At 38.0% G+C, this 144,179-nt stretch overlaps 1 protein-coding gene across 2 annotated transcripts; it reads right to left on the bottom strand.

The window, feature by feature from the left end:
• Window positions 1-45,702: 45,702 nt before the first annotated feature.
• On the bottom strand, window positions 45,703-111,873 carry Vom2r55 (vomeronasal 2 receptor, 55). Of its 2 annotated transcripts, XM_039079932.2 has the most exons (6): window positions 111,641-111,873; window positions 67,513-67,804; window positions 66,238-67,044; window positions 65,363-65,590; window positions 63,841-63,964; window positions 45,703-46,945 (listed from the first exon to the last, which is right to left on the bottom strand). In XM_039079932.2, the coding sequence occupies exons 1-6, from the start codon at window positions 111,853-111,855 to the stop codon at window positions 46,017-46,019; spliced, it is 2,595 nt and encodes an 864-aa protein (XP_038935860.1). In that variant the 5' UTR covers window positions 111,856-111,873; the 3' UTR covers window positions 45,703-46,016. The 2 variants fall into 2 exon arrangements, with proteins under 2 accessions (XP_038935860.1, NP_001092965.1); NM_001099495.1 differs by lacking the exon at window positions 111,641-111,873 and having other exon boundaries at window positions 46,017-46,945; window positions 67,513-67,797.
• Between the last annotated feature and the right edge of the window lie 32,306 nt (window positions 111,874-144,179).

Below are 144,179 nucleotides of genomic sequence, written 5' to 3'. Positions count from 1 at the left end.
AATTATTTTTTGTGTCTCTCTTCTTTGGTTTCATTACAAGGAGATTACTTTCTTGCTTTTTCTAGGGCATGGTTTCCCTCCTGATGTCGGAGGTTCCCATCTATTATCCTTTATAGGGCTAGATTTGTAGAAAGATATTGTGTAAATTTGGTTTTATCATGGAATATCTTGGTTTCTCCATCTATGTAAATTCAGAGTTTTACTGGACACAGTATCCTGGCCTGGTATTTGTGCTCTCTTAGGGTCTGTATTACATCTGCCCAGGATCTTCTGTCTTTCACAGTCTTGGGTGACAAGTCTGGTGTACGTTTATAGGTCTGACTTTATATGGTACTTTATATTTTCCCCTAACTCTTTTAATATTATTTCTGTTGTCTGCATCTGGATTTTTGAATATTTTGTGACAAGAGGAATTTAATTTCTTGTATAATCTATTTGAACTTCTACAGGATTCTTGTTTGTTTATGGGTATCTCTTTCTTTAGGTTAGGAAAGTTTTCTTCTATAATTTTGATGACGATATTTACTAGACCTTTAATTTAGTAATCTTTGTCCTCTTCTTTTTTTTAAAGATTTATTCATTTATTATATATAAGTACACTGTAGCTGTCTTCAGATACACCAGAAGAGGGCATTGGATCTTTTTACAGATGGTTGTGAGCCACCATGTGGTTGCTGGGAATTGAACTCAGGACCTCTGGAAGAGTAGTCGGGTGCTCTTAATCGCTGAGCCATCTCTCCAGCCCTCTTTGTCCTCTTCTATACATATTATCCTTAGCTTTGATCTTCTCATTGTGTCCTGGTTTTCCTGAATATTTAGGGTTAAAAGCTTTTTGTCTTTTACATCTTTGATTGTTGTGTCAATGTTTTCTATGGTATCTTCTGCTTCTACCTCTTGTATGTTTTGGAGATGCTTGGGTCTGTGACTCCTGATCACTTTCTAGGTTGTCTATCTCCAGGGCTGTCCCCCTTGTGCTTTCTTTATTATTTCTATTTACATTTGAAGATCCAGAATGGTTTTGTTCAATTCCTTCTCCTGCTTGGTTGTATTTTTCTGCAATTCTTTAAGGGAATTCTGTGTTTATTCTTTAAGGGCTTCTACTTTTTTGCCTGTATTGTCTTGTATTTCTTTAAGGGAGTTATTTATGTCCTCATTAAAGTCTTCTATCTTTATCATGAGATGAGATTTTAAATCAAAATCTTGCTTTTCTAGTGTGCTGGGATACCCAGTATTTGCTTTGATGGGAAATCTGGGTTCTGATGATGCCAAGAAGTCTTGGGTTCTGATTCTTATGTTCCTATGCTTGCCTCTGTCCATCTGGTCATCTCTGGTGTTAGCTGATCTTGTTATTGTGACAGTGACTTGACCCTCTTGTAAGCCTCTAAGCTCGTGGAGGCCAGTATTCCCTGAGCCTGATATGGGTATAGAGAATTGTGTCAAACGGGTCAACTCCACATGCAGGCAAAAAAAAAAAAAAGGATTCTGTCCCAGACTGCAACTAAATGCCTGTGACCTGAGGGTTCCAGGCAGGTCCTTCAGAGCAGATGTGGTGGTCTTACCTCTGCTTTCAAGACTGTCAGCACTCCTGGACTGGCTTTCAGCTCTGGGATTAGGCAGAAACTGGAAGGATCCTGTCTCTTACTGCTCCTAGGTTCCTGTATTCAGCGATTTCCATGCAGGTACCTCTTGGGTCAGGAATATGAGCAGAAGTGGTGGTCTCCAGTGAGCTCTCAGGATTCTCTGCACCTCTGACAATCCAGCTCTCTCCCCCATGGGATATTGGTATAGAGACCTGTAACTGTGGTACCAGGACAACTCTGGGCCCAGGCAGAAATTGGAAATATCATGTCCCAGATGGCTCCTGGATTCCTGTGTCCTGAGGGTATCCCTTGGAGCAGAAATAGTGGTCTTCCATCTGTTCTCAGGCATGTCAGAGCTTCTGGAGACTGACTTTCAGCTCTGGGAATAGGCTAAGAACTGTATTGTTGTTCTTACAGGGTATCAACTCCCTACAGTTTCTTTAATACTTTCTCTAATTTCTCCAATTTGGACCCCAATCTTAGTTCAATGGTTGGCTGAGAGCATTTGCCTCTGTATTTGTCATGATCTGGCAGAATCTCTCATGAGACAGCTATATGAAGTGAGATGTTAGTATGTACCTCATGGCATCTCAAATATTGACATTTTTTTGTGGTTGTATGTATATGGGTTGAGCCCCAAGTGGTGCACTCTCTGAATGACCATCCCTTCAGTCTCTACTCCAAAGTTGATCTATGTATCTCCTCCTATGAATATTTTTGTTCCCCGTTCTAAGACGGAGAAAAGAATCTGCACATTAGCCATCCTACTTCTTGAACTTCATGTGGTCTATGCATTGGATCTTGGATAATCGGAACTTTTGGCTAATATCCACTTGTCAGTGATGCCATACATTGTGTTTGTGTGTGTGTGTGTGTGTGTGTGTGTGTGTGTGTGTGTGTGTGTGTGACTGGGTTACCTCACTGAAGATGCATTTTGTAATTCCATCAGTTTCCTATAAATTTCATGAAGTCATTATTTTTAATAACTAAGTAGTAGTCCATTGTGTTAATGGAAAACATTTTTTTTATCCATTCCACTGTTGAAGAACATCTGGGTTCTTTCCACCTTCTGGCCATTATAAATAAGGGTGCTATGAATAGATTGGAGCATCTGCCCTTGTTATATGTTGAAGCATTTTTTGGGTATAAGCCCAGGAGTGTTATAACTGGGTCATTAGGTAGTACTGGGTTCAGTTTTCTGAGGAACCTCCAAACTGATTTCCAGAGTGACTGTACCAGCTTGCAGTCCCACGGAAAATGGAAGAGTGTTCCTCTTTCTTCATCCTTGCCAGCATCTGTTGTCACTTGAATTTTTGAACTTTGTCATTTTGACTGCTGTGAGGTGGATTCTCAGGGCTGTTGTCATTTGCATTTCCCTAATGAGTAAGGATATCGAGCATTTCTTTAGATAATTCTCACCATTTGATACTCCTCAAATGAGAATTCTTTGTTTAGTTATGTATATCATTTTTATTAGGGTTATTTGATCTTTTAGAGACTAACTTCTTGAATTTTTTGCATATATTGGATAATATCCCTGTATCAGATGTAGGATTGGAAAAGACCATTTCCCAATTTTTTGGTTGCTGTTTTGTTCTATAGACAGTATAATTTGACTTACAGAAGCTTTGCAAAGTTATGAAATCCCATATGTCGATTCTTGATGTCAGAGCACAAGTCTTTTGTTCAGGAAATTTTTTTCTAGTTCCCATGTGTTCAAGGCTCTTCTCCAATTTTTCTTCTAAAAGTTTGATTGCATCTGGTTTTCTGTGGAGGTCCTTGATCCACTTTGACTTGATCTTCCACAAGGGGATATGAATGGATTGATTTGAATTGTCCTACATGCTGACTGCCAGTTGAAGCAGCACCACTTATTGACAATTCCATTTTTTTTCATTGGATGGTTTTAGCTTATTTTCAAAGATCAGGTGACCATAGGTTTGAGGGTTCATTTTTGGGTCTTCAATTCTATTCCATCAATCAACCTTCCTGTCTCTGTACCAATGCCATACAGATTTATCATTATTTCTTTGTAATACAGCTTGAGGTCAGGGATAGTCATTCCCCTGAAGTTCTTTTATGGTTGAATATAGTTTTCACTCTCCTGTGTTTTTTATTATTCCAAATGATATTGCAAAATTCTATTTCTAACTCTATGAACAATGGAGTTGGAATTTTGATAAGGATGCATTGAATCTATCATTCACATTGCATAAAATGTCCATTTCACTATATTAATCCTGCCAATCCATGAGTATGAGATCATCCTTTGAAATCTACTTCAATTTCTTTCTTCAGAGACTTGAAGTTCTTTTCATACAGATCTTTCCCTTGCTTGGAGTAACATCAAAGTATTTTATATTATTTCTGACTACTTTGAAGGGTGCTTTTTTCTTTTAGTTTGTTGATATAGTGGATTAAGGTGATACATTTCCATACATTGAAATATCCCTACATTAATATATGAAGCCTACTTGATCATGGTGAATGGGCATTTAGATGAGTTCTTGGATTTAGTCTGGGAGAATTTTTTGAGTATTTTTGCATCAATAATCATCAGGGAAATTGGTGCAAAGTTTTCTTTCTTGATAGGATCTTGTGTCATTAAGGTATAAATGTAATTGTGGCTTCACAGAACAATTTGTTTAGTGTTCTTTCTGTTTCTACTTTGTGGCATAATTTGAAGGGTATTGGTACTATGTCTTATTTGAAGGTCTGATAGAATTCTGTAGAAAGCCTATCTGGTCCTCGAATTTTTTTGGTTGGCAGTGTTTAGTGACTGCTTCTATTTCTTTAGGGGTTATGACATGACTTATCTGATTCTGATTTAAGTTTGACACCTGTAACCAGTCTAGAAAAGTATCCATTTCATCCAGATTTTCCAGTTTGATTGAGTATAGGTTTTTGTACTAAGATCTGATGGTTCTTTTATTTTCCTCAGTTCCCATTGTTTGTGCTCCTTTTCTTTTCTGATTTTGTAAATTTGGCAACTGTATCTGTGTCCTCTTAGTAGTCTGGCTAAGGGCTAATCTGCTTTGATCATTTTCTCAAAGAACTAGCTCCTTGTTAGGTTAATTCTGTATATACTTCTTTCTGTTTCTACTTGGTTGATTTCAGCCCTGAGGTTAAATGTTACATATCGTCTACTCCTCTTGGGTGTATTTGCTTCTTTTTTTTCTTCTACAGCTTTCAGGTGTGCTCTCAAGTTGTTAGTGTGTAGTTTGGTCAATTTCTTTTTGGAGGAGCTCAGAGATATTTGTTTTTTCTCTTATCACTACTTTCATTGATTTCCATAACTATGTCTATTTTGTATATTCATTTATGAAGCGCCCACCTCGACCAGCAAGGAAGACGAAACACCGTTGGATTCTTCTTTAACAGCCTTTATTGCAGGAATACCTCAATGTTGATACGGGAGACCCCGGGGAACAAAGGCACTCGCCTTATGTACAAAACAGTCAGTGGCTGTAAACTTGTCCTCTGGGGATTGGTGGAGTGAGAGATACCTATTAACATGCTTATCATCTTTGGCCTTGTAAAATGCCAGAAGAAAGCTAAAGACAGGGCTTAATGGTTGTAAACCACAAATGACCACTAGATGTCAGTGCCATCTTTAGTTGCTCCCAACAACTCCCCCCTTTATTGTATTATTTAAAAAATGAAACCATTAGGTGAAAATAGTGGTCTATGAGAGATCAGACATGCCTCACAGAGTGCTCAGTTTGGCCATGGCGAGACACTCTTGCAGTTAGGACTGCACCCCAATGGCTAGAGATGACTTATGTTATAACACACCATTCTGGGATATACGTGTGTGTATAATTTGGGGGAGAGACTGGGCAGAGGGGCATAAGACCAGCCCGAATGTTCAAATGGGGCATAGCCACCTCTGTCTATGACTGGTCTAGATCTGGGTGTCACGTCAATACATGTCATTGCTCCTGTCTTAGGTCATTCCTCTCCAAAACTCAGCCTTACCTGTCGTTGGAAAAACCCTATCGCAACCAGGCTCCTGCCTTAAGTTGGTCCGAGCCCGAGGAAAGTTGCCCGTCTCTGGATACAATGACTTCACATGACAGTGACAAAATACGATCTAGGGCGAACTCTTAATTTTTCAAAGAGGCCAGCCATATACTAGGAGAAGCACCACTTTCAATGGCAGCCATAGCCTGGTAAACAATCGCTTTGTGTCTGGCATGCTCTCGTTGTAAATGGCAAAACAGCCATAGACATACTCCACATCCCAAGAGGACAAGGGCCCCCCAGGCAAACATGCCAGCCCATTCTTTAAAAAAGGAGAAAGCATTGGTAATCCACGAGGTGAAATCCTCAAACGTGATGGGTTCCATTCTAGTGTTGATAAGGACAGCAATCTGCATCAGCAATTGTCTCGATAATTGCTCGGCTTTCATGGACCAGTTTCCTTTCAGATAATTCAAGATTTCTATGCTCTGTTGAGAATACTGAGAAAGGTTAGCTTGCAGAGGAGTAATACATAAGCCTCTAAAGGAGGAAACACAGGACAGCTGTGTCATATGATATCATGCCTCAATTTGTTCTTGAATCAAATCCATTCGTTGGTTAGCTAATAGAAAGCCAGATGCCAAGTGGGCATTAAATTCTTCTTGTATCTCTAATACCACTGTGGTTCTTTCCACAATCTGATTGATAGTCTCAGCCGTCTGTACTTGATTAGTCATAGCAATCGTGGCTGTTGTTGCTGCAGCGGCTGATAGCACAATGGCTGAAATATAGTTGATGTAATAATAAAATCCCTTTTGGTTCTTAGTAAATGAAGTATGAGAAAATTATCTGGATTTGCTTCCACAGGGATAGGCACAAAAAAGGAATCTTGACCATCACTGCGGTATCATTGGTGCCATCCCAGCATTCAGCTAAATAACAGACTACATCAGAGTTATTACAATTTAAAGCATTATTGCTTACATTAGTGCTTATCAGAAAGAAGAAAGGTGGTCTAACACATACTGAAGCACCAACTGCAGTATCATTTGCTAAAAGGCCATTAATCTTTACTTTTACTAATCTGGTTTTGTGATTCACTCTAGCGGCTGAAATATTATACAATGTAAATTCTTCATCTACTAATCGAGCAAAAGGAATTAGAGATGTGTATGCTCCCTGTTCATTTGATAATACCCATTGATACCAGGGCCAAAAATTACGCCTGCCAGTCTTATTTGTTTTTTTCGATTATACTGTACATTGCCAAGAGGAGGGGAAAATTCAAATCCTGGTAGGAATTGTTTTGCTCTACGGGGTGGACTCTGACATGGGGTAAATTTAGGTGGAAAGGCACCTAAGTAGGTAGGACTCTACGACAGATAGAGTCATCCAGTGTGTGAATGCCTTGCCCCGGGAGTGATGGAAAACTACCATTATGCATCATAATCAAAGTTGTAATGTTTAACCTCGCAGACTTCTTGATCGATGTGTCTCCACTGCCTGAAGAGGCTCCTTGGGTAATTTGATTCAAAGCAGCCAAATGGTTCCAGTGCCCATAGTACTATTGCTAACAGGATCTAACCAATTAGCCAATGTGGTCCTTCACAGCCATATACAAGGCTGGGAGGAATTTTTAAGAGTGAAACATAATGTATGTAATAAAGAAAGATTAGTGGCAGTATATCGTTGGGGCGATTCTCCATTAGGCACTATACAAGGAACATCACACAAACAGGATGTGGAGAAAAAGGTTGGCAAGACAGTAGAATTGCTATGAACTGGCATAAGTACTGGCCAGGATCTGGCAATAGCCCACAGCGTGGGTGAATCGACCTGGATTACCATTCCCAGTAGTAATAGTAGGGTTCGTAGTCTCATCTTCACAAAGAGCAGGAGACAGTTTGCAAGTCAAATATTCAGGCACCCAGATTGGATTGTCTTGATTCTGTGGAAAAACACACAGCTCCCATGGATCTCAAAATTACGGGATCTGGGTCACACCATTCACCAGTTAAGACATCCTTCCATTTTACGTCTGCATTAGTCATAGGTTTAGTAGCAGCATGGCGATCCGCAGCAGAGCGGCCATGCACGTCCAAAATTAAGAAATTTAGAGTAAAAAGAGCTAAAGACAACTGTTCTCTTGGTGTTCTGCCACAGGCAATTCCCCCTTTTTGTTTTTGTAAGAGCTCTTTTAAAGTATGATGTGCTCTTTCCACAATTCCTTGACCTTGGGGATTGTATGACAAGCCTGTAGTATGTTTGACCTGCATTGTTTGGCAAAATGCCTGAAAGGACTTTGCAGTGTAGGCAGGCCCGTTGTCTGTCTTGAGACTGTCAGGCTTTTCCCAGGCTGCCCATGCCTCTAAGCAATGACTACTGACATAACAAGCCTTTTCACCAGTCATCAGAGTGGCATGTATAATGCCGGAACAGGTATCAACAGAAACATGTGCATATTTTAAATTTCCAAACTGAGATATGTGTGTGACATCCATCTGTCAGAGTTTTAGTGGAATCAGACCACGAGGGTTAATTCCCACCTGAGGAGGGTGGTGAAACTGAACACAATTCTGGCAACGTAATACCACATCATGAGCTGCAGCTCTAGAGATTTTAAATTTTTGTTGAAGAGTGAAAGCAGGAACATCAAACTTTTGATGAAATTCTCTAGCGAGATCAACTGGAGCTGCATGAAAAATAAATTCTCTACGAGTACTAGCATCCACCAGGGCGTTATTATTGGCCATGGGACCAGGCAAATTAGTATGAGCTCGAATATGTTGTATGAAAAATTTATTTTTTCTGGCCCAAATCAATTTTTGTAATTCTAAAAGAATTTGACATACAGTACTAGTCGACCTAATTGGCCCTGCAATTTCAAGTGAGCGCACAGCGTTAACTACATAAGCAGAATCAGAAATTAAATTAAAAGAATCATGAAATCTTTTAAAAACTTCCAAAACAATTTTACATTCTGTGATTTGGGGGGTGCCTGGCTTCTAGGATAAGAGTTCTATAAAAATATTATCTCAATTTAGACCTGTTTCTCTAGGTTGGCTCATGTCACATATTGTCTAGAATGACTGTATCCAAATTACCACTTTTATGTTAACTTTTTGTTATAGATGTTATAATTTTTTAACCATATCCAATAACTTAAAGGCCAATAATCTATGACCAAGGCATGTAGAGCATATTTATACATTTAAAACCAGTTAGAAACAAAATTGAAGTGTTTACACATGTCTTTAATATTTAGAGCAAGCACCATTTTTGCTTTTCTAGCTGTGATTTTAAAAGAAGCAACTTGTCACCTGCTAAGTCTAATAACAAGTCAGGGATTTTTCTAAGAGAAACAGCCATCTGCTCCCATACCAAGAAGCTGAGGAGCTGCTGGTGCCTGCAGACACTCAGCCCTCGGGAAGCTTCTCCAGCTGACCTAGGCTCCTTGCTGCAGGCACAGGACTCCAAAGGCCGATTGAAACTGCTTTTTATTCATTTGTTCCCTTTTTAGAAATGAGTTAAGACAAAATCAAGGTGTGAATGACCGGCAGATAAAGTTTTTACCATTTTTTCTTTTGAACATGAAACATAAAACATTTAAACAACAAGAAACAAAAACCAAAGACATAAACTGACAGACATGGACAGCTTGGTGCACAAGGGACAGACAATAGACATAGAGGGGAAAAACTAGATGGTGTCCCACTGAAAGGACCCAGATATCCTGCCTATGGAACCCAGAACCAGAAATAAGCATTTTCTCCAATAGGAGCCAGCAGAGAGGCAGGACGTCTCCTTCCTTTCTTCTGTTCCCAGGAGAGCTCTGAAAGTTTTTCTCTTTCTCCAAAACATCTGTGGAGAGTCTGGGAGGACTGTTTTTCCCAAACCCATTCTCTCTCACGTCTAGGGTGTAAACTTTCTCTAATCAGGGTACAAAGACTAAAACATAACTCTAAAAGAACGGATACACAAAAACACTTTACCATTACCTTGTCTCTTTTTTATTACAAGTTTTACTCATGCTAGCCCAAATCATCGAGGCCTTTTCTAGCCCATCTTACCCCAATATGTCCCTGTTTTATGGCTCCAGGAGATAAGGGGACGCCAAAAGGTTTTATGGCCCCTGGTTCTTGGAACAGAGCTACTAAATCAGGAGAAGGGTCGGATCTTCAGGTCCTTATTATTTTTATCTCGTCCTGTCTGAGTAAAAGTTGGTCAGAGTTGATGAAGCATCTGCATTTGAAACACATCTGGTTAGGCTTGGGCCGACCGGTTTCCTGGAATGCTCTCTGTTTTAACTTTCATCTTTGGCTGTTGGCAGTTTTGCAGTCCGCAGGGCTTCTCTGCTCCCCAACCTGGGGCATTTTGACCATAGGGGCAGAAACTGGCTGCTGTGGGGATAGGATCAAAGGCACTCTCCATGTTAATGATGACTACCGAGAAAAGTAACTTAATGCTGGAGACTGACTCCTCTCTTGGAATAAGGCCAGCAGATGAGGCAGACTCCCTGAAAGAACTTCTCTTAATGAGGGCTCTCCTTCTATGAGCAAATGTTGAAGGTCAGGCCACTAAAGGAAGAAATTCCTTTCTTGTTCTTGTTTTCCTTAGAGTCCTCACCCACCTCACTCTCAGCCTTTTCAGATCAATTCTCCCATGGCATTTCTAATGTAGCCTGTCCCTTTAAGGTTCCTTGCTCCCAAGCAAAATTTTAATCTTTCCCAGCTTTTCTCAGCTGTCCACCGCAAGATTCCCAGAGAGTAAGCCAAGGTGCAATGGCAATCGCACTCACTAAGATATCTCTCTATAGTGCTTCTTTTTATCCTAAGCCTTTTTCTTTTAAACAGCTCCTGAAGAGCCAGAAAAATTGGGTGAGACTGAGAAGTCTGCATGCTCACTGCAGCAGCTCCACAGCTAATTTCACTCCCCCCTACTGTGTGGGCTGGGAGCACAAGCACAGATAAAACATTATGCTTCAAAAATTAACGTTGGCTATCAACCAACACACCACCACTAGAGCAAGGTCCATAAAATTAAATTTCCTACTCACTAAACTTGCTCTGTACCCGGAGAGAGGCAAACTCTAGCTAAACTCCCTCAGTCTCCAGGGGTGAGACAATATCTGCCAAGAGCCTCAATTTGAGCAATAACAAAAGCTGCATTGACTCCATAGGTTTTGACTGACTCTGCTAATTGCTTTATTGTCTTGAAGTCAACAGGTTCATGATGTCGCTGCCTGTTTACATCCAGAAAAACTGGAAAACTCAATCCTAACTCTTTCCATACTTCTGGGCAAAAAGAAGTACCTCCTGCAGGCTTCACCATCCTTTTACATTGAAAGTTATACGGAGGTACAGGGGGTGCCATTGGTATAATTGCTTTCTTATCTAATTCTTTGGCTTGTTTCTGCATAGAGTAGGCATGTGGCCAGTCAGGATGATAAATCTCTTTCTCATACCGAGCGGCTTCTTCCTTAAGGTCAACTAAATCATTATCACTAAGCTCTGAGTCACTAGACATTCCCAAGGTCAATGCCTTTAATGAGGGATATATTTTCTTTGTCTCTAGGTCCTCATTATTATTCCCACCTTTGTCTATCCTCTCCTTGATCTTTTCTGTCTTTTCTTTTATTTTCCTCCCTTTCTTTTCTTTCCTTCCTTCTAAACTTTCTCTCCTTCTGACATACTCTCTCTTGTTGCTCTTTAAGGATTTTCTGAAATGTCCTAACAGCTTCTTCACATCGTTTATCTTCTAAGAAGGCACGAACCATACGCCATAGCGGCTTTGTCCCTGATTTAAGCTTACCCTCTGTTGTTTCCCTATCCAGATCTTTTCCTAACTTGTCCCATGCTCTTAAAGTGAGCGACCCTGACACTATAATCCAAGGAGCACAACAGTTACATTCATCAAGAAAACTCAACAGGATTTTCTTTTCAATTTTAAGTTTATGCTGACCAAGAAGCTCCTGAAGAGCTGACAGGAGCGGAGTGGAGTGTGAGTTTCCCATGCTTTTATGACCTTATTTAAGATCAATTTACGAGCAGGGCGAGCTGGCGTGTTTATTTACACACGATCTTGTGGCTCAGCATTAGTGGGCTCTGGGCTCTTCCCAGCAAAGGCATTCATGCCCTGGATGGTGGCAATTCATACAATAGCAACACCACAACACAAAAAGAGTATAAGGCAAAAGTGCTAGTCCAACCCACAAAGGATCAAATGAGAAAGACAACACTGCCGTGTTCCACAAACCCCTTTGCCTCTAAACCAAGGGTTTCATCGTCTCTGCTTACCCCAGAGAACCTTATTGTCCCATTAGGGAAATTTTATAATCCCTATTATCCAGTAGCCTTATTTTCCCAATTCCAGGAACTTTATCTTCCCAATTCCAGAAGCTAATTGCCCCTTCTCGGAACTTACCAATGTTGACTGTCCTGAGGCTGAAAAAGTTCTGAATCCAAATGAGAAAAGATAATTTTCTCAGGTCCCCGTACTTTGGCCACCAGTTGAAGCGCCCACCTTGACCAGTAAGGAAGACGCGACACTGTTGGATTCTTCTTTAACAGCCTTTATTGCAGAAACACCTCATTGTTGATTCGGGAGGACCTGGGAAACAAAGGCACTCGCCTTAAGTACAAAAAAGACAGTGGCTGTAAACTTGTCCTCTGGGGATTGGTGGAGTGAGAGATACCTATTAACATGTTTATCATCTTTGGCCTTGTAAAATGCCAAAAGAAAGCTAAAGACAGGGCTTAATGGTTGTAAACCACAAACGACCACTAGATGTCAGTGCCATCTTTAGTTGCTCCCAACACATTTTCATTAAATCAAAAGTCTTTAATTTATTTATTTCTTCTTTGATCAAGTTATCATAGAGTAGAGTACTGTTAAGCTTCTGTGTGTGTGTGCAGGGGTGGGGGCCTTCCTATTGTTTTCATTTTTATTGAAGTCCAGCCTTAGTCCGTGGTGATCTGATAGGATGTATTAGATTATTTCTATCTTCTTGTATCTGTTGAGGTCTGTTTTGTAGCTGATAATATGGTTTATTTCAGAGAAGGTACCCTGAGGTGCTGAGGTGAAGGTACATTTTGTTGTTTTAAGATGAAATGTTATATAGATATCTGTTAAATCCATTAGATTCATAACTTCTGCTAGTTTCACTATGTCTCTGTTTAGTTTCTGTTTCCATGATTGACCATTGATGAGAGAATGGTGTTGAAACCTCAGACTGTTGTGTGTGGTCCAATGGGTGTTTATAGCTTTAGTAAGTTTCTTTTATAAATGTGGGTACATTTTCATTTGGAGCATGGATATTCAGAATTGAGAGTTAATCCTGGTAGATTTTTCATTTGATGGAGATGAAATATCCTTCCCTATCTTTTTGATAACTTTTGTTTTAAAGTCAAATTTACACAGTATTAGAATGGCTTGTTTGTAACTGATAATATGTTATGTAACTGATAATTGTTTCTTGGGACCTTTTGCTTTGAAAAAATTTTTTGGCCTATTACTCTGAGGTAGTGTCTGTTGCTTAGGCACTGAGGTGCCTTTCCAGTATGCATCAAAATGCTGGCTCCTGTTTACTTCTTCAATCTGTTAAACATGTCTTTTATTAGGGAATGAGTCCATTGATGTAACGAGATAATAGGAAAACCATTTGTTGATTCTGATTTTTGTTCTTAAATTTGAAATTATGCTTGTGTTGCTATCTTCTTTTGGGGTTGTTTACAGATTACTTTCTTGATTTATCTAGGGTACAGTTTCCCTCCTTGGGTTGGAGTTTTCCATGTATTATCCTAGGTAGGGCTGGATTTCTGGAAAACATTGCATAGAATTGGTTTTGTCATGGAATATCTTGGTTTCTCCATCTATGTTAATTTAGAGTTTTGCTGAATATAGTGGCCTGGGCAGGTATTTGGGTTCTCTTAGGGTGTGTGTGACTTCTGCCAGGATCTTCTAGCTTTCATAATCTCTGTTGGGAATTCTGTTGTAATTCTGATACTTCTGCCTTCACATGTTATTTGACATTTTCCCCTTACTTCTTTTAATATTCTTTCTTTTTTTGTGCATTTGCTGTGTTAACACTTATGTGAAGGGAGGAATTTCTTTACTGGTCCAATCTCTATGGAGTTCTGTAGGCTTCTTGTATGTTCATGGGCATATCTACTTTTAGGTTATAGAAGTTTTCTTTTGTAATTTTTGAAGATATTGACTGGCCATTTAAGTAAGGAATGCTCTATTCTATACACATCCCTACGTTTGCCTTCTCATTGTATCCTGGATTTCCTGGATATTTTAGGTTAGAAGGTTGTTTTTTGATTGTAGGGAATGATTGTTCTGGTGTGTTCTTAAAATTGGTTTGCTAGAATTTTATTGAACATGTTTGCATCAATATTCACAAGTGAAACTATTCCCAAATTCTCTATGTTGTGTCCTTGGATTGGGAGTAGGTATGGGAGTAACTGTGGTTTCATAGAATGAATTAGGCAGATTTCCTGCTGTTTCTATTTTTTGAAAGAGTTTGAGGAGTATTAACTTTTCTTTCTTATGGATTTTCTCAAAGAACCAGCTCTTAGTTTTGTTGATTTTTTTTCTTTATCATTCACTTTATTTCTACCTGGTAGATTTCAGCCCTGAATTTGACTATTTCTGGCCATCTACTCTTCTTGAGCATTTTTGTTTATTTCTGTTCTAGAGATTTCGGGTATGCTCCTGAGTTTCTTGTGTGAGACCTTGCCAATTTCTTTATGAAGACACTTGGTGCTATGTATTTTCCTCCTAAAGTTGCTTTCATTGTGTCCCTTCATTTTATGTGTATTGTATCTTCATTTTCACTGAGCCGTGGCCAAGGTGATCTGGGAGAATGCATGGGGTAATTTTAATCATCCTGTTTCAGTAAAATCTTGTTACATTTGAAGAAGGTTCTATGAGTTGCTTAGAATAAGGTATAAGTCTCTTCTTCTTTTTTTTATTTTATTTTATTTTTTTAATAGTTTTTTTTATTAACTTGAGTATTTCTTATATACATTTCAAGTGTTATTCCCTTTCCCGGTTTCCGGGCAAAATCCCCCTCCCCCCTCCCCTTCCTTATGGGTGTTCCCCTCCCAACCCTCCCCCCATTGCCGCCCTCCCCCCATAGTCTAGTTCACTGGGGGTTCAGTCTTAGCAGGACCCAGGGCTTCCCCTTCCACTGGTGCTCTTACTAGGATATTCATTGCTACCTATGGGGTCAGAGTCCAGGGTCAATCCATATATAGTCTTTAGGTAGTGGCTTAGTCCCTGGAAGCTCTGGTTGCTTGACATTGTTGTACTTTTGGGGTCTCGAGCCCCTTCAAGCTCTTCCAGTTCTTTCTCTGATTCCTTCAACGGGGGACCTATTCTCAGTTCAGTGGTTTGCTGCTGGCATTCGCCTCTGTATTTGCTGTATTCTGGCTGTGTCTCTCAGGAGCGATCTACATCCGGCTCCTGTCGGTCTGCACTTCTTTGCTTCATCCATCTTGTCTAATTGGGTGGCTGTATATGTATGGGCCACATGTGGGGCAGGCTCTGAATGGGTGTTCCTTCAGTCTCTGTTTTAATCTTTGCCTCTCCCTTCCCTGCCAAGGGTATTCTTTTTCCTCATTTAAAGAAGGAGTGAAGCATTCAAATTTTGATCATCTGTCTTGAGTTTCGTTTGTTCTAGGGATCTAGGGTAATTCAAGCATTTGGGCTAATAGCCACTTATCAATGAGTGCATACCATGTATGTCTTTCTGTGATTGGGTTAGCTCACTCAGGATGATATTTTCCAGTTCCAACCATTTGCCTACGAATTTCATAAACTCGTTGTTTTTGATAGCTGAGTAATATTCCATTGTGTAGATGTACCACATTTTCTGTATCCATTCCTCTGTTGAAGGGCATCTGGGTTCTTTCCATTTTCTGGCTATTATAAATAAGGCTGCGATGAACATAGTGGAGCACGTGTCTCTTTTATATGTTGAGGCATCTTTTGGGTATATGCCCAAGAGAGGTATAGCTGGATCCTCAGGCAGTTCAATGTCCAATTTTCTGAGGAAACTCCAGACTGATTTCCAGAATGGTTTTACCAGTCTGCAATCCCACCAACAATGGAGGAGTGTTCCTCTTTCTCCACATCCTCGCCAGCATCTGCTGTCACCTGAGTTTTTGATCTTAGCCATTCTCACTGGTGTGAGGTGAAATCTCAGGGTTGTTTTGATTTGCATTTCCCTTATGACTAAAGATGATGAACATTTCTTTAGGTGTTTCTCAGCCATTCGGCATTCCTCAGCTGTGAATTCTTTGTTTAGCTCTGAACCCCATTTTTTAATAGGGTTATTTGTTTCCCTGCGGTCTAACTTCTTGAGTTCTTTGTATATTTTGGATATAAGGCCTCTATCTGTTGTAGGATTGGTAAAGATCTTTTCCCAATCTGTTGGTTGCTGTTTTGTCCTAACCACCGTGTCCTTTGCCTTACAGAAGCTTTGCAGTTTTATGAGATCCCATTTGTCGATTCTTGATCTTAGAGCATAAGCCATTGGTGTTTTGTTCAGGAAATTTTTTCCAGTGCCCATGTGTTCCAGATGCTTCCCTAGCTTTTCTTCTATTAGTTTGAGTGTGTCTGGTTTGATGTGGAGGTCCTTGATCCACTTGGACTTAAGCTTTGTACAGGGTGATAAGCATGGATCGATCTGCATTCTTCTACATGTTGCCCTCCAGTTGAACCAGCACCATTTGCTGAAAATGCTATCTTTTTCCATTGGATGGTTTTGGCTCCTTTGTCAAAAATCAAGTGACCATAGGTGTGTGGGTTCATTTCTGGGTCTTCAATTCTATTCCATTGGTCTATCTGTCTGTCTCTGTACCAATACCATGCAGTTTTTATCACTATTGCTCTGTAATACTGCTTGAGTTCAGGGATAGTGATTCCCCCTGAAGTCCTTTTATTGTTGAGGATAGCTTTAGCTAACCTGGGTTTTTTGTTATTCCAGATGAATTTGCAAATTGTTCTGTCTAACTCTTTGAAGAATTGGATTGGTATTTTGATGGGGATTGCATTGAATCTGTAGATTGCTTTTGGTAAAATGGCCATTTTTACTATATTAATCCTGCCAATCCATGAGCATGGGAGATCTTTCCATCTTCTGAGGTCTTCTTCAATTTCTTTCCTCAGTGTCTTGAAGTTCTTATTGTACAGATCTTTTACTTGCTTGGTTAAAGTCACACCGAGGTACTTTATATTATTTGGGTCTATTATGAAGGGTGTCGTTTCCCTAATTTCTTCCTCGGCTTGTTTCTCTTTTGTATAGAGGAAGGCAACTGATTTATTTGAGTTAATTTTATACCCAGCCACTTTGCTGAAGTTGTTTATGAGCTTTAGTAGTTCTCTGGTGGAACTTTTGGGATCACTTAAATATACTATCATGTCATCTGCAAATAGTGATATTTTGACTTCTTCTTTTCCGATCTGTATCCCCTTGATCTCCTTTTGTTGTCTGATTGCTGTGGCTAGAACTTCAAGAACTATATTGAATAAGTAGGGAGAGAGTGGGCAGCCTTGTCTAGTCCCTGATTTTAGTGGGATTGCTTCAAGTTTCTCTCCATTTAGTTTAATGTTAGCAACTGGTTTGCTGTATATGGCTTTTACTATGTTTAGGTATGGGCCTTGAATTCCTATTCTTTCCAGGACTTTTATCATGAAGGGGTGTTGAATTTTGTCAAATGCTTTCTCAGCATCTAATGAAATGATCATGTGGTTTTGTTCTTTCAGTTTGTTTATATGATGGATCACGTTGATGGTTTTCCGTATATTAAACCATCCCTGCATGCCTGGGATGAAGCCTACTTGATCATGGTGGATGATTGTTTTGATGTGCTCTTGAATTCGGTTTGCCAGAATTTTATTGAGTATTTTTGCGTCGATATTCATAAGGGAAATTGGTCTGAAGTTCTCTTTCTTAGTTGTGTCTTTGTGTGGTTTAGGTATAAGAGTAATTGTGGCTTCGTAGAAGGAATTCGGTAGTGCTCCATCTGTTTCAATTTTGTGGAATAGTTTGTATAATATTGGTATGAGGTCTTCTATGAAGGTTTGATAGAATTCTGCACTAAACCCGTCTGGACCTGGGCTCCTTTTGGTTGGGAGACCTTTAATGACTGCTTCTATTTCCTTAGGAGTTATGGGGTTGTTTAACTGGTTTATCTGTTCCTGATTTAACTTCGATACCTGGTATCTGTCTAGGAAATTGTCCATTTCCTGAAGATTTTCAAATTTTGTTGAATATAGGTTTTTATAGTAAGATCTGATGATTTTTTGAATTTCCTCTGAATCTGTAGTTATGTCTCCCTTTTCATTTCTAATTTTGTTAATTTGGACGCGCTCTCTGTGTCCTCTCGTTAGTCTGGCTAAGGGTTTATCAGTTTGTTGATTTTCTCAAAGAACCAACTTTTGGTTCTGTTGATTCTTTCTATGGTCCTTTTTGTTTCTACTTGGTTGATTTCAGCTCTGAGTTTGATTATTTCCTGCCTTCTACTCCTCCTGGGTGTATTTGCTTCTTTTTGTTCTAGAGCTTTTAGGTGTGCTGTCAAGCTGCTGACATATGCTCTTTCCTGTTTCTTTCTGCAGGCACTCAGCGCTATGAGTTTTCCTCTTAGCACAGCTTTCATTGTGTCCCATAAATTACCTGTGGTCCCGAGGCTCAGGTTCGCTCGTGGGGTGCTCCCCACGGGCTCTCTGCAGCGGCAGCAACCAGGAAGACCTGTGCAGCCCCTTCCGGGAGCTTCAGTGCACCAGGGTTCCAGATGGTCTTTGGCTTTTTCCTCTGGCGTCCGAGATGTGTGTGCAGGGAACAGTCACTTCTGGTTTCCCAGGCTTGTCTGCCTCTCTGAAGGTTTAGCTCTCCCTCCCACGGGATTTGGGTGCTTAGAACTGTTTATCCGGTCTGTTTCTCAAGTCTCTTCTTCTATGGAGAAATGTCTTATAGATATCTATTAAATCAATTTGGTTCATAGCTTCTGTTGGTTTCATTATGTCTCATCTTAGTTTCTGCTTAAATTACCTGTGCATTGGTGAGAAAGGAGTGTTGCAGTCTCGCACTATTAATGTGTGAGTTTCAATATTCATGTCAGATTTAATAAAGTTGTTTTTTTATAATTGTGGGTGCCATTGCCTTTGGGACATAGATGCTCAGAATTGAAACTTTTTCTTGGTGAATTTTCCATTAAAGTATATGAAGTGTTTACCCCAGCTGTTTTGATTACTTTTGATTGAAAGTCCATTTTCTCAGTATTAGTACAGGAACTCCAGCTTGTTACTTGGCAACATTCTTTTATCCAACTCTTAATTTTGAGGTATTTTCTGACTTTGTCACTACAGTGTGTTTCTTGTGTGCAGCAAAATGCTTCATTCTCTTTATGTGTCCAATATTTTACCCTGTATCTTTTCATTGGGGAATTAAGTCCATTGATGAAAGATATGAAAGACAGATGTTTCTTTTTTTTGGTTCTTTTTTTTTTCGGGGCTGGGGACCGAACCCAGGGCCTTGCGCTTCCTAGGTAAGCGCTCTACCACTGAGCTAAATCTCCAGCCCCCAGATGTTTCTTAATAGCTGTTATCTTTTGTTGCACAAGAGTGTATTATATGTTTATGAATCTCTTCTTTGAGGTTTATTCTGTTATGTTTATTTTTTTGTGTGTTCTTGAATGTAATAGCTCTTCCTGTGTTGGAGTATGCCAGGAAGCTGCCAGTATCCTCTGTAGAGCTGAATTAGTAGAATGATATTATATAAGATGGTTTTCTCATGGATTATCTTGATTTCTTCATCTATGGTAATTGAGAGTTTTGCTTGGTATAGTAGACTGAGCTGGTATTTATGTTTTCTTAGGGTCTGGGTGATAACTGCTAAGGTTCTTCTAGCTTTTATAGTCTCTGTTGATAAGTCTGGTGTAATTCTGATAGATCTTCCTTTATACGTTACTTGATCCTTTTTGCTCACTGTTTTTAATATTCTTTCTTTGTTCTGTGCATTTAGTATTTTGATTATTATGTGATGAGAAATTTTTTGGTTCCAATCAATTTGGTGTTCCAATTACAGACAACTCTATTTTTAGGTTTGGGAAGTTTTCTTTTTTAATTTTGATGAAGATTATTCCTGGACCTTTGTGTTAGGAATCTTCACCTTCCTCATTCTTACTATTCATTCCTCAGTTTTATATTTTCATTGTTTCCTGAATTTCTTGCATATTTTTGCTGAGGAGCTTTAATCATTTTACATGTGGTATTTTGTTTAATAGGTGTTTCAAAATGTTCTAAAACTGAGATTATCTCTTCTATCCCTTGTATTTTTGTTAGTGGATTGCATCTGTAGCTCCTGGACACTTCTTAGTTTTTCCATCTACAGGGTTGCTTCCATTTGCAATTTTTTATTGTTTCTATTTCAATTTTTCAGTCTTGAACTATTTTGTTCAAGCCCTCCCCTGCTTGAATGAATTTTGCTTAAGTGGTTTATTTTTTTCCCTTTAAGGGCTTCTTCCTCTTTGCTTATGTTTTCCTGTATTTATTTAAGGGAATTATTTACATATTCCTTAAAGGACTCTACCATCTTCATAAAATGAGATTTTAGGTCAGAATCTTGCCTTTTCACGTGGTATATCCATGTCCTGCTGTGTTGGTAGAGGTGGTATGTGATGGTGATGAATTGCACTGGTTTCTGTCTCTTGTGTTCTTATTCTTGCCTCATGCCATCTGTTTATCTCTGGTGTTAACTGGCCTTTCTGCCTCAGAATTGAACTGACATTCTTGGAGGCATGTATGGCTCTGTGATCTGATTAGAGCTCGCCTTCTCCAAGGCAGGCACTGTTTCACTAGTTGGAGTTATTGTTCATCTGATAAGAATAGTTCTCCTGTGACTCTGCTTAGCACAGACCATCTGTGTTCCTGGTTAGGGTGAATTGCCTGGGAGACAGGCAGGTTTTGAATTCCAGTGCAGGATCTACCACAGTTGCAGATGAGATTGCAAACTTTAAAACTGTGCCACATGGATAAGGCAGACCTTCTATATTCCTCATTATGATAGTTGTACTGTCTCCTTAATTACTGTAGACTTGCATTTTTCTTCATTCCTGAAGACCTCCTGGGAGACTGGTTGGCTGTGGTGTGCAGGAGGGTATCAGGCCATTTGAGATAGCCCAGGTCGAAAAGTATAGCAGAAGGACGAAGGAGTGGTAGAGGAGTGGTCAGCTCCTGCATCATCTGGGCTCTGTGGGTTCAAGCTGCCATGGATATTTGGGCAGGAGTCTTGCCTGTGTCCTTGGTTATTGAAAACCTCCTGGGAGACAGGTAGGTTGTACAGTACGGGAGAGCATCTGGCCACAAAAGATGACTTAGGTAGAGAATCAGAACATAAGAAACATGGAGCTCAGCTGTGGGAGGGAGAGTAGATCTCTCATCAGGTAGTCTCTCTGGGTGTCCCAGCTTGCCTGGGTATTTGGAGAGAGTCTCATTTATGTCCCTGGTTGCTGGTAGACAGGTAGGCATTGGGGAGTGGGAGGATATTGTGACCTTTGATTTATCCTGAGTGAAGAGGCAGAAATATTTTAATCTCATCTTTTTTAAAATATCCTTTGGCAAGTATATTGAGTCACTGAAGCTTGTGTTAAAAAAATGGATTCAGCTATTCACAGTCCAGCATAGTGACACTGGAATCTCCTCTTTGAATTCCTAACAGTTTTAGAGTAGGACTCAATGTTATAACCTGAACTGTTCCTAAATTCTTCCTGATTGTGTTTTCTTACATTGAGAGATAAGTGTAGCTCTTGGCCATCGCAGAAATTTTCATTGCAACCGATAACTATAGCACAATATTAGTGGTCAAAGAATAATGTATCACCAGAGGCATGCCAAAAGAACTGAAAAGTCTACCACACATCTCCTGCAATTAACCTCAGGGAGCATGGTGAAATTCACATGATTAAGCAATATGCAAGAATGCCCTATCAATAAAAGAAAAGATACACACATGCTATTCCAAAAATATGGCTTCAAACAAAACCCAAATAAGACAACTATTGTACACCTGCTTTCTCACAGTTATAATTATCAGTGACTCCCTCATAGACTTAGGACTATAACCAATTACACACTGCTGAAAGTAGGAGAAATAGTCATTGTTTTGAATAAATAGCCAAAAAATTGTTCAATTCAAATTACTTAGACCCAAAATCATATGCAAACATGAAATATTAAATTATATAAACTCAATAGGCAGTAGGTATATAATATTGCATATACACATATGTTTGAGAGGGATAAACATGTTATGGACAAAAATATTTAAGGGAACATTTGGAATACAAATGATATAATTGCAGGATTAGTATAAGAAAGTAGTATAAAGAAAAATAGTAATTATTACAAAATTGTAGAATAAATAAGATACTAATTTAGAGTAATATTATGTTTGGAATAACAATTACACTTTTGTGACAATTGGAAAACAAATTTGAGCTGAAGGAAAAGCTTAGTACAAAAAAATCACGGCATAATGTTGGTCATAACTAAGTGGTATTTCCCCCCTGACACATAAATGTTATTCAATGACAAAGAGTCTGAATTAGGAAAGATACCTAACTTTTTTTTTTTTTGGAAATGAGGACCGGATCCAGGGCCTTGTGCTAGCTAGGCAAGTGCTCTACCACTTAGCTAAATCCTCAACCCCAAGACACCTAACTTTAACATTACAAAATCCTACATAGGCTTAATACTATGCTACTTTTATGAAATTAAACAACACATATGTTTTGGAAACATTGTAACAGCAAACTGTTCTATCCCAGAACTTTCTTTCCTCCTCTTACCATTTGTAAAAGTACATCCATTTTATAGAGTGAATATGTCAACAGAATCTCGCTCAGAGGAAGTCACTTTAAAAAAAATGCAGTAAAACAACTTGGTCTTACACAATTGTTATAGTTCTTGGCTTCAAATTCTATTGTATGCATAAGTATATCTGGTGAAAGATAATTATAAAAATCAAAAAGAACAGATTTTGTAGTCCAAAATATTATTTATATGAAATATACAAAGGGGTGTGTTGGTAGTTACAATAAATGCACACTACCACAGAAGTCCCCTATTGGACAATTATTCAAATGTCTTTTAGTTAGGATGGCTTAAAAAATCACCATTTGGTTGGAAAGGACTTAGATGATGATATGGCTAAATGTACATCCCATGACCTGTGGTTACAATCATGTGACTCAGAGGAGACTATATGTGGTTATATGAAATAAAGGCTATGGACTGAACATGCTTGGCAAAGTATTCTACCATCTATCATACAATATTATCTATTCATTGGTAGTACAAAGGTAAAATATCTTATTATGTGAATGGAGAAAATCTCTGTAGAATCATCTAACATAAAAATAACTATAGATCCTACCTGAGTAGATTGTAAATTCTCATGAGTATAAGAATAAAAATGATACTTGAGTGTTTAATTCATACTATTTTTAAATGCAAGATCAATAAACTTCAAGAGTAGCTTTAAAATTTTACACATCCATATTGGCAAAGTAAAATTACAAATTCAATGCAAACCAAATGAAAACCTGTCAGCAGTTTCAATAGCTAGGAAGGCAACATGTCATCTTTTCATCGTGATGAAAGGCCAAATTTCTGAGTAGATAATATATATTACCTCTTACTTATTATATATATTATATATATGCATATATATATATATATGTGTGTGTGTGTGTGTGTGTGTGTGTGTGTGTGTGTGTGTGTGTGTAGAAATTTAGAAAATGGAATAAAGATCACAATAAAATGTCAGTTACATTTTCCATAGAAGTTGAAATCTCACAACTGAGTTCTTATGAACACAATGAATAGTACCTTCTTGGTGATATGGTTTTATGTTGTAGTATTTTATCTGAAGGTGTTTTTCTATATGTGAAATTTGTTATTGCTAAACTGACAGAGAACTAAGTGCTAGCTTAATAGTCATAACTTGGTATTGCTATTTCTATGGACCATAACTATTCTTATATTTTTTGAACATTTGTCCTTTGTCACATGTCTATTGGATATAATTGATATCTGAAATGCAATAGATGAGCAGAAAGTGGACTTCAGAAATTCTGGGAGAGAAAGGAAGGCTGCAAAAAAGACAGAAAAAGCAGGATAATCAGTAGCAGGAGAATAATATGAAGGGGTAGATGTGAAGAGGAGCAGAGAGATAGAGCTGCCCACATCTAGCCCTTTGTTTACAAAGTTGACAGTTTAATATCATTGATAGTCTGACTAGATAAAACTTCTAATCTTTAAATTTCTAAAAAGTATCAGTGCCATTAGTCATACTACTGGTGAGACTTATAATGCAGCTATATCTCTGTAATCTTAACTTTAATCATTCAGAAGCTTGCAGATTTGGGAATTCAAAACTAGACCTACATCGTGGATCAAAGAAAGCCCTTGATATTCATTGACCCTATCTCAAAAATAGTTAAAAAGTAAAAAACCAAACAAAAAAATCCATACTACCTTGATCAAACAATATATGTAAAAGTACATAAAAGTCACTACACTAATTGATTCAAAACAGCAGGAGAAAAAGTGGAAGTGAAAACAGCAGGAATTCAGTATTAAAGAGGATAGTTGGATTTGTAGGTCATGATACAGTATGAACACATAGCCCCATATATTTGGACCACAAGATTCTTTTTTAAGACATGAGAAACTCTGGAGAAAGCACCTTTTCAAAGAAATGCTAAGAAATCCTGTTGGGGAGAGGGCTGGAACCAAAGAGATGTGGACACTCCTAAGAACTCAGAAGAGACTATTCTCTGACCACATTCCTGACCAAAGAGAAATTAACCTAGTGCCATCTGTGCTGCCTGGGCTCAGGGACCTAAGAACAGCCAGTGGCAGGACCCTTTGTGTTTATGCCTGCACCACAAACTGAAAGCCAGTTGCCAGGAACACTTAAACACCTGATAGCAGAGCTCACTGTTACCAGATCTGCCTGAAAGAAAACAGAGCTACAGGACTGCTGATGCACAGGCCTACAGGAGGGTAAAGCCACTTTCAGACACACCAAGACAAGCTAACTCCAGAGACAACCTGATGGCAAGAGGCAAGCACAGAAACCTAAGCAACAGAAACAAAAACTACTTGGCATCATCAAAGCCCATTTCTCTCACAAAGCAAATACTGGATATTAATATACACTGAAAGAGCAAGATATAGATTTGAAATCATTTTATGATGATGATAGAGGACTTTTAGAAATACAAAAATAATTCCCTTAAAGAAATACAGGACAACACTAGTAAACAAGTAGAAGCCTTTAAATACAAAAATATCATAAAGAATTACAGGAAAATAAAATGAAACAGGTGAGTGAATTGAACAAAACTGTCCAGGATTTAAAAATGAAAATGCAAACAATAAAGCACAAAGGTGGTTTGGGAATTTAGCTCAGTGGTAGAGCGCTTGCCTAGCAAGTGCAAGGCCCTGGGTTCGGTCTCCAGCTCCGAAAAAAAGAAAAGAAAAAAGAAAGCACAAAAGGAGGCAATCTTGGAGATAGAAAACCTAGGTAAGAGGTCAGGAGACATAGAAGCAAGCATCAGCAGCAGAATAAAATAGATAGAAGAGATAATCACAGGAGATACTATAGGAAATATCAAACAAACCATCAAAGATAATGTAAAATGCCATAAGCTCCTATCTCAAAACATACAGGACATCCAGGACAAACCAGAAGATCAAACCTAAGGATAATAGGTATAGAAGAGAGTGAAGACTTCCATATTACATGGCCAGTAAATATTTTCAAGAATATTTTAGAATAAAACTTCACTAGCCAAAGAAAGGGATACTCATAAACATACAACAGGCATACAGAACTCCACATTTATTGGACTAGAAAAGAAATTCCTGGGGTCACATAATAGTCAAAATAACAAATGCACAAACAAAGAAAGAATTTTAAAACCAGTAAGGGGAAAAAGTCAAGCAATGGCAGACCTGTAAGAATTACAACAGAATTATCATCGGAGCCTATGAGATACAGAAGATCACGGGCAGATGTCATACAGACACTATGTGAACACAAATGATAGTCCAGGCTACCATATCCAGCAAAACTCTCAATTAACATAGATGGACAAACCAAGATATTCAAAAAGAAAACCAAATTTACACAATATCTTTCCACAAATCCAGCCATACAAAGGATAATAAATGGAAAACTAAAACACAAGGAGGGAAAATATACCATAGAAAAACAAAGAAAGTATTCTCACTGCAAGGAAACCAAAAGAAGAGAGACACAAAAGCATAATTTCACTTCTAACAGTGAAAATAACAAGAAGCAACAATCACTATTCCTTAATATCTCTAAACATCAACGTACTCAATTCCACAATAAAAAGACATAAACTAACAGACTAGATACGTAAAGAGACATAGAGAAACTAACAGAAGTTATGTATCAATTGGACTTAATAGGTATTTATAGATCATTTCATTCTAAAACAAAAGGATATACCTTTCTCTCAGCACGTCATGGTAACTCCTCCAAAATTGACCGTATAAGAGATCATAAAACAGACCTCAACAAATACAGGGAGATATAAGCAATCACATGCATCCTATCAGATCACCACGGATTAAGTCTGATCTTCGATTTCAACAAAAATGACAGAAAGCCCATATATACATGGAAGTTGAAAAAATACTCTACTCAATGATAACCTCGCCAAGGAAGAAATGAAGAAAGAAATTAAATACTTTTTTATAGTTTAATGAAAATAAATCTTTTGGGACACAATGGAAAGCAGTGTTAAGAGGAAAAGTTATAGCTCTGAGTGCCTGCAAAAAGAAACAGGAAAGAGCATATCTCAGCAGCATAACAACACACCGAAACGCTCTAAAACAAAAAGAAGCAAATACTCCCTAGAGGAGTAGAAGACAGGAAATAAATGAACTCATGGTTTAAATCAACCAAGTAGAAACAAAATGGTCTACAGAAAGAAATAACAAAACTAGGAACTGGTTATTTGAGAAAATAAATAATATAGATAAACCCTTAGCCAGACTAACCATAGGACACAGAGAGGGTACCCTAATTAAGAAAATCAGCAATGAAAGGGAAGATATAACAACAGAATCTGAAGAAATTCAAAAAAGCTTTAGCTCCTACTACAAAACCCTATATTAAACAAAACTGGATAATCTTTAGGAAATGGAAAATTTTCTTGACAAATACCAGGTGCCCAAGTTAAATCAGGAAGAAGTAAACTATCTAAATAACCCCGTAACTCATAAAGAAATAGCAGCAGTTAGTAAAATCTCCCAACCAAAAAGATCCCTGGATCAGATGCGTTTAGTGCAGAATTCTACCAGAGTTTCCTAGAAGACCTCATTACAATACTATCCAAACTATTCCACGAAATAGAAACAGATGAAGCACTACCCAATTCCTTCTATGAAGCCATAATTATGCAATTATGCTTATACCTAAAACACACAAAGACAGGAAAAGAAAGAGAACTTCAAACCAATTTCCCTTATAAATATTGACGCAAAAATTCTCAATAAAATTCTCACAAACCGAATACAAGAGCACATCAAATCGATCATCCATCATGATCAAATAGGCTTCATCACAGTGATTCAGGGATGGTTCAATATGTGTAAATCCATCGATGTAATCCTGTATATAAACAAACCAAAAGGAAAAAAAACATGATAATTTCATTAGATCCTGAGAAAGCAATTGTCAAAATTCAACACCCCTTCATGATAAAAGCCCTGGAAAGATCAGGAATTCAAGATGCATACATGAACATTGTAAAAACAATATATAACAAATCAGTAGCTAACATTAAACAAAATGGAGAGAACCTTGAAATCATCCCACTAAAATCAGTGACTAGATAAGGCTGCCCATTCTCTCACTTCTTATTCAATAGAGTACTTGAAGTCCTAGCCGGAGCAATCAGACAGCAAAGGTAGTTCAAAGGGAAACAAATTGGAAAAGAAGTCAAAATATCACTATTTGCAGATGATTGGATAGTATATTTAAGGGGCCCCAAAAGTTCCACCAGAGAACTACCAAGCCTGATAAACAACTTCAGAAAAGTAGCTGTGTATAAAATTAACTCAAACAAATCAGTAGCCTTCCTCTACTCAAAGGATAAACTGACTACGAAAGAAGTCTGGTAAATGACACCATTTAAAATGGTCCCACAATAATATAAAATACCTTGGAGTGAATCTAATCAAGATATATCTGTATGACAAGAACTGCACGTCTCTGAATGAAGATATTGAAATATATCTAAGAAGATCAAAAGCTCCCCCCATCCCCATGGATCGGCAGGATTAATATAGTAAAAATAGGGATTTTGCCAAAAGCAATCTACAGATTCAATGCAATCACCATCTAAACCCCAACTCAATTCTTCATGGAGTTAGAATTAGCAATTTAAAAATTCATTGGGAATAACAAAAAACACAGGATAGCAAAAACTATCCTCAACAATAAAACAATTTCTGGGGGAATCACCATCCCTGACATCATGCAATAGTACAGAGCATTAGTGATTTTAAAAAAAAACCACTCTGTGCTATTGGAACAGAGTTAGGTAGGTAGATCAGTGGAATAGAATTGAAGACCCAGTAATGAATGCATAAACTTATGGTCAATTAATCTATGAAAATGAGTTAAACCATCCAGTGGATTAAAAGATGGCATTTTCAACAAATAGTGCTAATTGAACTAAAGTCAGCATGTAGAAGAATGCAAATTGATCCATTCTTATTACTCCTTACAAAACTTAAGTCCAAGTGGATCAAGGAACTCCACATCCAACCATATACACTCAAACTAATAGAAGAAAAAGTAGGGAAGAGTCTCAAACACATGGGCACTGGAGAAAATTTAATGAATAAAACACCAACGGCTTATGCTCTAAGATCAAGAATCCAATGGGACCTTAAAAATTGAACAGGTTATGTAAGGCAAAGGACACTGTCATTAGGATAAAAATAACAATCAACAGATTAGGAAAAGATCTTTACCAATCCAACATCTGACAAAGGGATAATATCCAAAATATGCAAAGAACTCAAGAAGTAAGGCTCTGGAGAGTCAAATAAACCTATTAATAATGGGGTGAAGAGCTAAATAAAGAATTCTCAGCTAAAGAATATTGAATGGCTGAGAAGTACCTAAAGAAATGCTCAAAATTTTAGTCATCAGGGAAATTCAAATCAAAACATCCCTGATATCCACCTCACACCAATCAGAGTGGCTAAAAAAATCAGGAGACAACAGATGCTGGATAGGACATGGAGGAAGAGGAACACTCCTCCATTATTGGTGTTATTGCAAATGGGTGCAACCACTCTGGGAATCAGTCTGGAAGTTCCTCAGAAAATTGAACATTACACTATCTGAGAACACAGTTATACCTCTCCTATGCATATATCCAAAAGATGTTCCAACATACAAAAAAGAAACAATATTCTCTATGTTCATAGGAGCTTAATTTTCAATAGCCAGAAACTGGAAAGAACAGAGATGCCCTTAAACAGAGGAATGAATACAGAAAATGTGGTACATCTACACAATAGAATACTACTTAGCTATAAAAAAGAACAACCACTTTATGAAATTCAAAAGCAAATGGGTTGAGCTAGAAAGTATCATCCTGAGTGAGGTAATCCAATCACAGAAAAACACATGTGGTATGTCCTCATTGATAATAGGATATTAGCCCAAAAGCCTGAATTACCCAAGATACAATTCACGTACCACATGAAACTCAAGAAAGATGACCAAAGTGTGCATGCTTTCTCTTTCTTTGAAGGGGGAACAAAAATATTCATAGGAGGGGATATGGAGGCAAAGTTTGGAGCAGACACTGAAGGAACAGCCATTCAGACCCTGCCCAACATGTGGTCCACATTTATAGAGCCACCTAAACTAGATAAGATGGATGAAGCTAAGAAGTGCATGCTGAGCAGAATACATGATAGATGTCTTCTGAGAGACATACCATAGCATGTCAAATATCGCAGCAAATGCTAGCAGCAAACCATTGAACTGAGAAGAGGACCCCCATTGGAAGAATTTGTGAAAGGAATGAAACACCTGAAGGGTCTTGCAACCCCATAAGACCAACAATCTCAACCAACCACAACTCTTGGGAACTAAACGCCTAACCAAAGACTATGTATAGACTGACCCATGGCTCCAGATGGATATGTAGCAGAGGATGGCCTTATTGGGCACCAATGGAAGGAGAAGACCTGGGTCCTGCCAAGGTTGGACCTCCAGTGTAGGGGAATGTTGGGGAACGGGAAGGGGTGTGAGTGTGGAGGGGAGTACCATTATTGAAGATGGGAAGAGGAATGAGACAGGGTGCTTAAAGTTGAGATTTCAGGAAAGGGAATAACATTTGAAATGTAATAAAAAATCTAGTAAAAGGAAAAATAATAAACATACATTAAAGACCTTACATTCTCTACCCTTTGGAAAAATCATCCCAAATTATATTTCATACCTAAAAGGAAAATGTCATGCTATGTAAAACATACCAGAAATGTGTGGAAGCACAGTTTGCTATTAGTTTTGCAAATCACCGAAGAAGCAAGACCAGCCACATAGTAAGGCAGAAAGAACTCTTTGGTAAAATTACAGAATTCTTTCAGACAGAACACCTGCTAGATAAGAAAGGCCTTTGTACACAGTAATTTATAAAAAAGTAATACACAATGTACCATTATAGGAACACTGAAGGACCACTACAGGTATCAAAATGCCCAAACATTGCCAAATATAGCAGAGAGACTGTCATCTGAATGGATGAAATCAGACTTTCATTAGTGGTGCAAACAAAACTGCCATGACAAAAAATGGGTAATTTCAACTTATATTTTACATTTAAAGAATCCAGGAATTCTAATCAAGAACTCTAGACAGAAACATGGATGCACAAAGTGAGGTAGAAAGCACAAGAAATTATTGACATTTGGATTGTTTTTTCATTTGGATTACCTATTTCATTTTCCATTGCCAGACACCTGTGGACCACCTGAGAAAAGAGTGCAACATCTAAGGAAGGCAACTTTTCAGCTGTGATTTATTTTCCTCAGTTCATTCTGCTATGTATGAAGTAGACAGGAACAAAAAGCACATCATGACCTAAAAAGGTTAATTCCAATAATATAAAAGTTTAGAGTCTAGTTGACCAATCTTATTTTTCTAGTGATTGGAATTAAATAGTCACAGAGAGCTATTTAATCTATTGAGTTAGAATGATATTATTCAATAAATTAGGTCAAACATACTGGGGATGGTGTAAAGGAGGTTGAAATTCATGCCTTGTGGTAAAATACTGCAACCACTAACAAGAACTAAGTGTGTTTATGGCACATAGACCTATGGAATAATATACCTCCTCTCTTCTGTGTCAACATCAAAAGAAATAATGTGGACATAATAGAATACATGTTTTCATCACCAGAATCCATGTACCTGCTCTTTAAACACTGGAGTCTGAATAGACCAAATATTACTAGATAGAAGAGCCAGTACAGAGAGAAGGGATAAAATTTCCTCAAGCATTGTGACTCAATGACAATTTGAGAGCATTACAAGAACTAATGAACAGCAAATTAAAGAGCATTGTAGATCATAACCCTTATTATTTATAATGAATAACAAATAGAGTGAAGGAATGTACATACCTAAACACACAAAAAGTATTTGGATGTGGAAAATCAACCAATTGAGCTTTGCCATAATAATTAATTTTCAGCTTAGAAAACATCACATGCATACAAGTATAAAAGAGATCAAAAATTATCAAATACATTGTTCCAATAAGTAAACAGTCATAGCTTTTCTACTGTGTAACAAAATACACTTCAAAATAAAATGACTCAAAGGAGATAGGGAAGAACACTGCACATTTATTCAAGAAAACATCTACCAAGATGATATTTAGATTCCCAACATATATGCCCTAATTTCATGGACTCCCCTATATAGAAAGAAACTTTACTCATGCTTATATTATACACCGACTCTCATACTCAGATAGTGAGAGGCTTCAATATCCCAACCCCACAAATGCTCTAGTCACCCCGACCAAAATAAAACATGGAAATAATATATGTGACAGACATTATGAACAAAATGGTCACAATAGATACCTAAAACATTTCATCCAAATGCAATAGAATATACTTTCTTCTCAGAACCTTAAATTATTTATTCTCAAAAACTGACATGTGCTAAATCACAAAGCATATCACAACAGGTACTAGAAAATTGAAATTAACATGTACATGAGATAAGAAATATATAGATTATAGCTTGATACCAACAATGACTGAAACAGCTTACAAACTCATGTAAACTGAACAATTTTGTACTGAATGACTAGCTATATCTACTAGGTTAGCCTGTAGATAAAGGAATAAATGAAAAATCTTCCTAGCGGGGCTGGGGATTTAGCTCAGTGGTAGAGCGCTTACCTAGGAAGCACAAGGCCCTGGGTTCGGTCCCCAGCTCCGAAAAAAAAATCTTCCTAGTGTTCAGTGAAAAGAAATACACAGCAACCTCAAATTTATAGGACACAATGGATCTATTCTAAGAGGAAACTATATAACACTAAGTACTTTGATAAAGAAACTGGAGAGATGTAATACTAGCAACATAACAGCAAAACAGAATTCTCTAGAACAAAATAAATCAAACACACACAAGAGGAATGCATGGCAGGAAATAAAATAACCCATGGCTGAAATCAATGAAATAGAAATCATCATTTAAACAATGACTTAATTCTTTAGGAGAATCAGTAAGATAGAAAAACAAATTCAACTAAAAATTAAGAAAGCAAATTATCACTATTAACAGATGATATGAACTAATAGATAAATGCAGCAAAAATTCAATCACTTAGGGAAACAAAAACGAAGAAGTAAAGAACCTGTACAATAAAAATGACAAGTCTTTGGAGAAAGATGTTGAAACATATATAGGATTATCTCATCACAATATTGTGACAATTATTCAGACTACATTTAATATGTGACTCATTTTGGCTTAAAGATTTCAACTTTTTCTTATTGCTGTTTCTGCTTCCAATATATTTTTTAATACAAAAAATATACCTTGCACTAAGATAATGCAAAATTAATCAATATAAAAGTCAAAAAACAAAAGTTAATTACAAAGAAGTAAATTCAAACATCACTGTTGTAGATACTGCCAGACACTCCAAAGCACAGGACAGTTTGTGTTCAAGGAAAATATTATGTTCATACCTGACCAAGTAAATCAGAATTTTAGAAAACAGAATCAATACTGTCAGAAGGATCCTACTCAAAAATGACTATGCACTCTATCACTGTATTATAAAAGATTTAATCAGAAGCATGAAAAAGATTAGTATATATATACATATGTATATATATATATATATTAATCTGAAGTTGTACAAAATAGGTATGTTTTAGATGTGTTACATAAGGCAAATATATACCTCATATATAGAAAAATAAGAAAATTCAACTCAGAAATATATTTCTTGATTTGATGGCCTGTCAAATCACCTGAAAGTTCATATATCTGTCATACAAACTTGTTAAGTAGGGTACTTAATTTTTTTCTACTGCATGTGGGTTAATTACAGGTAGATTGCTACTGATGTACAGCCTGGATAGACATTGTACACAGGTCCCAATTGAGCCTAAGCCGAAGATCCTGTATTGCAGAGCAAAAACAGAGTCAAGTACAGACTTATTTCTGACAAAACTAAAATGAAAAATCAGTATTGGAGCAGGCAGAGTATGCTTGAATTATTTTACCTAGTTTTGAAGTTTGGATTACTCTGATCATGTTTTCTATTTCAACTTCTCAGAAAATATAAAAAGATGTCCTCTAATCACATTTTATTATTGAATTATTTCCTCTCTTGTCTGACTTGACTTGATGACTCGTCACCTCACTAATGTGTTAGGAAAGTGTTACAACATTCAACAAAATTGATGCTACTCTCTCAACAATTTTCTGTCAACTGATCCAAAGTTAAATATCTCTTGTGTATTTTTATGTTCCCATGTGGAATTATGAGTTGGGTATATACTTTATTTCTAAATTTTGAATATTTAATTCTAATCATCAGTACAGTGATAGAAATATATGTATGATAAAAAATACATTTCTTTCTTTTTTAAAAAATGTATATTGTTATTTCTCTCTTAATGTGCAAAGGAAAGTGAAACAAACTATCCATCTAGCTATATTTTACTTGCAGTTTTAAAATGTCCTAAATAAGAGTCCTCAGTATGTTCCTGTATTTATATAAATTCAAGCAGATGTATAATGGAAACATATGAATTAAGTGGGTTAATTAGTTTTAAAAGTCTGATTCCAAATGATGGGGAAAATATTTACTTTTAAACATTGTAAAACATTAAGAGTACAAAACAAAATTTAAAATGAATACATTTCTAATTCTTACCTTACGGCACTCCAATCAGCCATAGATGACACAAGAAATAACTATACCACTAGTACATGAATAGGGAATCCAAAATCACAGATTTCAAAGGCATTACCTGCACTAACAAAATCATAATTGAAATTCTCCAATTCCCTGAAATGTTGTGCCAAGCTTCTACAACACCACCTCTAGTGCAGACCTTGCATCATGCATGCTCAGAGTAGGAGGATTATAGGAAGCAAAGGGGAAGGTGGAAAAATTGTAACTCTCAGATATAAAACAAATGTCTCTCTCTTTACTTCCTTCTTGAACGACAAAAGGAATAAACAAGAAAAAAATTAAAGAGAGGATCTTGGAAGGGAAGATACAGAGCCTCATGATATGAAATACATAAAATAATGTCAAACTCCACACTAACCTGAAGCTTGTGAATATTTATAAAAAGACTGTGTCAAAGCACTTCCCTGAAATTATTTTCTATGTCAATAGATAATATTTTCCAATCTATTGCTCTCAAAATGTATAAATAAATAATAGAAAAATTCACAATTACTACTTTCCCATCATGGAATAGATGGTATTTTGTTTTTTTTAGGCAAGAAGGTATAACAATAATAAAGATGAGAGTTGAGTTGGCATCTTTAGAAACCAGAAAATGAAAAGTCAAGGGGACAGAATATTAATAGTTTTTTCAACCAAGATATGACTTGGGTTGTTTTGAACCATTTGGTAGCATACACACACACACACACACACACACACACACACACACACACACGCACACACACGCACACACACGCATGCACACATGCATCCATGCACACATGTTTGCATGTGCCTGTGTGTGGTTATGATGATGTTGACTTGCTGATTGGTCATATCACTCTAATCAGCCTTAGATCACTCCAAGAATACTTTCCTTTGCCATTGAGAATTCCAATGTACCCTACCACTGCATCTGGGACTCTATACTCAGTGCAAAACTACCCCAACCTCCAGGGACATGGGAGAGGGGAAAAATGGGTGACAGGAGGGGAAAAGAAGGAAAGCAAATCGATTACCTGATAAAGTTCTCAGATTTTATTTCTGGGCAGTGGCTTATAAAGACAAGCAAGCAGGAAGGCCGTGCAGAATGCAAGACCAATTTCACTACCATTACCACATTCCCATTCTTTTTTTCATTCCTGTAACTCTAAACCACAAATTGCAGGTGTGCTAGTAGGAACAAATAACTGGCTAGGTTTCTCAGAGGGTGTAAGTGTGCTTGACATTCCTGAGACAGAGGATGTGTAAGCTGCTTGGCTCCTGGCATCTCCTCCCCTTTTACCTCTTTTTTATGAGGTCAGTAAGCAGCCAGGGATGCTTGTATTATAAGGATCCTTTATGCAGTATTGGTGTCTTTTTTGGGGAGGAGAAGAATTTTTGTCTTGGTTATCTGGACAGAAGTCTTATCTGTGAAATCTGACAAAGGGAGAGATTAACACCAACCTCTTTGCAATCAGGTTTACTTCTCAGGGGACTTAGAGACAGACAATAGGGTCCTCCCCTTGCAATACTCAGTCTCCCACTCCTTGCAGATAAACATGCCAATACAGGCTAACACAAATCTGAGTTTTATGCTGCTCGTAAAGGAGGCAGATCATCATAGGGCTCAGTCAGGCCTCTGTCAGCCAAATCAAGTCGCCGATAATGAATTTGTAGAGTGTTGGTTGGATGCCAGGAAGTCAATATGCTGTCTATTAAAGCTCATAAGTTTGTAATGGCATCAACAGAAGGAGTGACTAGTCTAAACCTTGTACTTTTAAACTTTTTTAACAAATAAATATCAAAATAACCACAAACCCTCTCTAGCCGGCATCATTGAGCCATGTGAACTTTAGCAGGATAATTCATGAAAGAAACTAAACACCTTTTACCAATTCCAATACCAGTAAACAACTTATCAAAATATTTGGACTTTAGCCCAAAATATATCAACCTGTCAAGTTCTCTACCTGGAGTTTCCAAGGCATGGTTCAGAAATATACATACCAGTTCCATGGTGACTTAATGTCTCTGGCTGCCACAAGCCATTTATCCCTGTGGTAACTTTTCTGACACCTCCTGCTTAAAACCCAAAAAATTCAGAAGGATTGTGAAAACCCTCTGTCATGGTCTGTATTCCTAGGCAAAATCAAGATCAAGTGAGCTTTTGCCCTTCTCTTCCATTGGAGGATTCTGTCATACCTGAGCTCCCATTGGAGACATGCATTACCATTTGCCTGGTGTACCGCCCCAGTAAATCTCCCCACATAACACTCCTCAGAGTGGGTTCCTTGCACCCATAAGGATTGGCACTTTGTGTGAGAATTGAGAGCCCTCAGGTCTCCTTCCCCCTTACTGGGTCAGTGTAAAAACTATGAGAGGTGTGGTGTTTTATGAGACACCCACCCAGTCCAACCCTAAGGGAAAGGAGTGGGGGGGAGTTGTTCTGGAATGACAATAGAAACAGAATCACACGCTGAAGGGGCTCAGGAAAGGCTCTATAGGGCTTTTTGTCCCTCTGTAACTACCTCTTGACCATCTGGCCATGTCTTATCAACCAAAAGTATTTCATTAATCAATTTCCAATAGAAGAAGACTTGAACTGGAAACTTTTCTGGGCCAAATATTCTATAACAACCTTTTAGACATTCTCCCACTTGGGCCCACCTCTTTTCATCATTAGTCCCCTTTTGGGGAGACCAAGGACAAACATCATCAATGAATATAAAGAATTTAGCAAGATTCTTTTTCCTAACCTGAGTTTCTCATTCCTTAAGGGACTCCTTAAGACATTGTAAGAATAAGTCATATTTACTCAGTGCCTGTCACATGATTATATTGCTATTTCTTAATTTACATGGATCAGACTCACAGTGGGAGGGTGTGGTGATCTCAAATCCAGGTCTTCTATCCAGTCCTCATGGAAGCAGAGATCCTATGATAGGGGAAATTCCATAGGGAAAGCAATGTTCAGACACATCCCCGCCAAGGCCCCATGTCTGGGCACCAACTGTCGAAACCGAGGAGGTTCAGTGTACACTTGGGAGGGGGTAAAAGAATGGGGGAAAGGGGGCACAAATGAGTGCAAGTCATTCGCCTGATCAAGCTATCAAATTTTATTTCTGGGTAGTGGCTTATAAAGACAAGAAAGCAGTAAAGTCACACAGGCCCAAGACCAATTTCACTACCATTACCACCCTCTCAGTGTTCTTTAGGTTCCTGCAACCCTAAATCACAAATTGCAGGTGTGCTGATAAGAAAAGATAAGTGGCTACATTTCTTAGAGGGTATAAGTGGGCTTGACATTCCTTAAACATTCCTGAGACAGAGGATGTATGAGCAATTTTGGCTCCCAGCAAAAAACAGATACAAGATAACACAATTTCTTCTTATGCTAGAATCAAAATTATTTCCTCCAAGCATGCAAGATCCCCGGATTGAACTCCTCAGTGATTTTGGAAAAAGGAGTTTAGAAAAATAGTATTAACATGAGAGCTCTTGAAATATTGCATACATATTACATCAGAAGAATTCACTGTTGGAAAAAGTTGAACAAGCAAGGAAAAAGCCATGCCAGGCACTGAAAAGTTCAATTAATGGCACACCTGGCTAATTAAAACTTAATACCATTTATTGTACATTTTACTTTTTACTTTCATTGAGTTCTCAGTATTCAGAAATCATCCTGTCTATCATAAAAGTATGTCTCCTTTTGAAATTTTGCCCATCATCTACCATATACATTTCATGCATCATTCTTGGTTAACAGACTGTCATGGCGAATTTCAGAGGAGTAACTTAATTTCATTGAAGAAATCATCAGTTACTAATTTCATCTTAATTTTGATCTTATTTGCTATTTTAGTATTCTTTTTTTCCTTTATCTATGCAGGAATATTGAATCAATATGTCCCCAGCATCCTCCTTACCATTTAGCATCACACTTTTCCCTTATTGACATGAGTGTATCATAGAAATAACTCCATTTCTTCAAAGAACATAATATCTACAGGGGATCTCTAAATACCTAGCATGAAGATTCTGAACAGTATCTAGATTACTTGTATGAGGTCCCTTATAAAAGGAAACATTCAGGAGTTCAATCTAAAAATATTTTTTGAAAAAATATTGGACAAATAAAATGAAATGGTATATTCAAACTGTTAAAATTATGAATAAAAGGTGAGAATTTAAGAAATGCACTGGGAAAATTCAGAATATCATTAAGATATTCATAATGGCATCTCAAGAAGGTAAATATGTGCAACAAAGAAAACACTTATACATTACTGGAGAAAATTCAAATATTAACAGTCACTAAAAATTATGTTTGAAACTTCCCCAAGAGCATTGGAATAGATCTACTTCAAGAACTACACATCTCAGTCTTAGGCATATTTCCAAAGGAAAATATATCCTACCACATAAACAAGGGGTCAACCATAGTCATTACAAGTCTATGTCTAATAGCAAAATTGTAAATAGGATACAGGTGTCTCAACAGATACATAGATAAACAAAATGTGCTATGTTTTCAATGGATTATTAGGTTATGATAATAATGAAAATATGAAGTTCTCATGTAAAAGGATAAAGCCAGAAAAATGTATTGATGAGTGATTCACACAGAGAAATATAAATATAGAAGTAAGTTATTAAGTATGGATGTTACCCTAAAATATTTTGATATACATTCTATAATCCCTACAACTGCAGGGATTCTATATAAAGCAAGATATTTAGAAGAAGATTGGATATATCTAGAAAGAAGTAGAATAAAAACTTATAAATTAATGGGGGAAGAAACACAATGAAAGAACAAGGAAAGGTAGTAAAGGAGATAATGTAAGAAGGAGGTGAAAAACTAAGGAACATTTAAAAGGTTTTCCAGGAACCTAGTTAAGAGGGAACTAAATGAATACATATAACAAATATATAATAACACACATACTAACAACTCCAACAACAACATAATAGGGAAAAACAATACTTGAACATAAATATCTGTCACTATCAATGGACTCAAGTTTACAAGAAAAAGATACAGGTGAAAAATCCTGCCTGAAGACAGCTGATCTCCCAGGTGTGCTGAGACAATATACAATTACAGGTGAGACTACCATTACTTCTCCAATAACTGTCCCAAATGGAACAAGGCTGGGGTCAACAGGACACAGGAACAACTAAGTAGCATGGAACAGAATCCTTTTGGTTTATACCTGTACCCAGGAGCTAACCCTGTGCCACAGCTCTCCACACCCAAATCCTGCCCAGAGAGAGCTGATCTCCCAGGAGTACTGACCCACCTAAGATTACAGACTCAAAGGACCACAGGAGGGACAAGCCAATGTCAGACCAGCTAACAAAAGAGATAACCAGAAGATAAAAGGCAAGCACAAGAACATAAGCAACAGAAAGCAAGGCTACTTGACATCATCACAATATAGTTCTCCAACAACAGCAAGCTCTGAATTCCCCAATACAACATCAAAACAAGGTTCTGATTTAAAAATCATAGCTGATGATGGAAACACAAAAATTCCTTAAAAATAAAAAAAAACATAACTAAACAGGTAAAAGAATATAAAAAAATTCATGCAGGACCTAAAATTGGAATAGAAACAATAAAGAAATCACTAATTCTACATACAACCTAAGAGATTCAATTCCTAGAAAAGAGATCAGAAGTCATAGATGCAAGCATCACCAGAAGAATACTAGGAATAGAAGAGAGAATCATAAGTTGAGACTATTCCATAGAATACATTGACCCAACACTCAAAGAATATGCAAACTGCAAAAATCTCCTATCCCAAAACATCCAGAAAATCCAAGACACAATTAGGAGACCAACCTAAGGATAATGCATATAGAAGAGAGTAAAGATACATCATCTCAAAGGGCCACCAAACACCTTCAGCAAAATTATAGAAACAAACTCCCCTAGCCTAAAGAAAGAATGTCCATAAACATAAAGGAACCTACATAACACCAAACACATGAGAGCAGAAAAGAAATTCCTCACACTATATAATAATTAAAACACCAAATGCACAGATAAAAGAAAGAATATTAAACGCAGTAAGGAAACAGTTCAAGTAATTTATAAAATCAAACCCATCAGAATTATACTAGACTTCTCAACAAAGACTCTAAAACTAGATCTATGGTAAATCTCATACAGTTTCTGAAACAAAAAATTCCCAGGATCAAGTGGTTTTAGTTAAGAATTCCATCCGTCAGACCTTCAAATAAGACCCAATACCAATACGTCTCAGTCTCATAACAGAAGAAACTTTACCCAATACATTCAATGAAGCCATAGTTATACTGATAGTGATTTCACAAACAACTCATAAAAAGTGAACTTCAGACCAATTTTCCTCATGAATATTGATGAAACAGTACTCAGTGTTATTCTAGCAAAGTGATTCAGACAACACATCAATAGAATCATACACCATGATTGAGTAAGCATACCAGGGAGGCAAGCCTGGCCCAATATATGTAGACCCTTCAATATAATGCACTATATAAAAAAAACTAAAAGAAAAAAAACCACTTAATCATCTCATTAAATGCTGTAAAGTCTTTGAGAAATATACCACCCCTTCATGATAAATGTTTTGGCAAGTGTAGTAACTCAAGTCTCATAAATAAATGTAACATTAGCAATATATATCAATCCAATATACCACAACAAACAAAATGGAGAGAGACTTTAAGCAATCCCACTAAAATCAGGGATATGATAAGCCTGCCCACTCTCCACCTTTTAGTCAATATAGCACTCAAATTCTAGCCAGACCAATTAATCAGCAAAAGCAGATCAAAATAATACAAATTGGAAAGGAGGAATTCAAGACATTACTATTTGTGGATGATATGATAGTAAACATAATTGACTCAACCCTCCCCACAAAAAATCTACAAGAAAGCTTCTACAGATGAAAACAAACTTCAGCCAAGTGGCTAGAACAAAATTAACTCAAACAAATCAATATCCTTCTTCTACCAAAGAATAAATAGACTGAGAAAAAACATTAGGAAAATGACACCGTTTCTTTACAGTAGTCACAAATACCATGAAATGTCTTGATGTGACACTAACCAAGTAGTGAAAGATCTGTAAAATGAGAACTTCAAGTCTGAAGAAGCAAATTGAAGGTCTAAGACAATGGAAAGATTGGCCAGGCTCATGGATTAGCTGGATTAATATGGTAAAAATGTCCATTTTGCCAAAAGCAATGTACAAATTCAATGCAATCCCTATCAAAAATCCAACTCAATTCTTCAGAGAGTTAGAAAGAACAATTTGCAAATTTATTTGGAAGAACAAAAACCGAGGAGAGTGAAAACTATGCTCAACAATAAAATAATGTCTGGGGGAATCACCATCCCTGATCTGAAGCAGTATAACAGAGCAATAATGATAAAAACTGTATGGTACTGGTACAGAGACAGGCAGGAAGATCAGTGGAATAGAATTGAACACCCAGAAATGAATCCATACACCTATAGTCATTTGACATATGACAAATGAGCTAAAACCATCCTATAGTAAAAAGATAACATTTTAAACAACTTATCCTGGTTCAATTGGAGGTCAGCATGTAGAAGAATACAAATCCATCCATTCTTATCACTCTGTACAAAGATTAAGTCCAACATGGAACTCCACATCAAACCAGAAATAGTTAAACTAATAGAAAAAAATGTGGGGAAGAATCTCGAACACATAGGCACAGGGGAAAATTTCCTAAACAACACACCAATGACTTGTGCTCTAAGATCAAGGATTGGCAAATGGGACCTCATAAAATTGCAAAGCTTTTGTAAGTCAAAGGAAAGTGTCATGTGGACAAAAGGGCCACCAATGTGTTGGGAAAAGATTCTTACCAATCCTACATATGATAAAGGGCTAATATACAAAATATGGAAAGAACTCAAGGTGTTAGACTTCAGAGAACCAAATACCCAAATTAAAAAATAGAGTAAAGAGCTAAACAAAGGGGGATTGGGGATTTGGCTCAGTGGTAGAGCACTTGCCTACCAAGCACAAGGCCCTCAGTTCAGTCCCCAGCTCCGAAAAAAAGAAAAGAAAAAAAGAGCTAAACAAAGAATTATCAACTGAGGAATACTGAATGACTAAGAAACACCTAAATAAATGTTCAACATCCTTAGTCGTCAGTGAAATGCCCACATATACATGGAAGTTGAAAAATGCTCTATTCAATGGCAACTTGGTTAAGAAAGAAATACAGCAAGAAATTAAAGACTTCTTAGAATTTAATGAAAATGAAGATCCAACATACCCAAAATTTTGTGACATAATGAAAGCAGTGCTAAGAGGAAAACCTATACCTCTGTGTGCCTGCAAAAATAAACAGGAGCAAGTATATATCAGCAGCTTGACAGCACACCTAAAAGCTCTAGGGCAGTGTTCCTCTTTCTCCAGATATTTGCCAGCCATCTGCTGTCACCTTAGTGTTTGATCTTAGCCATTCTGAATACTGTGAGGTGGAATCTCAGGGTTGTTTGAATTGCATTTCCATGATGACTAAGGATGTTGAAAATTTCTTGAGCTGCTTCTCAGCCAGCCATTCAGTACTCCTCAGTTGGGAATTCTTTCTTTAGTATTGGGGCTATTTTTATATAACATTATTTGATTCTCAGGAATCTAACGTCTCAAGTTCTTTGTATACTATGGATAATAACCCTCTATCGGATGTAGGATTGGTAAAGATCTTTTTACAATCAGTGGGTTTCCCATTTATTCTATTGAGAGTGTCCTTTGCCTTACAGGAGCTGTGCAAATTTATGAGGTCCCATTTGTCAATTCTCCATCTTACAGCATAAGCTATTGGTGTTCTATTCAGGAAGTTTCCCCTGTTGTTATGTGTTCGAGGCTCATCCTCGCTTTCTCTTCTTTTGGATTCACTGTATATGGTTTTATGTAGAGGTCTTTGAACCACTTCAACTTGAGCTTGGTAGAAGGATATAAGCATATGTCAATTTGCATTTTTCTACATGCTGTCCTCCAGTTAACAAACAGCATTTATTGAAAATGCTGTAATTTTTCCATTGGAAGTTTAAACACCTTTGCCAAAAACCAAGTAACCATAGGTTTGTTGGTTCATTTATGGGTCTTGAATTCTATTCCACTGGTCTACATGCCTATCTCTGTATAATACCATGCAGTTTTTATCATGATTTCTTTGAAATGCAGTTTGAGGTTAGGGATGGTTATTTCCCAAGAAGTTCTCTTATTACTGATGACAATACTTTTCACTCTCCTGGAATTTTTGTTATTCAAATGAATTTCCCAAGTGTTTTTTTCTAACTCTGTGAGAGGTTAGTTTGAATTTTGATGGGGATCACATTGAATCTGTAGAATACTTTTGGCAACATGGCCATTTCTACTATATTAATCCTTTAAATCCATGAGCATGACAGATCTTTCTAACTACTGAGATCTTCTTAGATTTCTTTCTTAAGAGACTGGAAGTTCCTGTCATACAAATTTTTCACTAGCTTGGTAAGAGTAACACCAAGGAATTTTACATTATGACTATTGTGAAAAGTATCATTTCACTAATTTCTTTCTCAGCCTGTTTATTCTTAAAATAGAGGAAGGCTATTGATTTGTTTGAATTAATTTTATATATGGCCACTTTGCTGAAATTGATTATCAGGTTTAGCAAAATGCAAATTAAAACAACCCTGAGATTCTACTTTACACCAGTCAGAATGACTAAGATCAAAATTTCAGGTAATAGAAAATGCTGGGAAGGATGTGGAGAAAGAGGGACACTTCTTCACTGTTGGTGGGATTGAAAGCTGATACAACCACTTTGGAAATCAAGGTTCATCAGAAAATTGGATACAGTACTGGCTGAGGACCCAGCTATACCACTCCTGGGCATACAACCAAAAGATGCTCCAACATATAACAAGGACACATTTTAGCAGCCTTATTTATAATAGCCAGAAGCTGTAAAGAACAAAGATGCCCTCAGAAAATGTGGTATATTTACACAATAGAGTTCTCCACAGCTATCAAAAACAATGAATTTCATGAAATTCATAGGCAAAGGATTGAACTAGAAAATATTAACTTGAGTGAGGTAACACAATCACAAACAAAGCAAAGCAAAACAAAACAAAACAAAACAAAAGTTCTATGCAACCACTGAAAAGTGGATATAAGTCCAAAAGCTCCAGTTACCCAAGCCAAAATCCAGAGACCACATGCAGTTCAAGAAGGATGATCAAAGTATGGATGCTTCAGTCCTTAAAAGGGGGAACAAAAATACTCATAGGAGTAAACGTGGAGCCAAGTTTGGAGCAGAGACTGAAACAACAACCATTCAGAGCCTGTCCCACGGGGGGGGGGGTGTTCCAGTATATATATACAGCCATGAAAACTGGATGAGATTGCTGATGCCAAGAAGTACATGCTGATAGCAGCTTGACATAGTCATCTCCTGAGTGGCTCAGCCAGTTCATGACAAATACATAAGCGAATGCTAGCAGGAAATCATTAAATTGAAAACAGTGTCCCTATTGAAGGAGTAAGAGAAAGGATTGAAGGGGATGAAGGTACTGATAACCCCGTAAGAACAATACCAACCATCTAGAGCTTCCAGGGACTAAACCACTACCCAAAAACTGCACATAGACAGACTTGTGGCTCCAGCTGCATATGTAGCAGACGATGGCCTTGTTGGGCTCCAATGGGAGGAGCAGCTATTGTTCTTGCCAAGGCTGGACCTTCTAGTGTAGGGAAAAGTAAGGGTGAGGAGGCAGGAAGGAGTGTTTCTGGAGGGGGAACACCCTTATAGAATAAGGGGGAAGAAAATGGGATAGGGAGCTTATGAATGAGATACAAGAAAAGGGAATAATATTTTAAATGTAAATAAAAATATCTACAAAAAGGGAGAACAAAGTACAGTTACAAAGAGTGGAATAGGGGCAGAATTAAAGGTCATCAAGTGACTGGCGCACATGGGGATGGGATCCATCTGTTATGCAGCTACGAACCCCACTCATTATTGCTGATGACAATAAGTGCTTGCTGACAGGAGCTTGGTATGCATGACTCCTAAGAGGCTCTGCAAGACCACTACTGATACAGATGAGGATGCTTGCATCTATCCATTGGAGTGAGCATGCAAAACACAATGGAGAGAAAAGAATGAAGGAGGTGAAGGTATTATCAACACCAGAGGAAAAACAACAATATCACTTAACCAGAGCCTAACAGAGCTCTTAGAGACAAAACCACAAACCAGTTGATACACAAGGAGGGACCATAGATTTCCAGATGCATATGTAGTACAGGTTGCCATTGTCCATAAACAATAGGAGCAAAAAAGCCTTTTGACCTGTGAATCTTCTTTTTCTAATGAAGGAAAATGCTAGGGTGTTGGGGTAGAAGTATAAATGTGGGAGTGGTTGCATCTTCATGAAATCAGGGAGAGGGTAGGGTGAGTATGGGAGAGTAGGGAAATGGATTAACATATGAAATGTAAATACACAAAATAACCAAGAAAAATGGAATTAAAAAAAACAAATTAGAAAAGAATCATGACTCCAAAATGTAATAGATCTAAGCAGAAAAAATTTATTAAATGAGAAAAACAGTGAAAGTTCATGCAATCATATCTTAAATTATGGTGTTTTCAAAAGATTTATTACACATGTTTATTTATTTGGAGTTCTCAACAAACAATAGTTGAATTCAGAAAGTTGGTTTCTTCACTGTGTGATGCCAGCAGGTCAGGCTCAGAATATAAGATTTACTAAGATGAACATAACCCACAAAGCCATATTTGGAAGACCATATTATAGCCTTATATTTGAAAATTAGAGTGGTAGACAATTAGTAGTATTCAATTTAGTTGAAAAATCATGTGATCTATAGTTTAAATAAAGTTTTACTTCTATGAAGTCTTTTATTGAAAATTGCATGAATGGTGTTTTTCTCTGATCTAAACAAAATAACATAGCATTTTGGAACAAATATTAGGCTTAGAATGCTTGCACTGGAAGCTAAGATAGAGAAAATTTCTATAACTACCACAGCCTTCCCTGTGGAGCTGTGGTAGACAGGGAGAAAGGTGATCCAGACACAGCAGAACACCAGCATACTGAAAGCCAGGAACTTAGCCTCATTAAATATGTCAGGCAGATTCCTGGACAAAAAGGCCATGAAGTAGCTAGTAATAGCCATGACACCCAAGTAGGCCAGAGTTCCATGGAAGGCAAGAGTTGATCCCGTGTTGCATAGAATGATGATATATCCACGTTCAGAGTGAGCATCCACTTCAACAAATGGAGGAGATGTACACAGCCATATACTAGTGAATAGTATTTGTATCAGGGTACAAATTGGAATTATCAAATTTGGGGCCCTTGATATCAGCAACCACCTTGTCTTTCTTCCTGGAGCAGTAATCTGAAAGGCCATGACAACAATGATGCTTTTGGCCAACACACATGATAAAGCCACTGTGAAGACAAGTCTAAGAAGATTCTCCTGCAGGATACAAGTGGTTGTGTTTGGGAGTCCAATGAAGAGTAAAGGACAGAGGAAACAGTGTGTGAGAGTTATGAGCAGGATGTAACTGAGAGATCTATTATTGGCCTTCACAACTGGAGTATCTCTGTAGTTTACAAAGACTCCAATAATAAGACCTGTGAGTGCAGAGAATCCCAGAGATATGATTGTGAGTCCCATCCCCAAGGGATCTTTATAGGACAGAAATGTTATAGTTTTCCTGAGGCACTGTGTCCTTTCTGCATTTGTATAGTGAGTTTCTGGACACTTCATGCACTGTTGCATATCTGGTGGTAATAGAATTTAGACGTGAATGCATGGTAAAGATTTCCCTTTACCCTAATATATTTTACAGTTGCAAGTCATTGGATTGTTGTTGCAATTATGTTCACTTGTTACTTTAGTTATAAACAACTGAGTATTATAAGATAAATAATCCCAAAAGATAAGGTTTATGCCCCGTTTCTAAAATCCCATTAGGAAAAGATAATTATGGAGGAAAGGCTACTTTCCATCTTACACCTTATAAATATATCACTGAGGAAACCAGGCAGGAAATCAAGGGAGGCACGAAGTACAGGTGAGTCAATGGGGTGAGGTTTTGTATAGCCTTCAAGGAGTGCAATTTTCAACTACTTTATTATGTACCTCAGGACAACCACTAAGATTGTACCACACATAGTGGACTAGACCAGCCCACAGGAATCACTAACCACAAATATGATCAAAAAGCTTATAAACAGGCCAGTCCTTACAGCCATTTTTTAAACTATGGTTTCTTTTTGTCAGTAAATTGTATCAAATTAAAAATAAAAACATTCAGGACACCACCTTCCAAAAGGCCACATATTTTTGTTGGGTCTTCAACTATTCCATGTTTTTTTCTCTTTGTAACAAAGTGATTTGTGTATATTTTTGCAATATGATTGACACATTCTTTTAAGTCATGAGAATACAAAATTACCCAGCAATAATTAATTTAGTCCTTACAAAAGTTCTTATAAAATATTTCTTAATTTCAAAATGAATGTATGAATTCAATTTGAAAGAATATATTATTGACTGAATTTTCCTCTAAAATGATGGTGGTTTCAGATGTATGACACATTCATTTTTATTTATGAAATTTTTAGAAATTTTCTCATTCTCATGTTGATCTTGATTGGATACCACTAAATATTTTTTCAAAGTTCTTACATCTTTCCCCAACTCTTCCATTGTTTTGGCAGGAAGATGTCACATATACTAGTATGAGTATGTGGATGTCAGAGTAATGCTACCAGGACTTATTTCTCTCATCTACTTCCTTGTTCTGCAATCAAATTCAGGCCAGTGTTCTGGGATGTAAGTTCCTTTAAATATTAAGTCCACCTCATACCTATTAAATTACTAAAGCATTAGAAGTCTTCAAGATTAAAATATTTTTATGAAAACTCTTATTTAATAGTTTATTTAGGTTTCCTTTGTTCTTCTAGTACAACTTTTAAAGGCTATATCCCTGTGAATCAATATCCATGGAAAGAAAAATATATGTTTTTGGTAGTGTTTAATTTTACATATCATGCTGGGTATAACTTTCAAAATTTTAGGAAAGGTTTCATATTTAAAACTGTTTCCATGGAGAGTTCATAAGCAACACCCCACAAGAAAACTTAAGCTCCGGGACCACAGGTAAGACCAACTTTTCTACTGCAAGCGACCTGCCTGGTGAACTCAAGACACAGGCCCACAGGAAAAGCTGAAGACCTGTAGGTAGGAAAAACTACACGCCCGAAAGCAGAACACTCTGTCCCAATAACTCACTGAAAAAAAAACAGGAAAACAGGTATACAGCACTCCTGAAACACAGGCTTATAGGACAGTCTAGCCACTGTCAGAAATAGCAGAAGAAAGAAACGCTAGAGATAATCTGATGGTGAGAGGCAAGCGCAGGAACCCAAGCAACAGAAACCAAGATTACATGGAATCATCGGAGCCCATTCTCCCACCAAAGCAAACATGGAATATCCAAACAGAAAAGAAAAGCAAGATCTAGTTTCAAAATCATATATGTTCATAATGCTGGAGGACTTCAAGAAAGACGTGAAGAACTCCCTTAGAGAACAAATAAAAGCCTACAGAGAGGAATCGCAAAAATCCCTGAAAGAATTCCAGGAAAACATAAATAAACAAGTAGAAGCCCATAGAGAGGAGTCACAAAAATCCCTGAAAGAATTCCAGGAAAACACAATCAAAAAGTTGAAGGAATTAAAAATGGAAATAGAAGCAATCAAAAAAGAACACATGGAAACAACCCTGGATATAGAAAACCAAAAGAAGAGACAAGGAGCTGTAGATACGAGCTTCACCAACAGAATACAAGAGATGGAGGGGAGAATCTCAGGAGCAGAAGATTCCATAGAAATCATTGACACAACTGTCAAAGATAATGTACAGTGGAAAAAGCTACTCGCCCAAGACATACAGGAAATCCAGGACTCAATGAGAAGATCAAACCTAAGGATAATAGGTATAGAAGAGAGTGAAGACTCCCAGCTCAAAGGAACAGTAAATATCTTCAACAAAATCATAGAAGAAAACTTCCCTAACCTAAAGAAAGAGATACCCATAAGCATACAAGAAGCCTACAGAACTCCAAATAGATTGGACCAGAAAAGAAACTCCTCCCGTCACATAATAGTAAAAACACCAAACACACAAAATAAAGAAAGAATATTAAAAGCAGTAAGGGAAAAAGGTCAAGTAACATATAATGGCAGACACAGCAGAATCACACCAGATTTTTCGCCAGAAACTGTGAAAGCCAGAAGATCCTGGACAGATGTCATACAGACCCTAAGAGAACACAAATGCCAGCCCAGGTTACTGTAACCTGCAAAACTCTCAATTAACATAGATGGAGATTCCAAGATATTCCATGACAAAACCAAACTTACACAATATCTTTCTACAAATCCACCACTACAAAGGATAATAAATGGTAAAGCCCAACATAAGGAGGCAAGCTATACCCTAGAAGAAGCAAGAGACTAAATGTCTTGGCAACAAAACAAAGAGAAGAAAAGCACACAAACATAACCTCATATCTAAATATGAATATAATAGGAAGCAATAATCACTATTCCTTAATATCTCTCAACGTCAATGGCCTCAACTCCCCAATAAAAAGACATAGATTAACAAACTGGATACACAACGAGGACCCTGTATTCTGCTGCCTACAGGAAACACACCTCAGAGACATAGACAGACACTACCTCAGAGTGAAAGACTGGAAAACAACTTTCCAAGCAAATGGTCAGAAGAAGCAAGCTGGAGTAGCCATTCTAATATCGAATAAAATCAATTTCCAACTAAAAGTCATCAAAAAAGATAAGGAAGGACACTTCATATTCATCAAAGGAAAAATCCACCAAGATGAACTCTCAATCCTAAATATCTATGCCCCAAATACAAGGGCACCTACATACATAAAAGGAACCTTACTAAAGCTCAAAACACACATTGCACCTCACACAATAATAGTAGGAGATTTCAACACCCCACTCTCATCAATGTACAGACCATGGAAACAGAAATTATACAGAGACGTAAACAGACTAAGAGAAGTCATGAGCCAAATGGACTTAACAGATATTTATAGAACATTCTATCCTAAAGCAAAAGGATATACCTTCTTTCAGCTCCTCATGGTACTTTCTCCAAAATTGGCCATATAATTGGTCAAAAACGGGCCTCAACAGGTACAGAAAGATAGAAATGATCCCATGCGAGCTATCAGACCACCACGACCTAAAGCTGGTCTTCAATAACAATAAGGGAAGAATGCCCACATATACGTGGAAATTGAACAATGCTCTACTCAATGATAACCTGGTCAAGGAAGAAATAAAGAAAGAAATTAAAGACTTTTTAGAATTTAATGAAAATGAAGGTACAACATACCCAAACTTATGGGACACAATGAAAGCTGTGCTAAGAGGAAAACTCATAGCGCTGAGTGCCTGCAGAAAGAAACAGGAAAGAGCATATGTCAGCAGCTTGACAGCACACCTAAAAGTTCTAGAACAAAAAGTAGCAAATAAACCCAGGAGGAGTAGAAGGCAGGAAATAATCAAACTCAGAGCTGAAATCAACCAAGTAGAAACAAAAAGGACCATAGAAAGAATCAACAGAACCAAAAGTTGGTTCTTTGAGAAAATCAACAAGATAGATAAACCTTTAGCCAGACTAACGAGAGGAAACAGAGAGTGTGTCCAAAGTAACAAAATCAGAAATGAAAAGGGAGACACAACTACAGATTCAGAGGAAATTCAAAAAATCATCAGATCTTACTATAAAAGCCTATATTCAACAAAACTTGAAAATCTGAAGGAAATGGACAATTTCCTAGACAGATACCATGTACCGAAGTTAAATAAAGAACAGATAAACCAGTTAAACAACCCCATAACTCCTAAGGAAATAAAAGCAGTCATTAAAGGTCTCCCAACCAAGAAGAGCCCAGGTCCAGACAGGTTTAGTGCAGAATTCTATCAGACCGTCATAGAAGACCTAAGACCAATATTATCCAAACTATTACACAAAATTGAAACAGATGGAGCACTACCGAATTCCTTCTATGAAACCACAATTACTCTTATACCTAAACCACACAAAGACCCAACAAAAAAAGAGAACTTCAGACCAATTTCCCTTATGAATATCGACCCAAAAATACTCAATAAAATTCTGGGAAACCGAATCCAAGAGAACATCAAAACAATCATCCAATATGATCAAGTAGGCTTCATCCCAGGCATGCAGGGATTGTTTAATATACGGAAAACCATCAACGTGATCCATTATATAAACAAACTGAAAGAACAAAACCCCATGATGATTTCACTAGATGCTGAGAAAGCATTTGACAAAATTCAACACCCCTTCATGATAAAAGTCCTGGAAAGAATAGGAATTCAAGGCCCATACCTAAACATAGTAAAAGCCATATACAGCAAACCAGTTGCTAACATTAAACTAAATAGAGAGAAACTTGAAGCAATCCCACTAAAATCAGGGACTAGACAAGGCTGCCCACTCTCTCCCTACTTATTCAATATAGTTCTTGAAGTTCTAGCCAGAGCAATCAGACAACAAAAGGAGGTCAAGGGGATACAGATCAGAAAAGAAGAAGTCAAAATATTTGCAGATGATATGATAGTATATTTAAGTTGTCCCAAAAGTTTCACCAGAGAACTGCTAAAGCTGATAAACAACTTCAGCAGAGTGGCTGGGTATAAAATTAACATAAATAAATCAGTAGCCTTTCCCTACACTAAAGAGAAACAAGCCGAGAAAGAAATTAGGGAAACGACACCCTTCATAATAGATCCAAACAATATAAAGTACCTCGGTGCGACTTTAACCAAGCAGGTAAAAGACCTGTACAATAAGAACTTCAAGACTCTGAAGAAAGAAATTGAAGAAGACCTCAGAAGACGGAAAGTTCTCCCATGCTCATAGATTGGCAGGATTAATATAGTAAAAATGGCCATTGTACCAAAAGTGATCTACAGATTCAATGCAATCCCCATCAAAATACCAATCCAATTCTTCAAAGAGTTAGACAGAACAATTTACAACTTCATCTGGAATAACAAAAAGCCCAGGATAGCTAAAACTATCCTCAACAATAAAAGGACTTCAGGGAGAATCACTATTCCTGAACTCAAGCAGTATTACAAAGCAATAGTGATAAAAACTGCATGGTATTGGTACAGAGACAGACAGATACACCAGTGGAACAGAATTGGAGACCCAGAAATGAACCCACACACCTATTGTCACTTGATTTTTGACAAAGGAGCCAAAACCATCAAAGGAAAAAAGATAGCATTCCCAGCAAATTGCACTGGTTCAACTGGAGGTCAACATGTAGAAGAATGCAGATCAAACCATGCTTATCACCCTGTACAAAGCTTAAGTCCAAATGGATCAAGGAGGTCCACATCAAACCAGATACACTCAAACTAATAGAAGAAAAACTAGGGAAGCATCTGGAACACATGGGCACTGGAAAAAATTTCCTGAACAAAACACCAATGGCTTATGCTCTAAGATCAAGAAGCGACAAATGGGATCTCATAAAACTGCAAAGCTTCTGTAAGGCAAAGGACACTGTGGTTAGGACAAAACGGCAACCAACAGATTGGGAAAAGATCTTTACCAATCCTACAACAGATAGAGGCCTTATATCCTAAATATACAAAGAACTCAAGAAGTTAGACCGCAGGGAGGCAAATAACCCTATTAAAAAATGGGGTTCAGAGCTGAACAAAGAATTCACAGCTGAGGAATGCCGAATAGCTGAGAAACACCTAAAGAAATATTCAACATCTTTAGTCATAAGGGAAATGCAAATCAAAACAACCCTGAGATTTCACCTTACATCAGTGACAATGGCTAAGATCAAAAACTCAGGTCACAGCAAATGATGGCGATGATGCGGAGAAAGAGGAACACTCCTCCATTGTTGGTGGGATTGCAGATTGGTAAACCATTCTGGACATCAGTCTGGAGGTTCCTCTGAAAATTTGACATTTAACTGCCTGAGGATCCAGCTATACCTCTCTTTGGCATATACCCAAAAATGCCCCAACATATAAAAAAGACACGTGCTCCACTATGTTCATAGCAGCCTTATTTATAATAGCCAGAAGCTGGAAAGAACCCAGATGCCCTTCAACAGAGGAATGGATACAGAAAATGTGGTACATCTACACAATGGAATATTACTCAGCTATCAAAAACAACGAGTTTATGAAATTCGTAGGCAAATGGTTGGAACTGGAAAATATCATCCTTAGTGAGCTAACCCAATCACAAAAAACACACATGGTATGCACTCATTGATAAGTGGCTATTAGTCCAAATGCTTGAATTACCCTAGATGCCTAGAACAATGAAAGTCAAGACAGATGATCAAAATGTGAATGTTTCACTCCTTCTTTAAAAGGAGAACAAGAATACACTTGGCAGGGAATAGAGAGGAAAAGATTAAAACAGAGACTGAAGGAACACCCATTCAGAGCCTGCCCCACATGTGGCCCATACATATACAGCCATCCAATTAGACAAGATGGATGAAGCAAAGATGGGCAGGCTGACAGGAACTGGATGTAGATCTCTCCTGAGAGACACAGGCAGAATACAGCAAATACAGAGGCGAATGCCAGCAGCAAACCACTGAACTGGGAATAGGACTCCATTGAGGGAATCAGAGAAAGAACTGGAAGAGCTCCAAGGGGCTCAAGACCCCTTATGAACCACAATGCCAAGCAACCAGAGCTTCCAGGGACTAAGCCACTACCTAAAGACTATACATGGACTGACCCTGGACTCTGACCTCATAGGAAGCAATGAATATCCTAGTAAGACCACCAGTGGAAGGGGAAGCCCTGGGTCCTGCTAAGACTGAACCCCCAGTGAACTAGATTGTTGGGGAGAGGGCAGCAATGGGGGGAGGATGGGGAGGGGAACACTCATAAAGAAGGGAAGGGAGAGGGATTAGGGGGATGTTTGCCCAGAAACCGGGAAAGGGAATAACACTCGAAATATAAATAAGAAATACTGAAGTTAATATAAAAAATATTTCCTTTTGATTTTTTTAAAGCATGTAGAGAGTCTGTACATTTACTTCTTTTTATGGACAAATTTGCTTTTATTTGTCTTGTTTATTCTGTATTGTACTCTCTTCTCACAATATGAGACATCTTTCTCAGTATTTCTTTTAATGGTAATGTCATATTCTAATATATTTGTATTCTGCTACATTTTGTTTTATTTTGTTGCTGTGTCATTTTAGCTTCTTATGAGTGTATTTTGCAGAGAATGCCAATTCATTCATTTGTGATGATTGAACTGTAAGACAATTATTTACTTTGTGCAAGTTTAAAGGTTTGTCTTGAAATATAGGTTTAACACATTGTACCATACGTCTTCAGTAATTTATATTTTAAGTGTTACACAAAATTGTATCTGTCTTTTCAAAGAAAATAAAACATTAGATTGGTATAGGCATATATAATTCTTTATTCCATTCATTCGCTCCAAAATGAACACATTTCTGTAGAGTCTAAACATTACTATATACTGATGAAAGTATTTTGAGGTAATATGTGATACCTTCTATATCCACATAAACTCATAAATGTAATTACTATGTCTTCAGTCTGCATAGATGAATTATAAAAAGTTAACAGTTCGGTAGCCTTTATGTTCAGTTTCAATATGTCCCACAGAGGGAACATATGTCTACTTTGTTTATTGTAAAATAATGGAAATTAATAAATAAAAAATAAAATATCACATCACTTTCAGAAATGAGATACATTTACTGTTAGGAATATATGAAGAATAAAAATTATTTTATACCCAGAGGACACAGAGAGTGTGTCCAAATTAACAAAATCAGAAATGAAAAGGGAGACATAACTACAGAATCAGAGGAAATAAAAACATCATCAGATCCTAGTAAAAAAGCATATATTCAACAAAACTTGAAAATCTGCAGGAATTGGACAATTTCCTAGACAGATACAAGGTACTGAAGTTAAATCAGGAACAGATAAACCATTTAAACAACCCCACAACTTTTAATGAAATAGAAGCAGTCATTAAAGATCTCCCAACCAAAAAGAGTGCAGGTCCAGACAGGTTCACTGCAGAATTCTATCAGATCTTCATAGAAGACCTCATACCAATACTATCCAAACTATTCGACAAAATTGAAACAGATGGAACGCTACCGAATTCCTTCTATGAAGTCACAATCACTCATATACCTAAACTACGCAAAGACGCAACAAAGAAAGAGAACTTCAGACCAATTTCCCTTATGAATATGGATGCAAAAATACTCACTAAAATTCGGGCAAACCGAATCCAAGAACAGATCAAAACAATCATCCACCTTGATCAAGTAGGCTTCATCCCAAGCATGCAGGGATGGTTTAATATATGGAAAACCATCAACGTAATCCATTATATAATATAAACAAAATGAAAGAACAAAACAACATGATCATTTCATTAGATGCTGAGAAAGCATTTGACAGAATTCGACACCCTTTCATGATAAAAGTCCTGGAAAGAATAGGAATTCAAGGCCTATACCTAAACATAGTAAAAGCCATATACAGCAAACCAGTCGCTAACATTAAACTAAATGGAGAGAAACGACGCAATCCCACTAAAATCGGGGACTAGACAAGGCTGCCCACTCTCTCCCTACTTATTCAATATAGTTCTTGAAGTTCTAGCCAGAGCAATCAACAACAAAAGGAGATCAAGGAGATACAGATTGGAAAAGAAGATGTCAAAACATCACTATTTGCAGATGATATGATAGTATATTTAAGTGAACCCAAAAGTTCCACCAGAAAACTACAAAAGCTGATAAACACCTTCAGCAAAGTGGCTGGGTATAAAATTACATCAAATAAATCAGTAGCCTTCATCTACACAAAAGAGAAAGAAGCCAAGAAAAAAATTAGGGAAACAACATCCTTCACAATAGTCTGAAATAATATAAAATACCTCGGTGTGACTTTAACCAAGCAAATAAAGATCTGTATAATAAGAATGTCAAGCCTCTGAAGAAAGAAATTGAAGAAGACCTCAGAAGATGGAAAGATCTCCAATGCTCACGGATTGGCATGGTTAAAATAGTAAAAATGAACATTTCACCATAAGCGATCTACAGATTGAATGCAATCCCCATCAAAATTCCAAACCAATTCGTCATAAAGTTAGACTAAACAATTTGCCAATTCATACGGAATAACAAAAAACCCAGGATAGCTAAAGCTATCCTCAACAATAAAAAGACTTCCGGGAAAATCACTATCCCTGAACTCAAGCAGTACTCAACACAATAGTAATAAAAATTGTATGGTATTGGTACAAAGACGGACAGACCAGTGGAATGGAATTGAAGACCCAGAAATGAACCAACACACCTATGGTCACTTGATTTTTGACAAAGAGCCAAAACTATTCCATGGAAAAAAGATACCATTTTCTACAAATGTTGCAGGTTCAACTGGAGGTCAGCATGTAGAAGAATGCAGATCGAACCACTCTCATCACCCTGTATAAAGCTTAAGTCCAAGTGGATCAAGGACCACCATATCAGCCAGATATGCTCAAAATAATAGAAGAAAAAGTGGGGAAGAATTTCGAACACATGGGCACTGGAGAAAATTTCCTGAACAAAACACCAATGGCTTATACTCTAAGATCAAAAATCGACAAACAGGATATCACAAAACTGCAAAGTTTCTGTAAGACAAAGGACAATGTTGCTAGGACAAAATGGCAACTAACAAATTGGGAAAAGATGTTTACAAATCCTATAACTGGGTCATGGTTAATATCCAAAATATACAAATAAAACATGAAGATAGACTGCAGGGAGACAAATAACCTTTTAAAAATGGGGTTCAGAGCTAAACAAAGAATTCACAGCTGAGGAATGCCAAATGGCTGAGAAACAGCCAAAGAAATGTTCAACATCTTTAGTCAAAAGGGAAATGCAAATCAAAACAACCCTGAGATTTCACCTCAGACTTGTCAGAATGGCTAAGATCAAAAACTCAGTTGACAGTGGATGCTGGAGAGGATGTGGAGAAAGAGGAACACTCCTCCATTCTTGGTGGGATTACAGATTGGTACAACCATTCTCGAAATCAGTCTGGTGGTTCCTCAGAATATTGGACATTGACCTACCTGAGGACCCAGCTATACGTCTCTTGGGCATATACCCAAAAGATGCACCAACATAAAACAAAGACACATGCTCCACTGTGTTCATAGCAGCCTCCTTTATAATAGCCCAAAGCTGGAAAGAACCCAGATGCTCTTCAACATAGGAATGGATACAGAAAATGTGGTACATATACACAATGGAATACCACTCAGCTATCAAAAACAATGACTTTATGAAATTAATAGGCAAATGGATAGAACTGGAAAATATCATCCTGAGTGAAGTAACCCAATCACAGAAAAACACACATAATATGCACTCATTGATAAGTGGATATTGACCCAAATGATCAAATTACCCTACATGTACAGAACACATGAAACTCAGGAAGGATGACCAAAATGCGAATGCTTCACTCCTTCTTTAAAAGGGGAACAAGAATACCCTTGGCAGGGAATAGGGAGGCAAAGTTTAGAACAGAGGCAGAAGGAACACACATTCAGAGCCTACCCCACATGTGGCCCATACATACACAGCCACTAAGCTAGATAAGATGGATGAAGCAAAGAAGTGCAGGCAGACAGGAACTGGATGTAGATATCTCCTGAGTGACACAGCCAGAATACGGCAAATAGTTAGGCGAATATAACCAGCAAACAACTGAACTCAGAATGAGACCCCTGTCTGATTCTGAATCTTAGAAAGGACTGAAAGAACAGGAAGGCTCTTGTCACCCGATGTGAACAACAATTACAACCAACCAGAGCTTCCAGTGAATAAGCCACTACCCAAGGACTATACATGGACTGACCCTGGAATCCAACTGCATATGTAGCAATTTATAGCCTAGTAAGACCACCAGTGGAAGGGGAAGCCCTTGGTCCTGACATGACTGAACCCCCAGTGAATGTGATTGCTGGGGGAGGTCGGTAATGGGATGCTGGGGAGGGGAACACTCCTAGAGAAGTGGAGGGGGAGCGGTTAGGGGGATGTTGGCCTGAAAACCGGGAAGGGGAGTAACAATCAAAATGTAAATAAAAAATACTCAAGTTAATGAAGATGAAAAAATAAGAAATACCCAAAATAAAGATGGAAGAAAAAAGTTGTGGAAGAATCATTTCTGATTTCATGTTGTATTTAAGAGGGATAGTAATGGTTGGGGATTTAGCTCAGTGGTAGAGCGCTTGCCTAGCAAGCACAAGGCCCTGGGTTTGGTCCCCAGCTCCGACAAAAAAAAGAAAAAAGAAAAAAAAAGAGGGATAGTAATAAATCTAATATTATTATAGAAAAAAAGAAATTGATCGAAAGGTCAAATCAAAGTCAGAAGTGAATCCAAACATCCGTTGACACTTGATATCTGATAAAGAAGCCAAAAACCAAACACTGGATTAATGAAACCATCTTCAAGAAATGGTGCTGGTCTGACTGAATGCCTGCATGTACAAAATTGCACATAGACCTATATTTATCACCTTAAACAAAACTCAAGTACAATTTAATCAGGCATCTCAATGTACTGTCAATAAGAAATTCAGGGAATATAATGGAGAAGACATAGAGGGAATGACCCATAACCACTGGTTGAATTTGAGACCAAACTCATGGGCAAATGCCAATCACTAACACTATTAATGATGCACTCTTATGCTTGTAGACAGGACTCTAAATTGTCTCTGAGAAAATCAGTCACCAGGAGTGCCAACATACCTGACAGCAGAGGTAAGACCAACTTTTTTGCTACCTGGAGGCCTCTGGACACCATAAGACAGAAGTCATCTGGGACAGTACACTTCCGGTTTCTGGCTGTCAGGAACTAAACTAAAACAGTCCCATAGCTCCCTGCACCCAAATCCCATTTTGGAGAGAACTGAACTCCCAGAACTGCGGATAATCCTGAGAGGTCAAGGGAGACTGCCACTTCTACCCACTTCTGGTCACATTCCTGACAAATGTGGAACCTGCATAGTGGCCTCTGGATATAGGAATATAGGAGCAGTCAGCCGCAGGAACCTGATGCTTTCTGCCTGCACTGGGAAATGAACAGAACCAGTCCCAAAGATCCCTGCACCCAAATCTCATGGGGAAGAGAGCTAGACCCTCAGAAGTATAGAAAGTCCTGAGAACTCTGAGGACACAGCTACTTTCTTCCCACATTCTTTACCCAAGAGGAAACCGCATAGTGCCATCTGTGACCTCTGGACATAGGGACATAGGAGGAATCAGGAACAGGACCTTTCAGGTTTTTGCCTACCCTTAGAGCTGAAAGCCAGTTGCCAGGATTGCCTATACACCTGAGAGAAGAGGTAAGACCAACTCTTCTGCACAAAGAAACTCACCTGGAGTCTTCAGGTCACACAAACTGAGGAGAAACTACCTGTTCCCAGATCCAGCTGAAAGAAAACAAGTCTATAGGAGTGCTGACACATAGGTCAACAAATGAGTCAAGCCACTGTCAGAGAAAACAAGACAAATTAACAGCAGAGACAATCTGATGGCAAGAAGCAAGCATAGGAACCTAAACTAAGAGAAACAAAAAGTACTTGGCATCATCAGAGCCCAGTGATACCATATATGTATCATACATATATGTATATGTATGAATGTATAAACACACAGAAAAAGCAAGATCTTATCATGATGATGATAGGTCACTTTAAGAGAAACATAAATAACTGCTTTAAAGAAATAAAGGACAACACAAGTCAAAAAGTAGAATCCCTTAAAGAGGAAATGCAAAATCCTTTGAAGAATCACAGAAAAATAAAAACGAACAGAATAAGGAATTGAACAAAACCATCCAAGATTGTAAAATGGAAATAAAAACAATAAAGGAACCAAACGGAGACAACCTTGAAAATAGAAAACCTAAGGAAGAGATCAGCAATCATAGATGCAAGCATCACCAACAGAATACAAGAGATAGAAGAGAGAATCTGAGGGGTAGAGGATACCATAAAAAACATCCACATAAACATTAAAGATAATGTAAAATGCAAAACACTCCTAGCCCAAAACATCCAGGAAATTCAGGACACAATGAGAAGATAAAAACCTAAGGATAATAGTTATAGAAGAGAGTGAAGACTCCCAACTTAAAGTGCCAGTAAATATCTTCCATAAAATTATAGAAGAAAACTTCCCTAACCTAAAAAAAAAGATGCCCATAAATATACAAGAAGTCTTCAGATCTCCAAATAGATTGGGATAGAAAAGAAATTCCTCCTGTAACATAATAGTCATAACACCAAATGTACAAAACGAAGAGAAAATATTAAAAGAAGTAAGGGGAAAAGGTCAGATAACATATATAATGGCAGACCTCTAAGAACTACACAAGACTTCTTACCAGAGACTATGGAAGCCAGAAGATCCTGGGAAACTGTCATAAAGACCCTAAGGGAACACAAATACAAGCCCAGGCTATGAGATTCAGCAAAACTCTCAATTCACATAGATAGAGAAACCAAAATAGTCCAAGTCAAAAATTAACACAAAACCTTACTCCAAATACAGCCCTACCCAGGAAAATAGATGGGAAACTACAACACAAGGAGGGAAACCACATCCTTGAAAAATCAAGAAATAAATCATCTTGCATCAAACGCAAAAGGAGAATGACACACAAACAAAATACCACCTCTGGCAACAAAAATAACAGGAAATAACAATCACTATTCTTTAATATGTCTTAACATCAATGGACTCAATTCCCAAATGAAAGGACCTAGACTAAGAGACTGGATATGAAAAGAGGACCTAGCATTTTGGTGCAAACAGGAAACAAAAGTCAGAGACAAAGACAGACACCACCTCAGAGTAAAAGGCTGGAAAACAACTTTCCAAGGAAATGGTGTGAAGAAACAAGTTTGAGAAGTCATTCTAATTAAACAAAATTGACTTTCAACCAAAAGACATCCAAAAATATGAGGAAAGACACTTCCTATTCATCAAAATACAAATTCAGTAAGGTGAACTCTCAATTCTAAATATCTATGCTCCTAATGGAAGGGCACCTACAGTCATAAGAGAAACCTAAATAAACCTCAAATCACAAATTATACCTCACAATATAATAGTAGGAGATTTCAACACTCTCAGAAATGGACAGATCATAGAAACATAAAGCAAACAGAAATATCCAGAACCTAACAGAAGTTATGAATCAAAGGAATTTAACAGACATGTATAGAACATTTTGACCTAGAACAAAACACTATACCTTCTCTAAACACCTCATGGTACCTTATCAACAGTCAATCATACAGTTAGTCAAAAACATGCCTCAAGAGATACAAGAAGATGGAATTTATCCCATGCATCCTATCAGATCACCATGGACTAAGGCTGGTCTTCAATATAAGCAAAAACAACAGAAAGACCACATATACATGGAAGTTGAACAATGCACTACTCAATGAAAACTTGGTCAAGGAAGAAATAAAGACTGAAGATATATCAGTGGAATAGAATTGAAGACCCAGAAATGAAATCACAAACCTATGGTCACTTGATCATTGACAAATGAGCAAAAATCATCCAATGGAAAAAATTAGCATTTTCAAAAAATGGCACTGGTTTAACTGGAGGTGAGCATGTAAAAGAATGCAAATTGATCCATTCTTATTGCCCAGTACAAACCTTAAGTTCAAGTGGATCAAGGAACTCCACAACAAACCAGATACACTCAAAATGATAGAAGAAAAACTGGGGAAGAGTCTCTAACACATGGGCGATAGGAAAAATTTCCTCAAAAAACACTAATGGCTTATGCTCTAAGATCAAGAATTGAAAAATGGAACCTCATAAAACTACAAAGCTTTTGGAAGGCAGAGGACTCTGTCATTAGGACAAAACAACAACCAACAAATGGGAAAAAGATCTTTCCCAATCCTATATCTGATATAGGCCTAATATACAAAATATACAAAGAACTCAAGAAGTTAGACTCCAAAGAAAGTCAAATAACCTTATTTAAAAATGGAATAGAGATAGTTCAATGTCCAATTTTTCTGAGGAACCTCCAGTTTGGTTTCCAGAATGGTTGTACCAGTCTGCAATCCCACCAACAATGGAGGAGTGTTCCTCTTCCTCCACATCGTCCACAGCAACTGCTTTCACCTGTGTTTTTGATCTTAGACATTCTGACTGCTGTGAAGTAGAATCTTAGAGGACCCAGCTAAACCCTCTCTTGTGCATATACCCAAAAGATGCCCCAACATATAACAAAGACACATGCTCCACTATGTTCATAGCAGCCTTATTTATAATAGCCCAAAGCTGGAAGGAACCCAGATGCCCTTCAACAGAGGAATGGATACAGAAAATGTGGTACATCTACACAATGGAATACTGCTCAGCTATTAAAAAACATGGCTTTTCAAAATTCACAGACAAATTGATGGAACTGGAAAATATCCTGAGTGAGGTAACCCAATCACAAAAAAACACACATGGTATGAACTCATTGATAAGTGGATATTAGCCCAAATGCTCGAATTACCCTAAATGTACAGAAACTCAAGAAGGATGACCAAAATGCGAATTCTTCACTCCTTCTTTCAAAGGGGAACAAGAATACCTTTGGGAGGGAATAGCATATATATATATATATATATATATATATATATATATATATATATCCACCAAAAGTAGATAAGATTGATGAAACTAAGAAGTGCATCTTACAGACGTCTGATATAACTGTCTCCTGAGAGGCACATCCAGGGCATGCCAAATACAGAGGCAAATTTTCTATCAGAAGTGCAGCTTGGTATATATGTGTATGTAAATGTACCTATATATGTACATATGTAGATATGTACGTATATGCATATATATATATATGTGTCTGTGTCCATGTTTGTATGTGTGTGTGTCTGTGTGTGTATAATATCTCCAAATCTTGTGGGACATATGTTCTAGTTGGTTTGGTCTCCCTTGTCTGGCATCAGTAGAAAATGAAGTGGCACACTGACAGAAACTTAATGTGTCAGTGTGGTACCTAGAGGAGTAACAGGTGCTGTTTAGAGGAGAAGGACACAGGGAATGGTAATAAGGATTTTGAGAGGGAGTGAAGAGAGGAGGGTCATTAAGCAAGATGTAAAATGAAGACAGAATAAATATAGTAGCTAAAAATATAGTTTCAAGTGTATGCAGAATTAATACTCAGAATATTGTCAGTTAAATTCTTCGTTATTGTGCAACATTCATTTTTGCTATGAGGAACTGATTTCTTGAGTCCACAATACCTGCAATGGTCAAAAATGTAAATCATTCATACTTATTGTTTTAACAGATAATGCACTGGAACAATAAAACTGATAAACTGAAGAAGAGGAATAGTCATTTGGTTCTCGTTCCTATTTTTCTCTGATAGAATAACTTTGTCAGAACACTGTGGAAAAGGAGGAGAATCAGTGCCTTGTCATTTACCTGTCTCATTGGAAATCTCATTCTCTTGGCAAGGAATGCAATCAAAGCAACAGATAACCTTGCCTTTTGGGATGACTTTCCTAAATCCAGGAGTGCAGCTCTCACTGCAGACAGACTGAGGGGTCTGAAAAATATTTGATATGAGGTAAAAAATACATATTAACCGGTGCACAAGTAAAGGATTTTTATAATACAGACCATTTGTTAATTAAATTGCATATTTAAAATTATTATAGGTTTTTGCTGTATTTTTCCATATTTTCATGTAGCACGACTTACAAATACATTCTGCTTCGTGTTGGGTCCAAGTACTATAAACCCCATAAGATCTATAAAGATTTTTAAAGACCTAGTCAAGAAGAGTTATGTTATTTTCTGTGAAAATCTCTAAGGAGGGCATGTTGGGACTCCAGACCAACTCTGTCCCTGAAATTCCTGGCTACACAAATGAGGACATTCATCTTCCATGTGCCTGTCTGTCAGAATTGTATGAATTAATCCCACCATAAAAACAAATGATGAGGCATTTCTGAGTAGTGTTTACTACATTCCATTAGCTAAGTTTTGAAAACATTCTCAAAATGAGTGCTATCATTTTTGGCACATGAATTGATATGGAAATCATGTTCTGTCCACAGCAGCCCTTACCCTCTTATTCCTGATTTTTAAGAAAATCTTCCTGATTTTTTAAAATCAATGATCCCTACCATAATGGACTGCATCCTCAATCCTTGATGGTAAACAAAAAATCTTTTCCTGACATTAATTTCGTTGCCTACATTTTGATAAGTCAGGTAAGGAAAACAGGATTGCTCTGACTGTGCTGATCTGTTTCTCAAATGCCTAAGTAAAGCCCAACTGTGCAGATCAGCTGTGTTAGAGTTTTTATTGTTGTAATAAAACAACACAACAACAACAACTTATGAATAGAAATTCTCATTTCATCTTCCACTTTTATATCACATTTTATCACCAATAAAATTAAGGAGAGTTGTTAAAATCAGAAAACTGAGAAAATAGTTGAAATGGAGATCATAGAGGATTTCTCCATAGTTGCTTGATAATTAATCATGTCATTTTCACCTTTCTCTCTCGGAAAACTAAGGACCCTTTGTCACTTCTGTCGTTTAAACGTACGTAAATTAAAGTAAAATACCTCTATGTAAATGTTGTATCAGTAAAATTTCTGACTGGTTTGGCTTCAGGCCAGGTTTGTAAATATTTTCTCTACTGACATTCCTCTTCCTAGATAAGTCTAATTTATGTCATGTTAATAGTTGTTTGGTTACAATGACTTCTTACACAATGAATTCAAATCCTGGCTTTAAATGACAAAATAATTAGATTATTTGGAAATATTGAAAATCAGATCCACAAGAATGAGCGAGCAATCAGTAGAATTCTTTATGTTTATGGTTATGGCTGTATTGATGGGATCTACATAAACAACCAAGGGCCATTAAGTCCAGAATCAGACATAATTTACATGCATTAGAATCTTTTAAATAAGAAATATACCCACTTCTGTAAATTTTATAGGCCATTGAATCATTTGTTCATATACTGACATTCGTTGGCCTTGGGAAGATCTTGGAGAAAATTTACCCACATTCGCAAATAGTGAAAGACCTGTTGGGAAATTCCAAAGGTTGATAATATCGTACTCTGGGTCTGTCTTCTTTTTCCAGTCAAGGACTACATGGTCACCAACAGAATTTAGCACTTGAATATTCTTCAGAAAAGGGTGAAGCTAAAAGACATGTGAAATACTATAAAAATAGTTAAATTTTTAGAGTGCAATAAAACTACAAATATGAAGTTTTTTTCCTTCTATAATGTATGATGTTAATACTATTTAAATTATTTTTCTATAAGGTTGAACAAAGGAGATCTTAGTTGAAAATAAGTATAATTTGGTTTCTTAAATATCAGTTTTAGAGAACAATCTAATCTAAGAAGTACTAAATGATCAAGGAATATAGTGTGAATAAATCTCAATTTCTTTCAATATACTCATCTCCTATTTTCTGAATTTATTTCATAGACTTCATATAGAATGTGAGTTAATCTGGTTTGATGGGAACTCAGAAATAGTTTAAAGAACATATCTAGTGTTGTATGGGAATATTTAGCACGTTTTGTCAGAATGAGCAGGAAAAGCTCGAATTTCCTACTAAGATATTGCCAAGATCCATATCCCAGTTGGTTTTACTAAGAGTTATTCCCTGAAATGAAAACCTCCATATAGACAGGGCAGTACTTTCACATCTAAGTACCAAAGCATATATTTCCTTTAATAGACTATTAAAAGAAAAATTAGAATCTATGCTAACTATTTTGGATTTTAAGAGCATCAGTTAAGTCACCTATGTTACAATACAGTGAAGGGTGTATTACCTGCCAGGGGTAATACGTATTCCTATCTTTGTTTGCCTGTGGTTGAATTTGAAACTTGTTGAGAATCATCTCATGGAGGCTGTGAGCAATGGCATACACAGCATTATACACATTGTAACTCTCTTCAGACATGACCATATCAAACTTTTTCTTTGGCAACAATTCCAAAGAGGCATTGGGCATACAGTTTTCAAGTATTTTACAATCAGTAGGTGAAAATGAACAGTTGAAATTTGAACTCCACAGGAAATGAAGAAAACTATCCTCTGGGTACTTGATAGGAGTAGCCTCTTTAATAAACTTTGTGAAACCAAGAATCTCCCCATGATGGGGTGAAAAAGTGAGAATTCCATGGGATAAACTTAACATGTTGTATTCTGGATATTTTGAGCCTAGCAATTTTGAGGTTGTGACCCAAACTTTTTCCAGTATGAACTTTCTGTAGATATTTTCTGTTTCAAAAAATATAAATTTAATGTCTCCATAAATTATGACCACTTTTGCTGATGTCTTACCAATTTTGAAATAAAAACTATTTGACAAATGATACATTGTTTCCCCTATTACCGATATTGCCCATACAAAAGTGAGGCAGATGTTATTCTTGTTGAACTCCTTTGTCAAGTGTGATATAAATTGATTGCCACTGTGGTCATCTCTGGTGACCAGTCCAACCCAGGTCCAGTTGAAATAAAGCATCAGAGACACAATACCACATAGTAGAGATTCTCCTTTTGGGGCCACCTTGTACAGAGAAGGAAACTGACTTCTGTCATTCAGAATATGATCAAAAGGCACCAGAGAAAGCTGAAAGAAATATGGTATGTAATACTTTAGCAAAGGAATTGTCATTTTTAGAAAAGATAAAGAGCTTATGTCATAAACAAAAGATTGAAGTGATTGATATGAAAGTGCTCAATGCGGGGTTGGGGATTTAGCTCAGTGGTAGAGCGCTTGCCTAGCAAGCGCAGAGCCCTGAGTTCGGTCCCCAGCTCCGAAAAAAAGAAAAAAAAAACGAAAAAAAAAAGTGCTCAATGCTTCCTAATGACAAACCTCAGTGTCTCAGTATTTTTAGAAAATTAAGAAAGAGACTCAAGGTTTTACACTACCATCTGTACAGTACCATATTTAAAAAAAAAGATGGAAGTGTATTTTTCTGACTCTGTAGTTGTCCTTTTACACTAAGCAATCAAAATCTCTCCTTTTTATTTTGTACATAGCTACAATCTGAAAAAGGAGACCTGGCGGCCCATCTCTCACATAACTTTCACTCACCTGCGGAAATTTGTAAAGATTCAGCAGTCTCTCAATATTTTCAGATGTTTGCCAGGATATTCCTGTAAGTACTGCAACTGATTTGCTCTGTTGTCTATAGCTGTAATTAGGAATGGAGGTGCTCAACCCCGTGAGCCAATAGAATATATTCCTCAGAATATTCCTTTCATAATATGGCAGAGTATAAATCTCAAGTCCCAGAGAGGTGTTTGGTAAAATGTTGGAGTTCGAGTTGATCTCATTGATGACAAATAACATGGCCAAAACAAGTTGGTACTCCTGTACATTGATCCTGCATACAAGTATTATAGCATTTCTATGGGGAACTCAGAATTGTTTTATCTAAAAAATTTGGTGCAATACCTTATACAGTTTGAACGTTTACGTTTTGATAGAGCACACACTTTTATGTCTGCAAATTAATTGTTTCCATTCAAGTGGTGTGCTATACTATGACATTTGAAGTTGATGAGATACATAAGTTGCATACTGATTAATTACAGGCCCAGTACACATAACTTTATCTGATATCAAGATGTGGGGATGTAAACTTAATTTTTCCCTTGAATGATGTGGGAATCTTTCACTAAGCATTCTATTCTTCTGAGCTTTCACCCTCAAAAAAATATGAAAAAAATTGTTTCTTCATTAACCCCCAGGTTCCTGAGATAGATTATCATGAAAGTGCCCACTTAATAATTTCAATCTAGCTTCCTGGTTGCTGCCGCTGCAGAGAGCCCGTGGGCAGCACCCCACGAGCAAACCTGAGCCTCGGGACAACAGGTAAGACCAAATTTTCTGCTGCAAGAAAGCTGCCTGGTGAGCTTGGGACACACGGAAGCAGAATTTCTCTAGGACCGGGCACGTTCTGTGTTTACCGGAAGTCCCACACCCGCGGATCCGGGCCCGCAGCAGCTCTCTGCTCTCAGACCCGGTGAGAGAGAGACCCAACTGCCTGGTCAGGTGGGCACTCCTGAGGCTGCAGAGCAGAAGAGACCACCAACACTGCTCACCCCTGCCCACATCCCTGGCCCAAGAGGAAACTGTATAAGGCCTCTGGGCTCCCGTGGGGGAGGGCCCAGGAGCGGCAGGACACCTGCCTGAGACACCACCGGAACCTGAAAGAAACAGACCGGATAAACAGTTCTCTGCACCCAAATCCCGTGGGAGGGAGAGCTAAACCTTCAGAGAGGCAGACAAGCCTGGGAAACCAGAAGAGACTGCTCCCTGCACACACATCTCGGGCGCCAGAGGAAAAAGCCAAAGACCATCTGGAACCCTGGTGCACTGAAGCTCCCGGAAGGGGCGGCACAGGTCTTCCTGGTTGCTGCCGCTGCAGAGAGCCCGTGGGCAGCACCCCACGAGCGAACCTGAGCCTCGGGACCACAGGTAAGACCAAATTTTCTGCTGCAAGAAAGCTGCCTGGTGAACTCAAGACACAGGCCCACAGGAACAGCTGAAGACCTGTAGAGAGGAAAAACTACACACCGGAAAGCAGAACACTCTGTCCCCATAACTGACTAAAAGAGAGGAAAACAGGTCTACAGCACTCCTGACACACAGGCTTATAGGACAGTCTAGCCACTGTCAGAAATAGCAGAACAAAGTAACACTAGAGATAATCTGATGACGAGAGGCAAGCGCAGGAACCCAAGCAACAGAAACCAAGACTACATGCCATCATCGGAGCCCAATTCTCCCACCAAAACAAACATGGAATATCCAAACACACCAGAAAAGCAAGATCTAGTTTCAAAATCATATTTGATCATGATGCTGGAGGACTTCAAGAAAGACATGAACACACTTAGGGAAACACAGGAAAACATTAATAAACAAGTAGAAGCCTACAGAGAGGAATCGCAAAAATCCCTGAAAGAATTCCAGGAAAACACAATCAAACAGTTGAAGGAATTAAAAATGGAAATAGAAGCAATCAAGAAAGAACACATGGAAACAACCCTAGATATAGAAAACCAAAAGAAGAGACAAGGAGCTGTAGATACAAGCTTCACCAACAGAATACAAGAGATGGAAGAGAGAATCTCAGGAGCAGAAGATTCCATAGAAATCATTGACTCAACTGTCAAAGATAATGTAAATCGGAAAAAGCTACTGGTCCAAAACATACAGGAAATCCAGGACTCAATGAGAAGATCAAACCTAAGGATAATAGGTATAGAAGAGGGTGAAGACTCCCAGCTCAAAGGACCACTAAATATCTTCAACAAAATCATAGAAGAAAACTTCCCTAACCTAAAAAAGGAGATACCCATAGATATACAAGAAGCCTACAGAACTCCAAATAGATTGGACCAGAAAAGAAACACCTCCCGTCACATCATTGTCAAAACACCAAACGCACAAAATAAAGAAAGAATATTAAAAGCAGTAAGGGAAAAAGGTCAAGTAACATATAAAGGGAGACCTATCAGAATCACACCAGACTTCTCGCCAGAAACTATGAAGGCCAGAAGATCCTGGACTGATGTCATACAGACCCTAAGAGAACACAAATGCCAGCCCAGGTTACTGTATCCAGCAAAACTCTCAATTAACATTGATGGAGAAACCAAGATATTCCATGACAAAACCAAATTTACACAATATCTTTCTTTTTTTTTTTTTCCGGAGCTGGGGACCGAACCCAGGGCCTTCCTAGGGCCTTGCTCTTGCTAGGCAAGCGCTCTACCACTAAGCTAAATCCCCAGCCCCTATCTTTCTACAAATCCAGCACTACAAAGGATAATAAATGGTAAAGCCCAACATAAGGAGGCAAGCTATACCCTAGAAGAAGCAAGAAACTAATCGTCTTGGCAACAAAACAAAGAGAATGAAAGCACACAAACATAACCTCACATCCAAATATGAATATAAAGGGAAACAATAATCACTATTCCTTAATATCTCTCAATATCAATGGCCTCAACTCCCCAATAAAAAGACATAGATTAACAAACTGGATAAGCAACGAGGACCCTGCATTCTGCTGCCTACAGGAAACACACCTCAGAGACAAAGACAGACACTACCTCAGAGTGAAAGGCTGGAAAACAACTTTCCAAGCAAATGGTCAGAAGAAGCAAGCTGGAGTAGCCATTCTAATATCAAATAAAATCAATTTCCAACTAAAAGTCATCAAAAAAGATAAGGAAGAACACTTCATATTCATCAAAGGAAAAATCCACCCAGATGAACTCTCAATCCTAAATATCTATGCCCCAAATACAAGGGCACCTACATACGTAAAAGAAACCTTACTAAAGCTCAAAGCACACATTGCACCTCACACAATAATAGTGGGAGATTTCAACACCCCACTCTCATCAATGGACAGATCATGGAAACAGAAATTAAACAGTGATGTCGACAGACTAAGAGAAGTCATGAGCCAAATGGACTTAACGGATATTTATAGAACATTCTATCCTAAAGCAAAAGGATATACCTTCTTCTCAGCTACTCATGGTACTTTCTCCAAAATTGACCATATAATTAGTCAAAAAACGGGCCTCAACAGGTACAGAAAGATAGAAATAATCCCATGCGTGCTATCGGACCACCACGGCCTAAAACTGGTCTTCAATAACAATAAGGGAAGAATGCCCATATATACGTGGAAATTGAACAATGCTCTACTCAATGATAACCTGGTCAAGGAAGAAATAAAGAAAGAAATTAAAAACTTTTTAGAATTTAATGAAAATGAAGATACAACATACTCAAACTTATGGGACACAATGAAAGCTGTGCTAAGAGGAAAACTCATAGCGCTGAGTGCCTGCAGAAAGAAACAGGAAAGAGCATATGTCAGCAGCTTGACAGCACACCTAAAAGCTCTAGAACAAAAGGAAGCAAATACACCCAGGAGGAGTAGAAGGCAGGAAATAATCAAACTCAGAGCTGAAATCTACCAAGTAGAAACAAAAGGACCATAGAAAGAATCAACAGAACCAAAAGTTGGTTCTTTGAGAAAATCAACAAGATAGATAAACCCTTAGCCAGATTAACGAGAGGACACAGAGAGTGCGTCCAAATTAACAAAATCAGAAATGAAAAGGGAGACATAACTACAGATTCAGAGGAAATTAAAAAAATCATCACATCTTACTATAAAAACCTATATTCAACAAAACTTGAAAATCTTCAGGAAATGGACAATTTCCTAGACAGATACCAGGTATCGAAGTAAATCAGAAACAGATAAACCAGTTAAACAACCCCATAACTCCTAAGGAAATAGAAGCAGTCATTAAAGGTCTCCCAACCAAAAAGAGCCCAGGTCCAGGCGGGTTTAGTGCAGAATTCTATCAAACCTTCATAGAAGACCTCATACCTATATTATCCAAACTATTCCACAAAATTGAAACAGATGGAGCCCTACCGAATTCCTTCTACGAAGCCACAATTACTCTTATACCTAAACCACACAAAGACACAACAAAGAAAGAGAACTTCAGACCAATTTCCCTTATGAATATCGACGCAAAAATACTCAATAAAATTCTGGCAAACCGAATTCAAGAGCACATCAAAACAATCATCCACCATGATCAAGTAGGCTTCATCCCAGGCATGCAGGGATGGTTTAATATACAGAAAACCATCAACGTGATCCATTATATAAACAAACTGAAAGAACAGAAGCACATGATCATTTCATTAGATGCTGAGAAAGCATTTGACAAAATTCAACACCCCTTCATGATAAAAGTCCTGGAAAGAATAGGAATTCAAGGCCCATACCTAAACATAGTAAAAGCCATATAGAGCAAACCAGTTGCTAACATTAAACTAAATGGAGAGAAACTTGAAGCAATCCCACTAAAATCAGGGACTAGACAAGGCTGCCCAGTCTCTCCCTACTTATTCAATATAGTTCTTGAAGTTCTAGCCAGAGCAATCAGACAACAAAAGGAGATCAAAGGGATACAGATCGGAAAAGAAGAGGTCAAAATATCACTATTTGCAGATGACATGATAGTATATTTAAGTGATCCCAAAAGTTCCACCAGAGAACTACTAAAGCTGATAAACAACTTCAGCAAAGTGGCTGGGTATAAAATTAACTCAAATAAATCAGTTGCCTTCCTCTATACAAAAGAGAAACAAGCCAAGAAAGAAATTAGGGAAACGACACCCTTCATAATAGACCCAAATAATATAAAGTACCTCGGTGTGACTTTAACCAAGCAAGTAAAAGATCTGTACAATAAGAACTTCAAGACACTGAGGAAAGAAATTGAAGAAGACCTCAGAAGATGGAAAGATCTCCCATGCTCATGGATTGGCAGGATTAATATAGTAAAAATGGCCATTCTACCAAAAGCAATCTACAGATTCAATGCAATCCCCATCAAAATACCAATCCAATTCTTCAAAGAGTTAGACAGAACAATTTGCAAATTCATCTGGAATAACAAAAAACCCAGGTTAGCTAAAGCTATCCTCAACAATAAAAGGACTTCAGGGGGAATCCCTATCCCTGAACTCAAGCAGTATTACAGAGCAATAGTGATAAAAACTGCATGGTATTGGTACAGAAACAGACAGATAGACCAGTGGAATAGAATTGAAGACCCAGAAATGAACCCACACACCTATGGGCACTTGATTTTTGACAAAGGAGCCAAAACCATCCAATGGAAAAAAGATAGCATTTTCAGCAAATGGTGCTGGTTCAACTGGAGGGCAACATGTAGAAGAATGCAGATCGATCCATGCTTATCACCCTGTACAAAGCTTAAGTCCAAGTGGATCAAGGACCTCCACATCAAACCAGACACACTCAAACTAATAGAAGAAAAACTAGGGAAGCATCTGGAACACATGGGCACTGGAAAAAATTTCCTGAACAAAACACCAATGGCTTATGCTCTAAGATCAAGAATCGACAAATGGGATCTCATAAAACTGCAAAGCTTCTGTAAGGCAAAGGACACTGTGGTTAGGACAAAACAGCAACCAACAGATTGGGAAAAGATCTTTACCAATCCTACAACAGATAGAGGCCTTATATCCAAAATATACAAAGAACTCAAGAAGTTAGATCGCAGGGAAACAAATAGCCCTATTAAAAAATGGGGTTCAGAGCTAAACAAAGAATTCACAGCTGAGGAATGCCGAATGGCTGAGAAACACCTAAAGAAATGTTCAACATCTTTAGTCATAAGGGAAATGCAAATCAAAACAACCCTGAGATTTCACCTCACACCAGTGCGATTGGCTAAGATCAAAAACTCAGGTGACAGCAGATGCTGGCGAGGATGTGGAGAAAGAGGAACACTCCTCCATTGTTGGTGGGTTTGCAGACTGGTAAAACCATTCTGGAAATCAGTCTGGAGGTTCCTCAGAAAATTGGACATTGAACTGCCTGAGGATCCAGCTATACCTCTCTTGGGCATATACCCAAAAGATGCCTCAACATATAAAAGAGACACGTGCTCCACTATGTTCATCGCAGCCTTATTTATAATAGCCAGAAACTGGAAAGAACCCAGATGCCCTTCAACAGAGGAATGGATACAGAAAATGTGGTACATCTACACAATGGAATATTACTCAGCTATCAAAAACAACGAGTTTATGAAATTCGTAGGCAAATGGTTGGAACTGGAAAATATCATCCTGAGTGAGCTAACCCAATCACAGAAAGACATACATGGTATGCACTCATTGATAAGTGGCTATTAGCCCAAATGCTTGAATTACCCTAGATCCCTAGAACAAACGAAAATCAAGACGGATGATCAAAATGTGAATGCTTCACTCCTTCTTTAAATGAGGAAAAAGAATACCCTTGGCAGGGAAGGGAGAGGCAAAGATTAAAACAGAGACTGAAGGAACACCCATTCAGAGCCTGCCCCACATGTGGCCCATACATATACAGCCACCCAATTAGACAAGATGGATGAAGCAAAGAAGTGCAGACCGACAGGAGCCGGATGTAGATCGCTCCTGAGAGACACAGCCAGAATACAGCAAATACAGAGGCGAATGCCAGCAGCAAACCACTGAACTGAGAATAGGTCCCCTATTGAAGGAATCAGAGAAAGAACTGGAAGAGCTTGAAGGGGCTCGAGACCCCAAAAGTACAACAATGCCAAGCAACCAGAGCTTCCAGGGACTAAGCCACTACCTAAAGACTATACATGGACTGACCCTGGACTCTGACCCCATAGGTAGCAATGAATATCCTAGTAAGAGCACCAGTGGAAGGGGAAGCCCTGGGTCCTGCTAAGACTGAACCCCCAGTGAACTAGTCTATTGGGGGAGGGCGGCAATGGGGGGAGGGTTGGGAGGGGAACACCCATAAGGAAGGGGGGGAGGGGGATGTTTGCCCGGAAAGCGGGAAAGGGAATAACACTCGAAATGTTTATAAGAAATACTCAAGTTAATAAAAAAAATAATAATTTCAATCTATCTGATGTATGTATATAACTGTATACTGTGTGTGTCAGGATATCTATTTCTCGTGTATTTATATATACATGTCTTGGTGTTTGGAACACATCCTAATGCTTGTACATGAAATGCAGATGATTACTTCTCTGACCAACTTTGTTTTTTAGCCTCTTCAAATTACATGTCTCTATTATTATCCTTATATGTGCCAAAGGGGTTGCTCTGAATTTTTCTGTCTCATCATCACACGTCCTTTTAAGAATACATCCTATGTAATAGTATGCTGTTATTATCAGTTTGATGTTGGCTCTGTGCATATGAACTCAGGTTTCTCACCTATAATGTAACAACTTTTTATGATATGGAATCTTCACATTTTTATAACAATGACATCTAGTGAAGAATATACATCATACTTGGGAAGGTAAGTCTATATACATATGTGGAGGTTAAAAAAATAATACTTTCAACATACATTGCTCAAAACTTATGTGTCATTATTCCTAATTTTTCACATTGGTTCTTGGTTCAATATCCAAATTTTATTTCCTATGAAAATACTTCAATAGATTCATAAAATACCATATTGTTTTCATCTTTTCTAAAGCATCTGTTGGCAAATAGATTAATTCACTTAAGTTTATATGAGAATTAAAAAAGGCCCCAGCATTTCACACTCCAGGATGGTCAAACTGGATCCCCCTCTTTAATCTCCTACAATTTTCAAAGTACATATGGAGCTTTAAACCAGACATAAATGACTTCTAAAACTATTTGCTTGTATCTTAAATAAGTGTAGCTTTTTTACCTCACAAAAGAAAATTTGTATTTCAACAAATAATTAAATAATCATGGAAGTGGGCAATGCAGAAGGGGGCATTCCCAGAAGAACTGAGAAATCTACAGCATATCTCTTGCAATTAACCTTGGGTAATGTTGTTGAAGTTCAGCCAAAAACATAATAAGAGTGAGATGACTAAGAGAGTATGTCTTATAAGTAAGAGAGAAGATACATACAGTACCCAAACAATATAGTTTCAAATAGAACAAATGAACCTGTAGACCTGTGTTCACAGGGTGAGAACTCTGAGAGACTCACCCATAGACCTTGGACAGTAGGCAACGAATTACTGCTGAAAGCACGAGAAATAGTCATTTGGGGAAAATGAGCATCAAATTATTTTTCCAATTCCAATTAGTCAGTTCCAAAACCATATGTAGATATGACACATTAAATAGGATCAAAGGGCTATAGGTATATAAATGTATTTTGCATAAGTATATCAATAATAACAATAGAAAGGGAGGCCATTAATATGAGAGGGATAAATTGGGAGGTATGAGATAGTTTGGAGACTGACAAAGGAGATTTTGGAGCAGGAAGGTTGTTAACAATGATATAATTATATGATAAAAATAATAATGTATTACAAAAATATAAATTATTACGAAATTATAGATTATATAGGATACTAATTCAGAGCCATAATATGTTTTAAATAATAAAATAACAACTTAGCTGATCATGTTAGGTGAAGGACAATGTGAGTACAAAAAATTATGGCATGTTGTTTGATGACATATAGATAGCACTTTCTTCCCTGATGCATAACTATTTTTCAAAGACAACTAGCTTGAATAAAAAAAAACTACCTTATATTCATATTATAAAGTCATACATATTACAGTTATGGTATTTTTGTGTAGATAGGTAAAATCTCTCTTTTAGGTCCATCCTAACAATGAACTTTCCTATCCTGGCCCTTCCTTCCATCTTCTCACCATTTCTATCATTATATCCATGTTGAATAATCATAATGTCAACAGGATCTGGCACATGCATAGTTACATTAAAACAACATGGAGTATAATAAGATCTTAGACCAACACCATGATTACTATATTTTTTGTATTCCAGTTCTGTTATGTACAGAGCTATTTCAGGGGAAAGAGTTTATAAAAATGAAAAAGATCACATTGTGCATACCACAACCTTTTTTATATGAAATATAGAAAGGAAAGTTTTGGTACTAAACATAAAGTATACGTGGCACCAGAAAAATCAATTCCCCAATCTCAGGCTTTTTTCTCACTTTTGGACAATGATTCAACTATATTTTAGTTGGAAAGACCTCAAAATTGTCATTTGGTTGAAGAGGATTTAAAGTGATGATGATATGGATATGTCTACATCTCATGGCCTATGGTTAAAATCATATAACCCAGAGGAGGGTTTATGTACATACAGAGAATGAAAGTTATGGCTTGAACATGCTTGGCAAACTACTATACCATCTACAATACATCATTATTCATTCATTTGTAGTACAACACTAATCAATACAATTAGGTAAATAGAGAAAATCCACATAGAATGATCTCAGATAACAATTATTATAAGTGCTACCTAAATAGATCATACATTCTCATAAGTATAAAAATAAAAATGATATATGAATGTTTAAATCCTTACTATTTTTAAATACAAGACTAAAACAATTCAGAAGTAGCTCTAAAAATGGTTACACATCCATATCATCAGAATACAATTTTAAAATTCAATACAATCAAAATGAAAAATATATTGCTAGTTTCCAAAGTAAGGAAAACAACAGCTAACATTTTCACATGATGAAATGCCAACACACTGAGAAATATATATATATATATATTGGTGATGCCAAGAATTGTTTTCAAAAAGGAGCTTGTTATAGCTGTCTCCTGAGAGGCTCTACCAGAGCATGACAAACACAAAGGCAGATGCTCACAGCTAACTATTGGAGTGAGTATAAGGATGCCAATAGAGGAGTTAGAAAAAGAATTGAAGGAGTTGAAAGTTCTTGCAACCCAATAGGAAGAAGAACAATAACAACCAACTAGAGACCCTAAAGTTCCTAGGGACTAAACCATCAACCAAAGAGTACACAAGAAGTGACCCATGGCTCCAGGCACACAAGTAGGAGAGTACGGAATTGTCAGACTTCAGTGGAGGAGGCCCTTAGTCCTTTGAAGACTAGATTCCCCAGTGAAAGCTAATGCCATGGCTGTGAGATGGGAGTGAGTAGGTGGGAGAGAGAGCAGGGGAAGGGCAGATGGGATAGGGAGCCTCTGGAGAGGAAACCCAGAAAACGGTTAACATTTGAAATGAAAATACATGAAATATCCAGTACAAAATATATAAATAAAACTTATAAGCTTTAAAATGTTAAAAAGCAAAAGTGTTATTATTCTGAGAGTGCAACTATATCTCTACAGTCTTAACATTTACAATGTAAAAGCAGGTAAAACTGTGAATTCCAAACCAGACCCACATCATGGGTAACAGACAAGCCCTTGATATACAAAGACCCAAATCTAAATGAAAATGAAAAATTTGAAAAAGAAAACCACTTTGAAGACACATTATTCTTAAAAGCAACTAAATGTGAAGCACTCCATGAAGAGATTCTAGAAGGCAGGATAAAGAAATAGTAGTTAAAATGTCAGAACTACACTGTTAAAAAAAAAAGACAGCCAGGTTTGTAGGTCAGAATAAACTATGAACAATTAGCCCAATATATTTAAATCATAGGATTCTTTATGGGGACATGAGAACCATACTCTAGAAAGAGCACCATTTCAATGAAACACTGGAATATACCAAAGTTCACTCATGTAAGACTGAAAGTGTTGAAGTTTTTCTCATTCTTTGGGAAACCATTGCACTTATTGATCTTGTGCAAATTTCATACACATGTGAGGACTGTTCAACCTCAAGAACCAGGAATCTCCATCCTACTAAGAACACTTGCTCAATGATATTTTTAGCAGCTTAACAGATAAAATCAAGATTCAGAAACAATCTAGATCCCCCTCAACCTTACATAATGTTACTCAGCAATTTTAAAAAATGATATCATGGAGAAGAGACTTCACTCTACCCACATTTCTGACTCCAGAGGAAAACACCTAATGCCATCTGGAACACTGGTGCATGGGGGCTCCCAAAAAGGGCACCGCAGGCCCTCCTGATTGTCACCTTCATGGAGAGCTCAGAAGCAACCCCCAACGAACGAACTTGAGCTGCAGGACCACAGGTAAGACCAACTTTTCTGCTCCAAGCGACCTGCCTGGTGGTCTCGAAGCACACAGAGGCAAAATTCCTCTGGGATCGGACACATCCGGTTGTTGGCTGGAGCCCCAACCTCGCAGACCCCGGCCCAGAGCTCACTGCTCCCAAACCCCTTGGTAGAGAGAACTCACCGCTCAGACAGGTGGGCACTCCTGAGACTGCAGAGCAGGAGAGACCAACAATACTGCCCACCCCTACCCACATCCCTGTCCCAATAGGAAATTGTATACAGTCTCTGGGAACTGAAACATAGGGGAACTGGAGCAGCAGGTCCCCTGCACTCCAAAAACTGCCCCAGAACTGAAGGGACCAGATCAAGAATTCTCTGCACCCAAATCCCATGGGAGGGAGAACTAAAACTTCAGAGAGGCAGACAAGCCTGGGAAGCCAGAAGAGACTACACTCTGCCCACATTTCTGACTCCACAGGAAAAACACCTAACCCCATCTGGGAACCCTGTGCATGGGGGCTACTGGAAAAGCCAGTGCAGGGCCTCCTGGTTGCCACCCTCACAGAGAGCTCAAAAGCAGCCCCCCGTGAGCAACTTGAGCCGCTGGACCACAAGAAAGACCAACTTTTCTACTCCAAGCAACCTGCCTGGTGGACACAGGACATATGCCCACAGGAACAGCTGAAGACCAGTAGCCAGGGAAAGAAAACACGCCCAAAAGTAGAACACTCTGTTCCCATAACTGGCTGAAAGAAAACAGGAAAACAGGTCGACAGCATTCCTGAAACACAGGCCTATAGGACAGTCTAGCCACTGAAAAAAATAGCAGAACAAAGTTGCACCAGAGACAATCTGATGGTGAGAGGCAAGCACAGGAACCCAAGCAAGAGAAACCATGACTGCATGGCATAATTGGACCTCAATTCTTCCACCAAAGCAAACACTAAATATCAAAACATACCAGAAAAGCAAGATCTAGATTTAAAATCATTTTCGATCATGATGCTGGAGGACCTCAAGAAAGACATGAAGAACTCCATTGGAGAAAGGCAGGGAAACATAAATAAACAAGTAGAAACCTATAAAGAGGAATCAAAAATCCCTGAAAGAATTCCAGGAAAACACAACCAAACCATTGAAGGAATTAAAAATGGAAATAGAAGCAATCAAGAAAGAACACAGGGAAACAACCCTGGATATAGAAAACCAAAGGAAGAGACAAGGAGCCCTAGATACAAGCATCACCAAAAGAATACAAGAGATAGAAGAGAGAATCTCAGGAGATGAAGATTCCATAGAAATCACCGACACAACTGTCAAAGATAATGTAAAACAGAAAAAGCTACTGGTCCAAAAGATACAGGAAATCCAGGACTCAATGAGAAGATCAAACCTAAGGATAATAGGTATAGAAGAGACTGAAGACTCCCAGCTCAAAGGACCAGTAAATATCTTCAATACAATCATAGAAGAAAACTTCCCTAACCTAAAGAAAGAGATGCCCATAAGCATACAAGAAGCCTACAGAACTCCAAATAGATTGGACCAGAAAAGAAACTCCTCCTGTCACATAATAGTCAAAACACCAAATGCACAAAATGAAGAAAGAATATTAAAAGCAGTAAGGGGTGTTTCTCAGCCATTCGGCATTCCTCAGCTGTGAATTCTTTGTTTAGCTCTGCTGAGGAATGCCGAATGGCTGAGAAACACCTAAAGAAATGTTCAACATCTTTAGTCATAAGGGAAATGCAAATCAAAACAACCCTGAGATTTCACCTCACACCAGTGAGAATGGCTAAGATCAAAAACTCAGGTGACAGCAGATGCTGGCGAGGATGTGGAGAAAGAGGAACACTCCTCTATTGTCGGTGGGATTGCAGACTGGTAAAACCATTCTGGAAATCAGTCCGGAGGTTCCTCAGAAAATTGGACATTGAACTGCCTGAGGATCCAGCTATACCTCTCTTGGGCATATACCCAAAAGATGCCTCAACATATAAAAGAGACACGTGCTCCACTATGTTCATCGCAGCCTTATTTATAATAGCCAGAAACTGGAAAGAACCCAGATGCCCTTCAACAGAGGAATGGATACAGAAAATGTGGTACATCTACACAATGGAATATTACTCAGCTATCAAAAACAACGAGTTTATGAAATTCGTAGGCAAATGGTTGGAACTCGAAAATATCATCCTGAGTGAGCCAATCCAATCACAGAAAGACGTACATGTTATGCACTCATTGATAAGTGGCTATTAGCCCAAATGCTTGAATTACCCTAGATCCCTAGAACAAACGAAAATCAAGACGGATGATCAAAATGTGAATGCTTCACTCCTTCTTTAAATGAGGAAAAAGAATACCCTTGGCAGGGAAGGGAGAGGCAAAGATTAAAACAGAGACTGAAGGAACACCCATTCAGAGCCTGCCCCACATGTGGCCCATACATATACAGCCACCCAATTAGACAAGATGGATGAAGCAAAGAAGTGCAGACCGACAGGAGCCGGATGTAGATCGCTCCTGAGAGACACAGCCAGAATACAGCAAATACAGAGGCGAATGCCAGCAGCAAACCACTGAACTGAGAATAGGTCCCCCGTTGAAGGAATCAGAGAAAGAACTGGAAGAGCTTGAAGGTGCTCGAGACCCCAAAAGTACAACAATGTCAAGCAACCAGAGCTTCCAGGGACTAAGCCACTACCTAAAGACTACACATGGACTGACCCTGGACTCTGACCCCATAGGTAGCAATGAATATCCTAGTAAGAGCACCAGTGGAAGGGGAATCCCTGGGTCCTGCTGAGACTGAACCCCAGTGAACTAGACTATGGGGGGAGGGCGGCAATGGGGGGAGGGTTGGGAGGAGAACACCCATAAGGAAGAGGAGGGGGGAGGGGGATGTTTGCCCGGAAAGCGGGAAAGGGAATAACACTTGAAATTCATATAAGAAATACTCAAGTTAATGAAAAAAAAACAAAAAAACATAAAAAAAGCAGTAAGGGGAAAAGGTCAAGTAAAATATAAAGGCAGACCTAGCAGAATCACACCAGATTTCTCGCCAGAGACTATGAAAGCCAGAAGATCCTGGACAGATGTCATACAGACCCTAAGAGAACACAAATGCCAGCCCAGGTTACTGTATCCTGCAAAACTCTCAATTAACATAGATGGAGAAACAAAGATACTTCCATAACAAAACAAAATTTACACAATATCTTTCTACAAATCCAGCACTACAAAGGATAATAAATGGTAAAGCCCAACATAAGGAGGCAAGCTACATCCTAGAAAAAGCAAGAAATTAAATGTCTTGGCAACAAAACAAAGAGAAGAAAGGCACACAATCTCACATCCAAATATGAATATAACAGGTAGCAATAATCACTATTCCTTAATATCTCCAACATCAATGATCTCAAATCCCCAATAAAAAGACATAGATTAACAAACTGGACACGCAATGAGGTCCCTGCATTGTGCTGCCTACAGGAAACACACCTCAGAGACAAAGACTGACACTACCTCAGAGTGAAAGGCTGGAAAACAAGTTTACAAGCAAATGGTCTGAAGAAGCAAGCTGGAGTACCCATTCTCATATCGAATATAATAGATTTTCAACTAAAAGTCATCAAAAAAGATAAGGAAGGACATGTCACATTCATCAAAGGACAAATCCACTAACATGAACTCTCAATCCTACATATCTATGCTCCAAATACAAGGGCACCTACATACATAAAAGAAACCTTACTAAAGCTCAAAGCATACATTGTGCCTCACACAATAATATTAGGAGATTTCAACACCACACTCTCATCAATGGACAGATCATGGAAACAGAAATTAAACAGAGACATAGACAGACTAAGAGAAGTCAGGAACCAAATGGACTTAACAGATATTTATAGAACATTCTATCCTAAAGCAAAAGTATATACATTCTTCTCAGCACCTCATGGTACTTTCTCCAAAATTGACCATATAATTGGTCATAAAACAGGCCTCAACAGATACAGAAAAATAGAAATAATCCCATGCGTCCTATCAGACGATCACAGACTAAAGTTTGTCTTCAATAACATTAAGGGAAGAACGCCCACATGTACATGGAAGTTGAACAATGCTCTACTCAAAGATAACCTGGTCAAGGAAGAAATAATGAAAGAATTAAAGACTTCTTAGAATTTAATTAAAATGAAGGTACAGCATACCCAAACTTATGGGATACAAAGAAAGCTGTGCTAAGAGGAAAACTCGTACCTCTGGGTGCCTGCAAAAAGAAAGAGGAGAAAGCATATGTCAGCAGCTTGACAGCACACCTAAAGGCTCTAGAACAAAAAGAAGCAAATACACCCAGGAGGAGAAAAATGCAGGAAATAATCAAACCCAGAGCTGAAATCAACCAAGTAGAAACAAAAAGGATCATAGAAAGAATCAACAGAAACCAAAGTTGGTTCTTTGAGAAACTCAAAAAGATAGATAAACCCTTACCCAGACTAATAAGAGGACCCAAAGAGAGTATACAAATAAAAAAAAATAAAAAATCAAAAGGGAGACATAACTACAGAATCAGTGGAAATTCAAAAAACCATCACATACTACTACAAAAACCTATATCCAACAAAACTTGAAAAATCAACTGAAGTGAAATCAGGAACAGATAAACCATTTAAACAACCTCATAACTCCTAATGAAATAGAAGCAGTAATTAAAGATCTCCGAACCAAAATGAGCCCAGGTCCAGACGGGTTTAGGGCAGAATTTTATCAGACCTTCATAGAAGGTCTCACACCAATAATATCCAAACTATTCCACAAAATTGAAACAGATGGAGCACTACCAAACTCCTTCTATGAAGCCACAATTACTCTTATACTTAAATCACACAAAGACCCAACAAAAAAAGATTTCCCTTATGAATATCGAATCAAAAATACTCAATAAAATTCTGGCAATCTGAATCCAATGGCACATCAAAAAAATCATCCACCATGATCAAGTAGCCTTCATCTCAGGCATGCAGGGATGGTTTAATATACAGAAAACCATCAACGTGATCCATCATATAAACAAACTGAAAGAACAGAACCACGTGATCATTTCATTAGATGCTGAGAAAGTATTCAACAAAATTCAATACCCCTTCATGATAAAAGTCCTGGAAGAATAAGAATTCAAGGCCCATACCTAAACATAGTTAAAACCATATAGTCACTAACATTAAACTAAATGGAGAGAAACATGAAGCAAGCCCACTAAAAACAGGGACTAGACAAGGCTGGCCACTCTTTCTCTACTTATTCAATATAGTTCTTGAGGTTCTAGCCAGAGCAATCAGACAACAAAAGGAGATCAAGGCGACACAGTTTGGAAAAAAGAAGTCAAAATATCACTATTTGCAGATGATATGATAGTATATTTAAGTGATCCCAAAAGTTCCACCAGAGACCTACTAAATTTGATAAAGAACTTCAGCAAACTGACTGGGTATAAAATTAACTCAAATAAATGAGTAGCCTTCATCTACACAAAAGAGAAAAAAGCTGAGAAAGAGATTAGGGCAAAGACACACTTCATAATAGTCCCAAATAATAAAAAGTACCTCGGTGTGACTTTAACCAAGCAAGTAAAAGATCTGTAAAATAAGAACATAAGCCTCTGAAGAAAGAAATTGAAGAAGACCTCAGAAGATGGAAAGATCTCCCATGCTCATGGATTGGCAGGATTAATATAGTAAAAATGGCCATTTTACCAAAAGCGATCTACAGATTCAATGCAATCCCCATCAAAACACCAATCCAACTCTTCAAAGAGTTAGACAGAAAAATTTCCAAATTCATCTGGAATAACAAAAAACCCAGGATAGCTAAAACTATCCTCAAAAATGAAAGGACTTCTGGGGGAATCACTATCCCTGAATTCAAGCAGTGTTACAGAGTAATAGTTATAAAAAAAACAAAACAAAACAAAACTACATGGTATTGGAACAGACACAGACATATAGACCAGTGGAATATAATTGAAGACCCAGAAATGAACCCACACACCTATGGGCACTTGATTTTTGACAAAGGAACCAAAACCATCCAATGGAAAGAAGATAGCATTTTCAGCAAATGGTGCTGGTTCAACTGGAGGTCAACATGTAGAAGAATGCATATCGATCCATGCTTATCACCCTGTACAAAGCTTAAGTCCAAGTGGAACAAGGACCTCCACATCAAACCAGATACTCCAAACTAATAGAAGAAAAAGTGAGGAAGCATCCCGCACACATGGGCACTGGAGAAAATTTCCTGAACAAAACACAAATGGTTTATGCTCTAAGATCAAGAATCGACAAATGGGATCTAATAAAACTGCAAAGCTTCTGTAAGGCAAAGGACACTGTGGTTAGGACTAAACTGCAACCAACAGATTGGGAAAAGATCTTCACCAATCCTACGACTGATAGAAGACTTATATCCAATATATAAAAAGAACTCAAGAAGTTAGACTGCAGGGAGACAAATAACCCTATTAAAAATGGGGTTCAGAGCTAAACAAAGAATTCACAGGTGAGAAATGCAGAATGGCTGAGAAACACCTAAAGAAATGTTCAACATCTTTAGTCATAAGGGAAATGAAAATCTAAACAACCCTGAGATTTTACCTCACACAAGTGAGAATGGCTAAGGTCAAAAACTCAGGTGACAGCAGATGGTGGCAAGGATGTGGAGAAAGAGGAACACTCCTCCATTCTTGGTGGGATTACAGATTGGTACAACCATTCTCGAAATCAGTCTGGTGGCTCCTCAGAATATTGGACATTGACTTACCTGAGGACCCAGCTATACGTCTCTTGGGCATACACCCAAAAGATGCACCAACATATAACACAGGCACATGCTTCACTATGTTCCTAGCCCTATTTATAATAGCCAGAAGCTGGAAAGAACCCAGATGCCCTTCAACAGAGGAATGGATACAGAAAATGTGGTACATCTACACAATGGAATATTACTCAGTTATCAAAGACAATGACTTTATGAAATTCATAGGAAATGGATGGAATTGGAAAATATCATCCTGAGTGAGGTAAACCAATCACAGAAACACACATGTTATGCACTCATTGATAAGTGGCTATTAGCTCAAATGCTTGAATTGCCTTAGATGTACAGAACACATGAAACTCAAGAGGGATGAACAAAATTCAAAATCTTCACTCCTTTTTTAATAGGGGAACTAGAGTACCCTTGGTAGGGAATAGGGAGGCAGAAGGAAGACCCATTCAGAGCCTGCACCACATGTGGCCCATACATATACAGCCACCCAATTAAATAAGATGAACCAAAGTAGTGCAGGCCGACAAGGACCGCATGTAGATGTCTCCTGAGACACACAGCCAGAATACAGCAAATACATAGGCGAATGCCAGCAACAAACCACTGAACTGAGAACAGGACCCCCGTTGAAAGAATCAGAGAAAGGACTGGAAGAGCTTTAAGGTGCTCGAGTCCACATATGAACAATAATACCAAACAACCAGAGCTTCCCGGGACTAAGCCACTATTCAAAGACTATACATGGAATGTCCCTGGTCTCCAACCTCATAGGTAGCAATCAATAGCCTAGTAAGAACACCAGTGGAAGGGGAAGCCCTTGGTAATGGTGTGCGCATGGGGAGTGGAACACCCATAAAGAGGGGTAGTGGTTAGGGGGATGTTGGCCCGAACCGGGAAAGGGAATAACAAATCGAAATGTAAATAAGAAATACCCAAGTTAATAAAGATAAAAAGAAAGAAATACTCAAGTTAATAAAGATTAAAAAATATTGTCCATTATAAAAAAATATCATGGACTTTGGATCTAGAAAACAAATCATCCTGTGTGAGGTTACCCACACACAGAGTAAACACATGGCTGGCACTTGCTTATATTAACTGTTAAGTAATGATAGTTTCACTACAATCTGCAAAATTTGAGCATCTAAGTAACACAGACAGATTTAGGGGGGAAGCAATGATTTTCAAAATGTAGCATATAACAATGCTATGTTTTCATAAATAACTTCTTGGCAGATCTGAGTGCCTGCTCCACCAAAGTACAAAACCTGTTTGTCTCCCAGAAAGTCTGCCCAACTCAGGGACAATGGTGAGACACCACGCCCTAATATTTGCACCAGCTTGGACCCACAGACATCTCAGCAGATATGGGAACTATCCTGCTTTGTAAGAATCCAAAAGTGCTTCCAGTATGTACTTTCACCTGGACCCTTGGGAGATCACTATAGGTTCCCACAGATTTGTCTGCATTCCAAGGGTCTGCCTTAAGAATTAACACAGAAAGGCTGCTCTAAACAGAGAAACAGGATATCCACTCTAACCAGGAAGATAGGAAGCCAGCCCTAACCTAAGACAACACTGCATGACTCCAGGAGGCTTGTTCTAACTTGTAACAAACAGCTGTGTCTGTCTCCAAAATCCATGCTCCATTCTGGGACACCCAGGTCAGTTAACACCAGAGATAATAAGATGGTGAAAGGCAAGCACAAAAATCTAAGCAACAGAAGCCAATATTACTGTAATCAGTAGATCCCATTTCTCCTACCACAGCAAGCCCTAACATATCTGAAATATCAAGATTCTGACCTAAAATCCTATTGTATATATATATGATACAGGACTTTAAGGAGGATAAAAGGGATTCCCTTAGAGAAATACAGGAAAATAGACAGACAGCAGCATTTAAAGAGAAAAAATAACTCCATTTAGGAAATGCAGGAGAATACAGTCAAACAAAAGAAGGAATTGAGCAAGATCATCTAAGATTCAACATTGGAATATGAGCAATCAAGAAATCACAAATATAGGTAACACTGGAGTTGGAAACCCTAGAAATGAGAATAGGAACTACATATATGAGCGTCATCAAAAGAAAACAAGAGATGGGAGAGGTCATCTCAGTTGTAGAATACTACATAAGAAATATTAACATATTTTTCAAAGGAAATGGAAAATGGAAAATGAAAAAGGTTCCTAACACCAACATCCAGAAAATTATGGACACAAGAAATAGACAAAATTTTAGGAATAGAATAGGAATAGAAGAGGGTGAAGATAAACAATTCATAGACCCAGAGAACATTTTAAATGAATTCCATTTAAACATACCTAATTTAAAGAGAAGACCATGAATGTATAAGAAACAAACAGAACACTAAATGTATTGAACCAAATGGGAAACTCCTACCAGCACATAATAATCAAAACACTAAATGTACAGATCAAAGAAGGTATATTAAAAGCTATATGGAAAAATGCCAAGTAACATATAAGGGTAACTTATCAGAATTACATCACACTTCTCAACACAGACTCTATAAGTCAAAAGACATTGGACAGATGTTATGCACACATGAGCAACCAGGCTACTATATGCAGTAAAACTCTCAATCATCATGAATGGAAACACCAAGACATTCCATACCAAAACCAAATGGAAACAATTATCTTTTCTACTTACCTAGACATACAGAGGATACAACAATGGAAGCTTCAGTACAAGGCAGATAACTATACCTCAAAGAAACCCAAATAATTAATTATCACAAAACAAACCAAAAGAAGAACATCACACACACACACACACACACACACACACACACACACACAAACATTCATGTAATACAACTTCCAACAACAAAAGTAACAGGAACTGACAATCATTGGTCTTTAATATCTCTCAACATCAAAGGAGTCAATTCTTCAATAAAAATGACACAGGCTAAGATACTGGATATGTACTTACGATGCATCATTAGGTTTCTCCCATCCAAAGAAAAACATCTCACTTCAGCAAATAAAACATACTTCCTTAGAGTAAAGGTCTGGGAAAAAGTTTTCTAAGCAAATGTTTCTAAGAAGCTACCAAGAGTTGCCATCTGTACTACAGAGCAATAGTGATAAAAGTCGTGTGGTATTGGTACAGAGAAAGAGTGGTTGATCACTGGAATAAAATCAGAGACTCAGAAATAAACTCACACCTATGGATACTTGATCTTTGACAAAGAAATCACAACAATACAGGGGAAAATAGAAAGCATCTGTAGGAAGTGCTGATTGTCTAACTGTCTGAATGCAAAATAATGCATATTGTTTGTGTTTATCACCCTGCACAAAGCTAAAATCCAAGGGGATAAAAGAGCACAACATAAAACCATATACCCTGAATACAATAGAAAAGAAAGTGAGAAGTTACTTGAAGTGTGTGGGCACAGGAAAGTTTTCCTGAACAGAACACCTATGACTTGTTCTCAAAGAAGAGAAATTGATTAATGGTGCCTCTTGAAAGTGAAAAGCTTGTGTAAGGCAAAGGACACTGTCAACCAGACAAATCAGCAACCCACAAAATGGTAAAGATCTACACTGACTCTACATTTGATAGAGGACAAAAATCCAAAATGCATAAAGAACTCAAAAAGTTAAAATTCAAAAAAAACAAAATAACCCAAATTTAAAATTGGGGTACACATCTAAACAGAGTATTGTCAACAGAAGTATCTCAAATGCCCTACATTCACTTAAGACATGACTGTCTTTAGTCATCATGGAAACGCAAAGCAAAACAACCCTAAAATTCTACCTTATACCTATCTGAATGGCTAATATCAAAATCTCTAGTGATGGCTCATGTTAACAAATGGAGAAAGAGGAACACTTTCCTATTCCTGCTAGGATTGCAAACTGGTACAACCACTCTGAAAATCAATACAGAGGGTCCTAAGGATTTTGGAAATAGATATATCTGAAGGCAGGAGCCTGACAAATACAAATGGAAGTGTACACAGCCAAACATTGAACTGAGCATGGGGACCACAATGGAGAAATTAGGGCAAAGACTGTAAAAGATGAAGACGTTTGCAAAAGTATTAACCAACGAGACTTCCCCCAAAGTACTTAGGAACTTAACCACCAATCAAAGAGTACACACAAGGCCCCATGCCTTTATTTGGATATGTAGCAGAGGATTGCCTTATTGAGCATTACTTGGATGGGAGCCTCCTGTGGAGGCTCAATTACCCAGGGTTCAGGAATGCTAGGGAGCTGAGGCAGAAGTGGGTGGGCACTGGGAGGTAGGAGGAAATAGAGGTTTTGTTGAGAGGAAACTGGACAAGGGCATTTGAAAATTAATTGAATTAAACAACCTCCACAAAGCCAGTAGCATGGGTTCCTTATGGTCTGAATCTGGACCCAGAGCAGGCCTGGGGTGCTGGCTGTGCATCAACTCTTACACTTGGGCATATAATCACGAGATTCCCTACCATACCACAGTGACATGCTTACCACATTGTTTATAGCTGCATTATTTGTAATAGCTAGATGCTTGAAACAACCCAGATGTCCCAAAAAATAGAATTCATACAAAAATGGGGTTCAATTACACAATGGAATACTATTCAGCTATATAAAACAAGGATGTCATAAAATTTTTTGGCAAATGGATAGAGCTAGAGAATATACTCCTAGTGATGCAACACAGCCCAAAAGAGCACCCATGCTACGAACTCACTCATGCCAAAATGTAGAAAATATCTGTGATACAACCAATTGGCCATTAGAATTTTAACAAGGAAGAAGGCTGAAGTAAACATGCTTCCATCCAATTTAGAAGGATAAAAATATTCAAGGCAAAGGGTGGGAAGGACCTGTGTGGGAGAGGTGGGTGGGAAGAAAATGAGAGGTTGGGGGTCGGCAAAATTAGGTACATTGAGAGACAAAACAAATGAATGGAAATATACAACAGCCACGAGTACAGGTGATGGCATGTGGTGGAACCTCTAGATTATCACAGAGTCATGGGATGTAAGATGTGCCCAAGATTCAATATGGGTTACCTTAGCCAAAATGTCTAATTTTGAACAGATGGAACCTGAAGAGATAAGATCCAGTACACTGAAAGGAACCTCAGTGGAGAAGTGAGGTTAACAACCTACCTTCAAAAGTTTTGAACAAGAATTATTACTGTCTAAAAGAAATGTAGGGACAAAAATCCACCAGAGAATGAAGGAAATACCCTCTGGTGAAAAGCTGCAACTGGGTCCACACCCAGTCCCATAGCTCCCAGAAATATCTCGAATCTCAGGTGGTCTAACATGCCCAGGATCACAGCTAAGGAGGCCTAAACAACTGTCTCAACACCTGCAGTAACTGGAACCCCCAGGATCCAGAGACACAAATTGTGGGCCCCCAACCCACGAAGCCAATGCCACCGATTCCTTCCGGTTTGAAACTGTACCAGGAGTAGACATGGGGTGCTGGCTGTGCATCCATTCTTACAACTCCCAGAGAGAACCCAATGCCCAGGTGCTCTGAAACACCTAGGATTACAGAAGAGACCACAATATCTGCCTCAACAACTGGAGTAACTGTGTCCCCTGGATACAGGGAGGCAGGAACCCCCACCCAGCCAGCAGCATGGCTTCCTTCAGGTCTCAAACGGTGCCCTGAGTAGACGTTGGGTACTACCACTGTGCCCAGTCCCACAAGAGCCAGAGGGAGCCTGACTCCCAGGAACTTTGAAATACCAAGGATCACAGGAGAGGTCACAACATCTACCCCAAAACCTGGAGTAATTAGGTTCCCCAGGATGCAGGGATGCATGACCCTCCATAAAGCAAGTGGCATGGTTTCCTTATGATCTGAACCTGGACAGATCAGAGCAGCCCTGGGTTCTGGCTCTGTGAAAACTCTTACGACACCCAGAGGAAGGCTTACTTCCAGGTGCCCTGAAAGGCCCAGGATCATAGGATCAAGGATAACAGAGGAAGCTTGTCTCCCAGGAGATCAGACACAACCAGGAGCACTGGAGCTCTAACACACTCAAGATCATAGCTGAAGCCACAACATATCTGGCAATACCCAGTGGACCCCACAGGAACCAGGAAAACACAAACACCTGCCCAAGCAGAAGCACTGGATCCTTACAGCCTGAAATGGTTCTGTCTAGCATGCATGAGTGCCTAGTGGAAACACAGGGCTCTGGCTCTCCAACCACTCCTGCAGCACCCTGAGAAAGCTTGACTGCCAGGAGCTCTAATACACTGAAAATATCAGGATCACAGAATCATGGGATCACATAGTCAACTAGACTTTGAGAAGTTCTTACACAAAGTGGATCAAAGGAGAGACAGACATTCCTGTCACAGGCAGCAAGGGCAGGTCGCACTAGAGGTAACTAGGTGACTTGAGGCAAGCAGAATAACATAAGCAACAGAAACCATGGCTAATTGCCACCATCAAAACCCAGTTCTAAAACAAAAGCAAGTCTTGAACCCCATCACACCAGAAAAGCAAGATTCAGTTTTAATTTCACATATCATGATGCTGATAGAGGACTTTAGGAAGGACATAAATAACTTCCTTGAATAAATACAGGAAAACACAGGTAAGCAATAGAAGCGCTTAATGAGAAAAGACAAAAACTCCTTGAAGAAATACAGGAAAATACAAACAAATAGGTAAAAGAATTGAACAAAACCACCCACGATATAAAAATGGGAAGAGAAGCAATAAAATAATCACAAAGGGAGACAACCCTGGGGATAGAAAAACTAGGAAAGAGATCCGAAGTCATAGAAGCAATATCAGCTACAAGGGGTAGAAGATACCATAGAAAACATTCACACAACAACAAAGAAAATGCAAAGTGCAAAAACTTCCTAACCCAAAACATCCAGGAAATTCAGGACACAATGAGAAGGTCGAACCTAATGATAAAAAGTATAGAAAAGAGCAAAGATTCCCAAACTAAAGGGCCAGTAAAAATCTTCAACGAAATTATAAAAGAAAACTTCCCTAACCTAAAGAAATAAATCCCCATGAACATACAACAAACCTGTAGAATTCCAAATAGTCTGGACTAGAAAAGAAACACTTTCTGTAATATAATAATTAAAACATTAAATGTGAAATCCTGTGAGGGAGAGAGCTGAACACCCAGAACTTTGAACAATCCTGAGACCACAGGACAGACTGCCACTTCTGCCCATCTTTCCTACGTCCCTTGCCTACGAAAAAACTGCATAGTGCCTCCAGATACAATAATATATGAGTAGTCAACCACAGGACCATGTTGGGTCAGGTGTGCATCCAGAACTGAACTGAACCAGTCACAAACCTGCACCCAAATCCTGTTGGGGAGAAAGTTGGACACTCAGAAGTGCAGGCACTCCTGAGAACTCAGAGGAGAATACTCTCTGCCTACATTTCCAACCCAAGAGGAAATCACCTAGTGCCATATTGCCCCTCTGGGTACAGGGACCTAGGAACAGTCATGGGCAGAACACTTCATGTTTCTACCTGTGCCAAGAACTCAAAGTCATTGGCCAGGAATGCCCACACACTTAAGAGCAGAGGTCTCTGTTCCCAGATCTGGCAGAAAGAAAATAGGTCTACAGGAATGCTGACAGACACTGGCCTAAAGGATGGAAAATTCACTATCAGAAACAGCAAGAAAAGCTAACACCAGAGACAACCTGGTGGTGAGAGGCAAGTACAGGAACCTAAGCAACAGAAACCAAGTCTACTTTGCCCCATCAGAACACAGCTTTCCAACCAAAGCAAATACTGAATATCATGACACACTGGAAAAGCAAGATTTAGATATAAAATTATATCTTATAATTTTGATGGAGGACTTTAAGCAGGACATAAATAAATCCTTAAAGAAATACAAGAGAACGCAAGTAAACAAGTAGAAGACCTTAAAGAAGAACCACAAACCCACACCCGCGGATCCCGGCCCGAAGCAGCTCTCTGCCCCCAGACCCTGTGAGAGAGAGACCCAACTGCCTGGTCAGGTGGGCACTCCTGAGGCTGCAGAGCGGAAGAGACCACCAACACTGCTCACCCCTGCCCACATCCCTGGCCCAAGAGGAAAATGTATAAGGCCTCTGGGCTCCCATGGGCCCAGGAGCGGCAGGACCCCTGCCTGAGACACCGCCGGAACCTGAGGGAAACAGACCAGATAAACAGTTCTCTGCACCCAAATCCCATGGGAGGGAGAACTGAACCTTCAGAGAGGCAGACAAGCCTGGGAAACCAGAAGAGACTGCTCTCTGCACAAACATCTCGGACGCCAGAGGAAAAAGCCAAAGACCATCTGGAACCCTGGTGCACTGAAGCTCCCGGAAACGGCGGCACAGGTCTTCATGGTTGCTGCCGCTGCAGAGAGCCCGTGGGCAGCACCCCATGAGCGAACTTGAGCCTCGGGACCACAGGTAAGACCAACTTTTCTGCTGCAAGAAAGCTGCCTGGTGAACTCAAGACACAGGCCCACAGGAACAGCTGAAGACCTGTAGAGAGGAAAAACTACACGCCCGAAAGCAGAACACTCTGTCCCCATAACTGACTGAAAGAGAGGAAAACAGGTCTACAGCACTCCTGACACAGAGTCTTATAGGACAGTTTAGCCACTGTCAGAAATAGCAGAACAAAGTAACACTAGAGATAATCTGATGGTGAGAGGCAAGCGCAGGAACCCAAGCAACAGAAACCAAGACTACATGGCACCATCGGAGCCCAATTCTCCCATCAAAACAAACATGGAACATCCAAACACACCAGAAAAGCAAGATCTAGTTTCAAAATCATTTTTGATCATGATGCTGGAGGACTTCAAGAAAGACGTGAAGAACTCCCTTAGAGAACAAGTAGAAGCCTACAGAGAGGAATCGCAAAAATGCTTGAAAGAATCGCAAAAATAACTAAAAGAAGTCCAGGAAAACATACATAAACAAGTAGAAGCCCATAGAGAGGAGACACAAAAATCCCTGAAAGAATTCCAGGAAAACATAAATAAACAAGTAGAAGCCCATAGAGAGGAGACACAAAAATCCCTGAAAGAATTCCAGGAAAACACAATCAAGCAGTTGAAGGAATTAAAATTGGAAATAGAAGCAATCAAGAAAGAACACATGGAAACAACCCTGGATATAGAAAACCAAAAGAAGAGACAAGGAGCTGTAGATACAAACTTCACCAACAGAATACAAGAGATGGGAGAGAGAATCTCAGGAGCAGAAGATTCCATAGAAATCATTGACTCAACTGTCAAAGATAATGTAAAGCAGAAAAAGCTACTGGTCCAAAACATACAGGAAATCCAGGACTCAATGAGAAGATCAAACCTAAGGATAATAGGTATAGAAGAGAGTGAAGACTCCCAGCTCAAAGGACCAGTAAATATCTTCAACAAAATCATAGAAGAAAACTTCCCTAACCTAAAAAAAGAGATACCCATAGACATACAAGAAGCCTACAGAACTCCAAATAGATTGGACCAGAAAAGAAGCACCTCCCATCACATAATTGTCAAAACACCAAACGCACAAAATAAAGAAAGAATACTAAAAGCAGTAAGGGAAAAAGGTCAAGTAACATATAAAGGGAGACCTATCAGAATCACACCAGACTTCTCGCCAGAAACTATGAAGGCCAGAAGATCCTGGACTGATGTCATACAGACCCTAAGAGAACACAAATGCCAGCCCAGGTTACTGTATCCAGCAAAACTCTCAATTAACATTGATGGAGAAACCAAGATATTCCATGACAAAAACCAAATTTACATAATATCTTTCTACAAATCCAGCACTACAAAGGATAATAAATGGTAAAGCCCAACATAAGGAGGCAAGCTATACCCTAGAAGAAGCAAGAAACTAATCGTCTTGGCAACAAAACAAAGAGAATGAAAGCACACAAACATAACCTCACATCCAAATATGAATATAACGGGAAGCAATAATCACTATTCCTTAATATCTCTCAATATCAATGGCCTCAACTCCCCAATAAAAAGAAATAGATTAACAAACTGGATATGAAACGAGGACCCTGCATTCTGCTGCCTACAGGAAACACACCTCAGACACAAGGACAGACACTACCTCAGAGTGAAAGGCTGGAAAACAACTTTCCAAGCAAATGGTCAGAAGAAGCAAGCTGGAGTAGCCATTCTAATATCAAATAAAATCAATTTCCAACTAAAAGTCATCAAAAAAGATAAGGAAGGACACTTCATATTCATCAAAGGAAAAATCCACCAAGATGAACTCTCAATCCTAAATATCTATGCCCCAAATACAAGGGCACCTACATACGTAAAAGAAACCTTACTAAAGCTCAAAGCGCCCATTGCACCTCACACAATAATAGTGGGAGATTTCAACACCCCACTCTCATCAATGGACAGATCATGGAAACAGAAATTAAACAGTGATGTCGACAGACTAAGAGAAGTCATGAGCCAAATGGACTTAACGGATATTTATAGAACATTCTATCCTAAAGCAAAAGGATATACCTTCTTCTCAGCTCCTCATGGTACTTTCTCCAAAATTGACCATATAATTGGTCAAAAAACGGGCCTCAACAGGTACAGAAAGATAGAAATAATCCCATGCGTGCTATCGGACCACCACGGCCTAAAACTGGTCTTTAATAACAATAAGGGAAGAATGCCCACATATACGTGGAAATTGAACAATGCTCTACTCAATGATAACCTGGTCAAGGAAGAAATAAAGAAAGAAATTAAAAACTTTTTAGAATTTAATGAAAATGAAGATACAACATACCCAAACATATGGGACACAATGAAAGCTGTGCTAAGAGGAAAACTCATAGCGCTGAGTGCCTGCAGAAAGAAACAGGAAAGAGCATATGTCAGCAGCTTGACAGCACACCTAAAAGATCTAGAACGAAAAGAAGCAAATACACCCAGCAGGAGTAGAAGGCAGGAAATAATCAAACTCAGAGCTGAAATCAGCAAAGTAGAAACAAAAAGGACCATAGAAAGAATCAACAGAACCAAAAATTGGTTCTTTGAGAAAATCAACAAGATAGATAAACCCTTAGCCAGACTAACGAGAGGACACATAGAGTGCGTCCAAATTAACAAAATCAGAAATGAAAAGGGAGACACAACTACAGATTCAGAGGAAATTCAAAAAATCATCAGATCTTACTATAAAAACCTATATTCAACAAAACTTGAAAATCTTCAGGAAATGGACAATTTCCTAGACAGATACCAGGTATCGAAGTTAAATCAGGAACAGATAAAACAGTTAAACAACCCCATAACTCCTAAGGAAATAGAAGCAGTCATTAAAGGTCTCCCAACCAAAAAGAGCCCAGGTCCAGACGGGTTTAGTGCAGAATTCTATCAAACCTTCATAGAAGACCTCATACCAATATTATCCAAACTATTCCACAAAATTGAAACGGATGGAGCACTACCGAATTCCTTCTACGAAGCCACAATTACTCTTATACCTAAACCACACAAAGACACAACAAAGAAAGAGAACTTCAGACCAATTTCCCTTATGAATATCGACGCAAAAATACTCAATAAAATTCTGGCAAACCGAAATCTAGAGCACATCAAAACAATCATCCACCATGATCAAGTAGGCTTCATCCCAGGCATGCAGGGATGGTTTAATATACGGAAAACCATCAACGTGATCCATTATATAAACAAACTGAAAGAACAGAACCACATGATTATTTCATTAGATGCTGAGAAAGCATTTGACAAAATTCAACACCCCTTCATGATAAAAGTCCTGGAAAGAATAGGAATTCAAGGCCCATACCTAAACATAGTAATAGCCATATACAGCAAACCAGTTGCTAACATTAAACTAAATGGAGAGAAACTTGAAGCAGTCCCACTAAAATCAGGGACTAGACAAGGCTGCCCACTCTCTCCCTACTTATTCAATATAGTTCTTGAAGTTCTAGCCAGAGCAATCAGACAACAAAAGGAGATCAAAGGGATACAGATCGGAAAAGAAGAGGTCAAAATATCACTATTTGCAGATGACATGATAGTATATTTAAGTGATCCCAAAAGTTCCACCAGTGAACTACTAAAGCTGATAAACAACTTCAGCAAAGTTGCTGGGTATAAAATTAACTCAAATAAATCAGTTGCCTTCCTCTATACAAAAGAGAAACAAGCCGAGAAAGAAATTAGGGAAACGACACCCTTCATAATAGACCCAAATAATATAAAGTACCTTGGTGTGACTTTAACCAAGCAAGTAAAAGATCTGTACAATAAGAACTTCAAGACACTGAGGAAAGAAATTGAAGAAGACCTCAGAAGATGGAAAGATCTCCCATGCTCATGGATTGGCAGGATTAATATAGTAAAAATGGCCATTCTACCAAAAGCAATCTACAGATTCAATGCAATCCCCATCAAAATACCAATCCAATTCTTCAAAGTGTTAGACAGAACAATTTGCAAATTCATCTGGAATAACAAAAAACCCAGGATAGCTAAAGCTATCCTCAACAATAAAAGGACTTCAGGGGGAATCACTATCCCTGAACTCAAGCAGTATTACAGAGCAATAGTGATAAAAACTGCATGGTATTGGTACAGAGACAGACAGATAGACCAATGGAATAGAATTGAAGACCCAGAAATGAACCCACACACCTATGGTCACTTGATTTTTGACAAAGGAGCCAAAACCATCCAATGGAAAAAAGATAGCATTTTCAGCAAATGGTGCTGGTTCAACTGGAGGGCAACATATAGAAGAATGCAGATCGATCCAACCTTATCACCCTGTACAAAGCTTAAGTCCAAGTGGATCAAGGACCTCCACATCAAACCAGACACACTCAAACTAATAGAAGAAAAACTAGGGAAGCATCTGGAACACATGGGCACTGGAAAAAATTTCCTGAACAAAACACCAATGGCTTAGGCTCTAAGATCAAGAAGCGACAAATGGGATCTCATAAAACTGCAAAGCTTCTGTAAGGCAAAGGACACTGTGGTTAGGACAAAACAGCAACCAACAGATTGGGAAAAGATCTTTACCAATCCTACAACAGATAGAGGCCTTATATCCAAAATATACAAAGAACTCAAGAAGGTAGACTGCAGGGAAACAAATAACCCTATTTAAAAATGGGGTTCAGAGCTAAACAAAGAATTCACAGCTGAGGAATGCCGAATGGCTGAGAAACACCTAAAGAAATGTTCAACATCTTTAGTCATAAGGGAAATGCAAATCAAAACAACCCTGAGATTTCACCTCACACCAGTGAGAATGGCTAAGATCAAAAACAGGTGACAGCAGATGCTGGCAAGGATGTGGAGAAAGAGGAACACTCCTCCATTGTTGGTGGGATTGCAGACTGGTAAAACCATTCTGGAAATCAGTCTGGAGGTTCCTCAGAAAATTGGACATTGAACTGCCTGAGGATCCAGCTATACCTCTCTTGGGCATATACCCAAAAGATGCCTCAACATATAAAAGAGACACGTACTCCACTATGTTCATCGCAGCCTTATTTATAATAGCCAGAAACTGGGAAGAACCCAGATGCCCTTCAACAGAGGAATGGATACAGAAAATGTGGTACATCTACACAATGGAATATTAATCAGCTATCAAAAACAACGAGTTTATGAAATTCGTAGGCAAATGGTTGGAACTGGAAAATATCATCCTGAGTGAGCTAACCCAATCACAGAAAGACTTACATGGTATGCACTCATTGATAAGTGGCTATTAGCCCAAATGCTTGAATTACCGTAGATCCCTAGAACAAACGAAACTCAAGACGGATGATCAAAATGTGAATGCTTCACTCCTTCTTTAAATGAGGAAAAAGAATACCCTTGGCAGGGAAGAGAGAGGCAAAGATTAAAACAGAGACTTAAAGAACTCCCATTCAGAGCCTGCCCCACATGTGGCCCATACATATACAGCCACCCAATTAGACAAGATGGATGAAGCAAAGAAGTGCAGACTGACAGGAGCCAGATGTAGATCGCTCCTGAGAGACACAGCCAGAATACAGCAAATACAGAGGCAAATGCCAGCAGCAAACCACTGAACTGAGAATAGGTCCCCCGTTGAAGGAATCAGAGAAAGAACTGGAAGAGCTTGAAGGGGCTCGAGACCCCAAAAGTACAACAATGCCAAGCAACCAGAGCTTCCAGGGACTAAGCCACTACCTAAAGACTATACATGGACTGACCCTGGACTCTGACCCCATAGGTAGCAATGAATATCCTAGTAAGAGCACCAGTGGAAGGGCAAGCTCTGGGTCCTGCTAAGACTGAACCCCCAGTGAACTAGACTATGGGGGGAGGGCGGCAATGGGGGGAGGGTTGGGAGGGAAACACCCATAAGGAAGGGGAGGGGGGAGGGGGATGTTTGCCCGGAAACCGGGAAAGGGAATAACACTTGAAATATATATAAGAAATACTCAAGTTAATAAAAAAAATAAATAAATAAAATAAAATAAAATAAAAGTAAAAAAAAAGATGGGGAAAGAGAAGAAAGTTACTTTTCTCTTTCCTAAGTAACTTGAAAGCCAAAAAAAAAAAAAAAAAAAAAGAAAAATGCAGAACACTAAATAGATTGGATCAGAAAAGAAATTACTCCTGTCACATAATATTCAAAACAAAATGCACAAAAGAAAGAATATTAAAAGTCATAAGGGAAAAAGATCAAGTAATATATAAATGAAGACTTATCAGAATTATACCAGACTTCCCACCAGAATCAATGAAAGCCAGAAGACACTAAGCAGATGTCATACAGACTCTCAGAGAAGACAAATGTCAGCCCAGGATCCTATATTAAGCAAATGTCTCAATTAACATATACAGAGAAACCAAGATATTCCATGACAATACCAAATTTATACAATATCTTTCTACAAATCCAGACCTACAAAAGATAATAAATGGACAATTCTAAGATAAGGAAGAAAACTACACATTAGAAAAAGCAAGAATCTAATCTCCTAGCAAAGAACCTAAAAGAAGAGAGACACACAAACATAATTCCACCTATAACAAAAAAAATGACAGGAAGCAACAACCACAATTCCTTAACATGTATCAATAACAATGGATACAATTCCCCAATTAAAAAACATAAACTAAAAAATTGAATATGTAAAGAGGATACAGAATTTTGCTGCATTCCAGACACTTAACTCAGAGACAAGGACAGACAGAGTAAAAGGCTGGAAAACAATTTTCCAAGCAAATGCGCTGAAGAAACAAGTTTGAGGAGCCAAATAAAATTGACTTTAACTAAAAGTCATCAAAAAGAGACAGAAGGACACTTCAGATTCATGAAAGGAAAAAGTACACCAAGAAAAATTCTCAATCATAAAAATAATCTATTCTCCAAGTGCAGGTGCATCTACACTCATAAAGACGACCTTATTAAAGTTCAAATCATCCATTGCTCCTCACACAATTATAGTGGGAGTTTTCAACACCACACTCTCATCAAAGGATATATCAGAAACAGAAATTAACAGAGACATAGAGAAATTAACACAATTATGAATCAAATGGTCTACACAGATATATATAGAACATTTCATTCTAAAACAAAAGGGTATACATTCTTCTCAGTACGACATGGTACCTTCCCCAAAATTGACCATATAATTGGTCACAAAACAGGCCTCAACAGACATAGAAAGGTAGAAATAATCCCATGCCTCCTATCAGATCACCACATTTTAAGGTTGGTATTCAATTATAACAATAACGACAGAACACCAGATATACATGGAAGTTGAACAACACTTTACTCAAAGACAACTTGGTCAAGGAAGAAAAAAAGAAAGAAATTAAAAGCTTCTTAGAATTTAATGAAAATGATGATACAACATACCCAAACTTATGGGATACAATGAAAGCAGGGCTAAGAAGAAAACCTATAGCACTGAGGGCCTGCAAAAAGAAATAGGAGAGAGCATATGTCAGCAGCTTGACAGCACACCTAAATGCTCTAGAACAAAAAGAAGCAAATGTAGCCAAGAGTAGTAGAAGGCAGGAAATAATCAAACAAGAAGCTGAAATCAACCAAGTGGAAACAAAAAAGAACTATACAAAGAATAAACAAAACCAGGATCTGGTTCTTTGAGAAAATCAATACAGATAAACCCTTAGCCAGAATAACCAGAGGTCACAGAGAATGTATCCAAATTAACGATATGAGGAAAGAAAGGGGACACATAACAACAGAATCTGAGGATATTAATAAAAATCATCAGATCCTAGTACAAAAATCTATATTCAATGAAACTGGAAAATCTGGAAGAAATGGACAATTTTCCAGACAAATATGAGGTACGAAAGGTAAATTGGGAACAGATAAACCACCTAAACAACCCCATAACTCCCAAAGAAATAGAAGCAGTCATTAAATGTCTCTGAACAAAAACAGCTCAGGACCAGATAGGTTTAGTGCAGAATTCTACCAGGCTGTCATAGAAGGCCTCATAGCAATACTGTCCAAGCTATTCCACGAAAGAGAAACACACACTACCAAATTCCTTCTATGAAGAAAAATTATGCTCATACTCAAACCACACAAAGGCCCAACAAAAAAAAGAGAACTTCTGACCAATTTCTCTAATGAATATCAGTGCAAAAATACTCAGTAAAATTCTCAAAAATTGAATCCCAGAACACATCAAAATGATCATCCATCATGACCGAGTAGGCTTCATTGCAGGGATGTAGGCATGGTATATTATAGGAAAAGCCATCAATGTAGTCCACTATATAAACAAACTCAAAGAAAAAAAAAACCACATGATCATTTCATTAGATGCTGATAAAGCATTTAACACAATTCGACACCCCTTCATGATAAAAGTCCTGGAAAGATCAGCAATTCAAGGACCATATCTAACCATAGTAAAAGCAACATACAGCAAACCAGTAGACAACATTAAACTAAATGGAAAGAAAATTAAAGCAATGCCACCAAAATCAGGGACTAGACTCTTTTACTTATTTACAATAGTACATGAAGTACTAGCCAGAGCATTCAGACAATGAAAGGAAGTCAAAAGAATATAAATAGGAGTGTAAGAAGTCAAAATATCACTATATGCAGATGATATGATACTATACTTGAGTGTCCATAAACACTCTACCAGAGAACTCCTAAGCCTGATAAACAACTTCAGCAAGGCGCCTGGATATACAATTAAATCAAACAAATGAGTAGGCTTTCTCTACTCAAAGTATAAACAGACTGAGACAGAAATTATGGAAATGACACCATTCACAATAGTCCCAAATAATAAAATATACCTTGGTGTGACTTTTACCCAATGAAGTGAAAGATCTGTATGGCAAGAACTTCCAGTCTCTGAAGAGAGAAACTGACGATCTCAGAAAACGGTAAGACCTCTCATGCTCTTGGATTGGCAGGGTTAATATAGTGACAATGGGCATTATGCCAAAAACAATCTACAGATTGAATACAATCCCCATCAAAATTCCAAATCAATTCTTTACAGATTTAGAAAGAACAATTTGCAAATTCATTTGGAATAACAAAAACAGGATATAGAAAAATATACTCAACAATAAAAGAAATTATGGGGGAAATTACTGTCCCTGACCTCAAGCAGTATTAAAGAGAAATAATGATAAAAACTGTATGGTATTGGTACAGAAACAGGCAGGTAGATCAGTGGAATAGAATTGAAGATCCACAAATGAACCCACACACATATCGTCACTTGACCTTTGAGAAAGGAGGTAAAATCATATATTGGAAAAAGATAGCATTTTCAACAAATGCTGTTGATTCAGCTAGAGGGCAGCATGTAGAATGCAGATTGATTCATTTGTATTGTCCTGTAAAACTTTAAGTGCAAGTAGATCAAGGACCTCCACATAAAACCAGATGCACTCAAATTAATAGAAGAAAAAGTGGAAAAGAGTCTCAATCACATGGGCACTGGTGAAAATTTCCAGTGACTAAGATCAAGAATCAATAAATGGGACCTCTTAAAGCTGTAATGTGTCTGTAAGGCAAAGGATACTGTCATTAAGACAAAACAGCGTCCAACAGATTGGGAAAAGATCCTTACCAATGATACATCCAATAGAGAGCTAATATCCAAAATATACAAAGAATTCAAGAAGTTAGACTCCAGAGAGCCAAATAACCCTATTAAAAATGGAGTACAGAGATAAACAAAGAAACCCCAGCTGAGGACTATCAAATGTCTGAGAAGTACCTAATCAAATTCTCAACATCTTTAGTCATCAGGAAAATGCAAATAACAGCAACACTGATATTCCACCTGACCACAGTCGGAATGGCTAAGATAGAAAACTCAGGTGACAGCAGATCCTGGCAAGCATGTGGAGAATAGGAACACCCCTCCATTGTTGGTGGTATTGCAAGTTGGGCAAGTCTGGAAATCAGTCAGGAGGTTCCTCAGAAAATTCAACATTTTTCTACCTGAGGACACAGCTATATTTTTCCTGGAAATATAACCAAAATGTGCTCCAACGTACAACAAAGACACGTGTTCCCTTCTGTTCATAGCGACCTCATTTATAACAGCCAGAAGGAAATAACCCAGATGCATGACAACACAGTAATAGATACAGAATATGTGGCACATTTACACAATTGTTTGCTACTCAGCTATCAAAAACAATGACTTCATGAAATTCATAGGCAAATGGATGGAACTATAAAATATCATCCTGAGTGAGGTAACCCAATCACAGTAAAACACACATGGTATGCACTCACTAATAAGTGGATCTTAGCCCAAAGCTTGAATTACCCATGATACAATCAACAGACTACATGAAGCTCAAGAGGTATGAGCAAATGAGGTCATACCTGTTGGTTTGGATGACCAAAGTGCAGGTGCTTCACTCCTTCTTAGAAAGAGGAACAAAAATATTCCTAGGGGGGATATAGAGACAAATTTTAGAGCAGAGACTGAAGGAATGGATATTGGGAGCCTGCCCCACATGTGAACCATAAATATCCAACAAAACTAGATAAGATGGATGAAGCTAGGAAGTACATGCTGAAATGAACCAGACATAGATGTATCCTGAGAAACATAGCCAGAGCATGTCAAATATAGAGGCGAATGCTAGCCGCAAACCTCTGATCTGAAAACGGGACCCATTTTGAGGAAATAGAAAATGATTGAAAGAGCTGAAATGGGCTTACAATCCCGTAAAACAAAAATGCCAACCAACTAGCGGCTTGAAACCCCAGAAAACAGCAATGCCAACCAACCAGATCTCTCAAGGACTAAACCACTACCCAAAAATTACACATGGACTGACCCACGGCTCCAACTACATATGTAGCAGGGAATGGACTTGTTGGACACCAATGGAATGAGAAACCCTTGGTCCTGCCAAGGTTGGATCCCCAGTGTATGGGAATGTCAGAGTGGGGGAGTAAGGGAGGTAGATGGGAAGGGGAATATCATTATTGAAGAAGGGGAAATGGATGGAATAGGGGTCTTATTTCTGGGAAACCGGGAAAGGGAGCAACATTTGGAATGTAAATAAAAAATACCCAATTTAAAAAAAGGATATGCACAAAACAAATATAACAAAGCAGTAAGGAGAAAGGACAAGTAACATAAAAAAACATACCTATCAGAATCATACGACACTTCTGGACAAAGTCTATGAAAGACAGTAGATCCTGGGCATATATCATACAGACCCTAAGAGAACACAAATGCCAGTCCAGGCTACTACATGCAGCAAAACTCTAAATTAATATTGACAGGGAAATTTAGATGTTCCATGAGAAAACCAAATATACACAGTAACTTTCCACTACTCTAGCCCTACAAGGTTTAATAGATGGAAAATTCTAACATATCAAGGGGAATTTGACATTAGATAAAGAAAGAAAGTAAGCTTCTTTCAACTAACCCAAAAAAGATATTTCAACCTCTAACAACAAAAATAAGAGGAAACACCAATCCCGTTTTAAGAAATATCTTAACATCAATGGACTAAACAATGTGATAAAATAACATAGATTAACTCTCTGGACATGTAAACAGGACCTAGCATTTTGTTGCATACAAGAAATGCACCTCAGTGAAAATCATAGAAATTATCTCAGAGGAAGTTGCTGGAAAATTTTTTCCAAACAAATGGTTCCAAGAAATGAACTGGTGTAGGCATTTTAATATTGAATAAAATAGACTTTCAATTAAAGTTATCAAAAAGATAAGGAAGGACACTTCATATACATCAAAAGAAAAATCTACCAAGATGAACTATCAATTCTGAACATCTATGCTCCAAGAGAACACACATTCATAAAAGAAACTTTACTCATGCTCAAAGCACACATTGCACCTCACACAATAGCAGGAGACTTCAACACCCAACTCTCAGCAATGGACAGATCATAAAACCAGAAACTAAACAGAGACAGGGTGAATCTAACAGAAGTTACCAACCAGATGGTATTACCAGATATCTATAGAACATTTCAACCTAAAAAAAAGTATGACTTCTTCTCAGCACTTCATTGTACCATCTCCAAAACTGACCATATAGTCGGTCATAAAACAAGCCTCAACAAATATAAAAAGATTGAATTAATTCCATGAATCCTATCAAATCATGATGGATTAAGGCAAGTCTTCAATAACAACAAAAATTATAGAAAACCCACATACACATGGAAAGTAAACAATTGTCTATTAAATGATAATTATGCAAGGAAGAAGTAAAGAAAGAAATAAAAACATTTTAGAATTTAATGAAAATGAAAGCACAACATACCAAAACTTTTGGGACACAATAGAGTAAAACTCATAACTCTGAGTGTCTCCAAAAAGAAATTGGGGAGAGCACACACTAACAGCTTGACAGCATACCTGAAAGCTCTAGAAATGAAACAAGCAAATATACCCAAGAGGAATAGAGTGCAGGAAATAAACTCGGGGCTGAAATCAACCAAGTGAAAACTAAAAGTACTGTACAAAGAATCAAAAAAAAAAAAAAAAAAAACAGGACCTGGTCCTTTGAGAAAATCAACAAAATAGATAACCCATTCAACACTATCCAAATTAACAAAATCAGAAAAAAAGGGAAGACATAATAACAGAAAGTATGGAAATTCAACAAATATTCAGATCCTACTACAAAAATTATACTCAACAAAACTGGAAAATCTGGAGGAAATGGACTTTTTAAAACAGATAACAGTTACTAAAATTATATCAGGATCAGATTAACCATCTAAATAGTCCCATAGCCCCTAAAGAATAGAAGTATTGAATAAACCAGGTGCATTTAGTGCAGAATTCAATCAGACCTTCAAAAAAGAACTAATACCTATACTTTTCAAACTATTTCACAAAATGGATACAGAAGGAACACTACCCAATTCATTCTATGAAGCTACAATTACACTTATACCTAAACCACATAATGTCCCTCCAAAATTGAAAGCTTCTGACCAATTTTCCTTATGAATATTGACTAAAAGATACTCAGTAAAGTTCTCCCAAATTGAAGCGAAGAACACATCAAAAAGATCATCCATCATGATCAATAGGCCTCATCCCAGGGACTCAGGGATGGCTCAATGTATCGAAATCCATCAACATAGACCCCTATATAAACAAATTCAAAGAAAAAAATCCACATAATAATCTCATTACATGCTAAGAAATCATTTGACAAAATTCAATAGCCCTTCTTGGTAAAAGTCTTGGAAAGATCAAGAATCCAAGCCCATAACTAACCATATTAAAACCAATATATAAAAAACCAGTAGCCAGCATCAAACTGAATGGAAGAAACTTCAGCTACCCCACTAAAATCAGGGACTAGACAGGGCTACCCACTCTCTCTTTCTCTCTCTCTCTCTCTCTCTCTCTCTCTCTCTCTCTCTCTCTCTCTCTCTCTCTACTTATTCCATGTAGTATTCAAAGTCCAAGCCAGAGCAATTAGACAAGAATAAGTGATCAAATGGATACAAATTGTAAAGGAAGAAGGCAAAATATCAGTATTTGCAGATAATATGATAGCGTACTTAAGTGACCCCAAAAATTCCACCAAGGAACTCCTACCGCTGATAAACAACTTCAGAAAAGTGCCAGGATATAAAATGAACTCAAACAAATCAGTAGCCTTCATCTATTTAAAGGTTAAACAGGCTGAGAAAGAAATTATGGAAAAGACACAGTTTAAAATAGTCTCAAATAATATAAAATACCTTGGTGTGACTCTAATCGAGCAAGTGAAGCATCTGTATGACAAGAACTTCAAGTACCTGAAGAAAGAAATTGAAGAAAATCTCAGAAGATGGAAAGCCTCCCATGCTCATGAGTTGGCAGTATTAATATACTAAAATGACCATCTTTCCAAAAACAATCTACAGAATTAATGCAATCCCCATCAAAATTTCAGCTCAATTCTTCATAGAGATAGAAAAAGCAATTTTCAAATTCATTTGGAATAACAGTAAACGGAAGGTTAGCAAAAACTATTTTCAACATTAAAAGAATATATGACAACATATGGCATATGACAAGGACACATGCTCTACTATTTTCACAGCAACACTATTTATAATAGCCAGATTCTGGAATAAAAACAGATGTCTTTCAATGGAGGAATAGGTAGAGAAACTGCGGTACTTTTCCATAATGTGTACTACTCAGCTATTAAAAACAATGACTTTATAAAATTATTATGCAAATGAATGAAACTAGAAAATATTCTGAGTGAGGTAACCAAGTCACAAAAGGACACACATGGTATGCCCTCACTGATAAATGGATATTAGCCCAAGAGCTCAGACTCCCCAAGATGAAATTTACATACCACATGAAACTCAAGATGGACGACCAAAATATGGATGCTTCAGTCCTTCTTAGAATGAGGAATAAAATAGTCACAGGAGAAAGTAGGGAGACATAATGTGGAGCACTGAGTGAAGGAAAGGCCATCCAGAGACTGTCCCACTCAGGGATCGAACCCATATACAGTCCCAAAATCCAGAACCATATGACATGCCAAGAAGTTCGCACTGACATTATCCTGATATAGCTGTCTCCTGAGAGGCTCTGCCAGATACTGGCAAATACAGAGGCATATTCCTGCAGCTGACCATTGGACTGAGAATGAGTTCTCCAGTGGAGGAGTTAGAGAAAGGACTGAAGGAGCTGAAGGGTTTGCAACCCCTTAGGAAGAACAACAATATCAATTAACCAGACACCCCAGAGCTCCCAGGGACTAAACCACCAACAAAAGTGTACACATCGAGGTACCGATAGCTCCAGCCACATATGTAGCAGAGGATGGCCTTGTAGGGCACAAATGGAAGTTGAGGTCTTTGGTCTGTGAAGGGTCCATTCCCCAGTGTAGGGGAGTGCCAGGGAGAGTTGGAGGGAGGGAGTTCATGGATGGGCGGCAGAACACTCTCATCCAAGCAGGGGGAGTGCGATGGGATAGGGGGTAGCTGGAGAGGAAACTTGGAAAGGTTCATTTCAAACTTAAATAAAATATCCAATAAAGAGATAAAAGAAATAAATAATTAATTTTAAAAAGTAATAAAAAAGAAATTATTGTTTTTTGCTTTAACAAGGACTATGGCTTCCATAGTTGGATGGGGCTGTTATTTGACTAGTGACTGTTATTTTTATGTAAATGATTTTGAACCATAGATATTACACTTTAATAATTAAGATTTTTGTATGGTTCGAAATTTACCTGAATCATTTGTTAGCTTATAACATAACCAGTGATTTTTTTTTTTTTGCTGAGAAATATCATAGTTGTATAAAAGCCACTACAGAAAATTATTCCAACCTCATTTTATTTGGCTATAAGTTTCATACTTGTCTTACTGCTGTTTCTGCTTCCAATATACTTTTACTACAAAAATGGATAACTTACAATAAGTTACTGTAGAATGATTTAATATAAAAGTAAGAAAAAAAGGTCAGTCATAAACAGGTAACTTCAAACATCAGTGTTGTAGTAGATAAGGTCAGCCACACAAAAGCATATGACCTCTGTGTTCATGGTAAGTATGATGCTTGTACTTGTGCATATAGGACCAGAGTGTGTGAAAAATGGACTAAAGATGGTCAGGAGGATCCTATTTCAAACTGACTATATACTCTCTAGCTATATTATATAAATTTAATAAGAAGCATGATTGAAGATTAGTAGATATTAATTACTACATGTCTATGAATACACCCAATCTTAAACGAATCAGGATACTTTTAAAATTTGTTATATAAGGCAAACATATTTAATACACATGGAAATAGCAAAATCATCCATAATTCATGACCTATTAAATAATCTGACAAGTCACTCTTTTCTTTTTCATATTTGAAGAGTTAGTTCCTTAAATCTGTTTCACTGTAAGAGCAATCATTTGCTAATGCTCTCCAGACTGCTACTGATATACTGTCTGTAGAGACATGGCAGAGTATGCAGTGTAGACTAAGGAGGGGATACTGCAAGGCAGAGGAAAATCAGAAACATGTGCAGCTTTATTCCTTGAAAAACTAAAAAAAAAACAAAGCAAAACAACAATCACACACACACACACACACACACACACACACACACACACACACCTCTGGGACTTGTAGAAGACCACATGAAATATTTCACCTAGTTGTGAAATTTGGACTACTATGATCATGTTTTCTATTTCAAATATGAAAAGATGTCCTCACAATCTAATCACATTTTATTCTGGGTTATTTCCCCTATCCACTGACCTTATCAGATAATTATCACCATACTAAGATGTTAGCAAAATGTCCCATGGTCAATTTCCCCAAAATCCTTGCTATTTTAGAAATTTTCTGAAAATTGACCATGAGCTGGACATTCATTGTGTATTTTTATTTCCCCATGTTGACTTCAGTGTTGGATATATGTTTTGTTTCTCCATTTCTAATATTCAATTTTAGTATTCCCCACATTTATAGAAATACCTGTATGTTATGAAATATATTTTATTTCACTTGAGGTAATTGACTATTGAAATTTATTGCTATGTTCACCGAGGTAACTGGAGAAAAACTGTCCATCCAGACATGTTATCCCTCTAGATTTAAGATGATCCAAGGATAAACACACAGTGAGCATATCTCATAGAATATGTCTCTATGAATAATCCATAAAATCAAGTAAATGTATAATGGAAACATGGATTGAGTAGGTGGGATTTGGTTTAAAAAATTGGATATAAAAGAGGTAGAAAATAATTGGAGTCAATCTTTACAAAATATTAAGAATACAAAACAGTAGTGAAGTTACATATAGTTCTAGTTCTTACCTTACTGCACCCAAATCAAAGGTGGCTGAAACAAACAACAATTATCAAACTGGAACCTGAGTGGGAAATTCAAAGTCACAGATTTCAAAGGTATTACCTGCTCTAACAGACTCATGACTGAAATTTTTTTCAATTTCATGGACTGGTGTGCCAAGCTACTATCAACAACCATTCTACTGTAGAGAAGTCATTGTATGTGCTCAGAATGCAAGGAACTAGACAGAGCAGAGGGGAAGGTAGGCAAATTCTACCTATCTAATACAAACCATAAAACTCTGAAACCAAATCTTTTTCTTCCCTTCCCATTTGAAAGATCAAGAGTAGTCAACAAGAAAACAAAATTAAAGAGAGCATCTTGGAAGAGACGATACAGAGTGTCATGATGGAAAATGTATCCAATAGTGTTAAATTCCACACTTGACCTAAAACACTTGAATACTTAAAGAGAGGGTATCAATTGAATACACTTACCTTAATCCATTTTCTTTGTCAAAATGCAATGTTTTCCAATTCATCATTTCTTTCAGTGGGTATAATTGAAAAATAGGTAAAAATGCACCAATTATTACAGTCCCATCTTGATATAAATAGTGTTTTGTATCATTTAGGCAGGAAGGGAATGCAATGATGAAGATGAGAGTTGGCATCTGTAAAAACCAGGAAATAAAAAGCCAAGAGAATAGCATATTAATAGATATCTCAGCTGAGATCTAAGTCTTGAAGTGCTAAGTTGCATTGTGTAGCATATATATGCTTGAGTTTATGTGTGTGCATCTATCTCTTTCTTTCCCCATCTGTGTGTGTGCGTGTTTGTGTGTGTCCATATCCTCATGATGTTTATCACTTGATGACTGAATATGTAACTCTAATCAGCTTGAGAAATTTACCAGAACCATTTTCACAATCCTTGGAGAGTTCCAATGCACATTATCCTTCAGGCCCATACACAGTAAAAAAAAAAAACAGGTCATTATATAAAAGAACATAATCCTCCTCTCCAGGCAGAATTAAAATTATTTCCTCTAAGACTGCAAGATCCCAGGTTTGGACTCTCTGTGTTTCTTCACACAACAGTTTACCAAGAAAGTGATCATATGGGAGCCCTTGAAAGTAATATACACATATTACTTGGGAGGAACTCATTACTGGAAATGGATAAACCAGGCAAGGAAAGACCCATGTCAGGCATCAATAACCTAGTTGAGTGAAACACCAGACTTTATAAAACTTAATACAATTACTGTTATGTTTACCTGCCACTTGCTTTCCTATGGATCTCCTCACTCAGAGATCGCTCTATGATACATAAACATCTACACACAAAATTTTGACCATTTCAGACACTTTTTTTAATCTCATTCCTGGGTAACCAACTGTCAAGGTGAATTTATCACTTGAGATCCATAATCTTAATTTCATTGTAGAAATCATGTTATTACTTTCATCTTAATTATGATCGTCTTTGCTATTGTTTTCTGTTTACCCATGATTGAAAATTGAATTAATGTATCTGCAGTATCCTCCTTGCAGATAAGCATCACACATTTACTTTTTTTTCTGACATGAGTGTATATATAGAAATTATCTAAACAATTTAATATCTGCTAAGAATCTCTATGTTGATTGTATGAAGTTACTGAACAAATATATTACAACCAGGGATTATTTTCTAGCCCATAAGACAATTTTACTTTGTGCTACACTATAGACAATATTTTATTTTCATGTTAATTTGCTTACTATGAATACTGTACAGCATATTTTACATAGCCTACAAATCACTGTTCATGCAATGAATTTGTTATGATATTGATCAAGAAATTTTATGTACGTTATTCTGCCATATGCCACTGAAATGCAAGGTGACAACACATGGAACATAGTAACCATGTTTTGAGCATGGGGTCCCCAATGAATGATTTAGAGGAAAGACTAAAGGACCTGAAAGGCTTTGCAACCCCATAGGAATAAGAACAATATCAACCAACCAGACCTTTCCAGAGCTCCCAGGGTCTAAACCACCAACCAGTGAGTACCCATGGCTCCAGCCACATATGTCACAGAGGATGTAATTGCCCAACATCAATAGGGAAAAAAGACCTTAGTCCTATGAACTCCCATTTCCTCAATGTAAGGGTATGACAGACTATTGAGGAGGGAGTGAGTGGGTGGGAGTTGAAGCATGGGGAGGGGCATTGGGGATGGGAGAAGGAGAAGGGGATAACATTGGAAATGCAAATATATAAAATATTCAAGAAAAATAAGAAATTCAAGAAATTCAAGAAAATTCAAGAAAATTAAAAAAATAAATAATAAAAGAAGAGTTAAAAAGGATTGTGGTTTTGATTACATGGACACATTACTGACAACAGTGCTGTCTCTTCACATTTTCTTTAATTCTGACTCTAACAGAAGAGCATCCCTGTTCTATTTTAGAGTCCACTCCATTCTCATTATGAATGCAAAAATACCAGGTGAGTAGCAGATAACTGCAATGTATCTCTTCTAAAAATTAAAATGTGTAAGTCAAAACTTACTACATCTGTCACAAGTTTTCATTTCTTACATGTTATGTGTTTTTCTGGTGTGTGTGTGTGTGTGTGTGTGTGTGTGTGTGTGTGTGTGTGTGTGTTTATCTGTGTACGTGAATGAATATATATGTACCAAGAGCAAACAAATATCTCAATGGCAGAAGATCATTATTCCTTGGGCTAGCTCTTGAGATGGCTCAAAGATAACTTAGGTATCTGCTGGAAAAAGGTAATTAGGTTGTCTGCACCAGCAGAATGAACACTTTAATGGTAACTTTTCTTTTCAGTGCCAGACCAAAAGATTTATTGCTTGTGTTTAAATAACCCCTAAAATTTGAACCAAATTACTGGCTAGAGAAAATCTTCATTATGACAAATCTGGTTGATATCATAATGTGGAAGGAAAATCTCAAAACACCCGACACTTAAATGAATCAATACAGGCAACTAAGGACTGCTGTAAAAAGATAGGTTCCCTCTTCATTACATTTCTTCCATACATCATTTTCAGTGCTTTATTTGACCTTTTCAGTTTAGCAAAAGTAAGAAGATATCTTACTGATACCTTGATGGCAAAACATGACACAGGATAACTTAGGAAGGAAAGAGATGCTATCTTCTTGATTATTTTGAATTATACTTTATTGATCAAAGCCAAGGCAAAGGCTCAACAAAATATTATGTCAATTGAGAATTTTCTTCCAAGAGCTAGGGACAATGATGTCAATAAAAATTGTAGGGCATTTTCTTAAATAATTTTAGATAGGGAGGGGCCACCCAAATATACTTGGTATAACCATTAAGCTAGAAGTTTTAAGTCCTCTGTTAAGTCCATTTGGTTCATGACTTCTCTTAGTCTGTCTATGTCTCTGTTTAATTTCTGTTTCCATGTCCTGTCCATTGATGAGAGTGCAGTTTTGAAATCTTCTACTATTATGTGTGAGGTGCAATGTGTGCTTTGAACTTTAATGAGGTTTCTTTTATGTATGTAGTTTCCCTTGAATTTGGAACATAGATATTTAGGATTGAGAGTTCATCTTGGTGGATTTTTCCTTTGATGAATATGAAGTGATCTGTCTTATCTTTTTTGATGACTTTTAGTTGAAAGTCGATTTTATTCAATATTAGAATGGCTACTCCATCTTGCTTCTTCAGACCATTTGCTTGGAAAGTTGTTTGCCAGCCTTTTACTCTGAGGTAATGTCTGTCTTTGTCTCTGAGGTATGTTTCCTGTAGGCAGCAGAATGCAGGGTCCTCATTGCGTATCCAGTTTGTTAATCTATGTCTTTTTATTGCGGAATTGAGTCCATTGATGTTGCGAGATATTAAGGAATAGTGATTGTTCCTTACCAGGAGCTCTTTTTTCCATTTGCTCAACCCTAGCTTCTCCAATCTACATAGAGACTGCCAGTTAGTAAGCACCATTTAGTGAAGGTTTTTTTTTATTTTCCATTTTCTGATTTTAGCTTCTTTGCCAATGATGAAGTGTCCACATGTCTGTGGGCTTATTTCTGGATCTTCAGTTCTATTCCATTGATCAACCTGTCTCTGTACTAATACATTGCATATTCTTTGTTTGCTTTTTGTTTGGTTTTTGTTGTTGTTGTTGTTGTTGTTGTTGTTGTTGTTGTTATTGTTGTTATCACTACTGCTCTGTAGTACAGCTTGAAGTGAGGAATGGTGAGTTTCAAGAAATTCTTTTATTGTTAAGAATTGTTTTCACAGTACTTGTTGTGTTGTTGTTTTGTATGTTTTTCCATATGAAATTGAGAATTGCTCTTTGCATATGTATGAAGAACTACGTTGGAATCATGATGAGATTGCATTGAATTTGTAGATTACTTTTCGTTCAATCACCATTTTTTACTATGTTAATCCCACTAATTCGTGATCCTGGGAGATCTTTCCATATTCTGAGGTCTTCTTTGAATTCTTTCTTGAAGGATTTGAAGTTTTTGCCATATAAATCTTTCACTGAATTAGTAAGAGTTGCATCAAGATACTTTTAAGTCTTTGTTGCTATACTTAAGGGTACTGTTCACTAATTTCTTTCTCAGTCTGTTTATTATTGCTGAAGTTGTTATCACCTGAAAAAGTTCTCTGGTAGAATTCATGTGTATATTATGTATATTATCATATCACTCTCAAGTAGTGAAAGTAATACATTGATTTCTTCTTTTCCAACTTGAGTCCCCTTGATTTCTTTTTGTTGTCTAATTGCTCTAGCTAGAACTTTGAGCAGTGTAGGGAATATATAGACTGTAGACAACCTTGCCTTGTCTCTAAATTTAGGGGGATTGCTTCAAGTATCACTGCATTTAATTTAACATTGGCTGATGGGTAGTTGTATATTGCTTTTATCATGTTTATATAGGGGCCTTGAATTCCTGATCTCTCCAGTACTATTAACATAAAAGTGTGTTTGTTTTGTCAAATGCTTTTTCATCTTCTAATGAGGTGATCCTGTGGATTTTTTTCCTTTGAGTGTGTTTACATAGAGGATTGTGCTAATGGATTTTCATATATTGAAACATTCCTGCATCCTTGGGATGGAGACTATGTAATCATTGTGAATGCTGGTTTAGAAGTGTTCTTGAACAGGGTTTACCAGAATTCTATTGAATATTTTTGGGTCAATATTTACTAGTATACTTGGTCTGAACTTCTCTGTCTTTATTGGATCTTGAGTGGTTTATGTATCAGAGTCACTGTGATTTCATAGAATGAATTACGTAGTATTCCTTCTGTTTCTATTGTATGGAATATTGTGAAGAGCATTTGTCTTAGCTCTTCTTTGAAGTTCTGGTACAATTCTGCACTAAAGCCATCTGGCCCCGGATTTTTTGATTGGGAGATTTCTAATACCTTCTATTTCTTTCATTTATATGGGACTGGTTAGTTTACCTGCTCTTGACTTGACTTTCATATGCCGTATCTTTCTCTTTTTCAGTTTTTTCATGTATAGGCTTTTGTAGTAGGAAATGATGATTTTTTAATTTCCTCAATTTCTGTTATTATATCTCTTTTCATTTCTAATTTTATTATTTTCATTACTGTCTCTATGTCCTTTAGTTATTTAGGCTATGGGTTTATTGATCTTGTTGAATATCTCAAAGAACCACTTCTGGGTTTTGTTGATTATTTGTACCACTCTGTTTCCAATTGATTGGTTTCTGTCTTGAGTTTCACTATTTCCTGCTGTCTCTTCCTCTTGGATGTGTTTTCTGTTTGTTCTATGGCTTTCTAGTGTGCTGTTAAGTTGCTAGAGTAGAATCTTTCCAGGTCATTTATAAGGACAATTAATTGTTACAAATTTTTTTCTTAGCACTGCTTTTATCGTGTTCCATAAGATTGGGTATGATGTGTCTTAATATTCATTGAATTCTAGGAAATCTTTAATTTCTTACTTCATTTTTCCCTGACCAAGATATCATTGAGTAGAGCATTGCTCAGTGTTCATGAATATGCATTCTTCTGCTTGTATGTTGTTGTCTTTGTTGATGATGTTTAGCCTTAGTTCATGATGATCTGAAGGATGCAAAGTCTTTAAATGTTAATAACATAAAAGCCTTAAATAGATGAGAAAAAGGGAAAATAAATCTGGCTTGCATGATATAACTTATGAGAATTTCTGTTCAGGTGACCCCCAAACTAACCCTTCTTGTTTTTGCCTGTTTTAGGGGATAGAGAGGCTCAGTCTCAGATGTACTCTTCTATCCACTAGAGCCCCTCTTTGTATCTGGATAAAATTACAACCCCCCTTACTTCTTGGTCACAATCTTTCCTCTTATACAAATATTGTTGTTCTGATTAAGGAGTAATTCTTATTCTGAAGAAGCAATAATTCTTTACATTTTATGTCATGTCCATTAGTCCCCATCCAGCTCTACTTAGTGAAGCACTTTGTTCTGAGTCCATGGGGACTCATAAAAATACTGAGTGTTATATTTCATATTTGCAACAAGTGTTGTATGCAAGAAAGATGGGTTTTGTGTTCTGTCTAGCTTATCAGCAGTTGTTTAACAATGATTGAGTGCAAGGAGAACACAGGTTTCCAGACAGTTCTAGTTTACCATGTACTAATCAAGTTAGTTTAAAAAGGCCAGGAAAATCATTGTTGTTAAGGCACTTCTTAGTATATTAGAAACCATGAAAATTCCCAAAAGTGTATCAAAAGAAATCAGCTTTCTTCCATATTTTTCTAAAGCAGAATGTGGATATAAAGTATCTTTGTAAATAATGTACATTAAATCAGGAATGGTGTTGATGTTTGAGGAGATCCTGGAAACATTGGAATATAGGTTTCAGATGAGAAAGAAGTTTACGTCACAGGATGAGATGAGGTTGATAATGGAGATAGAGGCATGTCTACTTTTCCCCTAAACCTCTCTCTCTTCTGCATTCCTAAAATCTAAGAGAGAGACAGCAAGAAATACAGATATGGTGGGGTGACAGATGGATAGAAAATTGAGGGGAAATATTCCAAACAAATGGATCCTGCTTCTAGGATTTTGGGTTACATTTTTCACTCCTATATTTTACCCCATATATAATTCCAGAGGCATCTTGCTTAAAAACCTAGATTTCATCACTCTGCTTAGGTTCAGCCAAGGCTCCATTATATGCAAACACTTCACTGCATTCTAAAGGGCTCTGTAAAGTGAAGCCCTTGTTGTTTTCTCTGATTTCTGTTCTTGGCTCGCTCTCTATTTTCACAGCAGGTTCTTCTTAGTCTTTAGACTAAAATGAATCTGAAATATTTTAGTTACTCATAATTTGTTCCCTTATCCATAGCCCTGTGTATCCTTAATGTCTAATTCTCATTGTTCTATTTAGGTTGCATTTCATCTCTTCCATAAAATGTTCAATGACTATTTTATAGGATGAGCAGTCAAGGTAGTCCAAAAATCCTTTAGTTTTATGGAATCTATAGATAAACCATGTCAGAACCTGGTTACAAGACTACCCCCTAATAAACTGTGACTTTTGTAGGAGTCACTTTCTGTCTTTCAGTACATTGATGTTCTCTCTTCAAAATCAGTGCAGATGCAGTAAGGAATAAAAAGAATAGGATAATAGTGGGGTTTATCCCATCAGTCAAGGAAATGAATAGCAGGACAGCTTTTGGGCTAAATAGAAAAGATATTCCGTGAGAAAAATTGAACAATATTTCTCCTATTCTACAGGCTACTATAGAGTTTCAACAGTCAGTGTAACTAAACCCAAGATTTAAAAAGGCATAGGTAATTCCATACCAGCAAAACCAAAGAAGTGAAGCAAGTCCTCTCTCTCTCTCTCTCTCTCTGTCTCTGTCTCTGTCTCTCTCTCTCTCTCTCTCTCTCTCTCTCTCTCTCATCATCATCATCACCATCATCAAAATAACAGGAATAAATAACCATTTTCCATTAATACTTCTCAACATCAGTGGGTTAATTGACCAATAAAAAGAAATAGGTTAACAGAATGGATCGTTAAAGGAAATTCATCACTCAGCTTGACTCAAGGAACACAACTTAGAACCAGAGATAGATACTACCTCAGAGAAAAGAGCTAGAAAATGCTTTTGCAAGCAAATAGACACTAAAAACAAGCTGGAATATCCATTCTAATATCTAATGAAATAGACTTTCCACCAAAAGTAGTCAAAAGATATGAGGAAATATATTTCACACTCAACAAAAAAAATGCACTAAGACAGCATTTATTTTTTCTTTTTATTGAATATTTAATGTATTTACATTTAAAATGTTATCCCTTCCGAAGTTTCCCTCCAGAAACCCCTCTTTCATTCTCCATCCCCCTGCATCTAAGAGGGTTCGCCTCAATCCTACCCATGCAATCCCACCTCAACACCTTGGCATTCCCCTGCACTTGGGAGATGCAGCATTAACAGCATGAAAAGCTTCTCCTCCTTTTGATGCCAGAAAGGCCAACTTCTGCTACATATGTGGCTAGAGCCAAGGGTCTTTCCATGTATACTCTTTGGTTGGTGGTTTAGTCCCTTGCAGCTCCAAGGAGTCTGTTTAGTTGATATTGTTGTTCTTCCGATGGGGTTGCAAAAATCTTCAGATCCTTCAATCCTTTCTCTAACTCCTTGACTGGGGTCCAAGTGCTCAGTCCAGTGGTTGTCTGTGAGCCACCCACTCTGTATTTGTCAGGCTCTTACAAAGCCTCTCAGGAGGGAGCTATAACAGGCTACTCTCTGCAAGAAATTCTTGGTATTTGCAATAGTGTCTGGTTTGGTGATTGTATATGGAATGGATCCTCAGGTGGGGCAGTCATAGATGGCCTTTCCTCAGGCTCTGTTCTACACTTTGTCTCCATATTACCTTTAGACAGGAGCCCTTCTGGTTTGAGAATTTGGAGTTGAGTGGAGAAGAGAATTAAACTCCCAGAAATGCAGACAATACTGAGACAACAGGACAGACTGCCACTTCTGTCCACTTCTGCCCACATCCCTGGTCTAAGAGGAAACTGCATAGTGCCTCCAAATAAAGGAATGTAGGAGTAATCATCAGTCAGTTCCTGCCTGCACACAGAATTGAACTGAATTGGTCACACTGTTTCCTGTACCCAAATCCTGTGGTGGAAAGAGCTAGTCACTCAGAAGAGTGGATACTCTAGAAAACTCAGAGGAGACAACTACTTTCTGCCCACACTCCGGACCCAAGAGGAAATCACCTAGTGCCATCTGTGCTCCCTGGGCATAGGGACCCAGGAGTAGTCAGGGACCAGACACTTCAGTTTTCTGCCTGCAACAAAAGGTGAAATCCAATTCAGGAGCACATACTCATCTTAGAGCAGAGTTCTCTGTTCCCATATCCAGCTGAAAGGAAACAGGTCTACAGGAGTGCTGACACACAGGACTACAGGAGGGGCAAGCTCCTGTCAGCGGCAGCAAAAGAAGATAACACAAGAGACAACCTGACAGCAAGAGGCAAGCACAGGAACTTAAGCAACAGAAACCAAGACTATTTGGCACCATCACAGCCAAGTTTTCCCACTAAAGCAAATACTGGATATACAAACACACCAGGAAAGCAATATTTGGATATAAAAATCACATTTTATGATGATGAGGGAGGACATTAAGAAGGATATAAATAACTCCCTTAAAGAAATACAGAATCACACAAGTAAACAAGTAGAAGCCCTTAAAGAGGAAACACAAAAATCCCTTAAAGAATTACAAGAAAACACAATCTCTCTCTCCCTCTCTCTCTCTCTCTCTCTCTCTCTCTCTCTCTCTCTCCCTCTCTCTCTCTCCCTCTCTCTCTCTTTCTCTCTCTCTCTCTCTCTCTCTCTCTCTCTCTCTGTCTCTCAGACACACACACACACACACACACACACACACACACACACCAATAATCAACAACAAAAAAAACAGGTGAAGTAATTGAACAAAACCATGCAGGATTTTTAAAAAATGGAAATAAAAACAAAGAAAGAGAAAAGGGAGACATCCCTAGAGATAGAAAATCTAGGGAAGAACCAGGAGTCATAGATACAAGCATCACCAACAATACAAATGAGAGAATAGAGAATCTCAGGGGCAGAAGAAACCATAGAAAATGACAGAACTGTCAAAGATAATGTGAACTACAAAAATCTCCTAGACCAAAACATCCAGGAAACCCAGAACACAATGAGAAGATCAAACCTAAGGATAATAAGTATCGAAGACAGTGAAGATTCCCAACTTAAAGGGTCAGTAAATATCTTCAACATAATTATAGAAGAAAACTTCCCTAATCTAAGACATAGATGCCCAGAAACATACAAAAAGTCTTCAGAACTCATTGGACAAGAAAAGAAATCCTTCCCATCACATAATAGTCAAAACACAAAATGCACAAAACAAAGAGAGAATATTAAAAGCAGTAAGGGAATAAGGTCAAGTAACATATAAAGGCAGGACTATCAGAATAACACCAGACTGACTTCTCACCAGAGACTATGAAAGCCAGAAGATCTTGGGCTGGTGTCAGAGCCTAGGAGAACTCAAATGCCAGTCCAGGTTACTATATCCAGCAAAACTCTTAATTAACATATATGGAGAATTCAAAATATCCCATGACAAAAGCAAATTTACACAATATCTTTCTATAAATCAAGCCCTACAAATTATAATAGATGGAAAAGTCCAATGCAAAGAGGGAAACTGCACGCTAGAATGAGCAAGAAGTTAATCTCCTTGCAACGAAATCAAGAGAGACACACAAACATAACTTCACCTCTGTCAACAAAAATAACAGGAAACAACAATCACTATTCCTCAATATCTCTCAACATCAATGGACTCAATTCCCCAATAAAAAGACATAGATTAACAGGTTGGACACATAAGGAGGATCCATCAATTTGCTGCATAAAGGAAACCCACCTGAGAGACAAAAACAGACACTACCTCAGAGTAAAAGGCTAGAAAACAACTGTCCAAGCAAATGGTCTGAAGAAACAAGCTTGAGTAGTCATTCAAATTCAAATAATAGGGACTTCCAACCAAAAGTTATCACAAAAGATAAGGACGGCAACTCCATATTTTTCAAAGAAAAATCTATTGAGATGAACTCTCGAACCTAAATATGTATGCTCCAAATATAAGGGTAGCTACACTCATAATAGAAACCTTACTAAGGCTCAAAGCACACGTTTCACCTCACACAAAAATAGTAGGAGGTTTCCACACCCAAATCTCATCAATGGACAGATCATGGAAACAGAAATTAAAAAATATATAAAGAAACTAAGAGAAGTTATGAACCAAATGGATTTAACAGATATTTATAGAACAGTTCATCCTAAAACAAAAGACAGTATCTTCATCTCAACACCTCATAGTACATTCTCCAAAATTGATCATATAATCAGTCACAAAACAGCCCTCCACAGATACAGCAAGATTGAAATTATCCCATGCATCCTATCAGATGACCATGGATTAAGGCAGGACTTCAATAACAAAAATAGAGACAGAAACACCCATATAAATGAAAATTGAACAACATTCTACTCAATGATAACTTGATCAAGGAAGAAATAAAGACAGAAATTAAAGACTTTCAGAATTTAATGAAAATGAAGGCACAACATACCCAAACTTATGGGACACAATTAAACCAGTGCTAAGAGGAAAACTCATACTTCCAAGTGCCTACAAAAAGAAACAAGAGAGGCAACACACCTAAAAGCTCTAGAACAAAAAGAAGTAAATACACCCAAGAGGAGTAGAAGGCAGGTATTAATCAAACTAAGGACTGAAATCAGCCAAGTACGAACAAAAATAACTATACAAAGAATCAACAAAACCAGGATCTGGTTCTTTGAAAAAATCAACAGGATAGATAAAACCTTAGGCAGACTAACCAGAGGGCAGAAAGTGTGTACTCAAATTGATAATCAGAAAGGAAAAGGTAGACCTAAAAATAGAATTCGAGGAAATTCATTAAGTCATCAGATCCTTCTATAAAAGCCTATGTTAAACAACAGTGGAAAATCTGGATAATCAATTCTCTAGAGAGATACCAAGTAACACAGTTAAATCAGGATCAGATAAACCATCTAGACAACCCACAACTCCTAAAGAATTAGAAGCAGTTATTAAATGTCTCCCACCCAGCTCACTACCCCCAAACCCCATGGGAGAGAGAGCTCACTGCCCGGACAGGTGGGCACTCCTGAGACTGCAGAACGGAAGAGACCACCAACACTGCCCACCCCTGCCCACATCCCTGGCCCAAGAGGAAATGGTATACGGCATCTGGGATCCCGTAGATAAGGGCACTGGAGCAGCAGGTCTTTTGTGACCGAGACACCACTGAAACCTGAAGGGATGGACCAGATAAACAGTTCTCTGCAACCAAATCCCGTGGGAGGGAGAGCTAAACCTTCAGAGAGGCAGACACGCCTGGGAAGCCAGAAGACACTACACTCTGCCAACATTTCTGAATCCAGAGGAAAACACCAAATGCCATCTGGGACCCTGATGCATGGGGACTCCCGCAAGGGGCAGCACAGGTGCTCCTGGTTGCTGCCCTCACGGAGAACTCATAGGCAACACCCCACGAGCAAACTTGAGCCTTGGGACCACAGGTAAGACCATCTTTTCAGCTCCAAGCAACCTGCCTGGTAAACTCAGGACACAGGCCCACAGGAACAGCTGAAGACCTGTAGTTAGGAAAAACTACACTGCTGAAAGCAGAACACTCTGTTCCCATAACTGATTGAAAGAAAACAGGAAAACAGGTCTACAGAGCTCCTGACACACAGGCTTATAGAACAGTCTAGCCACTGTCAGAAATAGCAGAACAAAGTAAAACCAGAGATAATCTGATGGAGAGAGGCAAACGCAGGAACTCAAGCAATGGAAACCAAGACTACATGGCATCATCGGAGCAAAATTCTCCCACCAAAGCAAACACTGAATGTCCAAACACTCCAGAAAAACAGGATCTAGATTCAAAATCATATTTGATCATGATGCTGGAGGATTTCAAGAAAGACATGAAGAACTCTCTTAGAGAAACGCAGGAAAACATACATAAACAAGTAGAAGCCTATAGAGAGGAATCACAAAAATCCCTGAAAGAATTCCAGGAAAACACAATCAAACAGTAGAAGGAATTAAAAATGGAAATAGAAGCAATCAAGAAAGAACACAGGGAAACAACCCTGGATATAGAAAACCAAAGGAAGAGACAAGGAGTCGTAGATACAAGCATCACCAATAGAATACAAGAGATAGAAGAGAGAATCTCAGGAGCAGAAGATTCCATAGAAATCATCGACTCAATTGTCAAAGATAATGTAAAGCAGAAAAAGCTACTGGTCCAAAACATACAGGAAATCCAGGACTCAATGAGATGATCAAACATAAGGTATAGAAGAAAGTGAAGACTCCCAGCTCAAAGGACCAGTAAATATCTTGAACAAAATCATAGAAGAAAACTTCCCTAACCTAAAGAAAGAGACGCCCATAACCATACAAGAAGCCTACAGAACTCCAAATAGATTGGACCAGAAAAAAAACTGTTCCCATCACATAACAGTCAAAACACCAAATGCACAAAATAAAGAGAGAATATTAAAAACAGTAAGGGAAAAATGTCAAGTAACATATAAAGGGACACCTATCACAATCACACCAAACTATTCCCAAGAGACTATGAAAGCCAGAACATCCTGGACAGATGTCATACAGACACTAAAAGAACACAAATGCCAGCCCAAGCTACTGTGTTCACCAAAACTCTCAATTAACATAAATGGAGAAACCAAGATATTCCATGACAAAACCAAATTTACACATTATCTTTCTAAAAATCCAGCGGTACAAAGGATAATAAATGGTAAAGCCCAACATAAGGAGGCAAGCTACAACCTAGAAAAAGCAAGAAACTAATCATCTTGGCAACAAAACAAAGGGAAGAATAGAACACAAACATAACCTCACATCAAAATATGAATATAACAGGAAGCAATAATCACTATTCCTTAATATCTCTCAACATCAATGGTTTCAACTCCCCAATACAAAGACATAGATTAACAAACTGGATATGCAATGAGGACCCTGCATTCTGCTGCCTACAGGAAACACACCTCAAGACAAAGAAAGACACTACCTCAGAGTGAAAGGGTGGAAAACAACTTTCCAAGCAAATGGTCAGAAGGAGCAAGCTGGAGTAGCCATTCTAATATCGAATGAAATCTATTTTCAACAAGTCATCAAAAAAAATAAGGAAGGTCACTTTATATTCATCAAAGGAAAAATCCACCAAGATGAACTCTGAATCCTAAATATCTATGCCCTAAATATAAGGACACCTATGTATCTAAAAGAAACCTTACTAAAGCTCAAAACACACATTGCACCTCATACAATAATTATAGGAGTTTTCAACATCCCATTCTCATCAATGGACAGATCATGGAAACAGAAATTAAACTGAGATTTAGACAGACTAAGAATAGTCATGAACCAAATGGACTTAACAGATATTTATAGAACATTCTATCCTAAAGGAAAAGGTTATACATTCTTCTCAGATGGACCTTCTCCAAAATTGACCATATAATTGGTCAAAAAACGGGACTCAACAGGTACAGGAGGGTAGGAATAATCCCATGCGTGCTATCAGACCAACATGGCCTAAAGCTGGTCTTCAATAACAATAAGGGAAGAACGGCCACTTATATGTGGAAGTTGAACACTCCTCTACTCAACGATAACCTGGTCAAGGAAGAAATAAAGAAAAAAATTAAAGACTTCTTAGAACTTAATGAATATGAAGGTACAACATACTCAAACTTATGGGACACAATGAAAGCTGTGCTAAGAGAAAAAGTCATAACTTTGAGTGCCTGCAGAAAGAAACAGGAGAGAGCATATCTCACCAGCGTGACAGCACACATAGAAGCACTAGAACAGAAAAAAAGCAAATACACCCAGGAGGAGTAGAAGGCAGGAAATAATCAAACTCAGAGCTGAAATCAACCAAATAGAAACAAAAAGGACCATAGAAAGAATCAACAGAACCAAATGTTGGTTCTTTGAGAAATTCAACAAGATAGATAAACCCTTAGCCAGACTAACGAGAGGAAACAGAGAGTGTGTCCAAAGTAACAAAATCAGAAATGAAAAGGGAGACATAACTACAGATTCAGAGGAAATTCAAAAAAATCATCAGATCTTACTACAAAAGCCTATATTCAACAAAACTTGAAAATCTGAAGGAAATGGACAATTTCGTAGAGAGATACCAGGTACCGAAGTTAAATCAGGAACAGATGAACCAGTTAAACAACCCCATAACTCCTAATGAAATAGAAGCAGTCATTAAAGGACTCTGAACCAAAAAGAACCCAGGTCCAGACAGGTACAGTGCAGAATTCTATCAGACCTTCCTAGAAGACCTCATACCAATACTATCTAAACTATTCCACAAAATTGAAACAGATGGAACTAAGGAATTCCTTCTATGAAGCCAGAATTACTCTTATACATAAACCACACAAAGTCCCAACCAAAAAGAGAACTTCAGACCAATTTTCCTTATGAATATCGATGCAAAAATATTCAATAAAATTCTGGCAAAGTGAATCCAATAGCAAATCAAAACATTCATCCACCATGATCAAGTACGCTTCATCCCAGGCATGCAGGGATGGTTTAATATACAGAAAACCATCAACGTGATCCATTATATAAACAAACTGAAAGAACAAAACCATATGATCATTTCATTAGATGCTGAGAATGCATTTGACAAAATTCAACACCCCTTCATGATAAAAGCCCTGGAAAGAATAGGAAGTCAAGTCCCATAAATAAACATAGTAAAAGCCATATACAGCAAACCACTTGTTAACATTAAACTAAATGGAGAGAAACTTGAAGCAATCCCACTAAAATCAGGGACTAGACAAGGCTGCCCACTCTCTCCCGACTTATTCAATATAGTTCTTGAAGTTCTAGCCAGAGCAATCAGACAACAAAAGGAGGTCAAGGGGATACAGATCGGAAAAGAAGAGGTCAAAATATCACTATTTGCAGATGATATGATAGTATATTTAAGTGATCCCAAAAGTTCCACCAGAGAACTACTAAAGCTGATAAACAACTTCAGCAAAGTGGCTGGGTATAAAATTAACTCAAATAAATCAGTTGCCTTCCTCTACACAAAAGAGAAACAAGCCGAGAAAGAAATGAGGGAAACAACACACTTCATAATAGTTCCAAATAATATAAAGTACTTTGGTGTGAATTTAACAAAGCAAGTAAAAGATTTGTACAATAAGAACTTCAAGACTCTGAAGAAAGAATTTGAAGAAGACCTCAGAAGATGGAAAGATCTCCAATGCTCATGGATTGGCAGGAATAATATAGTAAAAATGGCCATTTTACCAAAAGCGATCTACAGATTCAATGCAATCCCCATCAAAATACCAATCCAATTCTTCAAAGTGTTAGACAGAACAATTTGCAAATTCATCTGGAATAACAAAAAACCCAGGATAGCTAAAACTATCCTCAACAATTAAAGGACTTCAGGGGGAATCACTATCCCTGAAGTCAAGCAGTATTATAGAGCAATAGTGATAAAAACTGCACGGTATTGGTACAGAGACAGACAGATAGACCAATGGAACAGAATTGAAGACTCAGAAATGAACCCACGCACCTATGGTCACTTGATTTTTGACAAAGGAGTCAAAACCATCCAATGGAAAAAAGATAGCATTTTCAGCAAATGGTGCTGGTTCAACTGGAGGGCAACATGTAGAAGAATGCAGATCGATCCATGCTTATCACCCTGTACAAAGCTTAAGTCCAAGTGGATCAAGGACCTCCACATTAAACCAGACACACTCAAACTAATAGAAGAAAAACTAGGGAAGCATCTCGAACACATGGACACTGGAAAAAATTTCCTGAACAAAACACCAATGGCTTATGCTCTAAGATCAAGAAGCGACAAATGGGATCTCATAAAACTGCAAAGCTTCTGTAAGGCAAAGGACACTGTGGTTAGGTCAAAACAGCAACCAACAGATTGGGAAAAGATCTTTACCAATCCTACAACAGATAAAGTCCTTATATCCAAAATATACAAAGAACTCAAGAAGTTAGACCGCAAGGAGACAAATATCCCTATTTAAAAATGGGGTTCAGAGCTAAACAAAGAATTCACAGATGAGGAATGCCGAATGGCTGAGAAACACCTAAAGAAATGTTCAACATCTTTAGTCATAAGGGAAATGCAAATCAAAACAACCCTGAGATTTCACCTCACACCAGTGAGAATGGCTAAGGTCAAAAACTCAGGTGACAGCAGATGCTGGAGAGGATGTGGAGAAAGAGGAACCCTCCTCCATTGTGGGTGGGGTTGCAGACTGGTACAACCATTCTGGAAATCAGTCTGGAGTCTCCTCAGAAAACTGGACATTGAACTGCCTGAGGATCCAGCTATACCTCTCTTGGGCATATACCCAAAAGATGCCCCAACATATAAAAAAGACACGTGCTCCACGATGTTCATCGCAGCCTTATTTATAATAGCCAGAAGCTGGAAAGAACCCAGATGCCCTTCAACAGGGGAATGGATACAGAAAATGTGGTACATCTATACAATGGAATATTACTCAGCTATCAAAAACAATGACTTTATTAAATTCATAGACAAATTGTTGGAACTGGAAAATATCGTCCTGAGTGAGGTAACCCAGTCACAGAAAAACACACATGGTATGCACTCATTGATAAGTGGCTATTAGCCCAAATGCTTGTATTACCCTAGATGCCTAGAACACATGAAACTCAAGACAGATGATCAAAATGTTAATGCTTCACTCCTTCTTTAAAAGGGGAATAAGAGACCCAAATCCCGTGGGAGGGAGAGCTAAACCTTCAGAGAGGCAGACACGCATGGGAAACCAGAATAGACTGCACTCTGCACATATTACTGATTCCAGAGGAAAACACCAAATGCCATCTGGAACCCTGGTGCACTGAAGCTCCCAGAAACGGCGGCACAGATCTTCCTGGTTGCTGCCACCGCAGAGAGCTCATGGGCAGCACCCCGCGAGCAAACTTGAGCCTTGGGACCACAGGTAAGACCAACTTTTCTGCTGCAAGTGACCTGCTTGGTGAACTGGGGACACACAGAGGCAGAATTCCTCTAGGACTGGGCACTCCCTGTGTTTACTGGGAGTCCCACACCTGCGGATCCCAGCCCGCAGCAGCTCTCTGCTCACAGAACCCGTGGGAGAGAGACCTCACCGCCTGGTCAGGTGGGCACTCCTGAGGCTGCAAAGTGGAAGAGACCACCAACACTGCCCACCCCTGCCCACATCCCTGGCCCAAGAGGAAACTGTATAAGGCCTCTGGGTTCCGGTGAGGGAGAGCCCAGGAGCGGCAGTACCCCTGTGCCTAGATACCTCCGGAACCTGAAGGAACAGACTGGATAAACAGTTCTCTGCACCCAAATCCCGTGGGAGGGAGAGCTAAACCTTCAGAGAGGCAGACACGCCTGGGAAACCAGAAGAGACTGCACTCTGCACACATTACTGATTCCAGAAGAAAACACCAAACGCCATCTGGGACCCTGATGCATGGGGGCTCCCGCAAGGGGCAGCACAGGTCCTCCTGGTTGCTGCCCTCACAGAGAGCTCATAGGCAACACCCCACAAGCAAACGTGAGCCTTGGGACCACAGGTAAGACCATCTTTTCAGCTCCAAGCAACCTGCCTGGTAAACTCAGGACACAGGCCCACAGGAACAGCTGAAGACCTGTAGTTAGGAAAAACTACACTGCCGAAAGCAGAACACTCTGTTCCCATAACTGATTGAAAGAAAACAGGAAAAGAGGTCTACAGAACTCCTGACACACAGGCTTATAGGACATTTTCAGCAAATGGCCAGGTATAACATTATCTCAAACAAATTAGTATCCATTTTCTACTCAAAGGATAAACAGTCTGACAATAAAATTAGGGAAATTACATCCTTCACTATAGTCACAAATAACATAAAAATACCTTAGTGTGACTCTAACCAAACAATTGAAAGATCTGTATGACAAGTTCAAGTCTCTGAAGAAAGAAATTGAAAATCTCAGAAGATGGAAACGTCTCCCATGCTTATGGGTTGGCAGGATTAATATAGTAAAAATGGCCATCTTACTGAAAGCAGTATACAGATTCAATGCAATCGGCATCAAAGTTCCAAATGAATTATTCATAGAGGTAGAAAAAGCAAATTGCAAATACATTTGGAATAACAAAAAACCAGGATAGAGAAAACAATCCTCAAAAATAACAGATCTTCTGTAGTAATCCCCATCCCTGAACTCAAGCAGCATTAAAGAGGCATAGTGATAAAAGCTGTATGGTATTGGTACAGAGACAGGCAGGTAGATAAGTGGAATAGAATTGGAGACCCAGAAATGAACCCACACACCTAAGGTTAACTGATATTTCACAAAGGAGCTAAAACCATCCAAAGGATAAAAGATAACATTTTCAACAGATGGTGTTGACTCAAAGGAAATCAGCATATAGAAGAATGCAACTCAATCCATACCTATCACCCTATACAAAGCTTATATGGATCTAAGACCTCCATATAAAATGTGATATACTCAAATTAATAGAAGAAAAAATGTGGAAGAGCTTTGAGCATATGGGAACTGGGGAAAATATCCTGAACAAAACACCAATGGCTTATGCTCTATGATCAAGAATTGACTAATGGGACTTCATAAAACTGCAAAGCTTCTGTAAGTCAAAGGAAACTGTCATTAGGACAAAACGGCCACCAACAGATTGGGAAAAGATATTTAGCAATCATATATCCGATAGAAGGCTAGTATTCAAAATATACAAAGAACTCAAGAAGTTAGTCTCCAGAGAGCCAAATAACCCTATTAAAATGGGGTACAGAGCTAAACAAAGAAATATTTAAAGAAATGTTCATCATTATTAGTAATCAGGGAAATGCAAATCAAAACAACACTGAGGTTCCACCTCAAACCAGTCAGAATGGCTAAGATCAAAAATTCAGGAGACAACAGAGGCTGGCAAGGATGTGAAGAAAGAGGAACACTCCTCATTTGTTAGTGGGATTGCAAACTGGAACAACTACTCTGGAAATCACTAAGGTGGTTCCTCAGTAAATTGGACATTGCACCACCTGAAGACCCAGCTATATATCTGGGGCATATACCCAAAAGATGTTCTAATACACACCAAGGACACATACTCCACTATGTTCATAGGAGCCATATTTATAATAGCCAGAAGTTAGAAAGAATTCAGATGCCCTTCAACAGAGGAATGGATACAGAAAATGAGGTACACCTACAAAATGGAATACTACTCAGCTATCAAAAGCTATGACTTCATGAAATTCCTGGGCAAATGGATGAAACTCTAAAATATCATCCTGAGTCAGTAAACCAATCACAAAAAAAGAGTCCACATTGTATACACTCACTGATAACTGGATATTTGCCCGAAAGATCGAATTACCCAAGATATAATCCACAGACTCCATGAAGCTTAAGAAGAAAAATGATCAAAGTGTGAATGCTTCAGTCCTTCTTAAAAGGGGGAAGAAAAATATTCATGGGAGGGTATATGGAGACAAAGTTTGTAGCAGAGACTACAAGAATGGTCACTCATTACCACCCTCACATAGGGATCCAGACAATATACATATAGCCACCAAATCCTGACAACATTGTTTATGCTGACAAGTGCATGCTGATAGAAACCTGATATAGTTTTTCCTGAGAGGCACAGCCAGAGCATGTCAAATACAGAGGCAAATGCTTAGCAAGACATTGAACTGTTGCAAGGATTATAAAAAGGATTGAAGGAGATAAAGGGACTTGCAATCCCATAAGGACAACAATAGCAACCAAACAGAGCTCCCAGGGACTAAATCACTATCCAAATACTACACATGGAAAGACCATTGCTTCCAGCTGCATATCTAGCACAGGATGCACTTGTTGGGCACCAATGGGAGGAGAAACCCTGGGTCCTGCCAAATGTGGACCTCCAAGTACAGGGGAATGTCAGGGGGGAAGGAAGGGTTTGTGGTGGTGGAGAGGGAAACACCCATATAGAAGAAGGGGAGGAGTATGGAATAGGGTGCTCATGGCCAAAAAAACTGGTAAAGGGGATTTCATTTGAAATGTTAACAAAAAATCCAAAAACAAAATAAAAAAATTGATAAATAACATGAGAAAATGAGGAAATTTTTAAAAAAAGAACATATCATTTATTACCATAAAAGCCTATAATTAACAAACCTGGAAAATCTAGAGGCAAGGGAAGATTTTCTAGGCAGATATCACATGCCAAATTTACATCAAGATCAGGTAAATTATCTAAACAGTCTCATGATCCCTAAGGAAATAGAAAAAGTCATTAAAATCCTCCCAACTAAATAAGGCCCAGGGTCAGATGATTCTAGTGGAAAATTCTACCAGACCTTTAAATAAGGGCTAACACTAATACTCCTCAAATTATTCCACAAAAGTGTCACAGAAGGAACATTGCCAAATTTGTTCCCTCAAGCCACAGGTACACTGATAACTAAACCAACCTAAGAGTACCAGAGAACTTCATATCAATTTCACTTATGAATTTCTATGTAAAAATAATGAATAATATTGTGGCAAACAAAATCCAAGAACACATTAAAAGCACCATTCTCCATGATCAAGAAGACTGCATCCCAGGAAGCGAGGGAGGGGTCAATATACATTCATCAGTGTAACCCACTATATTTAAAAAAAAAAAAAAAACCTCAAAGGAAAATCTACATGCTCATTTTATTAGTAGCTGAAAAAGCCTTCAACAAAATCTCAAAATCTAACAACACTTTATGTTCAAAGTTTTGGAGAGACCATGAATTCAGGATGAATACCTATACATTCAAAAACCAATATACCATGCGCAGAAAGTCAAAATCAGATTAAATGGAAATAAATTTGTAGCAATCACACTAAAGTCAAGGAAAAGAAAAAATTGTCCACTTTCTAATGATCTATTCAACATAGTACTTAAAGTTCTAGCCAGAGGAATAAGAAAACCAAATGAGATCAAGGGCATATAACTAGGAAAGGAAGATGTCACAGTATTCTGCTTTGTAGTTGTTATGAAAATATACATATGTGACCACAAAAATTCTACCAGAGAACTCATAGCTTAATGAACACCTTCTTCAAATTCCTAGATACAAAATTAAATCAAAGTAATCAAGAACCTTCATGTATACAATGATAAGTGGTCCAAGGAAGAAAATAGGAAACCCTTTATATTACCCATGCATAATATTAAATATCATGTTATGATTCTAGCCAAGCAAGTAAAAGACCTGTATGACAAGAATTTCATGCTCCTTGAAAAGAAACTGAAGGAGATACCAGAAGATAGACAGATCTCCCATGTTCTTGGACGGATAGGATTAACATAGTAAAGATGGCATTTTCTCAAAAGCAGTGAACAGATTGAATGCAATTCACATTAAAATACCAACACATTTTTACAGAAATTGAAGAGCAATTATAAACTTCATATGGGAAAACAAGAAACCCAGGATAGCCAAAACAACTTTGAAAAATAAGAGAACTGCAAGAGGAATCACCATCTCTGACCTCAATCTGTAGTAAAGGAATATAGTAAAAAAATTAGCATGGTATTGAGAGAAAGACAAACAGGTTGATCAATGGAACTGAATTGAAGACTGAGAAATAAACCTACACAGATATGGACACTTGATTTTTGACCATGAAGCCAAAACCATACAATAGAAAAGTAAAAGCATCTTTAACAAATGGTGCTGGGTTAGCTGGATGTATGCATGTAGAAAAATCAAATGAATATATACTCACCACTTTGCATAAAACTCAAGTACACGTGGATCAAAGACCTCAACATAACACTCGGCAGAATAAATATCACAGAAGGGAAAGTGGTATAAGTTTCCTTGAACTTATTGGTGTAGGAAATATTTTCATGAAAATAACAGAAATGACTCAGCTATAATATATCCAATTAATATTTGTGAATTCATGAAACTGAAAAGTTGCTCTAGGGCAAAGGATCTGTCAATAGGACAAAATGGCACAGAGCGAGAAAGGTTTTACATCAACACTATATATGACATAAGGGTAATATCCAAATTTTACAATGAACTCAAGAAAATAGGCACCAAGAATTAAATAACCCAATTTAAAACTGGGATAAAGAGCTAAACAGTCAGTTCTCAGCAGAGAAATATCAAATGACCTAGGAGCAGGTAAAGAAATGCTCAAACTCCTTAATCATCTGAGAAATGCAAATCAAAACAATTCCATGGTACACACACCAAAATGCCTAAAATCAAAAACTCAAGAGATACAGCTATCAAAAACAATGACTTTATGAAATTCGTAGGCAAATGGTTGGAACTGGAAAATATCATCCTGAGTGAGCTAACCCAATCACAGAAAAACACACATGGTATGCACTCATTGATAAGTGGCTATTAGCCCAAATGCTTGAATTACCCTAGATGCCTAGAACAAATGAAACTCAAGACAGATGATAAATATGTGAATGCTTCACTCCTTCTTTAAAAGGGGAATACAAATACGCTTGGCAGGGAATAGAGAGGCAAAGATTAAAACAGACACAGAAGGAACAACCATTCAGAGCCTGCCCCACATGTGGCCCATACATAGATAGCCATCCAATTAGACAAGATGGATGAAGCAAAGAAGTGCAGGCCAACAGGAGCCAGATGTAGATCGCTCCTGAGAGACACAGCCAGAATACAGCAAACACAGAGGCGAATGCCAGCAGCAAACCACTGAACTGAGAATAGGACCCCTGTTGAAGGAATCAGAGAAAGAACTGGAAGAGCTTGAAGGGGCTAGAGACCCCATATGTACAACAATGTCAAGCAACCAGAGCTTCCAGGGACTAAGCCACTACCTAAAGACTATACATGGACTGACCCTGGACTCTGACCTCATAGGTAGCAATGAATATCCTAGTAAAAGCACCAGTGGAAGGGGAAGCCCTGGGTCCTGCTAAGACTGAACCCCCAGTGAACTAGACTGTTGGGGGGAGGGCGGCAATGGGGGGAGGATGGGGAGGGGAACATACATAAAGAAGGGGAGGGGGAGGGATTAGGGGGATGTTAGCCCGGAAACCAGGAAAGGGAATAACATTCGAAATGTAAATAAGACATACTCAAGTTAATAAAAAAAAAAAAAAAAAGAAAGAAAAAGAAAAAAAATGCTTTTCAAAAATCTGGGAATCACAAGTCCTGCACTGAAATGTTACTGGGTGTGGACTGACTTAGAAACATGTGGATTAAATTTCTCTGAAAATTTCTTTGGTTATAAAAATTAAGAGGAAAGTGTTTGGCCAGAAGCATTTTGGTTGATGACAACCTCAAAATGGCTTGAAATTTCTGGTTGGATAAGCAAACAAATAAAAATACAACAAATTTCAAAAAAAAACTCAAGAGATAGCATATGCTACTGTGCATGTGGAGTGAGAAGAAAACTTCATCATTTCTGGTGGGAGTCCAAACAGTAAGACCACATTTGAAATCAATCTAGTGTGTTCTAGAACTTCTTGGTATAGTTCTCCCTCAAGACTCATCTACAGCACCCATAGGCATACACACAAAAGATGTTCCACCATCCAAGAAAAGACATTTTCTAAACTAAGCTTATTAGCAAGTGTATTCATAATACCCAGAAATTGAAAAAGACCTAGATGTCCCTCAACTGAAGAATAAAGAAAAAGTGATACATCTACAAAATGGACTACTATTCAGCTGTTAAAAACGATGACATCATGAGTTTTGCAGGCAAATGGATGAGATTTGAGAATATCGTCCTGAGTGATATAATCCAGTCCCAAAAGGAAATGCATGCTATGTACTCACTTATAAGTAGTAAGTAGTCATAAAATACAGGCACCAGGCCACACTTTGACAACCCAAACAGGCTCAAAAATAAGGAAGACCCAAGTAAGGAAGCCCAAATCTCACTTAGAAGCTGGATAAATAGTCATAAAAGACAGATAGAGGGAAGGAACTTAAAGGGAGGGGTAATGGTGATTCATGATCAGGTATGGAGAAGAACAGCAGAGGTGGCTAGATGACCATTAAAATGAATGGAACCCTGCAGCTGATGGAGATTAAGAGGTGGGGAACATCTTCAGGATGATACAGAGACCTGGAATGGGAATAACTCAAGAATCATTGGGGGTGATCTAAGCTCTCACTCACATTCTTGAGGATATGGAACCAAAAGAGGCTACCTTTTGTAGGTAGTTTGGAACCCCATTTAAGTGATACAAAAACATACTCCGAGAACTTTCAACCCTCAAGATTGCCTTCTACAAGAAATGCAGGCATATGGGTTGGAGCAGAGACTGAGATTCTATAAATATCTGTTAAGTCCATTTGATTCATGACTTCTCTTACTCTGTCTATGTCTCTGTTTAATTTCTGTTTCCATGATCTGTCCTTTGATAAGAGTGTGGTGTTGAAATCTCCTACTAATATTGTGTGAGGTGCAATGTGTGCTTCGGGCTTTAGTAAGGTTTCTTTTATGTATGTAGGTGCCCTTGTATTTGGGGCATAGATATTTAGGATTGAGAGTTCATCTTGGTGGATTTTTCCTTTGATGAATATGAAGTGTCCTTCCTTATCTTTTTTGATGACTTTTAGTTGAAAATCAATTTTATGTGATATTAGAATGGCTACTCCAGCTTGCTTCTTCAGACCATTTGCTTGGAAATTTGTTTTCCAGCCTTTCACTCTGAGGTAGTGTCTGTCTTTGTCTCTGAAGTGTGTTTCCTGTAGGCAGCAAAATGCAGGGTCTTCATTGCGTATCCAGTTTGTTAATCTATGTCTTTGTATTGGGGAGGTGAGACCATAGATATTGAGAGATATTCAGGAATAGTGATTATTGCTTCCCTTTATATTCATATTTGGATGTGAGATTATGTTTGTGTGCTTTTCTTCTCCTTGTTTTGTTGCCAAGACGATTAGTTTCTTGCTTTTTCTAGGTTGTAGCTTGCCTCCTTATGTTGGGCTTTACCATTTATTGTCCTTTGTAGGACTAGATTTGTAGAAAGATATTGTGTAAATTTGGTTTTGTCATGGAATATCTTGGTTTCTTTGTCTATGTTAATTGAGAGTTTTGTGGGGTATAGTAACCTGGGCTGGCATTTGTGTTCTCTTAGGGTCTGTATGACATGTATTCAGGGTCTTCTCATTTTCATAATCTCTGGTGAGAAGTCTGGTGTAATTCTGATAGGTCTGCCTTTTTATGTTACTTGACCTTTTTCCCTTACTGCTTTTAATATTCTTTCTTTGTTTTGTGCATTTGATGTTTTGAGTATTATGTGACAGGAGGATTTTCTTTTCTGATCCAATCTATTTGGAGTTCTGTAGGCTTCTTGTATGTTTATGGGCATCTCTTTCTTTAGGTTAGAGAAGTTTTCTTCTATGATTTTGTTGAAGATATTTACTGGTCCTTTGAGCTGGGAGTCTTCACCCTCTTCTATACCTGTTATCCTTAGGTTTGATCTTCTCATTGAGTCCTGGATTTTCTGTTTGTTTTGGACCAGTAGCTTTTTCCGTTTTACATTTTCTTTGACGGATGTGTCGATGATTTCTATGGAATCTTCTGCTCCTGAGATTCTCTCTTGTATTCTGTTTGTGATGCTTGTATATATGGCTTCTTGTCTCTTCCTTTGGTTTTCTATATCCAGGGTTGTTTCCCTGTGTCCTTTCTTTATTGCTTTTATTTCCATTTTTAACTCCTTCACCTGTTTGATTATGTTTTCCTGAAATTCTTTCAGGGATTTTTGTGATTCCTCTCTATAGGCTTCTACTTGTTTATTTATGTTTTCCTGCATTTCTCTAAGGGAGTTCTTCATGTCTTTCTTGAAGTCCTCCAGCATCGTGATCAAATGTGATTTTAAGTCTAGATCTTGCTTTTCTGGTGTGGTTTGATATTCAGTGTTTCCTTTGCTGGGAAAATTGGGCTCCGATGATGCCATGTAGTCTTGGTTTCTGTTGCCTGTGTTCCTGTGCTTTCCTCTCGCCATCAGGCTTTCTCTGGTGTTACCTTGTTCTGCTATTTCTGACAGTTGCTAGACCTTCCTATAGGCCTGGGTGTCAGCAGTGCTGTAGACCTGTTTTCCTGTTTTCTTTCAGCCAGTTATGGGAGCAGATTGTTCTGCTTTCGGGCGTGTCATCTTTCCTGTCTACTGGTCTTCAGCTGTTCCTGTGGATCTGTGTCCTGAATCCACCAGGCAGGTCGCTTGGAGTAGAAATGTTGGTCTTACCTGTGGTCCCGCAGCTCAAGCTGCTCATTGGGTGCTGCTTTTGAGCTCTCGGTGAGGGCAGCAACCAGGAGGGTCTGCGCCAACGTTTGCCAGAGCCCCCGAGCACTGGGGTCCCAGATGACATTAGGTGTTTTCCTCTGGAGTCAGAAATGTGGGCAGAGTGTAGTCTCCTCTGGCTTCCCAGTCATGTCTGCACCTCTGAAGGTTTAGTTCTCCCTCACACGGGATTTGGGTGCAGAGAACTGTTGACTGATTCCCTTCAGGTCCGGGTGGTGTCTGGACTGCAGGGGTCTGCCGTTCCAGTGGCCCTATCTTCCGGATCCCAGAGCCCATATACAGTTTCCTCTTGGGCCAGGGATGTGGGCAGGGGTGGACTGTATTGGTGGTCACTTCTGCTCTGCAGTCTCAGGAGTGCCCACCTGTCCAGGCGATGAGCTCTCTCTCCAAAGGGGTTTGGGAGCAGTGAGCTGTGGGCCGGGATCAGCGAGGCTCATGTTATTTTAAATCTGAGTCTTGTTTTCATAGCGTGCTGAGGTATCCAGGGCTTGCTGTGCTTGGAGAACTGGGATTTGCTAATGCCAGGTTCTGATTTCTGTTACTTAGGTTCTTGTGCTTGCCTCTCGCCATCTGGCTATGTCTGATGTAAGTTGGTCTTGCCTTCTCTGATTAGACCTTGTCCCTCCTCTGGACATGTGAGCCTGTCATCTTTGGAGTGTGAATACTCCTGGGAGACCAGCTCTCTCAGGGTGGGATTTGGGTACAGAGGACTGTGGGACAGCCTTAGCTCTGGGATGCTGAGTGGGACTGACAAGATTCTGTCCCTGGCTGTTACATGGTTCCTGTGCCCTGTGTGCTCCTGGCAGTTTCATCTTTGGACAGTTATTGGAGAAAAAGTGGAGTTCTCATACTTAGTTTTAGGAGTGAGAGAACTCCTAGGAGACTAGCTCTCTCTAGAAAGGATTTGGGTATGGACACCTGTGGGACAGCCTTAGTTATGGGGTGCAGATGGAGACCTGAAAGGGTTCGTGTTTCTTTCCTTCTTTCTCTTCTCTTAGATTCAGTGTATCTGGGTTCATGTTAAGGTTCTTGATACACTGAGACTTGAACCTTCCACAAGGTGAAAAATACGATTCAAATTTAATTTTTCTACACACAGAATGCCAACTAGATCAGCACCATTTATTGAAGATGCATTCTTTTATTCACTGGATGTTTTTGGCTAGATTAACTGTCCATAACAGTGTGTGTTGATTTCTGTGACTTCAATTCTATTTCATTGATCGATCTGTCTGTCTAGATATCAGTACCATTTGGTTTTTATCAATATTACTTTGTAGTACAACTGGAGGTCAGAGATGGTGATTATTCCAGATCCTTTATTGTTGAAAATTGTTTTGGATATTCTGCATTTTGTTTTCCCATATGAGGTGTAGTATTATTATTTCCATTTATGTGAAAATTTTTTGGACGTTTGATGGGGATTGCAAGGAATCTTTAAATCACTAATGGTAAGATGGCAATTTTCACTATCGTAATACTACCAATCAATGAACATGGGAGTCCTCACCAATCTTCTGAGGTCTTTTTTCATTTCTTTATTCTGGGACTTGAAGTTCTTTACATCCCTAACTTTCAGTTTATTGGTGAGAGGTACTCCAATATGTTTTATATTAATTGTGTCTATTTGTAGCTATTGGGTTTTGTTGACATTTTTTTCTCAACTCATTTATCATTTTATAAAGGAAGGCTACTGAGTTACTTGAATTAATTTTATATCCAGCAACTTTGTTAGACTTTGTTTATAAGATGTAGGGGTTTTCTGATAGAATTTTGTGGGTAACTTATGTATATTATCATTTATAAGTATGTTTACTTCTTCCTTTCCAAATCATAACCCTTTTATCTATTTTCGTTGTGTAATTGTTCTAGCTAAAAGTTTGTGGAATAGGAATAGACATAAGGAATAGATAGGTAGAGAGTGGCCAGAGTTACCTTTTCCTTGATTATAATGGATTGCTTCAAGTTTCTCTCCATTTAATTTGATGTTGGCTATTGGTTTGATGTACATTACTTTTTTATTATTTTTAGTAACATGCCATTAACTCCTGATCTCGCCAAGACTTTTAATATGAAGTGTGTTGTACCTTTTTGAAGGCTTTCTCAGCATATTGTGAGATGTTCATGTGATTTTTTCCTTCCAGTTTGTTTTTATAGTGGAGGATGTTGATGAATTGCAATATATTGCATCCCTGAAATGAAACCTACTTGATAGTAGTGAATGATTGTTGTGGTGTGTTCTTCAACTTTGATTGCAAGAATTTTACTGAGTATGTTTCGATCAATATTCATAAGTGAAACTATCCCAAAGTTCTCTTTCTGTGTTATGTCTTTGTGTGGGGTAAAGTTTTGTAGTAACTGTGGTTTCATAGAATAAATTAGGTAGTGTTCCTTCTGTTTCTATTTTATGAAAGAGTTTGAGGAATACCGGTATTATCTTTTCTTTCTTGTTGACTTTGTCAAAGCACCAGCACTTACTTTTGTTTATTTTTTCCTTTTCTTATTGGATTTTTTTATTTACATTTCAAATGTTATTCCCTTTCTTAGTTTCCCTGGCCATAAGACCCCTAACCCATTACTTCCCCTTCTTCTATAAGGGTGTTCCCCTCCCCATCCTACATTGGACGTAGGATTGAAAAAGCTATTTACCAATCTGTTGGTTGCCATTTTGCCCTAAGGACAGTGTCTTTTGCCTTAAAGAACCTTTGCAGTTTTATGAGGTACCATTTGTTGATTTTTGATCTTAGAGCATAAGCCATTGGTGTTCTGTTCAGGAAATTTTCCCCAGTGCCCATGTGTTTGAAACACTTCCCTATTTTTTTCTTCTATTAGTTTGAGTGTATCTGGTTTGATGTAGAGGTCCTTGATCCACTTGAACTTAAGGATTGTACAGGGCAATAAAAATGGTTCGATTTGCTTTCTTCTACATGCTGACCTCCAGTTGAACCAGCACCATTTGTTGAAATGCTACCTTTTTTACATTGGATGGTTTCAGCTACTTTATCAAAGATCAAGTGAACATAGGTGTGTTGGGTTCATTTCTGGGTCTTCAATTCTACTGCATTGATCTAGCTGCCTGTCTCTGTGCCAATACCAGTTTTTATATCTATTGCTTGAGGTCAGGGATGGTGATTCCCCCAGAAGTTTTTTTATTGTTGAGTATAGTTTTGACTGTCCTGGGATTTTTGTTATTCCAAATGAATTTACAAATTGCTCTTTTTAACTCTATGAAGAATTGAGTTGGAATTTTGTGAAGTGCATTTTCTTTATTTGTAGGCAAATAATGAAGGAAATTCTGAAATGACATCATTTTCAGAATTGGTATGACTTTTTTTCTTTCATTTTTATTAAATGAAGTATTTCTTATTTACATTTCAAGTATTAATCTCTTTCCAAGTTTCCTGTACATCACCACCCTATCCCCTACCCTTTCTATTCTATATGGCTGTTCCCCTCCCCATCTACCTCCCATTACTGCCCCCCAACAATACCCTATACTGGGGGTCCAACCATGGCAAAACCAAGGGCTTGCCCTTCCACTAGTGCCCTAACAAGGTGATTCACTGCTACCTATGCAGTTGGAGCTTGGGGTCAGTCCATGTATAGTCTTGGGATAGTGGCTTAGTCCCTAGAAGCTCTGGTTGGTTGGCATTGTTGTTTTTATGGGATTGCAAGCCCCTTCAGTCCTTTCAGTCGTCCAACGTGGGTCCCATTCTCAGTTCAGTAGTTTGCTGCTGGCATTCGCCTCTGTATTTGACATGTTCTGGCTGTATCTCCCAATAGAGTTTTATATCCGGTTCCTGTCAGCAAGCACTTCTTAGCTTCATCCATTTTATCTAGTTGTGGTGGCCATATATATGGGACAAATGTGGAGAAGGCACTGAATGGCCATTCCTTCAGTCTCTGCTCTAACCTTTGCCTCCCTATTTCATCTTAAGGATATATTGGTTCCCCTTTTAAAGAAGGAATGAAGCATCTATAATTTGGTCATCCTTCCGGAGTTTCGTGTGGTCTATGTATCTTGGCTATATTGAGCATGTGGGCTAATATCCACTTATCAGTGAGTGCAAACCATGTGTGTTTTTCTGTGATTGGGTTACCTCACTCAGGATGATATTTTCTAGTTCTATCCATTTGCATATGAATTTCATGAAGTCATTGTTTTTGATAGCTGAGTAGTAATCCACTGTGTAGATGTACCACATTTTCTGTATCCATTCCACTGTTGAAGGACATCTGGGATCTTTGCAGTTTCTGGCTATTATAAATAAGGCTGCTATGAACATAGTGGAGCATGTGTATTTGTTATGTGTTGCAGCATCTATTGGGTATATGCCCAGGAGAGATATAGCTAGATCCTTAGGAAGTGCAATGTCCGATTTTCTGAGGAACCTCCAGACTAATTTCTAGAGAGGTTGTACCAGTTTGTAATCCTACAAACAGTAGAGGAGTAATACTCTTTCTCCACATCCTCAACACCATCTGCTATTACCTGAATATTTGATTTTTAGCCATTCTGAATGGTGTGAGGTGGGATCTCAGGGTTTTTTTGCTTTGCATTTCCCTGATGACTAAGGACGTTGAACATTTCTTTAGGTGTTTCTCAGCCATTTGATATTCCTCAATTGTGAATTCTTTCTTTAGCTCTGTACCCCATCCTATTTGGCTCTCTGGAGTCTAATTTTTTAGTTCGTTGTGTATTTTGGATATTAGCCCTATATCAGTTGTAGGATTGGTAAAAAATCTTTTGCCAATCTGTTGGTTGCCATTTTGTCCTAATGACAGTGTCATTTGCCTTACAGAAGTTTTGCAGCTTTATGAGATCCCATTTGTCGATTCTTGATCATAGAGCATAAGCCATTGGTGTTCTGTTCAGGAAATTTTCCCTAGTGCCCATGTGTTGGAAACCCTACCCCACTTTTTCTTCTATACTTTCAGTGCATCTGATTTGATGTAGAGGTCCTTGATCTACTTGGACTTAACTTTGTACAGGGTGATAAGAATGTATCAATTTGCATTCTTCTACATGCTGAGCTCCAGTTGAACCAGCATCATTTGTTGAAATTCTATCTTTTTTCCACTGGATGGTTTTGGCTCCTTTGTCAAAAATCAAGTGATCATAGGTGTGTTGGCTTCATTTCTGTGTCTTCAATTCTATTCCACAGGTCTATCTGCCTGTCTTTGTACAAATACCTTGTAGTTTTCATCACTAATGCTCTGTAATACTGTTTGAGGTCAGGGTAGTGAATACCCCATAAGTCTTTTTATTATAGAGGATGATTTTAGCTATCCTGGTTTTTTTTTTGTTACTCCAGATAAACTTGCAAATTATTCTTTCGAACTATATGAAGAATTGGATTGGAATTTTGATGGGGATTGTATTGAATCTGTAGATTTGCTTTTGGTAAAATGGCCGTTTTTACTAGATTGCTCCTGCCAATCCATGAGCAAGGAAGATATTTCCATCTTCTGAGGTCTTCAATTTCTATCTTCGGAGATTTGAAGTTCTTATCATACAGATCTTTCATTTGCTTGGTTAAAATAACACA

This window comes from Rattus norvegicus, chromosome 7, assembly GCF_036323735.1.
Source record: "Rattus norvegicus strain BN/NHsdMcwi chromosome 7, GRCr8, whole genome shotgun sequence".
Classification (NCBI taxonomy): Eukaryota; Metazoa; Chordata; class Mammalia; order Rodentia; family Muridae; genus Rattus; species Rattus norvegicus.
This window is presented reverse-complemented; position numbering and strand designations above follow the sequence as displayed.

What these genes read in the sequence shown, in the direction of transcription:
- Vom2r55 (XM_039079932.2), bottom strand. Translation starts at nt 111,855, where the DNA reads ATGCTATTCTCTTGGCTTTTTATTTCCTGGTTTTTACAGATGCCAACT. An exon ending in GACAAAGAAAATGGATTAAG is followed by an intron (nt 67,805 to 111,640) that starts GTAAGTGTATTC and finishes ACTTGTATGCAG; the next exon opens with GATCAATGTACAGGAGTACC. An exon ending in GGCCTATAAAATTTACAGAA is followed by an intron (nt 63,965 to 65,362) that starts GTGGGTATATTT and finishes AATATTTTTCAG; the next exon opens with ACCCCTCAGTCTGTCTGCAG.